Below are 110,251 nucleotides of genomic sequence, written 5' to 3'. Positions count from 1 at the left end.
TAAATGAACTACAATGAATTTACACAGCATAAATACCTCCACTCCTTAACTCTGAAGCAATAAAGTTAATCTGGAAGAAAGCCACGAATCGTTTTCTGTTTTCCAAATTTTTTTAGAGAGAGAGAGCGTACTTTTCCTTGCGTTTTCTTTTGAACAACAGTGTTCGTAACCTTTCTAAAAGGAAAAGGTTTTCCTTTTATATGGCAGCGGTTGGAGAGAAACTGCATTTGGCAGTTTCTCTCACACACGTCGCTTGGGGTAACCCATCATGGGTGTACCCCTTATCCAATAAAGTCTCTAATCAATAAAATGTTTATAAGCATTTTGTACAAAATAATTCTAAATAAATATATTGTGTATTTGTGTATTATATAATTATTTATTTAATTTACGTAATTACAGTAAGTAAACATTAATATCATATTACCGCCTCAATTTTTCATATCAAATCTTTGTTATCCAAATATGTGTTGTTATCCAATTGGGATAAATGAATATTGAATTCCTTTATTTATTTTAACATGTAACTTGAATTCTATCACTTGAACCAACTTATTTTTTATTTTATTTTTATCTTAGTCAAATAGACTAATTTTGTAGTAGAAGTCTGTATTTAAACATAAACACTATGAGTAATTATGGATAATACTTTAAAATACAGTAAAAGCTCTCTATAGTTATAATGGTGTGATTAAACTAATTTATTACTATAAGAAGATTAAAACTTAATAAAAGTGTAGTTACAAAAATTACTGTTTTGATTTATTATTTTATAATTCTCGTTTTAGTAATATGTAACTATTTATTAAGATTTTAATTTATTATTTTAGTAGTCATTGTTGTAATTAGATAAGAAGAGAAATGAAATAATCCTCAGGATAATAATACAGAAATACAAAAGGTTTTATACCAAAAAGCTCTAAACATGTTTGAGATTTAAGAAATTATAAATATTTTAGCTTCAATAGGAAGATGTCCAGGTTAGCGAGTTATTTCGTACTCACAAGTTAAAAAATGTGGTAATAACTTTAAAACATAATTCATTGTCCCAAACAATATTAATAAATATTTTATTTCATCTTAAATATTTAATGTAACGTAACATATATTTTTCTGCACTATTCAGATAATTATTTCTATGTGGAGACGACTTTCTTAATACGAGAATTAGAAAAATCATAACTTATTATAATATAATAGAGTTTATTCTTATTTATAACTATCTCAAGTTGATATTTGAATTTTTTATGACTATGTAAAAGTTATTCCTATATAGAGTATTAATATAGAAAAGTTTTATTATGAGTAAATCATATAATTTTTTTCCATTATAAACTATTTTAAATATATCATATACAATTTTTAAGTGCTAAACAAAAATACAATACATCATTAACTTGGTTTTTAATGGGTTTCTTAATTAATCACTAAGACCCAATAAGAATAAACCCAAGAACGTTCTTTTCTGTTTTTTTTTTTTTAATCAAATAGGTTTTTGTAAGGGAAATGATTTTTGAACCCCATTTAATTTATCAATACGCCCCACCTCTAACTTATATGAGAGTAAAAACGTAAATTCAGAAATTGTTCTTAACAAAGATTTAGGGAGAAATTCAAAATAAGGCCGCATATTTATGAAAAACAATTAAAATGAGATACGAGTTTCTAAAAAGACATATATAGGACGCTTAATGCTATAAAATTATTTAAGTTTACTTAAAAAATGAGTTAGAATATTTGAATGCCCATTATACCCTTATTAATTATTTTTTATGATGACGAGTAATAATATTATGACATCACACTTCTACACCATTCTCTAAAACCATGACGTGATGGATGACTTGACGATGCCATATCAACGAGTTGCCACGTCGCTTCCCCCAAAATGCAAATAAAAAAAAAAAAAAAATATGCTGCCCCAAAATTTCGAATGCAACTTTTCCTAAAACAAAAATTAGTTTCAATTTCCCTCAAAAACAAACCCAGCATAATTTCTCCCTAAATTTCCTTTCAATCTTGAAAACCATAGCCATCACATTCTCCAATCACACCCCGACCAGGTCGCCACCGTCCACCGACAAACGTAGCTATTCCACGTCGGCTGAGTTTGACATCATCTGCTGCTGTTCTTGTCATGTATTTGTTGAATTTGTAGGCTTTTGGGGGCTTGCGACAATATATGGTGGGCCTAACATGGTAAATGCATAAAGGAAAGATGAGTTGGCATCTTCTTCAGCTGTGGTAAGAGATTACTCAAATTTAGGAAGATTAAATTATATTCACATTTGGTTAGTAGTCATGCCGTTCTAAGACAAATTGAGCCACAAACTTGCAGCCATTATGTTGCATCAAAGGTGAGAATAGACTTGTCTATGGTAGTTGCATGAAAATTGATATGGTTCAAATCCATGTGACGTGTCTATGTCAGAGGGGCAACCGCTGTCAATGAAAAATTCCTAACTCAACTAAGCCATTTATGTTCTTCTCCGATTATTTCTTGAGCTCTTGTTGCATTGTGAAGAATCTACCCATAACTTTTCGAAATTGTTGTGTAGTTTCCCCATGAACAAATTAGTTTTACCTTGATTGCTTGCTTATACTTTTCTTTCCCATTGCAGTAAAATATGTTATGGATTTGTTTTATGAGGTGGGTTGCCTGCTTGTACTTTCCCAGTAAAATATGTTATAGATAAAGGACAAATTTGAGTTATTATGAACTTTTACTGAATGCATAATTACTTTGTGAAATCAGGAACAACAGGAGTTGAATGTTTGTTTTTCTTGTGAGGGAAGATAGGATCACAGGAAGAACTGTAGATTGTATTTGAACTGGATTGGTGATGGAATACATGATTATTGATTCGTTTGGAGTTTGTTTGGAATGGATGGCAACATGTTGCTTTGTCTTTGAAGACCTTCAGTGAGAGAAATTGATGGAATTGAGACAAGGTACACATAGCTGATTAGATTTGATGTTCAGCTTGGCAGCAGCCTTGACTATTATTTATTTTTTATGGCTGCAATATCTGGTTAATTGGAAGTATAACTAGTTGTGTTAACATTCCAGTTTATTTAATCTGGGTTAATTCTATTTGGCCTACCGAAGATTTACGTCACTCGGAATTATTCATTGACAAACAAAATTTCAAAAGTATAGAGGTCATACAATTGATTTTTCCAAGTAACAATAGAAAGTAATAAATAAATGAAGTACCCTTATTCTAGAAAACCAATCAACATGACATTTATCAAATCTGATGCCAATAATTCAAATCTAACCAATGACCATATCCGATAAGTAAATCAAAATCTTTGTTCCCAAATAGGCCGCCAATTAGTACCATTGAAAGAGTCTCTTCGACACCCAAGTTACCAACCACTGGCACTCCTACAAAAAAGCTAATTAGACCTTTTAAAATGAACGACATATTTCATTACTAGCGTTTCAATTCGAACACCCAATTCCTATCAAACCAGAAAAATGATACGCGTATAAACACATTAATTAACCAGAGCAAACACTGGACTAGAACTTGAGTTTTGTTTAAGGGGTGGTGGTGCGGTGGATAGCGGTTGAGATTGTCATCAAAGTTCCGATATCGCTTAAAAATCCATTCAATATCATTGATAGGCCATTGATTACAAAATAAGCATTCCATTTTAGAAAATCAGATGGTCGACGACCTGGTGAAGCTCGGCAGGCACTCGTCGAACTTAGTCGAAGTGGAACATCTACGTTTGTCGATGGACAGCGGCTAAGATTGGCAGTGGTGGTGAAAGAGGAATATTTGAAGTGAAACCAATTTGGGATGGTGGACGGCAGCGACCTGGTCAGGGTGTGATCGGAGAATGTGGTGACTATAGTTTTCAAGATTGAAAGGAAATTTGGGGAGAAATTGTGTTGGGTTTGTTTTTTAGGGAAATTGAAATTGATTTAGGGTTTTGTTTTAAGAAAAGTTGCATTCGAAATTTGGGGTAGCAATTTTTTTTTTTTTTTTTTTTTTTTTAACATTTGGGGGTAAGTGACATGGCAACTCGCTGACTTGTCATCTGAGGTGGCACCGCCATGTCATCTGCCATGCCATGGTGTAAGAGAATGGTGTACAAGTGTGATGTAACCGTAACATTACTCTTTTATGATAGAATAACGTTATGCCAACAACTCCCTCTCATAACCCTCTTTCACAACTTCGACGTGGCACCTGATCTGTCACTGCCACAGCAGCTCCACCACACCCAAGACCGGAAAACGATTTTGACTAGACCAAAAAAACAGTCGTTCCTTCATAGGGAACGACCGTTTCTTATAAAGGTATGACCGCTTCTTACGGAAGGAACGACCGTTTCTCCATTTCTCAAAATGAGGAGAAGAAGAGGAAGAGGAAGAAGAAGAAGAAGAAACAACTATTCCTTAAAGGAACAAACCATATCATAAGGAGTAATGTTATGCCAACAACCCCCTCTCACAAACCTCTCTTACAACCCTACGTGTCAATAGATTAGCACTGTCACGTCATCTCCCACGACACCGAGACATCAAAGCATTACGGGAAACAAACGGTCATTCTTGGAGGAGGAACGACCGTCCCTTACATAAGGAACGACTATTCCTTAAAGGAACAACCGTGTTCCTTCAAGGAACAGTCGTTCCTTATGTAAGGGACGGTCGTTCCTCCTCCAAGAATGACCGTTTGTTTCCCGTAATGCTTTGATGTCTCGGTGTCGTGGGAGATGACGTGACAGTGCTAATCTATTGACACGTAGGGTTGTAAGAGAGGTTTGTGAGAGGGGGTTGTTGGCATAACATTACTCCTTATGATATGGTTTCAAAATATACAAAAAGAATTATTACACCTTTATTAATTGATAAAATTCATTAAATAAAAATTAATAACTATTTCAGTGTCGTCCACCCCCCCCCCCCCCCCACATCAAACCAGCAAAGTCTTAAAAAAAAAAAAAAAAAAATTCTCATTCTTTCCACCAAAAGAAAATGAAGAAATTATCAAGAAATTATTTATCTTTTGGTTGATAAATGAGGTGGTGTCTCTTAACTTAATTTCCAATTAGCAGCTTGATTTGAAAGAGATGAGTAGATAGAAATCGGCTACTGGAAATAAGATAATTTGGGTAAAGTTGAACAAAAATATGAAGATAATAAGGGTTAGCATCTTAACCCAACGGACTTTGTTCCAAAACTTTATCTTGTTTCATAATTTTTATTAATCTTGAAATAAAAGACGTACTTTTATTATGAAGTTATATATATGTATGCTTTCTTCATAATAATTTTATTGGACATTTGTGATGATGGTTGTTGAATGTTAAGTTAAAAATAAACGAACCCAAATCTTTGGCTGTCGTTGACGACCAAATACGGCTAGATCTAGCTGTAGATCTGGCCTTTTCCGACCAAATCCTCTGTGGATTTGACTGGAAAAGGTCATATCAGCACAAAACCAGCCAGATCCAGTCGGTCGTGTACCTATACAGTGACTCCGGCCACCCTCCGATGGTGGTGGCCGGCTGTCAGTATTTAATAGATAGGTGAGGGTGTTTTTGTTAATTTTTAATATTTTATTAGTAAATAAACAAACCTAGGGGGTATTTTTGTTAATTTTCAAATCCTACATCGTAATAACCGTCCAATTTTACTTTTTTAAAAATATTATTCTAAAAAGTATCAGAATAATGAACCAAGTGCACTCTAACTTTTAGAATGTTGCCGTCAATTATAAGTTTTGTGCTAAATTCAAGAGCAAATTGTGGAAAATTGCATCGTGAAGGAATTAGAAAATCTAATTCACAATAAAATTTGACATGTTGTTGGTCCATTGCTAATAAATTTGTAAATTAGTCGTAGTAGTAGTAGACCTGGCAAAACGGGCGGGTGGGCCGGGTACGGGCCGGGTCTTCACGGGTATGGGCTATATACGGGTCAAGGTATATTTTGGACCCGTACCCTATCCTATACGGGTACGGGTGGACCCGTGGGTACCCGTTTTTCCAACATAGAGGAGAAAGAGATGAGGCAGCAAGTTGTCCACTAGCCAGGTGAGTTAAATTCAAAGAATACCTACATACCTTGGGCATAAAAATGAATGCTATTGATTAACTTTTTCAAATTTAAAGGAAAAATATTTATCCCCTCAATTGATGTGCCTCAATGCCCTTGAGTAAAAGATAACCACCCTCCGTTAAAAACATTCAATTGGCAGCACAGAGGTGTCAAAGACTCAAAACAAGAGAAAGAGAACCACCAAATGGATTTACAAGAGAATTCAGAATTAACATTTAGCACAAAAATTATCTTTGGACAGCACAAGGAGCAGATGAGGAGATGGAAGACTCAGAACAAGAGAAAGAGAACCACCAAATGGATTTACAAGAGAATTCAGAATTAACATTTAGCACAAAAATTATCTTTGGACAGCACAAGGAGCAGATGAGGAGATGGATGGTGGAGATTGCAGTATACGAGAATCACTTATACGAGAATCAAATCAAGAATTTACCGGGGTATGATTTTCTTCCATTGGAAGAAAAGGATGTTCAACTCCAACTCATTCTCTGATAAACTATAACAGAAAAATATTATATGATAGTTCAAGAAGAAAATTGAAGGGGGCTATTCAGAATTATTAGCTCCCTAAGTTTGCAGTAGAGACGACTGTGAGTCATCAAAAACTCGCATGGGCTTCCAGTCAGATTCTTCTTTGTTGTGTCTAAGAGCAGCGAAGTGAAGGGCGTCACTTCGAACTTGATAAATATGACAAGTCCACGGGTATGATTCTGGCTCAGACCATACCTTTGATCTTCAAAAACTGCTTCCTCGGCATGTGATTCTGCCACACAGTATACCAAACTATCTTCAAGGAAAGTTGGCGAGGTGACTGTGAGAGAGAGGAGATGGCGACAGTGAGAGAGAGGATTGAGGAGATGGTGAGTTGCGACTTGTGACGGTGAAACTTGAGAGAGAGGAGATCAGAGATGGCGACGATGGGATGAGAGTTAGAGACTTGAACTATCGAAGTGATTCTAAAATTTAGGGATTTTATTTTCAAATCCCCCTTTTTTTTTCTTTTTTTTTTTTTTTTACGGGTACCTGCGGGTTGACCCTTATAACCCATTAAATATACAGGTCGGACTGAGTACGAGTCTAGAAAAACGGGTCTAATACATTAGACCTATACCCTATATTTTTTACCCGGGTATGGGGTTGACCCGCGGGTCTAAACCCGTTTTGCCAGGTCTAAGTAGTAGCAGTAGTGACAAAAAATCAGTTTCATTCAAAACCCAAAATCAATTTTCAAAATAATACCCTGTGTTTGAGTTGAGATGCATAATATAAAGTGTATTAAGTTCTTGAGAGCTTAATTGGAGGGTTAATTACATATCTACCCATGAGGTTTGACATAAAAACGAAGATTTTGTCAATTAAATGAATGTTATAAGGAATAAAGGAAACATTTTGAACAACAAAGTGACCGTTTTGACCAAACAGTTAACCATTTGTATATATGAGAAATATAACAACATCAAAACTATCAATCGTTTTTTTCAAAGAATAATACTACACTAACAATCATTTCTCACAAACTTTCTCTCATAATCTTGACATATCAGTTTGTAATTAGTCAGTTTACAATGAGTCTCACATGAATCCTACTAATTAATTGTAAACTGATCGATTGCGAGCTATCACGTCAAAGTTGTGAGAAAAAGTTTGTGAAAGAAGATTGGTGGTGTAGTATTACTCTTTTTTGAAACAATTAATTGTTTATTTAGAACAATCAAACGACGGCCAACTATGTGATCAAAATTCTAACCGGTTGGCTAAAACTACCAACCATTTGTTTAAAATAACTTTTCTATTTTCTACATAGTTACATAACCAAAACACCATATAAGGATGACAGTGTCACTTTTTTTAAAGAGCAATGTTACAGTTACTGAAAAAAATATACTAAATTCACGCACCGACATACGTGATACCATCTTCTTTTCTTTAAAAAAAAAATTTATAATTAATAGACGATCAAGATGGTGTCACATCTGTGGGTGTGTGAATTCGGTGTATTTTTTTGATAACTATATCATTTTTCTTTTTGAAATTACTTAAGTGGAGAAAACAATTTTTTTTTTTTTTTTTTATCAAACCGCAAGGTGACAACGAATAAACCCGTTAATTGAACTTCTGAAAGTGAATTCAAAGGTTTGCCAAAGACTTTTTTTTTTTTTTTTTCCCGCTAATAGATAACACAGTTTGCGGCAATTCCATGAGGAAAAATAAAGTTTGACCATTAATTTTGACATGCGTGTGAACTAGAAAGATCATATCAAAAGGGGAATTCTGTGAAGACCAATTAAATTTATGAATCTACAATGACTTGAAGCGGATTCAATTAATATTGCGGAATGTGGGATATTGTAATAGTATGACGTTGAAATCTAAGAATAATGTGAAACGTAATAGGATAAACATATGTGTAATACTGTAAAAAGTGGAATATCAACTTATACAAAGTCGTTGCAATCTGACTTATACAAACTGATATATTTTAGTATAATTTAAACAATTAAAATTAAAGTTCTATTAAATAAATTAAAACAAATGATCTAACAACCCTGCATAATATATGAAACTTACAACATGGTTTAATTTGTAATACAAATTATTGAATATAAGAGTGGTGGTAATTGAAGTTATGAGTAATGTAAAGTGTTAAACTTATAATTTTTTTATAAGATTAATGAAGCACGAGTATTCTGATATATATTAAATAGATGGTTGACATAAGAGGTAATATTGTTAATTAATATACATCATAAGTTTGTCATATTCCAATAGATTAATTGTTTACATATACAACAAATAATCTACAGCTAGGATGGTAACAATAAATGAATATGTTGGAAATATTTGATAAAATTAGATTCTTGAATTTGATACTTTCAATTCCACATCTGAAAGCCAATGCACAGGAGTAGAGCCACATGGCAAGTTGAGATGGGCGTTCGGCCCGCCCGATTGAGGACCTGCCCCGAATAGGGTGGGGATTCAATTCTCGACCTCGAGGACAAAGGTAGGCTTGGCATCTCCATATATATATCAAAATAACATAATATTATTTCATTAAAAAAAATCAAGTATAAGATCTTTGGTATGCAATCAATCAATATTCAATAATCATTTACAAAATTAGAAAATAAGAAGCAATTTATAATTTTATATTCTCATTTTAGTTAGATGCCATTATGATAGGTTTAATGTAATAGTCCAACTTAAAAATTTTAGTAGGTGTAAATCTTATATTAATTTGAATAATTGAAAATTAATCAATGAAACAAACTAGACAAATTAATTAGAAGAAGTAAGCGGAACTTTATACAAGAATAAATTAATTACTTAAATCAATATTAAAAATCGTTGTAAATTAAAATTGCCAATTAATTAGAAGAAGGAAGAAGAACTTTATGTGATATTCAAAGAATTCTTGCATTGTATTATAAAGTTCCTCTTCCTTCTTCAAGTAGTTAATTTAATATAAGATTTAACAAAATGTATAGTTATATACATATATTTAATTTGTTATTAACTTATTATTAGTGGTATCTATTTACAATGAGAGTATAAATTGTCTCTTATTTTCTAATTTTGTGGATGATTATTGTTAAGATTGCGTAGAAAAGAACACATGTATATTTGATACATAACGAATTTCAATTTATTTCATAAATAAGAATTAAATTGTGAGAGTTTTTCTAAATCCATGGCAAAGTTGTTCTACTATAATTAATATTAATTTATCAAATTTTTTTCAATATTTACAATAATTAATTAAAACTTACATTAATTCATCAGTTTGTATTTACATTACACGCTTGATGCTTGCTCATAATTCAAAAATTACACCAATACGGGCAATATCACAAGGTTGAGGCCTGAGACGAGCGGCTGAAAATGTGAAGTTAAGAGTTGGGCTTTGACTTATTCCTATAATTCACTTCATTGGAAGTCAATATAAAGACTAAAGAATATTATTTATTCAAAAGGAGTCCAGCCATAAATTCTTGGATTACCAATAGGAGCCCAGTTGCGTATAAGGCCAGGCTGATGGAAAAGTTGAAACCCAAATGGGCAAATCGCCCAAATCTGTTATACCCGCAAAGACCGCGTTGACCGGAGAGGGATCAGGGGTTAACCCATCCCCACGGGCTGGGGAATTCCCTAGAGGTTGGGGATGGTTCCGGGGAATGGGATCCTAGGGCAATTTTTTTTTGAATTTTATGTAGAAAAGTATCATTTTCGTCCCTTTATATTAAGTTTTTTACACTTTGGCAACCCCAATTTTTTAAATTCACCTCTGACCCCCATAATGTATCTTCCTAATTCCTCACTGCTGCCTTCATTCATTCAACATTACATTTTGGCCGCCTAGAATAAATTTTCTGGCTTCGTCCCTACCAAAGCATTGTGTTTAAGGGTAGATTTCGCTTCTCTTGGACAATGTCCTAGTGGCCTAATCTCTAGGAAACAATGACTTGTTCTTCTTTAAGGTTGCACTCCCAAATTAGAACAAAAATCTCTCTAGTATGAATGAAATATAATTTTCTAAAATGTATAATTCTTTTGAGTAAAATCTAAGTCTTCACAATGTAAAATTCACCTTTAATTTATACTAAAACATATAGTTGTTGACCATAAAGAGGTGTAATAAAACCTGAAATTTCATTAAAACCGATAATAGCAAAACATGAAACATTTATACATTGCTACAGCGTACTATTTATAAATAACTAAATGATATAATATTTGCTGATTTTTTTGTTGAATCTATCTACCTTCAACTTAACTAGTCATATTTGCGTTCAAATTGGTAATTTATAATGAACATGAGAGTGAGATGCTGTTATTGGTCAAACACACGTCTTAAAAAATCAAACATGTTACATAATTCACGTACGTTTACTCCAATAATTTGAGCAGAACCAAAAGTTCCAGAGTCGTTTCAGCGTAATGTGGAGGTTCACACGGATTGTTCTTGTCCAACTTCGCGTAAAAACAGCCGTGAAGACTTCAAAATCTTAGTTTAGTCAAGTATTTGTTGACTTCTTTTTGACTTAGATTTTCTAACCTTTTCACATTATATAATTTGATCTCTACCTGCTCGTTTTGGTCCTACATGAGTCCATGCCTACCTTTCAACAAACAATATTTTTAATTAATCTCCTGTTCACGTTTATAAGGGAAATATATTTTCTATATTGATGATTATTGGTCACTTAACAGATAGAAATCGATCTGTTTCAAGACTCTATCCATGATAATTATCGGTTTGTATTGGTTATTTCATGAGACACTTTCAAAAACATGCTTTCTTTTTTTTTTTTTTTTTAATTGAAACCAAAAATGAGTTATTTAATATAATTTTCCCATTTATAGGTTATTTGAAACTTTAAATTGAAAAGATATATAAAACAAATTACCCAAAAAAAGATATATAGGACAAATGTTTATTGTAATGTGAACGTATCAAATCCCACGAGGAAAAAAAAGATGCACTCAATTATAATAAAATCAACTTTAATTATTTATTCTTCAATACTAGTTAGTTAGTCAACATGAACATCACTGGAAACTCCATATACATTGACGGGTTACTTACTGATTTTGATAGATTTTTTTTTTTTTTTTTTTTCTTTTTTTGGAATTATTAATTAATCGGAGGAAGCTTCCACTCAATTTGACAGAAGTAGCATGTAAAATTCTTTCCAAAGCTTGCAAGCATAATTAGCTACAATTTTTGTACTCTGATTGAAGAATTTTGGAGCAAAGAAAATTTAATACCTTTTCAGAATGAGACAACATTCGTAATACAACGTCATGTTACATAGTTTTGATTGGTTAAATGAAATTCATGGAAATTTCAAAGACCTTAAATTCCTTAGCTATTAATTATAGATATAGCTTTTCGGAAAGTTGCGGAAATTTAACTAAAGTCATGCTTTGGTAAACCTACCATACCGACACTTATATAGCATATCGTCCAACTATTCGTACAAAGCTGTTATTCATGTTCTGATCTCTCTGTGGTGCATGTGATAATTAAGTGGCTTAATATAACATCTAGTTTGAAAAATGGTTTGGAAGAAGAAGTAAGTTTATGCATGGATTTGGTTTAATTATATATCAATCCATAGTAAATATTTAGAGTAAATGACCTTTTTCCATTAAAGTTTGGCTTAATGATACTTTTCCACTCAAAATTTTTTAAAATACAACTTTAATTACTACTCATGTTAAGATCCATCCCTCAAGTTTAACTGAAGAATGACATAATATTAAATTCTAATCTCTCTGTGATGTATGTGATAATTAAGCGGCGTAATATAATATCTAGTTTGGAAAGTGGTTTGGAAGAAGAAGAAGAAGAAGTTAATGCATAGATTTGGTTTGATTATATATCAATCTATAATAAATATTTATCATAAATTAATGTATCATTGTGGAAAAAAAAAAATTAATTTTTGATGGTATGAGCGTATCATGCTTTTTATATCTTATTCTAATAAAATTTTTATATTTAAATTTATTTATTTTATTCATTTAATTATCAATATAAATTACTGTAGTTTGTTTAAATAATTATTTATATAATTAAGTTTTAATTATTAAATTATAAATACTAAAATTAAAGTAATAATGATGTCGTAAATCCAATTCTCCTAAAACTTTTTCTACATCTATTGTTATTTGATAGCCGTTGAATCGGCTTCTATATATCCTCAAATAAAATAATACTTAGTTATCTGCTTCTTTAAAAGTAAACTAGTGATTGAAATTAAATTACCACGAAACCCTAAATAAGAAAATGGCTAATAGCTTCTGGAAGAAATAGAAAAAAGAGAGGTCAACTTAAATAGGAGATTAATAGAAAAAGAGTTTTACCTTTTTTGGTTAATTGTTTATTTTTATTTCTTTCTAATTCATATCTATCTAATAAATAAGAGAAATTGTATTAAATCAGTGTTTTGATACCCAGCCCGACCCGACCGGTGGAATCGAAACTCGGGCCTTCGCCAAACAGGTTATCACTTTCAAGTATTCACCCTCAACCCTTAGAATTATGGACGACGATCGGTGAGCATACAATGACAATTATGTTGGGGCTTTTTGAGAGAGAGTGTTAGTGAATCCAAAGGTGGTGAAGGGAGTGATTTCTGGTGAGTGAATCGATTGGAAAAGGCAAAAATCAATCGGCCAAAATAGCAACCTATTGCCGACAATTGGTGGAGCGAACGGGGGAGGGGTGAGATGGGTTTTGGTTAGGAGGCTAAGGGGAGTGTTTTCGCAGTGATGGAGAGTGTTGTCGTCGTTAGAAACAGATCCTATTTGGCCTGGGTTGTCAATGCTGGTGGTGGTGTTTGGGGTGTTTTTGCAAGATTTCAATTTTGTAGTGGCTTATAGTAATTTTTAGTTGGACACCGGTTTGAACCGTCGGTCAAACTGGTTCAACCAGTTAACCTAGGACCTGACCACTTTACTGGGTTTTACCCTGGGTTGGTTATTAAAACATTGATTAAAAGTCCCTAATTGAGGGTTTGAATTGCAAAATAGCCCATAGGACCGCTCCTGGACAAATTTTTTTTGTTAAATTTCATTTTAACCCCTAAATTTATTGTAAATTCATTAAATAGGGGATTTTGGATATTTTATAGGGGTTAAAAGGAAATTGGGGAGGGGGTTTGGGCCCAGGCTTGGGATCGGGTCTTGGAGGAGGGATCGGCCCTAGGCTAGGGCCCTCCTCCCTTGGGCCTGGTTTGGTCCTAGGACCTATCCTTATAAGATCGGTTTTTTGGGTTGGGTTTTTTGGGTCCAAGCCTAATTCTCACATTTAGTTTCAGGGTCCCGAAGGATTAGTTGAGATGCACGCAAGCTGATTCAGACACCCCACTGATTTAAAAAAAAAATCTCTCAATAAATAAATATATTAACCAGCAAAATAGTAAATCAGCGTGCTGCATGCAATTTCAGTTTTGGCTCCAAGAAAAAGAAAAAGAAAATTGACAGTCAAGGTCAATTTCTACTTTTCAATGTGATAAACATTTAAAAAAAAACAAATGGCTTTGGATTCAGAAATGCTGTCCAATAGCCTCAAAAAAAAAAAAAAAAAAAAAAAGTGTGAATTTAAAATTCGGACTTTATATTGTGGTTAGTAAGAATTAACTCATCTGAATATAAGAAGCAGCAGACCTGCAAGACTTTATGAATAAAAAAAATCAAGAATAATCTGATATATACCAGTATTTTTTTTAATTCAAAATTCCGTTATTGGCGCAACTAATACTAATAAACAAAATTTAATTAACATTAGTCGACACAAACTAACGAGATCTTTTTTAATTATAAGAAACCGGATATATAATGCAATTTTTGAAATTCGTGTACATTTTAGAAACATTGATGAACGATACTGTGATTTGTGAGTGTATTAATCAAAGAATATGATATATGTTTGAGACTTTGAGTTAATTTAAACATGTAATTAATATATTCAACTTAAATTACGTAACTAGACATGGTTAATGAATTGTATGAAAAGTCAACAAAATAGGATAAAAAAAAAAAAATGAGGTTGATTGATGTGACATAACAATATAAGAATAAAGTCACATTACTTTCTCTTTGTATTAAAATAAAATAAATATATAATTAGAAATCTAGTTCTCACTTGTGTCATATGCAATTTCATTATTCTAATTAGTTTATCCATATACATCAAGTAAAACATAAAAATGTATAACAAATTAGAAACAAAACTAATCGTATATTTTCATATGCAATTTCATTATTCTAATTAGTTATCCAAATTTAAAGGGTTACAATGCAATTAAAGAATATAAAGGGTATTATGTGAATTTTCAAATTTTAGAGGACCTTTACTTCCACATTGAGAGTATGAATATTTTCTTTTTCATCAATCTTATAATTAATTTAAGAGTAAATGACATGTTCCCACTCGAGATTTGATGAAATCCTAAAGTAATACCTCTGGTTTCATTTATTTCAGATTCCCACCCTTAAACTAACATTGTTAGTCACTGTTGGATTATGAAGAGAGCAATTACCAAACTACCCACCCATCTTCTTCTTCATCTCCCCCTCCTCTTCTGCCGCTTCTCACTCCCTCCCATGGCCACAGCCATAGCCACAACCACGCTTCTCTCTCCCTCACGAAACCCCAAAGTCACCACACCACCATTCCACCCATCTACTGCCATTGCAATCCCTCACCACCACCCGATTTCGGTCTCACTTGGCTCGATCCCAGCTCTGTTGGCCTTCCCCATCATCACCACAAGCACCACCACCCTTACACCTCTAAAACCTCCATTTTCCCAACCTGATTCCACTCGATTTTATGTCGGCGTCGCTAGGGTTCGCACGACCTCTCTCGCCAAATTCTAGAGCTTTTCGGTGACCAAAACCAAAATCGACACCACCATTACACTCACAAACAACCCCTCATCAAAACCCTCAACCTTCTAGCCCCTAATTGCTCACCCTTTTGCCGCCCATCACTAGGGTTCGCACTTTTCTTACTCGCCTGATTTTGGCCATTTTCGACGGCCAAAATCAAAATTGACTCGTTAATTTGGTGTTGTTTTGTGTGAAGTGTTGTGGTCTTGATTGATTGAGATGTATTTTTTGGGGCTTTCTCCACTTCCCCAACCATCTACACAATTACTCCTATCAAACGCAAACCAGCTGCTTGACGATTTTCCCAAGTCAGTGTACCAATTAATTTTCACTAGCAGTGGTAGAGGGGAAGCAGTTGGTGGAAAGAAGAGAAGAAGAAAGAGAGAATAAAAAGAGGAGAAGAAGAAGAAGAAGAGGAAGAATCTGGTGGAGAGAAGAGAAAGAAAAAATGAGAAGAAGAAAAAGAGGAAGAATATGGAAGAGAGAAGAGAAGAAGAGGAAGAATGGGTTAAAAAAAGTGTAAAATGAAGTTCTTGTGTCAGAATATGGGAGAGACGAAGAAGGAGGAAATGGAAGGGCAGTCAATGGTGGTGAGTTGAGAGAAATGGGGTTTTGACGCTTTTACCCTTAAACTTTTAAAATAAAAGAAACGGTATTAAATTAAGGGTGGGTATCTGGAATAAATGAAATCAAGGGTATGAACCTTGGATTTTAGTAAACCTTGGGTGGGAACATGTCGTTTGCTCTTAATTTAATTGTTAATTCTAAAATTGAATATTTATACAATACATTTACACTAATTTGTGATACAGTTGATATGTTAATACTGTGTTAACACTATGATAGCATAAATTCTCTTGTTAACAATAAGACGGTACTATAATTTATCCGAAATAAAGATGGTTTGAGTGCGGAATTTGTGTTTGTTTTAGTATTTGAGATAGTATTTTTGATATTTTTAGAGTTGGATGGGAATAATGAGGCATGATAGGTTTGGTAATTTACTAAACACCTCTGTAATAAAAAACATTAAAAATTATAAAAACACCCCCACCCACCCATTAAATATTGGCAGCCGGCCACCACCGCTACATGACTGGTTAGATCTAATCGTTCGTGCGCTGAGATAGTGATTTCCAGCCAGATCCATCGTGGATCTGGCCGAAAAAAGCCAGATCTACGGCCAGATCTGGCCATGTTTGGTTGTCAACAACCACCAAAGATATGGTCGTCATTGATGGTCAACGACGACCATATCTTGGTCGTTGTTGAAGACTAGCTATAACCAAAGATCTAACCTTTTTTTGGCCGTAGATTTAGCCGGTAAATGATAGATCGGCGTACTACCGGCCAGATCCAGTCGGTAATGCGCCATTATATCAGATTTTGGCCACTTGCCAGCGGTGGTGGCCGAAATCTAGCAAATGTGGGTGGGTGGGGGTGTTTTTGTCAATTTTTAAATTTTTTTCAAGGGGTGTTTAGTTAAATTAATAAACTTAGGGGGTTTAAAAATAGTTGAATAAAATATAATAGTATTTTCAGAATAGGGAAACAAACGTGTATTTTGGATATTCTAATTTGTTATCCATTTCTACAGGGGCACAATGTAATTAATTAAGGATACTAAGGGATATTTTATGAATTTTTAAATTTCAGGGGGCCCACACTCCTTTACCTTGTATTTATGTTTACATTAGAGTCTCAACAATTTTCTTTTTCATTAATTCAATTTATAATTTTTAAATTAAATATTTTTACGATAAGTTTGTACTAATGTATAAGGGATAATTATTTTAAACCTCCCAGGGTTTATCCAGATCTAAAAAACCACCTTAAATACCAATAATGATACAAAACCCCCTAACATTTGTCAGACGTTAACAAAATCCCGTTAGTTGTCAGATGTAGGGTAAGATGGTCATAACACATGCCTAAGAGAGGTTTTTATGATAATTATCCTTTTTTTTTTTTTTTAATTGTAATAAGCAAATATTTAACATCTGACAAATGATAGGGGTTTCGCATTAGTATTGGTACTTTGAGAGGGTTTTCGGGTTTGAGCAAACCTGGAGGTTTAAAGAATTAGCTTTAATTTATAGAATAATATTACACTCACAATCTTTTCTTATAAAATTTTTTCCACAACCCTGACATAACAGTTAATAATTAGTTAACTATAATTTATTAGGTAAGATTCATTATGAGCTAATCAATTACAAATTGTTACGTTACAGTTGTAAAAGAAATTACCAAGAAAAAGTTATAATATTAATATTTTTAAATTTATAACGTTGTTGGTATAATGACACTGTAGTTAACAGTACGATGTCGGAGATATAATGAGAGGGTACTATAACCTTACGGAAATAAAAGAGGGTCTGCATAAGAGTGTGAACTTCTACCATTGACCGATACCATGTACTGAGAGAAAGGGAAGACAATTCTTCACAAAAACCTGGAAATTTCCAAGTAGTCTCATATCTCTCCCGTTCTTATTAGCGCTCACTTGCCTAACTTTTTCATCATATCCCACCCCTTAATTACATATATATAACGAGGTACTCTTCGTGAAAATCAAACCACCATTGAAAAACTGAACTTATATTAGAATCCCAGTTAAATTACTAAATAGTAGTTAATACATATATTTCTGATCATCATGATAGATGAGATGCCACCTGGGTTTCGTTTTTACCCAACAGAAGAAGAACTAGTTTCCTTCTATCTTCATCACAAGCTTCAAGGTACCAGAGACGACTTGAACCGTCTTATGGACCAGGTTATACCAGTCGTCAATATATACGATTTCAATCCATGGGAACTTCCACGTAAAATCTTTATTTCTTCATCTCTTATCTCATTTTAAATTATTGCTTTTGCTTTTTGTCTTCGATCATCGCTTTTAGTGCAGGTTTCTTAAAAACAGATGGTTTGAGCTCAGTATATACGATTACTTGCACCCCATTTCATCATTAGAATTCCTTTTTTTTTTCTTTTGACATGAAGCCCACCGATAACTTTTAAAGTTTTTTGTACCACCATTTATTATTGTTCAACAAAAGGATTTTCTTTGTTTAATTTTTATCTATCACCACATATCTTGACTTTTTTCTCATGATATATTGTGAAGATGAAGTTAGATCAATAAGGATTTTCAGATTAAAAAAAAAAGATTTGAAGTATCTGGGAACAATGTCATTAAGAAGGAAAAAATACATCTTAAAATATGTTTAATAAATCTTTAATATTATTATTATTTTGTTTTTTCTTTTTATGAAGCTGAAGAGAACAAACAAAATCAAGAAGAAAAAAATCGTTTAAAGAACGATCGCTCAAAACTCCAGAATAATTATACGTGTTTTCTTCTAGTATTTTTTGGGAGAGTACGAACATTTTATGAGTATTAAAATTCAACATAGCATCTGAGTAGATCTATGCTTTTTGTACCGAACTTGTAATCTTTAAACGGAAATTGAGTATAGAATTTAGAATTAAAAGGGCTAGCTAGAAAGCGGTTTTATTATCATGAAACTCACATTTATTTATTTATTTTGAATTTATTTTTGATCCAGAATTTTCCCAATACCTGTGCCATAGAGACCCTGAACAATGGTTCTTTTTCATTCCAAGACAAGAGAGCGAAGCACGCGGAGGGAGACCAAACAGACTGACAACTGAAGGATATTGGAAAGCAACTGGATCACCTGGTTTTGTTTACTCTTCAAATCGCGCTGTTGGAGAAAAGAGAACGATGGTTTTCTATAGAGGAAGAGCTCCGTCTGGAAGAAAAACTGAGTGGAAAATGAACGAGTACAAAGCCATTGAAGGAGAAGCATCCGCATCTACCTCTGCAACTCCACCGGTATGTAATAATTAAATTATGATAATTATTTGTTTCATTACATAAATAATTTATATGGTACTAGCAAATGGGTTGCATATATAATTTAATTGGTAAATATAATCATGTGTTAACCCAAAACATTAATAGTTACAAGCAGCCAATTATGATCCGATTAACCTAATCCGACACTCAATCTCTTTTTGTTAAGAAATTATAACCCCGTTACAATTGTTTTTTTAGATAGACCGATTAGTTAATTTCATAGTTGAAACTTTGAAATTGATATATAACTTAACAATATTTTTTTTATATATTTTTTTAACATAGTTAGATCGTGAAAATATTAAAACTTAATTGCCTAAGAAGGTCTACAAATCATTATACTGATATAGTAAGACTATCCAAAATTAATTACATATATAAGTGGTAATTTTTTTATTTTTTTTTCTGTTATCCATCATAAAGGTGTTATTGATAAATCATGATAGTGATTATTATTAGGATGATGATGTTGTGAGACTATCTCATATGTTATTTCTCCATTTTTCGGAGATCAATTTATGTGATTGTAAAAGTAGAGAACTCTTGAGTGAAGATTATGTCTCATCTATATTAAGAAAATAGTTTTCCTTATTTAAGGGTTTACAAAGACTTTGTTTGAATATTATGCGAAGGTAGAAAACGTGCGTTTTATTATGATTCATTCCCTCCTTTCTTGACTTTGTATTAATTGCTTGGCTAATAGATGCATGTTTTGGGGAGCACATCATTATCACTTCTATTTTCCCAAGTGTTCAAAGTGCTGATGGAGGCTTAATATCCCAACTTTTGTACACAATTTGATATGCAGTTATGTCCCATTCACTAGAATATACGCTTGACAAGTAATCTCCAAATCTTCAATCCATTAAAGCTTAAAAGATTTGAAGAGAAAGCTAAGTGAGTTAGGAAAATAAAAGTGCATTTTAGTTTGAAGTTTGGTGTATATCTATAGAATTCGGATTAACAATCTTTAACACAAGAAAGCCATGAAAAGAAAATTAGTTTATTAGGTGAGAAATTTGGTTGATATTCTTACGTTAAGAATGATTGTTCGGATATTTACAAGTGAGGTTTTTTGTTTGTGATCGGTTTGTTTTATTAGTAAAATTCTTATTGTGTCTTTGGCCTGTGATCATGCGTAAAAATTCGAACCAATTAAACTAAATTATAGTATTCTTTAATTTGTGTTATTGTCATTACTTTCCATATCTATCTCATTCATTTTGTCTTTACGACTAGCGTCCCTATACCAAAGGTTTTATATAATAGAAAGAGATGGATACCTTTTAACTTAAGCAGTTAGGTAGAGTATTAATTTAACATGTATCAAAACCAAATGTCAGAATTTCGTATCGCCATGTTTGCCTTGAATAAAATATTAAAAAAAAAATCCAAGTTTTATGATAGAGAGCCTGTTAGACTAAATATAATGTTGAGAAAATTTAACAGGATGGAATAAATAATGCACACTATAATAATCTAGATTTCTTAGATCTTAGTAGTTATAATTATCTTTGATTTCTTTAAAATCTTCGCATGCAGGTAAGGCAAGAATTAAGTTTGTGCCGAGTGTACAAGAAATCCAAATGCTTGCGGAACTTTGACCGACGTCCACCACCACCACCGGCAGCAGGAGCAGCCAGTTTACTAATTGGCGAGCCAAGGCTAGTTCAACAAGCTGATGATAATGAGTTAATAACAACATCTCATCATCAGAACGCTCAAATCGATCCTCAGAGAACAAGCTCAATGGAGAGTTCATCCTCAGGAGACCATGCTCAACAATCTGTAAACGGAGAAACTAGTAACATGGCAATTGGTTCTGATAATGAATTGTGGTGGGATTTGGAGCAAATTGATTGGTTCTCTGGGATGGGGTAAGAGAAGCTATTTATTTATAACAAAATTAAGGGGCCTGATGGATACTTTATTTGATAATTCAATCAATGTATTTTGCAAGGCTCTTATGAACTATTATAAAATTATCATCATCCGATATCTTAGGATGAACTTCAGTTGATCTTTGGTAATTCTCACTTATATAAGGTTTATTCAACAAATCCCTAAAACTTGAATAGATTGCTTTATCGGAGAGATTAACCTTGATATCTGAATAAGTTTACACTTTACATCCATTGTACCGTCGTAGGTCCAGTCCATCACTCATGGAATATGTGAAAATAACGTATCATAATGTGTTGTACCGTCGCAGGTCCAGTCCACCAATCAAGAAATATGTAAATATAATGTATCATCATGTGTCGTACCGTCGTAGGTCCAGTTCATCAATCAATAAATATGTAAATATAATGTAAGGTCTTACAAAGGATAGATAGATGTATCAAAATTTCTATCAAGTTGATTGTAACAATCAATCCCTATACTTGTTTAGATGAAAAAGATATTAAAATTTATCGTCCCTTAAAAGTTTAAAGAATATTATTTCCATTGATAATTTTTTTTTTATTGTTCATTGTGGTTACTCTGTAGAGTATTAGTTAAAAAAAAAAAAAAAAAAAAAATTTCCCTTTTTAATTTTGGAAAATCTTATACTGGCTTCGGTTTATATATAAGTTGTTATATATTGTATGATATAATGTGGAACACTGGAAAATCATAATGTACTTCATCAAAGACATTTGAGATTTCTGCATGTAGCAGAAATCCCAATCCAATATTCGTCTCTAATATCAAAATGATAATATTATTCTTTTCATGTGCAAAAAAAAAAGCCTACGTAATTTTTCAATATACAAGTTATGTTCCTCTTCTACATATTTAATTATTTTCTTCTTAAATAACCCTTAAAAATATTATTTTTTGTCATTTTAACTTTCCTATTCGGTATACAAATTAATATAAAAGGGCTCTTTGGTTGGGGGTTTATTAGAATCATGAATGTGACTCTATTTTGTTGATAAAAGGACCTTATGTGTAATTAAATTGAAATTATATTAAGACAACTGAAGAAATTATGGAATTATTAATGGAAAATCACATTTTAATTTTTCTTTACAATTTGTGCATGTTTGGAATTAATTTTGAGATTGTGTAAATTGATATTAGGGTGTGATTTGTTAATTAGAGTCCGTTTTCTCTCATTTACACTATTTAGGGGAAAAATTGTCATAAACACTTGGGTTGATCTTGTCACTTTTTATTCACATAGGGACTAAATGATATTTTCTATCCTCACCATAAAATGAAGCCAAAGGTCGTAGATTGGTGGCTGCCGCCACCAAAACCCTTCACCTTCACTGATCAAGCTACAGCGAGCTTCCACCTTCCAAAATCACCTCCTCCATGAGCCAAGGTCGAACGACGGTTCACCTCCCCAAGTCACGCGACTCTTCGTCTTCCCGGGCTGTTTTCACCCTTTTTTGGTGACGGTACGACTTCCTGAGTGTTGGGTCATCTTCCCCTATTCCATCTCACCTTCCCCGAGCTTTATTGCCACCGATTTGGCTATTTTTCGGTGTGAATCAACACTTCCCAAAACGTGACTCTTTGACTTCCTGACGTCTTTTCGCTCCTTTTTCGACATCGCCTCGACTTCCCAACCAATAGGCAGACTCCCCAGCTCGAGAGCTTTCTCCCCATACCCTCGGATCTCCATTTTGCCACCATTCGCTGGGAACCACCGCTGAACACTAACGTTTTCCGATGAGCTGTGTCCCTTCATCTTCCGGGTGTTTTCATAGTCTTCTCCACCCACGAAGTGTGCCATCTCGTTGTCGGTTACATCCTCTTCGTCATGACGAGCTTTGTTCCCAACATTCCAGCCTTCATCGACACCACCATGAGCGGCTGAGCTCCCGGTTGCCTATTACGATGTAGGCAAGATCAAGATAAGCCCGATGTTCTTGTATTTAGATTATATTTGTTTTCGTTTCAGTTTGTTTGTGATGCTTTAATATTATTTTAATACTTGACGTGCTGAATTGATAATGTCCATTGAGAACGTTTGTTGATATACAACGTTTTGCATAATTGAATGTCGGTTGGAGATTATTGAATGTTGATTATGGCTTTAAATTGCTTCGGTATTGATTGCAATCAAGTTGTATTAGCATTTAATATCATTTCTACTAGGAATGCATTTGTTGTGTAATTGATTGATTGGATGATACAAGTTGATAAGTTGTACTTTTTAGTGTTGTATCAACTAGTGGTGTTTAAAGGTTTAGCGTTTTCTGGTTAGTCGATGATAGTCTTTAACTAATCGATCTATAACTAAGACGACGAGGAGACAAGATAAATTATACCTAGATTGTCGGGAGATGTTTTTATTGATTTGCCTAGCCTTGTAGGTTTAGGAAATTGAAGAGCGATGGGAGGAATTGTGAGAATTGGTCTTGAGTCGAACCAAATCCGTAGAGGCAACACTTTTAATATTGCGTTTTAGTTAGCAGTTTATTTTATGCTTTTAATTTCCTGCTATTAATTAGTTTCTTTAGTTTTAATCAATCAATTTGCCAATTTCCCTTTCGTTGACTCAGATATACATTAGATCATTAGTCTTTGCTCCTTATGAATTCGACCCTTCTTACCGTTAACTACGGCACTTAGGTTTGATTTTGTGACCGTGACGATCAGTTCGACATGGTTATCTCTCATTAATGAGGTAATGCCATCTTATATTATTTACATTACCATGTTTAATTAGAAAGTAATATAAGATTCTAGTAATCTTCCAAAACCAATAGTAATTATTATTGGTTATAATTTGAATACCACTATTTTATTAGGTATTTTAAGATTATTTGATAATCTTAATTTTCTTACAGTTTTACCCCTAACTATTAATTTTTTTTTATATTAATGCCCTTGTTTTGAAAACAATTTACAAAAATATTAATTGACTATTTTATCTTATATATAAAAAATTTAAGACATAAATACCCTTGAACTAAAAAAACTACCCAAGACTGGTGGTCAGATCTGGCCACCTTCGCCAACGGTCGACTGTCGATGCCGGAACGACGCAAGACCAGTCGGATCTGGCCAGTTGTGTGCCGATCTGGCCAGAAACAACCAAATCTATTATGGTCGTTTCCTACCAAATTCTTTGATCTATTGCCATTAACAAATATCAATCTGATTGAAAACAACCAGATCGACGTACGACATGCCAAATCCAACCGATCATGCGCTATTCCAGCCACATCGACCGATGGTCTTATTGGGTGGCTTGTAAATTGTTTTAAAATCAAGGGAATTATTGTCCAAAAATTTAATTACTTAGGGGTAAATTTTTAATGGTAGGGTTTGGGTAAAATAATTTCAAAATAAGGGCATTATTGTCCAAATTTTTAATAATTAGGGTTAAAATTGTAACAAAAATATGATTACCAAGGGAGTATCCTTTTTCAAATATGTTTCACAAAAATATTTTTTGTAACTTTTTCAATAAATTTTAGGGTTAAACTTAATTAATTTTATAAATAGAAAATAGGAATGCAACTACATCAAACTCTTTATTTAAAGTCCGAAAATTCTTCATATATTTAGTCCGAAATGTATGAATTTTAAGAATTATTAGATTAATGGCATTCTCAAATGTACATGTCCTTATGTTTTTCTTTCGAGTAATGTTACATTTACACCACTTTTTTACACCATTTTCATTACATCATGATGTGGTATATGTCATAACCACATAAATTTTTAATTATTTTAAATTTTATATATTATAATAGAATTTATGTGGTTGTGATATATGCCACATCATGATGTAATAAAAATTGTGTAAAAAAGTGGTGTAAATGTAACATTACTCTTTTCTTAATTCTAGACTCTACTTAACTATTACCGATAAATATTAAAAGATAAACTTTTAAAAATTTTAATAGAAAAAAGTTTGATTAATTTTTGTTTTTTATTGTTAGATGGGCCAATAAACAATTTATTGACACTGTCAATAAAATTCATATTCCAAACCAAGTTTTATAATATAAGAAAAATGTTACAAGAAGTTTTTTTATAATACTTTGATGCAATTAATTTGATTTAAATTTTGTTTTTAAATAATTTCTTAACATGAAGAAACTTGATCATGATAAAATCAAGATATCCAAACTTAAGAACTTTAAAATTACAAAAAAAATAGAATTAATATTGCCGGATATATTTCATTCATAAAAAATAATTAGAAAGTGATTAAATTAGAATTATATGCTATGAAAATGATTGACTTGGATATGATGCCGCACTTGTTACGTTTCCTGCCAAATTCAAGAACACGTGGATCCCAGAAAACTGCATGCCCATGCCATCTCACCATGTGACAACGAAGGAAAATTCTCATAATGACGACATGGAAATTCCCTGGAATTTCAATTCTAATTCTGATTAAGCGTCTTGCTGACACCACAAGAAAATATCATTGGTCAATTTGATGAAATCAAACCCCACTTCCCAATTTTAATTTTCTAATTCAGTCAAAAGTTATTCTTGTCAACCGCACAATCCTCTTAAAATTACATTGAATTCATACCATGTGCTTGAGGTCAGTCCAAATGGGGGGTAAAGTTCTAATTAGATGACTGGTCTTGATATTGGAAGAATTTAAAGTCTAATAATAATCCACTATATTTTTGGATTTAGCTATAAAAATGATAGAAAATAATTGATATTACAAATCTAAGAGTTTTTATTATCATACCTATGAGAATTTTCAACAAATTAAATGTCCCAATCTATCACTTAATTTTTCGTTATTTTATTTAAAAGAAAAAAAAATAGATGAATAATATAGTTTATACAAAGTCTTACATGCAAAGTGACGTAACAATGTTATTACATTGTCATGTCATTTATCATCATTTAATATATATTTATTAACTTGAATTTTTATATTGTTTTGATGCGTCATTTTATATAATAGATTTAATATGAATTCTTTGTAGTTGTAGTATTATTTAAAATTGTTAATTACAAACATATGTTATATTATTTTCGGAAATTTCCACTAACTTTTCTATCTTTAAAGTTAGGACTAAATGACGCGAGAATTTGATCAAGCTATATAGTTTTTGATATTAATTAATAACCAAAATTAATCATAGTGACTAGTGTTAACAGTAAATTTGCAATAGCAAAGCAAATATATAAGCTGTAATGCTCAAATTTGTATAATGTTTAACGATGCTCTAAAGCAATAAAAGTTGATATACAATCAATCAATCAATATCAAATAATTATTTGAATAATGATTGATTTGAGAGTTTCTTTTAAGTGTTAAAGGGGTCAGAATAATTTTAGGACAAATTCAATGTACTTAATTAAATGACATGCTGATAATATCGCACATTAATTGATAGAGGAAAGGGAAATTTTTACTGTGGTTGAATTCAATGTATCTACTTTTGTTGTTGAGTATTATTTTTTGGAATAATCTTGAAGGAATTACAAGGGAAATTCATTGACACTCGATGGAGAAAAGGAAGCAAGTACACTTAATCGGGTACATAAGGAGTCTAATTCCACCTTTGCGGTTTCCTAATACAAAGAAAATAAAACAAACGAGTGTTGGGTTTAATGTTAAATTAATGTGATCTTGGAAACTAGATTACACCAAAAGGGAAATTTGAAAGTTGGATGATTATATTATAAGGTAAATTAATTAATTATATATTAAGAAAAATTTAGTCTTTAGAGAGCTGGCATATATCTCATTATTAGCAATACAATTCTTTTCAACAGATGAATTGGGTTAACAAGTTTTTGGATGAATTTGTTATTGTATTGTAATGTTTAGACTATATTTTTACTTATTAAAATCTCTAAGTATAACTGTTACTTGCAATAATGAATAAACTTCATGTTTTAAGGCCTTCTTATAAATGCGGGGGTTTTCTTTGAGAATAACAATAGCATCGTAAAACTATCTTTGGGTGATCGAATGGTTGAATAAAGACTCTTGGGGTATTATCCAAGAGGTTTTGAGTTCAATTCATCTCAGTTGCTAATAGAGTTGATTATTATAAGTTTACTCGGTCATTAATTTCAAGGCTCCAAAGAGACAAAGATTATTTGATGTATACACAAATTGGTTCAGACACTCCGATAAAAAAAAAAAAAAAATAGCGTCAGAATACTTTCTCTGATATTATAAATGTATTAAGATTAGGATGTGACACTATAATATTATAATAAGAAAAATATTAAATATAAAATTGAAGAATACATAACTGTTATTAATAAGGACTTTATGATTTGTAAACTCAATATTATCAAACTTAAAATATTTATATATAAGAGTTTAATGTTATTATGAAATCATAAATATATTCCTAAAATATTTGTCTTATACGGATAATTTGAGAAGAACATTGACTATAGTAACGTGCATTCTAATTTAAGACTGATAATATTTATTAAACGTAAATTCACAAAAATTAAAAAATTGAGACGATATAATGTAAAGTTTTCTAAAAGTAGAACAAGCATTAGAAGTGAGTTTGATTAATTCAATAACGAAACTAGTCATATATTTTCACTGTTCAACTCTTAGACATGAAAAATCATTGTTACACGGAAGGGTTTTCATAGACCTTTTAGACGTACAGTGTGCAAGACTTAGTTTTTTTTGTTGTTAAAGAGTTGAAGTGTATCAATTGAATATTAATATTGAATTGATAATACATGTTAAATTAACAAACTAACAAAATATTTATCATATTGATGTGCTGAAAAATATATATTTTTTTTTATCTTCTTGTAAACATAATACATAAAGTAATCAATTTTTTTTTTTTTTTAATCTGTCTGTTTATAGTATAACATATCCCTTAATTAATCACTTACCTTGTGATCAGACAATAAGACTTTAGTCATTTGATTGAGTTACCTAAAGTTCTTGTGCTCGAGTCTCACAAAATAGTCACTTATCAAATTTTACTTAATCTATTAGACTTTTAAGGTGTTTAATAAACCCTTAGTTGATGCATGCATAAATTAACTTTAACACCCTAATTATATATATAATATAAGGAAAATAACACAGCCACTGACGGTAGTGCATTGAATTTATGCACCGAATGACGTGATAAAATCGTGACCGTTTATTAATTTTAACTTAATATTAATTAACGGTTAGGATTTTATCACATTATTTGATACATAAATTCGGTATACTATTATCTGATGACTTAGCATTACTCATAAGATAAATTATAAATTTATATTTTTCTCACAAATTCGACTTCTAATTATGTACAAATTTACTTGAGTTTTAGGGTAGTGAATGCTGAGTGAGTCAGAATTTTTGTATTAAAGGCGTCATGTCATTTCGGCGTAACCTGTAGGCAGACGCGGTCTTCTTTTTCTAGCACCGTGTGAGACGGTCCAGCAGGATTTCCAACAAAATCTTGTCTGAAAGTGAGTCATGTTTTGTCGACTTCCTTTGAATTCATTCTTTTATCCCTTTTCTTTTCACATAATATGTATCAAAATAAGTTAATTTTTTTTTTCTTGAAGTTCGGAGCATATAATATTTTATTATAAGAATATATTACATTAACCAAAAAAAAAAATTACCTTAAAGAATACTGAAAATATTTAAAAAATGTATTTGGTTGGTTCAAATAAATTAGTGAATAATGTGTTTGGTTAGGAGGATAAATGAGTGGATATATTATATAGATCACTAAATTGTCCTCTTTTTTAAATATTAATATAATATTATTTATTATTATTATTTTTTGAAACCCAAGCCACTGTTGATAGCCAACCACCACCACCGGCAGTCGACAGAATAGCGTACGACTGGTCGTATATAGCCAGTCGTGCGCTGGCAAAGCCAGAAATGGCCATGGATCACAAATCCATGACTGGAAAACGACTAGATCTATGGCCATTTCACAACCAAAGATGTGGCCGTTTCACGACCACAGATCTGACCTTTTTGTGGCCACAACTTTAGCCATGAAACAGCCATAGAAATGTCAAATCTAGCCATTTTCGGCCATGGATTTGTGATTCATGGCCAAAAAAGGCCTTACCGGTTTACGACTGGCTAGATCCTGTCAGTTGTGTACCATTACGGCGATTGACATTGGTGGCCGGCGATGGTGAGTCACAGCCGGTGGTGGTCTTGGGTAGCTGGGGGTATTTTGTTAACTTTTAATTTTTTTTATGGCTGGGGTGTTTTAGCTAATTTTTTAAACGTAAGAGGGCTAGGTAATTGTTATTTGGTAGACATTTGAAGGCAATTGTGTCTGAAATAGTTTTTAATTAAGGGTAAAATAGGTAGAAAAATCAGATTACCCCGATAATATTTTAATAATACCCCATAATAAGGTAATAAGATTACCCTTACATTATCAACAATAAACATTATTTGTAATAAAAGATTATTGTAATATTTTATTACTTACAAACCAAACATAGGAATTTTATAAAATAAATAAAGATTACCCCAACTATCTTATATACCTCCAATCCAAACGCCCTTAGTGTTGTTAACGGTGTTTTTTTTGGAACGTATATTAAGACAACCCAAAAATATTATAATATATACCCATCTAAATCAAACAAGTTTAAAGAAAAAAAATTATAAACGAAATCTACTAAATTGTTATGAGCTGTCAATTTGGTCATATAGCGTCGATATCATATCACCGACTAAGATAATGGGCCACGTTTCAAAAAACAAGTAATTTCTAACTAGCTTCGTTAAATGAGATACTGATGCTTATAATTAAATAAGGCTTTATTAACCTTTAATTATGCTCCCTTTGCTTTATTTTAATTAATAGGCGTGTGGCGGTGGGATTGACCAAAGGTGGGAAACAAGATCCTTTATATATATATATATATATATAGAGAGAGAGAGAGAGAGAGAGAGAGAGAGAGAGAGAGAGGTTTATGGCGGTATCCCCCAGTCATGTAGAAAGGATAAGAAGCTCAGGAAAAGAAAAAAAATTACCCTATTAATTAATAAAACAATAAAAGAAGGGTTATGATTAATGGTTAATGGCAAAGAAATATAATTAGTCTAATTAATTACTAAATTTTAATATTTTAATTAACTTTTTAGGTTAGATCGTTATACAAAAATCAATCAAGATCCTCTCCTGATTTGAGCTCAAATTTGAACTTTTAAAGACTTGGTGATTGGTTGTTACATAATAAGAATATATTAGACTATAAATATGAACCATAAATAAATACAAAATGTGTAAGTGTTATGAAATTTTTAAAAGCTTGAGTGAACTCAGATTAGGAGAGGATCTTTGTCGGTTGTGATTTGTTGTAATTTAATATGTTTTAAAAGATGGTGATTAAATCCTACGTATTTAACGCAGGATAGTTTAAAGGCATTTGAAATTTATGACCATAATAAGCTATTGCACTAGGAGTGATCGGTTTTGGGTATCCTGTATTTTTTTAAGGAATTAAAACCAGAACCTATCGGTTCCTAAAATTTGGAACCGGAACCGGAACCGGCCAGTTCTGGTTCCTAAAAACCTGGAACCGAAACCTGGAACATAGTTTTCGATTTTGGTTCTGGGTACCTGGGCAAATTCTAATTACCCCATACTTTTTAAAAAATAATAAATACACCCCCAATAGTTTACAAAATTATAATTTAATCTTGATTTGTACCCGGATACCCAGACCTCGGTTCTAGTACCGATTCCCAGTTCCAATTTTTCAGACCCGAAACCGAACCCTAATGGGGTCGATTCCCATTCCTACCCGGAACCGACAGGTGGGTAGCCCTTGGTTTCGGTTCTATCCTATACCCATGCTCACCCCTATAATAATTCCACCATTAGGTTAATCTAATATTAATAACTTTTAACCTCAATGTGCCAAGAAGGTTTGGTCCCTTCATTAACTTCTTGAGTTTAAACCACCTTGAGGTCACCTACCACATTGTGGCTTATCTAAAATATTGGGTTTGTAGGGTGTTCAATGGATCTCGATGATTAGTTGAGATGCGCGTAAGCTAACTTGGACACCTCGGGTATCAAAGAAAAAAAATTCATAGCTTTTACATCATCAAGAAATAATTTGACTTTGATCTTGAACTCTTTTAGGCAAAGTGTGTACATTCCGAATTTTAATTTTTCAATTTGCATATTTCAACAAGATAGAATTCATCTATATACTAATTAAACCATGAATTCTTCTCCTTGACATTCTTTTTCTTCAACATGAGATTTGAAGATTTTTTAAATATAAACTCAAGGGGTTGGTCCGGCGGTCAAGGAGATTTGTTCTCTTTATTGACTTCTTAGGTTCGAACTTCAAGGCAATCTATCACATTGTGACTTATTTGGTTCTTTAGGCTTGTAGGGTGTTCAATAGACCTTGGGGATTAATCGAGGTATGCACAAACTGGTCCGGACATCTCGATTATATATATATATATATATTAAATACATTAATTAAGAGCATTGTGTATTACAAAAAAACTCAATTAAAATTCATGATGATGGAGGAGAACATATAACATGACAGTTAATTATCCATGAGAAGTTCATGATGATGCAGGAGGAACATATAACATGACAGTTAATTATTCATGAGAAGTTCTTGCCTGGTGGAGATTTTACTAATATTACAAGCAAAACTCAAATCAACATTCATCACCGAAAGCTCCAAATACCATAGAAAATTTAGCCAAGTGGGAGACAGAATTCTTTCATTTGATGTTAAAGTTAGTAATTCTTCCAAAACAGATTTTTATTTCTTTTTGTTTTTTCTTAAAGCAAATATTGCATGAAATTTCCATTTGTCTATTTCATACTAGTGTGTTTTCGTCGAAAAAACAAATTTTATGGACAAAATTATGAGGCGAAATTTGTTGTCAAAAGTCATTTTTCCTGTGGTGTAGCATGATTGAATAATTAGAGAAAAAGGTTCTTCACTTTTCAGAAATATGAGAAAATTAATAGTCTCCTTCACGGCATAGCTAGATCCTTTCTGAGGTATATTCGAGACAGGGCTTATATACTTTCTTTCCAGGAAATTTAAACACCTTGGATTATTCCTTCCGAGCTTTCTGTAAAGTTGCCTCGAAATTTGAATAAGTCACAATATAATTTGGTAAACCTAGTTACTCCTTATAACTCAAATATAAAATCTAATTAAGTTTTGTTGAATTCAACTATCAACGATTAACCTAGTTAATACATGTATCATCGCTATCGGAAATGCTTTCTTTTCTGACACAGGATATGTGTCAAAAAACACAATTTCTACGTTTTGAATAATGTTTCTTGATGCAAAAGCTTATGTAGGAAATTGTCGGACCAAACTTATCAGGAAATAACATTTTTTTTTTTATATATTAAAATCACTTGTTAATTAATTTGTATAAATGAAGCGATGTTCGTAAGCCAATCTATTTGTGATTGCAGAATTTGTCTCATGCATGAGACATGAGACAATTGGGTAGAAAATTGCATTTTAGTCAAGTTTTGAAATATGGTCTCAGTCCAGAAGAAGAAGGAAGCATGAATACGATATAGTTCAATAATGAATTTCAATATACTTTTTTTCATTTGATCAGAACCGTTGAATTGACTTCAAGACTAGTTAAATCAATTCAAATGAGTCTTCTAATAATAAAAAACTATATTATACTTTCTCTGAAAGGAAATTCTCATCAATTCCGTTATTTAACCGAGAAACTTTCCTGACTTGGGAGAAGCCCGACTAGTTTATTGGAAATTTTTTTAGAGTAAACAGTTAAAAACAAACTCATCCTTCAAGATTAAATAATGCTAGGTACTACAATTACCTCTTACAACTCTCGGTGTGATAGCTCGTCATTGATCAATTTTTTAAAATCTATATATAGTTTATCATAGCAAAAATATTATTTACATTAGGAAATGGTAAATTAATATTTTTTTTTTTTGGTAAGTAAGTAGTATCATTAGAAGAGAGAAAAAAATGTATAGAGAGACCCTAAAAAAAGGGGCTATCTTACCTTAGGATAAACCCTGGGTTAGGAACAAAAACACAAGCCTAATTTTCATTAATTTGAAGTTGTAATAAGTTACGGTAAGAGTCACTATGTAGTATGTTCAAATGTATTCTTATCAGATATAAATTCTTGTATTTAATTCTCTGTTTAAAAATAAATATACATGTAATAGGAGCTGATTAGATAAACATAGGAATGATGGGATGTACTAATTAGCATATCATTAAATGTTATAAAATACTATTAACAATATGTTTGATAACATATTTTTAATGGGAAAATTTTGGGAACCTTACTTTTTTTTACACAAAATATCATACAATTTACGAGTCATTGGATCAAAACATTTAAGATGTGTTTGGTTTAGGGAAAGTTGTATTATTAGGAATGTTATATTAATAGAAATATATATTACCTTGAAGATTACTAGGAATGTTTAGGAAAATGTATTTGGTTAGATTGGAATAAATTGGTGGGTATGTTATATAGATTACTAAATTGGTCTCCTTTTTAAATATTAATATAATATCATTTTTATTATTATTTTTTTAATCATTTTTTAACACCCTACATTTGAGATTTTGCTTAAACACCTCAGTCACATAAAAGTCTAATTTCTAACAAAATTACTCCCACTCATCCCAATCCACTGCTGGCCGCTGGCCACTAGGCCCACCACCGTCAACCGCCGCCCAAATCTAGCCGACCGTGTGTCGATCTGGTCATGGATTTGACTGGGAACGGCTATCAATACTCGTTAACAACCAAATCCATGGCTGTTAACGGCTATATCTATTCTGGCATCATGTGCCATGGAATTGGCCGCTAACTCTGGCTTCCCCATATTTCTAAAACTTTAATTTTTTATCCTGTCAAGTGGAATTTCCTAAATGATTTTATTTTTTTACTTTGGTCTGTCGCTGCCTTAAACATTACATTTTGGCCCCAAACATAATTTCTTGAGTCCATATCAGGTATCCATTTCTTACAAACTCAAAGTTGTCTCCAATATCATCAACTTGATTGAGTTTGAAGGGAATTTCCTGGTAAGAGCCGAAAGGTTGCTTTGTATTAAAATTAAAAAAGATGAATAAGATAGTTAATTAATTGCCAAATAATCCTAGTAAAATGGAAAGGAAGTTGACGAATTAATGGAGATTGTATAAATTTTATCAATGTGTTTCACTCCAAAATTTAAAAACACGAGGGTTGAAAGTTGAAATAAGAAGCTCCCTTCCATTTGCCCAGACAACGAAAAAAACACAGAGCGGCGTTTTTAGTAAATTATACCGGCTAAAAGCAAGCAACCTTTTGAAATGTTTGACTAACTCTGTTAAACGTAATATTTAATCATCACATATGCAACGTGATTCTCGTAACATACTAAATATAGCCTGATAACAATATTTTATTAATCGCATTTGTCAATAATATTTCTTGAAAATTTTAAATACTAATTTAGTTGAATACAAGGATTTAAAATGCAAAAACACTTACATTAATTACTAGAAAGTATTATATCATATTAATTTGTTGAATAATATTAGATGTACAAAGTTACAAACTGATGTAACATCAAGTGAATAGATGAATTTTTATATAACTCAACTCTATAAATGCTAAACTAATATTCATCAATGATGTGTCAATAAAAAAATTTGTATCGATGATTTGTACATGTTACACCACTCAAATGTGTATAGTGTCAAACATTTTATCATCCACATCCGAAACATTAACTGATTAAATACGTATACATATTATACAACTGTATATACTTTTTTATAATTAAAAAAAAAAAAAAAAGGTTCTATTTCCAAATACTTAGCTACAGGATAAGTGTGTATGTATAAGTTCTAATTAATAATAAATATGTATGCATGTCAGAATTTGTAATATTATCATATGTATGTTGATATATATCATTTAATTTGTAAATAGATACTCGTACAAATAATCATTGTTGGGAACCCGATTTGAACTAATGGCAGGATGATTTCCAGTCCTTAGCTCTATCAATTGAGCTATCTTGACCATACTAACACTCATTTTTCATTTAAAAACAGCCATTGCACTTACTGAATCTTAAGAAAAAATAATTATTCTTTATTTTAAATAACATTATTAATCTTAATACAAAATTTGAAGAATGGAACTAAAACGAACATTGACCTTGACGGGTCATTTATGTTTTAGTACCGGGGTTAGATTAAATATATTATTGACGGGTCCCAACAATTTTCCTATAATCAAATATTGATTTTTAAAATATTATAATTAATACCTATTAAAATAACCCAAAACTATTCATTATATTATATGTTCCTGTGATAATGCTGCCAACTAATTGCACGTGTACAATTTTAGCAACCCTGGTTGAAACTTTATTTTAAAAATTATCCTTTTTTCTTCAGGGGATCGCACTAAATTTTGCTCCTTTGTCCCTTAAATTGCTTTTACAGTTGTCTAATATACTCTTGATCTTGACGGGTCATTTATGTTTTCATCCTAATATTATGGGAGGTAATAGTTTATTCTAATCAGGTTAGATTTTGCAGTACAAGTTTATAATATCCCTGTTATCTTATTCTGAATAAAATATTTAAAAAAGGTAAAAAGTTGGATGTTTTAAATTTTTTATGTTGTTCACTTGAGTTTTACTTTGTATTTTTTGTATTTATAGTTGTGAATAATTTAGGGGTGAAATCAGTTGATCGAGTCGAGTCAAGTGTGTGATACTCGGACTAGACTCGTTGCTACAATATCGAGTTTAAGTTTAGCTTGGTGGAACCTAATGAATCTAGTTCGAACTCGAACTCGATACTTAAAAGTGACTTCAACCGGTTTGCGAGCTTTTCGTTAATCAGTTTTAGTAACTAATCGAGTTTTTGTATAGTGATCGAACATACTCTGGATTATTCGAGCTATCGAACTTGACTTAACTCAAATAACGTCGAGTCAATTTGCCAAAGTCGGTGACTCGACTCTAGTTGTGATGAGTGATACTTAATGATGTTTTGATTGTTCAGTGTTATTAAATAAGTAGTTTTACATGCTAAAAACGTGTACATTATATTTGGATATCACATTACTATGAAAAATGACACTTTTTGAGGCGCATTGTGTCTTTTTACTTTTTTTTTACTTTTTCATTTCTATAACATGTAAATAACAATGGGGTATTATGTTTATTTTATTGAAAAGTTTTATGACTGGACTAACTGTTTGTATCTCATAATATGGAGGTAAGAAGAATATTCCAAATCTTACGGACTAAAGGAATAATCCATTCTTGACCTTGAGTCTTGACTAATTGCAAGTGTACGGTTGGCGAGGAGAATTCGGCACAAAGCATGGAAATTTCCAAGTAATCTCATGTGCCTCCCTTTCTCATTTCCTGGTTTTTGCCTATTCTATCAATATCTCTTCCTTCTTAATTTCTCTCTATATATAATCACCCTCCATACGTCCTCCATTAACGAGAAAAAAAAAAAAATTACTCATCATCATCATCATCATCTCATCTCACTTGATCATCATGATAGAGGATATGCCACCTGGTTTCGGTTTTACCCAACTGAAGTAGAGTTGATTTCCTTCTATCTTCATCACAAGCTGCGCGTAACGCAGAGGACTTGAACCAGATTATGGCGGTTATACCTGTCGTCAATATTTACGATTTCAATCCTTGGGATCTTCCACGTAAAAACTTTTCATCTCTGATATATCTCATACTTTTTTTATAGCTTAATTAACTAACTGGATTTTGAAAGAAATAAAATGGTTTCAACTTCAATTATTTTACAATAAGTAGATCCATTCATCTACCTCAAATTTACCATAACTTGTTAGTTTCTTATATCTTTCACATTCTTCAATTTCTCCTTTGAATTTTAGAAAAATCCTTTCGAATGATCTTAACCGACCATTCCATGTACCAGAAAATTTTCATTTCCGCGATATGCATTCTTATACATTTTGTAATTATTTGCAGTTAGTATCAATCCGTTTGTATTAATGTTAAATTTCGCATTTGAGAAAAAAATAATGTTCTTTTATAGTTTATGCCAATTTTGTAATAATTGAAACTAAGAAAAAATAAATAAAAAGATACAATTTTTATAGGGGTAGATTAATGCATTTATTATCAAAATTTCACGTGTTTATTTTTATTTTTGTTCCAGAATTTTATGTACTCTTTATACCATATTTGTAATGAAGGGAAATTCAGAAAAAAAAAAAATAAGAAGAAGAGATATTATTAGTTAAAAGCTTACGTTTTTTATATTTATTTTTGATCCAAATTTCAAAAACCTGTGCCACAAAGATCCTGAACAATGGTTCTTCTTCATTCCAAAACGAGAGTGAAATGCGAGGAGGAAGACCAAATGACTGACAACTGAAATACTGGAAAGCAACTGGGTCACCTGTTTTGTTTACTCTTCAAATCGCGTAGTTGGGGAAAAAAGAACAAGGGTTTTCTATAGAGAAGACTCCAACTGGAAGAAAAACTGAGTGGAAAATGAATGAATCAAAGCCATTGAGAAGCATCCCATCGGTATAATTACATATTGATTATAATAATTTATAAGCTTTTGCTCTTGCCTTTCTCTCTTTCTTCTCTAATTAATTTGTTCATGAGATCTAAGCTTATAATCTTTGATTAAGCATATTTAAGTTTCTTTGATTAACATTTTGATTAATTCTAATTAGGCATTATATTAGGGATGTGATTGATCTAATCAAAGCTCCTCTCTTTTTAAGTTTTTTGAGAAAACCCTAGTAAAATTGAGGTTAGATATTCTGGACTTCCAAGAGGAAGAAAAATCGTTTCTTGTAATTTATGAGACTATAATTAATACAAAGGAGTTTGAACGGATCTTCAAATGAAGTTTACCTCATATTAAAAAAAAAAAAAAAATCTTCGTCTTTATTTAATGGTTTTATAAGACCTAAAATATGATATCTCTCTCCATATATACTAATATATTTTGTTTCGTCTTTTTAATATAACCTTATCCAGCTTCATGTTTCCTGCTTTAACAGCACAAAAATGTTTCTGTAGAAATAAAAACAAATAAAAATAATAAAGTAGTTTTCTTTGATTGGGTTTTTATATTATTCTATTATCCTCACCATCTTTGGAATATTGCAGGTAAGGCAAGATTTCAGCTTGTGCCGGGTGTACAAGAATCAAAATGCTTGCGGGCCTTTGACCGGCGTCCACCACCACCGCCACCAGGAGCAGTAATGATTGCGAGTCAAGGGCTCAACAAGCTGAAGACTCGTGGTGATATGCAACGGATCTATCATCTAGATCACTAGTTCTCAAATATTAATGCCTAGATAACAAGCTCACTGGAGAGTTCATCCTCAGGAGACCATGGCCATACCTCAAAATGATGAATAACATCATGGCTGTGGGTTCTGATGTGATCAGCTGTTGTGGGATTTGGATCAATTGGATTGGTTCTGTGGCACAAGATAGATAAATTAATTTAATGAGGTGGAGCTGCTACTACATGAAAAACAAAATCTAATAAAACAAACTTGTTAGAGAATGTGCATGTATCTTTGGGAAAAGTCAAATGTGCTTGTCTAACCCAGTATTTTATTGTTGTAAAATAATTTAATTATTAGGGTACCATGCTTATCTAATGTTTCTATGTTTATTTGTACATCTTTAACATTTCCAGATATTATCTCACCTTCATGATTTAAGGGTATAAGAAAAAAATATCATAATAAGAATACAATTATTTTGGGATACGGATGTGATCTTTACATAATTTCTTATTAGGATCTGAACATCTTTGTAAGCATATAATATAGCAAGTTTAGAACCAGATTAGCAGGCTCATGGGAGAATCTGTGAGGGTGTCACAAATTTTGTTGAGATGTAGCAAGTTTTGGTTAAACACTATGAAATACATTACATACTATATTTGTATGTAATCAATTTATCTTTCACATATAGATACAAGGGTTTAATGAATCAATTACATATTTATAAATTTATATGTTTAATCTCGATTTTTGTTGGTTGCTTTGTTTGGTGATGGTCTGCCTGGGTATATGTTTTGGAGATACTTGTATAGACTTTTGTTTTCTTTCTAACCCAAGGATTATCTGTGATAGAAGATGTGTACTTGAAGATAGTGTTTTGTATAGTTCTTTATCTTGATTAGACTATTGTTTTTTTATCATACTCCAGAGTTTGTCCTACCATATTTTATAAGCCTCTTTATATATTCTTTTCCTTCTATAAAAAAAAAAAAAAAAATGAAAGAGAAAAAGAATTTCCGTGATATTCTGTATGTTATTCACAAAGATTCCAAAACACTATTAGTTTCCCACCTCTCTCCAAACTTTCTACATCCTTGTTGTATAATCATCCTATATTTGTTTTTGATAAAATTTATATAATATGTATTTGTTTTATCAAGGCTGGTATGTCCAAAGCCTTTGAATGTTTTTTTTTTTTTTTCTATTACTCAACAGGGAAATTAATGGTTTCAAGAGATAAATAAAAGGCCACAATTATAGGTTGAAGAAAAGGTTTTTGATGATTTTATTCCATTATTAGAGATTGAAGACTTAGTCTCAAACAGCCCAATCTTTGAAGAATCTTACAAAGATGAAACTACATAATTAGTCTCGTACAAATTGAGAAGAGCTTTCTTAAATGAAAACTATATAAGATTTTATTAAGTAATTCGGTATGATTGGCTGGACTTTTGAAAATCTAAGTACACATAAATCAAATAGATCATTAGGTCGGATTAAAAAAATATGGTTCTACTATACAAACTAATATACAAATTATGTATACAAACTAATACTACAACTTTTTTATTCTTATGGGTAAATTTTTTTTAGATACTAGTAATTATATTAAAAATAAGAAGGGACATAACGGGGAGAACCCGAAGCAGGACGCCCCTAAAGCACAAGCAAGAGACGTGCACAAAAAGAACAAACAGCCAAGGGAAACAGTCTTTCCACTCACCCACACCCAAGAGCAACCAAAATCAGCAAGGGGTTTTCTAACAAAATTGTATTGGGTAAATTGTGAAGAAAAAACTTGGAATATAAAGTGAAAGACATTTTGGTATTTAATTGAAATAATGATTATATAAGGGTACAATAAAGTTGGTTTTTTTTTAACACGCAAAAATTGGTCATTTTTGTCTAATTCCTAAGTTTTCTAACTAATTAGATATACAAATTTAAATATACTTTTGACATATTTAATAAAATTCTATGGATATATCACCACCACATGATATTTAGATACTATTAAATATATCCTTTATAGTCATAAACTTATCTATACCTCCCAAAAATTACTTCAAACTCAAAGAATTTCTCTAATCTTCACTAACTCCCCTGAACTACAACTCCTAGATTTATAATAATAAGAGCCAAGGACTCCCCCCTTCTTAGATGATGAAAGTTTTTAATGAAATTTTGAAATACATAAATTCTCTTACCATTGACATTAGTAACCTATTAAATTTCAATATTACGAGATAATAGATATTTGCCAAATTTCTTTAGTTATCGTTATATTAATCCTAAAACTAAATGATGATAATTAGTTTCAGAAATTTTGGAAATTTTGTAATTTAATCAAACTTCATAGCGCTTAACGGATTAATCTTCCTCAAAAAACATAATTAAAAGTTAAAAACAACTCTTCTGGATTAACTGCCGGTAAATCTCACTTAAAGAAGAAATAAAAAACCCCCTCGCAGTCTCTTCTGTTTCCGTTCTGGAAGTTACCGATCTCTCCCTCTCCCTTCCAAAAATGGCGATGACGATGAAGGTACCTCCTTTCTCTTTTTCGTTGTGCTTTGAATTGTTTTTTTCTAAATTTGATTAAAAAATGCATCGAATTATCAAGTTAAGGCTATCATCTGTAGCTTGATCTCCTTGTAGTTGTGATGAAATATTTTATGGGTTTTCATTGAATAAGGTCAATTTAGGTTAATTACCACTGTATCTAGGGTTTGTGGTTGTATTTATTGGCTAATTTGACTTGATAGTTTGGTACTGATTAATTTCTTTTTCTGTTGCTTGTTGTCTGGGTCTGGGACTTCAATTCTCAACTGGTTATTGTCCTTTGCAGGGTAGTTGAGACTTAATGCCATTTATTTTTTTCTTCTGTTGTACTGATTAGGTCAAATGAAATGACCATTTTTTTTTCCAGCTTGCTGGGCTTGCATTTATGTTTTCAGCTAGTATCTTGCTACAGATTCTGTATGTTTAGGTATTTAGATTGGTTTTGAGCTTGTGGTAGTCTTGTGTTACTGTAAATTATTCTAGCATTGGTTTAAATTGAGCTTTTTGTTTTTATGGAATGCATTTTTATCTATGTGTGTAGAATTCTGTTTTCACCTACCATTAAGTGTTATAGAATTGCTCACTTTTTTCTATTTCTTGAGAGAAGTGAGATTTAGATTTACTTGTGCCTTTTGGGACTCAGAATTTCAATAGACTATGCATACTTGGTTTTTTCTAATGTTCTAAGCTGTTTGAGCTTTCAGCTGAAGTTACAAGTAGCTCAAGCCTGGATATGGTCAGCTGAATTTATGATTGTGATTTGGGTATTATGCCATCAAGTGATGATAAATAATGTCTATATGCTAGGAACAAAGTACTTTCATCCTGTAAAAAGATTTCAAACTTGTTCAACCTGTCCTTCGTTGAATTGGTATAAAGTTAGTATGATTTTTCACAGTCTAAATTTGGGGAATTTTTTTAAAATGAAACACTATTAGATGGAGAGACAGGAGGTAGTTGTGTTAAACTGAAGAGAAATAGAAGAAAAAAAAAATCTTGTTTATGTATAAGATATATTCATATATTTCTTTGCTTGCTTAACTATAAGCTTGATTATGTAGCCATTGCTGCGGTATGCTTTAGTCTAGGACTGTCAACATGTGAGCAGAGATTTGAGTCTTGGTTAATGATATTATGCAGAAAGATAAGAGTTACGATTAGTTTCCAAAATGCTGGTTCCATGACCTTGTTAAAGAGACCAGCATTTGACAACAACTTTGGTTGTCAATCTCAATTTTCATTAGTTCTTGAATTTGATTTTGACAACTTTGTTTATATGACCCTTTATGCTGAAAAAAGGTCAACACAGAGAAAAACTAACAAGAAAAATAATTACTGCTGACTAAAAGCTATACAGTAATGACTAAATCTTGTGTAACATTTAGGAGTAAGTTGGAATTGCTAACTTTCATGAACAGCAATGATTGATTGATATGAAAGTACATTAGGACTTAAGATGAGTTAATTGGGCTTGTGAGTGACCGGTTCAATGCTAATTTAGGACTAACAATCACAGGAGCCCGATGTGAGTCCTGATACTTCAAAAGTGCCTGCATTTGACTGAGTTCTTTTCTCAATCCTATGTTCTCATTAGGCTCTTGAGTTTTGACCTTGAAAATTTGTTTATAGACCTTAGGAGACACACAAAAAAAGGTTAACATGAAAAGAAGTGTTAGCTGTGAACTTAATCCTAGCGAATCAAGGCTAAATTTTTGTACTGTTTTGAAGTTGAAATTGTCAACTTTATGAATAGGATGATTGTTTGATTTGACATGCAAATGAGATTAATTAAGACTTAAGATGAAGTTGATTAGGCTTTGGGTGAGCTTTGTTTCCACAAAACTGAATGATGCATATAGACAATGAATGGTTTATAAGTTCCTATCTTATGTCTTCATATTTTAGAGGTTTGTAAGTCAGTGGGGTAGGTGCTGTGTTTTTATCTTCAGTGATGATGTGGGCTTTGGGCTCAAAAAAGTGTGGAAGTGAATTGTGAAGATAGATGTAAATGTGTTATCTTACTTCTGGATGAGGTTCCATTTTGTGAATCATAGGGTTGCTGGTTGTTAGGGTTTAATGTGTGCCGTCAATTTGGACTTCCGATCAAGCAGGATTGCAAAAGTGGGATTTTTTTTTTTTTTTGGGTAATTCCTGTTGAATGGACCTCAGTTTGACAAGAGAAGAAAGTGAAAACTTGATGTATGTTCTCTGGTAACATGGGTCAACTTGGATTGGGTGCAATTGTATCATAATAGTGTTGTTCTTGTCTTCTAAGATGTTGGTCAAATTTATGCTATAAGCAAAGATTGTTCTCCTTGAATACAAAAATTGCCCAGTTTGGAACTGGTAATCATAAGGATTGAAAGGTGTTTTTGGTGATCATCACTTTGAATTGACTGCTTGCTTGGTTTCTTTCTCAGAATAGAACCATCTGAATTGATCTGTTCTCATACCATGGGAATTTTTATTTTGAAGGATAATTCAGGTTGGATACTTTGCTATTGACATAGTAAATTCTTAGGGCACTGTGGTTGACCATACTGGGAAATTTCTGGCTGATAGGGTGGTTTTGCTACTCCATGATAGGCACCTTTGTTCTCACTGATTGTTGGGCAAGCTGGGAGCAGAGAGATTGTATACTTATGTGTATGTTCTGTTCTCTTAGCAAATCCAGGATGTGGCCTGGTTTGTAAACTTTGGCTATGTTGGGGTTTTTTTTAACTTAGAAGTACTCTTCCTTTAGTTGCACCAGTCTTACAGTTTTTTTTCTTCTGATGATGAAGTAATAATCTAGAATTAGAGATTATTTTCCTCCTGTACAATGAGGAGAGTAGCAGGTTTCAAGAAATTAATAGAGTCAGTATCTCATGTTTAGCTACTTGCTATGTGTAAACTCGTTCAACTCAAGCTGCACGAAAATAAAATTCTGACTTTCCAGAAATTATGTATAGGTGATCATATAAACATTCTGATGCATCTCGCACTATTTGCTCACTTTGATGGTTTTTATTGTTTCTCCTTGACATCTTTCAAATGATTATTATTATCAAAAAATAATATTGATTGTAAAGTAGCTCCATGGAAAAAGTTAGCGGAATAAGAAATTAAGACTCCCCACTTTGGAGTACATAGTGGAAGTTGCTTGTTGCATTAGAAGGATGCTTTTTTTATTGTTCTGACCCTCACAGTTGTGTGAATGATGCAACTCAATTGGGAAGATATAGGATGGAACAAAAAATAAAGTTGCAATCTATTAAATATTCCTATAATCTTTTTATTGTTAATTTCATGTTATTTCCAACTCTTTTTTGTTTTGGGTGATGTTAGGCTTGTGCAATATACAGCAACTGGTGGCCATTTGTCAGGTGAGTAGAGTATTACGGCTTGGTCTTTTTTCTATTAAACACCGATGGTATTTGACAGATTATAAGGTAATTCTGCTGTTATTGCGCTCTCATGTATGTGTTAGTGCCTATGCCTTGCTTATTTTTGGAGGTGATCTACTCAGTTTCTAACTAGCAGGGATGGTGGAGGGTGAGTCCAAATCTAAGCTATTTTTATATCTAAATGTTTTAGTTGAGTGTCAAATCTTTACAGTAAAGTTTTTATGGGGACAGATATTCTTGATTAGTAAACTGGAATATTTTCTCAATGAACAGAATTTAGATTGATGAAATTTCTTGGGGCAGAGGGAAGAGAGGGCATGGGACTTTATATTACATAGATGTTTGCTTCATTAGAATATCGATTTTCATTTGTCTTGACACCAAGGTTACAGGGTCCAGCAGAAGCCACCGTTAAGAACTTGTTTAACATTATAGAAATTTGATGGTGTTTAGGTATCAAAAATAAATGAATAAATACTGAATCTATATTTTTCTACTAAGAAAAGGGGACATCCACTTTTATGTATGAAAAACTTGCTCTTTGCTCTTTTTCCTTAACTGGCCTTATGAGCTTAAGATTAACTCATCTATTATAAAGAACTGAGAGCATTCTAGTTAATAAGCTTCAAATTTTTGCAACTGCATTTGCTTCTTTTTTTTCTATAGAGTCTCATTGTGGAAGGTTCTCTTATTGTTCTGTTGTCTCTTCCATTTACTGAGTTTTAATTTTTTTTTTTAAATATTTCCCTTGTATACTTGGCGTTGCAGTTGGATAGATGCTGTAAGTTTTGACAGGAGCATCAGCTGTGGAAGCTTAGCAATTCCTATTACCTTAGGCATGCACATAGATTGAGACGGGTGCTATGTTCATCGAATTCCATCATTCTCATATTTGTAGCACCGTCTTGTGTTTCATCGAGCTAGTCTCGAAGATAATGGTGACCAATAACGCGCATACATCATGGATCAGAGGACCTATTTATTATGATAGGCAGGAATATAGAAAAGAAAATGAGAAACTTTCACGCTGTATATATGTTATTGGTATATATATCTTGAGAGGCAGTTGATAATTTGATTTGTGGTCCGTGACTTAATGCTTGACAACTTCTTTTCGCCTGTTTTTTAGACAAACTATGTTTGATATTATTCAACTGTAGAAAAAAATTGAAAGTAATTTGTGTGGTTGATGTAGTGATTATTTACTTCTTATATTTTAGAGTTAAAACACATTTTTTTTCTTCACTTCCCAATTCTCCTCTATAAACGTGTTTGGAAAAGGGTGAGTTGTGAACATTTGCATTGTTCTTAAGGAGAGTATTATTGATACATTCGTGAGGGCGTTTGGATCATATAATATTTTATTATAGGGGAATATTTTATTAACGGAAATAAAGATTACTTTGAAAATTATTGGAAGTGTTTAGAAAATGTGTTTGGTTGATTTGAATAAATTGATGAATAATATGTTTGGTTGGGAGAATAAATGGAGGGGTATGTTATATAGATTATTAAATTGTCTTTTTTTTTTAAATATTAATATAATATGATTTATTATTATTATTTTTTGAATAATTTATTTTAACCGCTTACATTTAAAATTTTGTTAAAACACTCCAGTCATATAAAACCTTAATTTGTAACAAAATCACCCCCATTTACCCCAAGTCACTATTGACAGTTAGCCACCGTTGTGGTCGGCAGCATTTACCCCAAGCCATTATTGGCAGTTAGCCACTGCCGTCGTCGATAGTCGACGGAATGGTGCATGACTAGCCATATATGATTGGTCGTGCATTGACAAAGCCAAAAATGGCCATGGATCACAAATCCATGGTCGGAAAAACGGCCAGATTTATGACCATTTCACGGCCAAAGATGTGGCTGTGAAATGGCCATAGATTTGGCCGTGAAAAGGTCAGATCTTTGGTCGTGCCATTTTACGACCAAAGATCTAGCCTTTTCATAGCTAAAGATGTGGTTATTTGTGGCCATTTCACGACCACATCCTTGGCCGTGAAACGGCCATAGAAATGCTAGATCTGGTCGTTTCCGATCATGGATTTGGATCACAGAACCATGGTTGGAAAATGCCTTACCGGCGCACGACCGACCAGATCTCACCATTCATGCACTATGACGACGACTAATGCCGACAATTGGCGGTGGTCTTGGGTGGGTGGGGGTATTTTGTTAACTTTTAAATTTTTTCTGGTTGGGGTGTTTTAGCTAATTTCTCAAATGTGGGGGAGCTTAGTAATTGTTATTTGGTAGACATTTGAGGGCAATTGTGTTCAAAATGGTTTTTAATTAAGGGCAAAATGAGAAGAAAAATCATATTACCTAGATAATGTTTTAATAACACCTCCTAACAAGGTAATAAGATTACCCTCATATTACCAACGGTAAACACTATTTGCAATAAAAGATTATCGTAATATTTTATTACTTGCAAACCAAATACATGAATTTTGTAAAATAAATGAATATTACCTTCGTTATCTTATTTACCCGCTATCCAAACAGCCCTGATGAGCATTAAACTTGTATATTTAATTGTAGGATGTATCTTTTTAATTCTTTGACATATTGAGATGATCATGCATAAGGATTTAGATCCTTATCTCTAAACTAGAGGTGGGCAAAAGTTGGGTCCGATGGTCCCAAGCCCAGGCCTAACTAGGATTGGTCCCAATTTGGGCCCGGTCATTAAGGGACCTAGCCCAAATTACTTTAGTACCGAGCCCTTCCATTACCAGAAAATTTTCATTTCCGCGATAGCATTCTTATATCATTTTGTAATTATTTGCAGTAGTATCAATCCGTTGTATTTAATGTTTAAATTTCGCATTTGAGAAAAAAATAATGTTCATTTATAGTTATGCCAATTTTGTAATAAATTGAAACTAAGAAAAAATAAAATAAAAAGATACAATTTTATAGGGGTAGATTAATGCATTTATTATCAAAATTTCACGTGTTTATTTTTATTTTTGTTCCAGAATTTTATGTACTCTTTATACCATATTGTAATGAAGGGAAATTCAGAAAAAAAAAAAATAAGAAGAAGAGATATTATTAGTTAAAAGCTTACGTTTTTATATTTATTTTTGATCCAGAATTTCAAAAAACCTGTGCCACAAAGATCCTGAACAATGGTTCTTCTTCATTCCAAGAACGAGAGTGAAATGCGAGGAGGAAGACCAAATGACTGACAACTGAAGATACTGGAAAGCAACTGGGTCACCTGGTTTTGTTTACTCTTCAAATCGCGTAGTTGGGGAAAAAAGAACAATGGTTTTCTATAGAGGAAGACTCCAACTGGAAGAAAAACTGAGTGGAAAATGAATGAATCAAAGCCATTGAAGAAGCATCCCATCGGTATAATTACATATTGATTATAATAATTTATAAGCTTTTGCTCTTGCCTTTTCTCTTCTTCTTCTAATTATTTGTTCATGAGATCTAAGCTTATAATCTTTGATTAAGCATATTTAAGTTTCTTTGATTAAACATTATTGATTAATTCTAATTAGGCATTATATTAGGGATGTGATTGATCTAATCAGAAGCTCCTCTCTTTTTTAAGTTTTTTGAGAAAACCCTAGTAAAATTGAGGTTAGATATTCTGGACTTCCAAAGAGGAAGAAAAATCGTTTCTTGTAATTTATGAGACTATAATTAATACAAGGAGTTTGAACGGATCTTCAAATGAAGTTTTACCTCATATTAAAAAAAAAAAAAAATCTTCGTCTTTATTTAATGGTTTTATAAGACCTAAAATTATGATATCTCTCTCCATATATACTAATATATTTTGTTTCTCTTTTTAATATAACCTTATCCAGCTTCATGTTTCCTGCTTTAACAGCACAAAAATGTTTCTGTAGAAATAAAAACTAAAATAAAAATAATAAAGTAGTTTTCTTTGATCTGGGTTTTTATATTATTCTATTATCCTCACCATCTTGGAATATTGCAGGTAAGGCAAGATTTCAGCTTGTGCCGGGTGTACAAGAAATCAAAATGCTTGCGGGCCTTTGACCGGCGTCCACCACCACCGCCACCAGGAGCAGTAATGATTGGCGAGTCAAGGGCTCAACAAGCTGAAGACCATCGTGGTGATAAGCAACGGCATCTTATCATCTCAGATCACTAGTTCTCAATATTAATGCCTGAGATAACAAGCTCACTGGAGAGTTCATCCTCAGGAGACCATGGCCATACCTCTCAAAATGATGAATAACATCATGGCGTGGGTTCTGATGTGATCAGCTGTTGGGGATTTGGATCAATTGGATTGGTTCTGTGGCACAAGATAGATAAATTAATTTAATGGAGGTGGAGCTGCTACTACATGAAAGAACAAATCTAATAAGAACAAACTTGTTAGAGAATGTGCATGTATCTTTGGGAAAAGTCAAAATGTGCTTGTCTAGACCCAGGTAGTATTTTTATTTGTTGTAAAATAATTTAATTATTAGGGTACCATGCTTATCTAATGTTTCTATGTTTATTTGTACTCTTTAACATTTCCAGATATTATGCTCACCGTTCATGATTTAAGGGTATAAGAAAAAAATATCATAATAAGAATACAATTAATTTTAGGGATACGGATGTGATCTTTACATAATTTCTTATTAGGATCTGAACATCTTTGTAAGCATATAATATAGCAAGTTTAGAACCAGATTAGCAGGCTCATGGAGAATCTGTGAGGGTGTCACAAATTTTGTTGAGATGTAGCAAGTTTTGGTTAAACATCTATGAGAATACATTACATACTATATTTGATAGTAATCAATTTATCTTTCACATATAGATACAAGGGTTTAATGAATCAATTATATTTATCTTTGTTTAATCTCGATTTTTGTTGGTTGCTTTGTTTGTGTGATGGCTGCCTGGTATATGTTTTGGAGATAATCTGTATAGACTTTTGTTTTCGTTCTAACCCAAGGATTATTCTGTGATAGAAGTGTGTACTTGAAGATAGTGTTTTGTATAGTTCTTTTATCTTGATTAGACTATTGTTTTTTTACATACTCCAGAGTTTGTCCTACCATATTTTATAAGCCTCTTTATATATTCTTTTCTCTTCTATTAAAAAAAAAAAAATTGAAAGAGAAAAAGAATTTCCGTGATATTCGTATGTTATTCACAAAGATTCCAAACACTATTAGTTCCCACCTCTCTCTCCAAACTTTCTACATCCTTGTTGTATAATCATCCTATATTTGTTTTTGATAAAATTTATATAATATGTATTTGTTTTATCAAGGCTGGTATGTACAAGCCTTTAGAATGTTTTTTTTTTTTTTTCTATACTCAACAGGGAAAAATTAATGAGTTTCAAGAGATAAATAAAAGGCCACAATTATGTTGAAGAAAAGGTTTTTGATGATTTTATTCCATTATAGAGATTGAAGACTTCAGTCTCAAACAGCCCAATCTTTGAAGAATCTTACAAAGAGAAACTACATAATTATCTCGTCACAAATTGATGAGAGAGCTTTCTTAATGAAAACTATAAGATTTTATTAAGTAATTCGGTATGATGGCTGGACTTTTGAAAATCTAAGTACACATTAAATCAAATAGATCATTAGGTCGGATTAAAAAAATATGGTTCTCGTATACAAACTAATATACAAATTTAGTATACAAACTAATACTACAACTTTTTTATTTTATGGGTAAATTTTTTTAGATACTAGTAATTATATTAAAAATAAGAATGAGGACATAAAAAACGGGGAGAACCCGAAGCAGGACGCCCCTAAAGCACAAGCAAGAGACGTTGCACAAAAAGAACAAACAGTCCAAGGGAACAGTACTTTACACACTCACCCACACCCCAAGAGCAACCAAAATCAGCAAAGGGGTTTTCTAAACAAAATTGTATTGGGTAAATTGTGAAGAAAAGAAACTTGGAATATAAAGTGAAAGACATTTTGGTATTTAATTGAAATAATGATTATTATAAGGGTACAATAAAAGTTGGTTATTTTTTTAACACGCAAAATATGGTCATTTTTGTCTAATTCCTAAGTTTTCTAACTAATTAGATATACAAATTTAAATATACTTTTGACATATTTAATAAAATTCTCATGGATATATCACCACCTCACATGATATTTAGATTAACTATTAAATATACCTTTATAGTCATAAACTTATCTATGACCTCCCAAATAATTACTTCAAACTCAAAGAATTTCTCTAATCTTCACTAACTCCCCTGAACTATCTATAGACTCCTAGATTTATAATAATAAGAGCCAAGGACTCCCCCCTTCTTAGATTAGATGAAAGTTTTAATGAAATTTTGAAATAACATAAATTCTCTACCATTAGGAAACAATTAGTAACCTATTAAATTTACAATATTACGAGATAATAGATATTGCCAAATTTCTTTAGTTATCGTTATATTAATCCTAAAACTAAATGATGATAATATTAGTTGTCAGAAATTTTAGGGGAAATTTTGTAATTAATCAAACTTCTAGCGCTTAACGGATTAACTCATCAAAAAACATAATTAAAAGTTAAAAACAACTCTTCTGGATTAACTGCGGTAAATTCACTTAAAGAAGAAATAAAAAACCCCCTCGCAGTCTCTTCTGTTTCCGATTCTGGAAGTTACCGATCTCTCCCTCCCCTTCCAAAAATGGCGATGACGATTGAAGGTACCTCCTTTCTCCTTTTTCGTGTGCTTTGAATTGTTTTTTTCTAAATTGATTAAAAATATGCATCGAATTATCAAGTTAAGGCTATCATCTGTAGCTTGATCTCCTTGTAGTTTGTAGATGAAAATATTTTATGGGTTTTCATGAATAGGTTCAATTTAGGTTAATTACACTGTATCTAGGTTTGTGGTTGTATTTATTGCTAATTTTGACTTGATGATGGTTTGGTACTGATAATTTCTTTTTCTGTTGCATTGTTGATCGGGTTGGGCTTCAATTCTCAACTGGTTATTGTCCTTTGCAGTGTAAGTTGAGACTTAATGCATTTATTTTTTTCTTCTGTTGTATGATTAGGTCAATGAAATGACCATTTTTTTTTCCAGGCTTGCTGGGCTTGCATTTATGTTTTCAGCTAGTATCTTGCTACAGATTCTGTATGTTTAGGTATTTAGATTGGTTTTGAGCTTGTGGTAGTCTGTGTTACTGTAAATTATTCAGCATTGGTTTAAATATGAGCTTTTTGTTTTATGAATGCATTTTTATCTATGGTGGTGTAGAATTCTGGTTTCATACCTACCATTAAGTGTTATAGAATTGCTCACTTTTTTCTATTTCTTGAGAGAAGTGAGATTTAGATTTACTTGTGCCTTTTGGGACTCAGAATTTAATAGACTATGCATACTTGGTTTTTTCTAATCGTTCTAAGCTGTTTGAGCTTTCAGCTGAAGTTACAAGTAGCTCAAGCCTGCATATGGTCAGCTGAATTTATGATTGTGATTTGGGTATTATGCCATACAAAGTGATGATAAATAATGTCTATATGCTAGGAACAAAGTACTTTTCATCCATGTAAAAAGATTTCAAACTTGTTCAACCTGTCCTTCGTTGAATTGGTATAAAGTTAGTATGATTTTTCACAGTCTAAATTTGGGGAATTTTTTTAAAATGAAACACTATTAGATGGAGAGACAGGAGGTAGTTGTGTTAAACTGAAACGAGAAAAAACAAAAATCTTGTTTATGTATAAGATATATTCATATATTTCTTTGCTGCTTAACTATAAGCTGATTATGTAGCCATTGCTGCGGTATGCTTTAGTCTAGGACTGTCAACATGTGAGCAGAGATTGAGTCTTGGTTAATGATATTATGCAGAAATGATAAGAGTTACGATTAGTTCCAAAATGCTGGTTCCATGACCTTGTTAAAGAGACCAGCATTTGACAACAACTTTGGTTGTCAATCTCAATTTCATTGTTTCTTGAATTTGATTTTGACACTTTGTTTATATGACCCTTTATGCTGAAAAAAAGGTCAACCACAGAGAAAAACTAACAAGAAAAAATAAGTTTACTGCTGACATAAAAGCTATACAGTAATGACTAAATCTTGTGTGACATTTAGGAGTAAGTTGGAATTGCTAACTTTCATGAACAGCAATGATTGATTGATATGAAAGTACATTAGGACTTAAGATGAGTTAATTGGGCTTGTGAGTGACCGGTTCAATGCTACACTTTAGGACTAACAATCACAGGAGCCGATGTGAGTCCTGATACTTCAAAGTGCCTGCATTTGACTGAGTTCTTTTCTCAATCCTATGTTCTCATAGGCTCTTGAGTTTTGACCTTGAGAAATTTGTTTATAGACCTTAGGGAGACACCACAAAAACAAGGTTAACATGAAAAGAAGTGTTAGCTGGAACTTAATGCCAGCGAATCAAGGCTAAATTTTTGTACTGTTTTGAAGTTGAAATTGTCAACTTTATGAATAGGATGATGTTTGATTTGAACTGCAAATGAGATTAATTAAGACTTAAGATGAAGTTGATTAGGCTTTGGGTGAGCTTTGTTTTCACAAAACTGAATGATGCATATAGAACTGAAGTGGTTATAAGTTCCTATCTTATGTCTTCATATTTTAGAGGTTTGTAAGTCAGTGGGGAGTAGGTGCTGGTGTTTTTATCTTCAGTGATGATGTGGGCTTTGGGCTCAAAATAAGTGTGGAAGTGAATTGTGAAGATAGATGTAATGTGTTATCTTACTTCTGGATAAGGTTCCATTTTGTGAATCATAGGGTTGTGGTTGTTAGGGTTTAATGTGTGCCGTCAATTTGGACTTCCGATCAAGCAGGATTGCAAAAGTGGGATTTTTTTTTTTTTGGGTAATTCCTGTTGAATGGACCTCAAGTTTGACAAGAGAAGGAAAGTGAAAACTTGATGTATGTTCCTGGTAACATGGGTCAACTTGGGATTGGGTGCAATTGTTATCTAATAGGTGTTTTCTTGTCTTCTAAGATGTTGGTCAAATTTATGCTAAAGCAAAGATTGTTCTCCTTGAATACAAAAATTGCCACAGTTTTGGAACTGGTAACATAAGGATTGAAAGGTGTTTTTGGTGATCATCACTTTGAATTGAACTGCTTGCTTGGTTTCTTTCTCAGAAATAGAAACCTCTGAATTGATCTGTTCTCATAGCCATGGATTATTTTTGAAGGATAATTCAGGTTGGATACTTTGCTATTGACATAGTAAATCTTAGGGCACTGTGGTTGACCATACTGGGAAATTTCTGGCTGATAGAGGTTGGTTTTGCTACTCATGATAGGCACCTTTGTTCTCACTGATTGTTGGCAAGCTGGAGAGCAGAGAGTTGTATACTTATGTGTATGTTCTGTTCTCTTAGCAAATCCAGGATGTGGCCTGGTTTGTAAACTTTGCTATGGTTGGGGGTTTTTTTTAACTTAGAAGTACTTCTTCCTTTAGTTGCACAGTCTTACAGTTTTTTTTCTTCTGATGATGAAGTAATACATCTAGAATTAAGAAGATTTATTTCCTCCTGTACAATGAGGAGAGTAGCAGGTTTCAAGAAAATTAATAGAGTCTAGTATCTCATTAGCTACTTGCTATGTGGTAAACTCGTTCAACTCAAGCTGCACGAAATAAAATTCTGACTTTCCAGAAATTATGTATAGTGTGATTATTAAACATTCTGATGCATCTCGCACTTATTTTGCTCACTTGTGATTGGTTTTTATTGTTTCTCCTTGACATCTTTCAATGAATTAGTTACTTATCCAAAAAATAAATATTGATTGTAAAGTAGCTCCATGGAAAAAGTTAGCGGAATAAGAAATTAAGACTCCCCACTTATGGAGTACATAGTGGAAGTTGCTTGTTGCATTAGAAGGATGCTTTTTTTAATTGTTCTGACCCTCACAGTTGTGTGAATGATGCAACTCAATTGGGAAGAGTATAGGATGGAACAAAAATAAAGTTGCAATCTATGTAAATATTCCTATTATCTTTTTTTTTATTGTTAATTTCATGTTATTTTCCAACTCTTTTTTGTTTTTGGGTGATGTTAGGCTTTGCAATATACAGCAACTGGTGGCCAATTGTTGTCAGGTGAGTAGAGTATTACGGCTTGTCTTTTTTCTGATTAAAACACCGATGGTATTGACAGATTATAAGGTAATTCTGTGTTATTGCAGCTCTCATGTATGTGTTAGTGCCTATGCCTTGCTTATTCTTTGGAGGTGGATCTACTCAGTTTCTAACTAGCAGGGATGGTGGAGGGTGAGTCCAAATCTAAGCTATTTTTATATCTAAATGTTTTAGTTGAGTGCAAATCTTTACAGTAAAGTTTTTATGGGGACGATATTCTTGATTAGTAAACTGGAATATTTTCTCAATGAACAGAATTTTAGATTGATGAAATTTTCTTGGGGCAGAGGGGAAGAGAGGGCATGGGACTTTATATTACAATAGATGTTTGCTTCATTAGAATATCGATTTTCATTTGTCTGACCACCAAGGTTACAGGGTCCAGCAGAAGCCACGTTAAGAAACTGTTTAACATTATAGAAGATTTGATGGTGTTTAGGTATCAAAATAATAATGAATAAATACTGAATCTATATTTGTTCTACTAAGAAAAAGGGGACATCCACTTTTATGTAATGAAACAACTTGCTCTTTGCTCTCATTTTCCTTTAACTGGCCTTATGAGCTTAAGATTAATCATCTATTATAAAGAACTGAGCAGCATTCTAGTAATTAAGCTTCAAATTTTTGCAACGCATTTGCTTCTTTTTTTTCTATAGAGTCTCATGTGGAAGGTTCTCTTATTGTTCTGTTTGTCTCTTCCATTTTACTGAGTTTTAATTTTTTTTTTTTGTAATATTTCCCCTTGTATACTTGGCGTTGGCAGTTGGATAGATGTGCTGTAAGTTCTGACAGGAGCATCAGCTGTAGGAAGCTTAGCAATTCCTATTCCTTAGGCATGCACATAGATTGAGACGGGTGCTATGTCATCGAATTCCATCATTCGTCATATTTTGTAGCACCGTCTTGTTTTCATCGAGCTAGTCTCGAAGAATGGTGACAATAACGCGCATACATCATGGATCAGAGGACCTATTTATTATGATAGGCAGGAATATAGAAAAGAAAATGAGAAACTTCACGCTGTATATATGTTATTGGTATATATATCTCTGAGAGGCAGTTGATAATTGACTTTGTGTCCGTGACTTATGCTTGACAACTTCTTTTCGCCTGTTTATTTAGACAAACTACTGTTTGATATTATTCAACTGTAGAAAAAAATTGAAAGTAATTTGTGTGGTTGATGTAGATTTTTTGTATTTATAGTTGTGAATAATTTAGGGGTGAAATCAAGTTGAGTCGAGTCGAGTCAAGTGTGTGATACTCGGACTAGACTCGGTTGCTACAATATCGAGTTTAAGTTTAAGCTTGGTGGAACCTAATGAATCTAGTTCGAACTCGAACTCGATACTTAAAAGTTGACTTCAACCGAGTTTTAGTCGAGCTTTTCGAGTTTAATCAAGTTTTAGTTGAACTTAATCGAGCTTTTTGTATAGTGATCGAACACTACTCATGGGATTATTCGAGCTACTCGAACTTGAACTTAACTCAAATAACGTCGAGTCGAATTTGAGCCAAAGTCGAGCTGAACTCGACTCCTAGTTGTGATGAGTGATACTTAGATGATGTTTTGATTGTTCAGTGATTATTAAAATAAAGTAGGTTTTACAATGTTCTAAAAACAGTGTACATTATATTTGGATATCAACCATTACTCTTATGAAAAATTGATACTTTTTTGACGCGCATTGTGTACTTTTTACTTTTTTTTTTTTACTTTTATTCATTTCTAGTAACATGTGCATAAGACAATTGGGGTATTATTGTTTATTTTATTGAAAAGTTTTATATGACTGGACTAAACTGTTTGTATCTCATAATAGTGGAGGTAAGAAATATATTCCAAATCTTACGGACTAAAGGAAAATAATCCATTCTTGACTCTTGAGTCTTGACTAATTGCAAGTGTACGGATTGGCGAGGAGAATTCTGCACAAAAGCATGGAAATTTCCAAGTAATCTCATGTGCCTCCCTTTCTCATTTCCTGGTTTTGCCTAACTTCTATCAATATCTCTTCCTTCTTAATTTCTCTCTATATATAATCACCCTTCATGAACGTCCTCCATTAACGAGAAAAAAAATAAAAATTACATCTCATCATCATCATCTTCATCTTGATCATCATGATAGAGGATATGCCACCTGGGTTTCGGTTTTACCCAACTGAAGTAGAGTTGATTTCCTTCTATCTTCATCACAAGCTTCGCGGTAACGCAGAGGACTTGAACCAGATTATGGACTGGGTTATACCTGTCGTCAATATTTACGATTTCAATCCTTGGGATCTTCCACGTAAAAACTTTTCATCTCTGATATATCTCATCACTTTTTTTATAGCTTAATTAACTAACTTGATTTTGAAAGAAATTAAATGGTTTCAACTTCAATTATTTTACAATGAAAGTAGATCCATTCAATCTACCTCAAATTTACCGATAACTTGTTAGTTTCTTATATCTTTCACATTCTTCAATTTCTCCCTTTGAATTTTTAGAAAAATCCTTTCAAGATTATCTATAACGATCCAATTCCATGTACCAAAAATTTTCATTTCCGCGATATGCATTCTATAATCATTTGTAATTATTTGCAGTTGTATCAATCCGTTGGTATTTAATGTTAAAATTTCGCATTTGAAAAAAAATAATGTTCTATTTATAGTTTATGCCAAATTTTGTATAAATTGAAACTAAGAAAAATAAAATAAAGATACAATTTTATAGGGGTAGATTAATGCTTTTATTATCAAATTTCACGTGTTTATTTTTATTTTTGTTCCAGAATTTTATGTACTCTTTATACCCATATGTGTAAGGAAGGGAAATTCAGAAAAAAAAAAAATAAGAAGAAGAAGATATTATTAGTTAAAAGCTTACGTTTTTTATTTATTTTTGATCCAAATTTCAAAAACCTGTGCACAAAAGCCTGAACAATGGTTCTTCTTCATTCCAAAAACGAGAGTGAAATGCGAGGAGGAAGACCAAATAGACTGCACAACTGGGATACTGGAAAGCAACTGGGTCACCTGGTTTTGTTTACTCTTCAAATCGCGTAGTTGGGGAAAAAAGAACAATGGTTTTCTATAGAGGAGAGCTCCAACTGGAAGAAAACTGAGTGGAAAATGAATGATACAAAGCCATTGAAGGAGAAGCATCCACATCGGTATGAATTACATATATGATTATAATAATTTATAAGCTTTTGCTCTTGCCTTTTCTCTTCTTCTTCTAATTATTTGTTCATGAGATCTAAGCTATAAATCTTTGATTAGCATTTTAAGTTTCTTTGATTAAACATTATTGATTAATCTAATTAGGCATTAATATTAGGGATGTGATTGACTAATCAGAAGCTCACTTTTTTAGTTTTTTGAGAAAACCCTAGTAAATTGAGGTTAGATATTCTGGACTTCCAAAGAGGAAGAAAATCGTTTCTTGAAATTTAATGAGACTATAATTAATACAAGAGTTTGAACGGATCTTCAAATGAAGTTTTTACCTCATATTAAAAAAAAAAAAAAATCTTCGTCTTTATTTTAATGGTTTTATAAAGACCTAAAATATATGATATCTCTCTCCATATATACTAAATATATTTTGTTTCGTCTTTTTTAATATAACCTTATCCAGCTTCATGTTTCCTGCTTTAACAGCACAAAAATGTTTCTGTAGAAATAAACACTAAAATTAAAAATAATAAAGTAGTTTTCTTTGATCTGGGTTTTTATATTATTCTATTATCCTCACCATCTTTGGAATATTGCAGGTAAGGCAAGATTTCAGCTTGTGCCGGGTGTACAAGAAATCAAAATGCTTGCGGGCCTTTGACCGGCGTCCACCACCACCGCCACCAGGAGCAGTAATGATTGGCGAGTCAAGGGCTCAACAAGCTGAAGACCATCGTGGTGATAAGGCAACGGCATCTTATCATCATCAGATCACTAGTTCTCAAATATTAATGCCTGAGATAACAAGCTCACTGGAGAGTTCATCCTCAGGAGACCATGGCCATACCTCTCAAAATGATGAAAGTAACATCATGGCTGTGGGTTCTGATTGTGATCAGCTGTTGTGGGATTTGGATCAATTGGATTGGTTCTGTGGCACAAGATAGAATAAATTAATTTAATGGAGGTGGAGCTGCTACTACATGAAAGAACAAAATCTAATAAGAACAAACTTGTTAGAGAATGTGCATGTATCTTTGGGAAAAGTCAAAATGTGCTTGTCTAGACCCCAGGTAGTATTTTTATTTGTTGTAAAATAATTTAATTATTAGGGTACCATGCTTATCTAATGTTTCTATGTTTATTTGTACATCTTTAACATTTCCAGATATTATGCTCACGCTTTCATGATTTAAGGGTATAAGAAAAAATATCATAATAAGAATACAATTAATTTTAGGGATACGGATGTGATCTTTACATATATTTCTTATTAGGATCTGAACATCTTTGTAAGCATATAAATATAGCAAGTTTAGAACCAGATTAGCAGGCTCATGGGAGAATCTTGTGAGGGTGTCACAAATTTTGTTGAGATGTAGCAAGTTTTGGTTAAACATCTATGATAATACATTACATGCTATATTTGTGATAGTAATCAATTTATCTTTCACATATAGATACAAGGGTTTGAATGAATCACATCAAAAAATTATCGTGTCTTTTATATAATTGATTATTTACTTTTACATGTTGTTAATCTCGTAAATTTTTGTTGGTTGCTTTTGTTTTGGTGATGGCTGCCTTGTATATGTTTTGGAGATAATCTTGTATAGACTTTTGTTTTCGTTCTAACCCAAGGATTATTCTGTGATAGAATGTGTACTTGAAGATAGTGTTTTGTATAGTTCTTTTATCTTGATTAGACTATTGTTTTTTTTATCATACTCCAGAGTTTGTCCTACCATATTTTATAAGCCTCTTTATATATTCTTTTTCTCTTTCTATTTAAAAAAAAAAAAAATTGAAAGAGAAAAAGAATTTCCGTGATATTCTGTATGTTATTCACATAAGATTCCAAAACACTATATATGTTCCCACCTCTCTTCCCAAACTTTCTACATCCTTGTTGTATATAATCATCCTATATTTGTTTTTGATATAAAATTTATATAATTATATGTATTTGTTTTAATCAAGGCTGGTATGTACAAATGCCTTTAGAATGTTTTTTTTTTCTTATTACTCAACAGGGAAAAATTAATGAGTTTCAAGAGATAAATAAAAAGGATTCATCATCATCATCTTCATCTTGATCATCATGATAGAGGATATGCCACCTGGGTTTCGGTTTTACCCAACTGAAGTAGAGTTGATTTCCTTCTATCTTCATCACAAGCTTCGCGGTAACGCAGAGGACTTGAACCAGATTATGGACCGGGTTATACCTGTCGTCAATATTTACGATTTCAATCCTTGGGATCTTCCACGTAAAAACTTTTCATCTCTGATATATCTCATCACTTTTTTTATAGCTTAATTAACTAACTTGATTTTGAAAGAAATTAAATGGTTTCAACTTCAATTATTTTACAATGAAAGTAGATCCATTCAATCTACCTCAAATTTACCGATAACTTGTTAGTTTCTTATATCTTTCACATTCTTCAATTTCTCCCTTTGAATTTTTAGAAAAATCCTTTCGAATGATCTTAGAACGATCCAATTCCATATACCAGAAAATTTTCATTTCCGCGATATGCATTCTTATAAGCATTTTGTAATTATTTGCAGTTAGTATCAATCCGTTTGTATTTAATGTTTAAAATTTCGCATTTGAGAAAAAATAATGTTCTATTTATAGTTTATGCCAAATTTTGTAATAAATTGAAACTAAGAAAAAATAAAATAAAAAGAAACAATTTTTATAGGGGTAGATTAATGCACTTTATTATCAAAATTTCATGTGTTTATTTTTGTTTTTGTTCCAGAATTTTATGTACTCTTTATACCATATTTGTAATGAAGGGAAATTCAGAAAAAAAAAAAATAAGAAGAAGAAGATATTATTAGTTAAAAGCTTACGTTTTTATATTTATTTTTGATCCAGAATTTTCAAAAAACCTGTGCCACAAAGATCCTGAACAATGGTTCTTCTTCATTCCAAGAAACGAGAGTGAAATGCGAGGAGGAAGACCAAATAGACTGACAACTGAAGGATACTGGAAAGCAACTGGGTCACCTGGTTTTGTTTACTCTTCAAATCGCGTAGTTGGGGAAAAAAGAACAATGGTTTTCTATAGAGGAAGAGCTCCAACTGGAAGAAAAACTGAGTGGAAAATGAATGAATACAAAGCCATTGAAGGAGAAGCATCCACATCGGTATGAATTACATATATGATTATAATAATTTATAAGCTTTTGCTCTTGCCTCTTCTCTTCTTCTCCTAATTAATTTGTTCATGAGATCTAAGCTTATAAATCTTTTATTTTTTAAGCATATTTAAGTTTCTTTGATTAAACATTATTGATTAATTCTAATTAGGCATTAATATTAGGGATGTGATTGATCTAATCAGAAGCTCCTCTCTTTTTTAAGTTTTTTGAGAAAACCCTAGTAAAATTGAGGTTAGATATTCTGGACTTCCAAAGAGGAAGAAAAATTCGTTTCTTGTAAATTTAATGAGACTATAATTAATACAAAGGAGTTTGAACGGATCTTCAAATGAAGATTTACCTCATATTCAAAAAAAAAAAAAATCTTCGTCTTTATTTAATGGTTTTATAAAGACCTAAAATATATGATATCTCTCTCCATATATACTAAATATATTTTGTTTCATCTTTTTTTAATATAACCTTATCCAGCTTCATGTTTCCTGCTTTAACAGCACAAAAATGTTTCTGTAGAAATAAAAACTAAAATTAAAAATAATAAAGTAGTTTTCTTTGATCTGGGTTTTTATATTATTCTATTATCCTCACCATCTTTGGAATATTGCAGGTAAGGCAAGATTTCAGCTTGTGCCGGGTGTACAAGAAATCAAAATGCTTGCGGGCCTTTGACCGGCGTCCACCACCACCGCCACCAGGAGCAGTAATGATTGGCGAGTCAAGGGCTCAACAAGCTGAAGACCATCGTGGTGATAAGGCAACGGCATCTTATCATCATCAGATCACTAGTTCTCAAATATTAATGCCTGAGATAACAAGCTCACTGGAGAGTTCATCCTCAGGAGACCATGGCCATACCTCTCAAAATGATGAAAGTAACATCATGGCTGTGGGTTCTGATTGTGATCAGCTGTTGTGGGATTTGGATCAATTGGATTGGTTCTGTGGCACAAGATAGAATAAATTAATTTAATGGAGGTGGAGCTGCTACTACATGAAAGAACAAAATCTAATAAGAACAAACTTGTTAGAGAATGTGCATGTATCTTTGGGAAAAGTCAAAATGTGCTTGTCTAGACCCCAGGTAGTATTTTTATTTGTTGTAAAATAATTTAATTATTAGGGTACCATGCTTATCTAATGTTTCTATGTTTATTTGTACATCTTTAACATTTCCAGATATTATGCTCACGCTTTCATGATTTAAGGGTATAAGAAAAAATATCATAATAAGAATACAATTAATTTTAGGGATACGGATGTGATCTTTACATATATTTCTTATTAGGATCTGAACATCTTTGTAAGCATATAAATATAGCAAGTTTAGAACCAGATTAGCAGGCTCATGGGAGAATCTTGTGAGGGTGTCACAAATTTTGTTGAGATGTAGCAAGTTTTGGTTAAACATCTATGAGAATACATTACATACTATATTTGTGATAGTAATCAATTTATCTTTCACATATAGATACAAGGGTTTGAATGAATCAATTTATTTTTACATGTTGTTAATCTCGTAAATTTTTGTTGGTTGCTTTTGTTTTGGTGATGGCTGCCTTGTATATGTTTTGGAGATAATCTTGTATAGACTTTTGTTTTCGTTCTAACCCAAGGATTATTCTGTGATAGAATGTGTACTTGAAGATAGTGTTTTGTATAGTTCTTTTATCTTGATTAGACTATTGTTTTTTTTATCATACTCCAGAGTTTGTCCTACCATATTTTATAAGCCTCTTTATATATTCTTTTTCTCTTTCTATTTAAAAAAAAAAAAAATTGAAAGAGAAAAAGAATTTCCGTGATATTCTGTATGTTATTCACATAAGATTCCAAAACACTATATATGTTCCCACCTCTCTTCCCAAACTTTCTACATCCTTGTTGTATATAATCATCCTATATTTGTTTTTGATATAAAATTTATATAATTATATGTATTTGTTTTAATCAAGGCTGGTATGTACAAATGCCTTTAGAATGTTTTTTTTTTTTTATTACTCAACAGGGAAAAATTAATGAGTTTCAAGAGATAAATAAAAAGCCACAAAGTATATGTTGAAGAAAAGGTTTTTGATGATTTTATTCCATTATTAGAGATTGAAGATTTTAGTCTCAAACAGCTCAATCTTTGAAGAATCTTACAAAGATGAAAACTACATAAATTAGTCTAGTAACAAATTGACAAGAGAGCTTTCTTAAATGAAAAACTATATAAGATTTTATTAAGTAATTCGGTATGATGTGGCTGGACTTTTGAAAATCTAAGTACACATTAAATCAAATAGATACATTATGTCGGATTAAAAAAATATGGTTCTACATATACAAACTAAATATACAAATTTATGTATACAAACTAATACGATACAACTTTTTTATTACCACATCATTCATCATATAAAAAATAAAAAAAAATTATGGGTAAATTTTTTTCAGATAACTAGTAATTATATTAAAAATAAAGAATGGACATAAAAAACGGGGAGAACCCGAAGCAGGACGCCCCTAAAGCACAAGCAAGAGACGTTGCACAAAAAGAACAAAACAGTCCAAGGGAAACAGTACTTTACACACTCACCCACACCCCAAGAGCAACCAAAATCAGCAAAGGGGTTTTCTAAACAAAATTGTATTGGGTAAATTGTGAAGAAAAGGAAAACTTGGAATATAAAGTGAAAGACATTTTGGTATTTAATTGAAATTAATGATTATTATAAGGGTACAATAAAAGTTGGTTATTTTTTTAACACGCAAAATATGGTCATTTTTGTCTAATTCCTAAGTTTTCTAACTAATTAGATATACAAATTTAAATATACTTTTGACATATTTAATAAAATTCTCATGGATAGTATCACCAACCTCACATGATATTTAGATTAACTATTAAATATATCCTTTATAGTCATAAACTTATCTATAACCTCCCAAATAATTACTTCAAACTCAAAGAATTTCTCTAATCTTCACTAACTCCCCCTGTAACTATCTATAGACTCCTAGATTTATAATAATAAGAGCCAAGGACTCCCCCCTTCTTAGATTAGATGAAAGTTTTAATGAAATTTTGAAATAACATAAATTCTCTTACCATTAGGAAACAATTAGTAACCTATTAAATTTACAATATTACGAGATAATAGATATTTGCCAAATTTCTTTAGTTATCGTTTATATTAATCCTAAAAACTAAATGATGATAAGATTATGTTATTTCAGAAATTTTAGGGGAAATTTTGTAATTTAATCAAACTTCATAGCGCTTAACGGATTAACTCATCAAAAAACAATAATTAAAAGTTAAAAACAACTCTTCTGGATTAACTGGCGGTAAATCTCACTTAAAAGAAGAAATAAAAAAACCCCCTCGCAGTCTCTTCTGTTTCCGATTCTGGAAGTTACCGATCTCTCCCTCTCCCCTTCCAAAAATGGCGATGACGATTGAAGGTACCTCCTTTCTCCTTTTTCGTTGTGCTTTGAATTTGTTTTTTTCTAAATTTGATTAAAAATATGCATCGAATTATCAAGTTAAGGCTATCATCTGTAGCTTGATCTCCTTGTAGTTTGTAGATGAAAATATTTTTATGGGTTTTCATTGAATAAGGTTCAATTTAGGTTAATTAACACTGTATCTAGGGTTTGTGGTTGTATTTATTGGCTAATTTTGACTTGATGATGTTTGGTACTGATTAATTTCTTTTTCTGTTGCATTGTTGATCTGGGTCTGGGACTTCAATTCTCAACTGGTTATTGTCCTTTGCAGTGTAAGTTGAGACTTAATGCCATTTATTTTTTCTCTCTGTTGTACTGATTATGTCAAATGAAATGACCATTTTTTTTTTCCAGGCTTGCTGGGCTTGCATTTATGTTTTCAGCTAGTATCTTGCTACAGATTCTGGTATGTTTAGGTATTTAGATTGGTTTTGAGCTTGTGGTAGTCTTGTGTTACTGTAAATTATTCTAGCATTAGTTTAAATATGAGCTTTTTGTTTTTATGGAATGCATTTTTATCTATGGTGTGATAGAATTCTGGTTTCATACCCATTAAGTGTTATAGAATTGCTCACTTTTTTCTATTTTCTTGAGAGAAGTGAGATTTAGATTTACTTGTGCCTTTTGGGACTCAGAATTTCTAATAGACATATGCATACTTGGTTTTTTCTAATCGTTCTAAGCTGTTTGAGCTTTCAGCTGAAGTTACAAGTAGCTCAAGCCTGCTGAATATGGTCAGCTGAATTTATGATTGTGATTTGGGTATTATGCCATACAAAGTGATGATAAATAATGTCTATATGCTAGGAACAAAGTACTTTTCATCCATGTAAAAAGATTTCAAACTTGTTCAACCTGTCCTTCGTTGAATTGGTATAAAGTTAGTATGATTTTTCACAGTCTAAATTTGGGGAATTTTTTTAAAATTGAAACACTATTAGATGGAGAGACAGGAGGTAGTGTTGTTAAAACTGAGAACGAGAAAAAAAAAATCTTGTTTATGTATAAGATATATTCATATATTTCTTTGCTTGCTTAACTATAAGCTTGATTATGTAGCCATTGCCTGCGGTAATGCTTTAAGTCTAGGACTGTCAAGCATGTGAGCAGAGATTTGAGTCTTTGTTAATGATATTATGCAGAAACGATAAGAGTTACGATTAGTTTCAAAATGCTGGTTCCATGACCTTGTTAAAGAGACCAGCATTTGACAACAACTTTGGTTGTCAATCTCAATCTTCATTAGTTCTTGAATTTGATTTTGACAACTTTGTTTATATGACCCTTTATGCTGAAAAAAGGTCAACACAGAGAGAAAAACTAACAAGAAAAAATAAGTTAACTGCTGACATAAAAGCTATACAGTAATGACTAAATCTTGTGGTAACATTTAGGAGTAAGTTGGAATTGCTAACTTTCATGAACAGCAATGATTGATTGATATGAAAGTACATTAGGACTTAAGATGAGTTAATTGGGCTTGTGAGTGACCGGTTCAATGCTACAAATTTAGGACTAACAATCACAGGAGCCCAGATGTGAGTCCTGATACTTCAAAAGTGGCCTGCATTTGACTGAGTTCTTTTCTCAATCCTATGTTCTCATTAGGCTCTTGAGTTTTGACCTTGAAAAATTTGTTTATATGACCTTAGGGAGACAACACAAAAACAAGGTTAACATGAAAAGAAGTGTTAGCTGTGAACATTAATGCCAGCGAATCAAGGCTAAATTTTTGTACCGTTTTGAAGTTGAAATTGTCAACTTTATGAATAGGAATGATTGTTTGATTTGACATGCAAATGAGATTAATTAAGACTTAAGATGAAGTTGATTAGGCTTGTGGGTGAGCTTTGTTTTCCACAAAACTGAATGATGCATATAGACAATGAATGGGTTTATAAGTTCCTATCTTATGTCTTCATATTTTAGAGGTTTGTAAGTCAGTGGGGAGTAAGGTGCTTGTGTTTTTATCTTCAGTGATGATGTGGGCTTTTGGGCTCAAAATAAGTGTGGAATGTGAATTGTGAAGATAGATGTAAATGTGTTATCTTACTTCTGGATAAGGTTCCATTTTGTGAATCATAGGGTTGCTGGTTGTTAGGGAGTTTAATGTGTGCCGTCAATTTGGACTTCCGATCAAGCAGGATTGCAAAAGTGGGATTTTTTTTTTTTTTTTTGGGTAATTCCTGTTGAATGGACCTCAAGTTTGACAAGAGAAGGAAAGTGAAACTTGATGTATGTTCTCTTGGTAACATGGGTCAACTTGGGATTGGGTGCAATTGTTATCATAATAGGTGTTGTCTTGTCTTCTAAGATGTTGGTCAAATTTATGCTATAAAGCAAAGATTGTTCTCCTTGAATACAAAAAATTGCCACAGTTTTGGAACTGGTAATCATAAGGATTGAAAGGTGGTTTTTGGGTGATCATCACTTTGAATTGAACTGCTTGCTTGGTTTCTTTCTCAGAAATAGAACCATCTGAATTGATCTGTTCTCAATAGCCATGGGATTATTATTTTTGGAAGGATAATCCCAAGACCGGTTAGCCAAAGACCCCGCCCCTGCCCTATCACGTAAAGCCGGAACGGAATTAGAAAGGTGGTGGATTCACAATCCACTGCCTTGATCCACTTGGCTACATCCGCTATTGATATAGGTAAATTCTTAGGGCACTGTGGTTGACCCATGAACTGGGAAATTTCTGGCTGATAGAGGTTGGTTTTGCTACTACATGATAGGCACCTTTGTTCTCACTGATTGTTGGGCAAGCTTGGAGCAGAGAGATTGTATACTTATGTGTATGTTCTGTTCTCTTAGCAAATCCAGGATGTGGCCTGGTTTTGTAAACTTTTGCTATGGTTGGGGGTTTTTTTTAACTTAGAAGTACTTCTTCCTTTAGTTGCACCAGTCTTACAGTTTTTTTTCTTCTGATGATGAAGTAATAAATCTAGAATTAAGAAGATTATTTTCCATCCTGTACAATGAGGAGAGTAGCAGGTTTCAAGAAATTAATAGAGTCTAGTATCTCATGTTAGCTACTTGCTATGTGTAAACTCGTTCAACTCAAGCTGCACGAAAATAAAATTCTGACTTTCCAGAAATTATGTAATATGTGATCATATTAAACATTCTGATGCATCTCGCACTTATTTTGCTCACTTTGATTGGTTTTTATTGTTTCTCCTTGACATCTTTCAAATGAATTAGTTATCCAAAAAATAAATATTGATTGTAAAGTAGCTACATATGGAAAAAGTTAGCGGAATAAGAAATTAAGACTCCCCACTTATGGAGTACATAGTGGAAGTTGCTTGTTGCATTAGAAGGATGCTTTTTTTAATTTGTTCTGACCCTCACAGTTGTGTGAATGATGCAACTTCAAATTGGGAAGAGTATAGGATGGAACAAAAATAAAGTTGCAATCTATTTAAATATTCCTATTATCTTTTTTATTGTTAATTTCATGTTATTTTCCAACTCTTTTTTGTTTTTGGGTGTGATGTTAGGCTTGTGCAATATACAGCAACTGGTGGCCAATGTTGTCAGGTGAGTAAGAGTATTACGGCTTGGTCTTTTTTCTGATTAAACACCGATGGTATTTGACAGATTATAAGGTAATTCTGCTGTTATTGCAGCTCTCATGTATGTGTTAGTGCCTATGCCTTGCTTATTCTTTGGAGGTGGATCTACTCAGTTTCTAACTAGCAGGGATGGTGGAGGGTGAGTCCAAATCTAAGCTATTTTTATATCTAAATGTTTTAGTTGAGGTGCAAATCTTTGACAGTAAAGTTTTTATGGGGACAGATATTGTCTGATTAGTAAACTGGAATATTTTCTCAATGAACAGAATTTAGACTGATGAAATTTTCTTTGGGGCAGAGGGGAAGAGAGGGCATGGGACTTTTATATTACAATAGATGGATTTGCTTCATTAGAATATCGAATTTTCATTTGTCTTGACTACCAAGGTTACAGGGTCCAGCAGAAGCCACCGGTTAAGAACTTGTTTAACATTATAGAAGATTTGATGGTGTTTAGGTATCAAAAATATAAATGAATAAATACTGAATCTATATTTGTCTACTAAGAAAAAGGGGACATCCACTTTTATTGTAATGAACAACTTGCTCTTTGCTCTCATTTTCCTTTAACTGGCCTTATGAGCTTAAGATTAAACTCATCTATTATAAAGAACTGAGCAGCATTCTAGTTAATTAAGCTTCAAATTTTTGCAACTGCATTTGCTTCTTTTTTTTCTATAGAGTCTCATTGGTGGAAGGTTCTCTTTACTGTTCTGTTCGTCTCTTCCATTTACTGAGTTTTAATTTTTTTTTTAAATATTTCCCCTTGTATACTTGGCGTTGCAGTTGGATAGATGCTGCTAAGTTCTTGACAGGAGCATCAGCTGTAGGAAGCTTAGCAATTCCTATTATCCTTAGGCATGCACATATGATTGAGACGGGTGCTATGTTCATCGAATTCACATCATTCGTCATATTTGTATGCACCGTCTTGTGTTTTCATCGAGCTAGTCTCGAAGATGAATGGTGACCAATAACGCGCATACATCGTTGATCAGAGGACCTATTTATTATGATAGGCAGGAATATAGAAAAGAAAATGAGAAACTTTCACGCTGTATATATGTTATTGGTATATATATCTTTGAGAGGCAGTTGATAATTTGATTTGTGTTGTCCGTGACTTAATGCTTGACAACTTTTATTTCGCTTGTTTCATTTAGACAAACTAATGTTTGATATTATTCAACTGTAGAAAAAAATTGAAAGTAATTTTGTGTGGTTGATGTATTTGATTATGAGTAATACTACACATATATTATTTTCATACAACATTTTTCATACAACATTATATGGCAAGATATGATTAGCTAATTTAAAGTTAAAATTAAACTTTCACCCAATCATATCTTGTCACATAATGTTGTATGAGAATGATGTATGTGTAGTATTATTCTTTGATTATTTACTTCTTATATTTTAGAGTTAAAACACATTTTTTTTCTTCACCTCCCAATTCTCCTCTATAAACGTGTTTGGAAAAGGGTGAGTTGTGAACATTTGCATTGTTCTTAAGGGGAGTATTATTGATACATCTATGAGGGCGTTTGGATCATATAATGTTTTATTATAGGGGTATATTATATTAACGGAAAGAAAGATCACCTTGAAAATTATTGGAAATGTTTAGAAAATGTGCTTGGTTGATTTGAATAAATTGATGAATAATATGTTTGGTTGGGAGAATAAATGGATGGGTATGTTGTATAGATTATTAAATTGTCCTTCTTTTTAAATATTAATATAATATGATTTATTATTATTATTTTTTGAATCATTTATTTTAACCCCTTACATTTAAAATTTTACTAAAACACTCCAGTAATATAAAACCTTAATTTGTAGCAAAATCACCCCTATTTAGTATTTACCCTAAGCCACTATTGGCATTTAGCCACCGCCGCCGTCGATAGCATTTACCCCAAGCCACTACTGGCAGTTAGCCACCGCCGTCGTCGGCAGTCGACGGAATGGTGCATGACTAGCCGTATATGATCGGTCGTGCACTGACAAAGCCGAAAATGGCCATGGATCACAAATCCATGGTCGAAAAACGGCCAGATTTATGGCCATTTCATGGCCAAAGATGTGGCCGTGAAATGGCCATAGATTTGGCCGTGAAAAGGTCAGATCTTTGGTCGTGCCATTTCATGACCAAAGATCTAGCCTTTTCATGGCTAAAGATGTGGCCATTTGTGGCCATTTCACGACCACATCTTTAGCCATGAAACGGCCATAGAAATGCTAGATCTGGCCGTTTCCGGTCATGGATCTGGATCACAGATCAATGATTGGAAAATGCCTTACCGGCGCACGACCGGTCAGATCTCGTCAGTCGTGCACTATGACGACGACTAATGCCGATAATTGGCGATGGTCTTGGGTGGGTGGGGGTATTTTGTTAACTTTTAAACTTTTTTGTGGTTTGGGTGTTTTAACTAATTTCTCAAATGTAGGGGAGCTTAGTAATTGTTATTTGGTAGACATTTGATGGCAATTGTGTTCAAAATGGTTTTTAATTAAGGACAAAATGAGAAGAAAAATCATATTACCTCGGTAATGTTTTAATAACACCTCCTAACAAGATAATAAGATTACCCTCCACATTACCAACGGTAAATACTATTTACAATAAAAGATTACCGTAATATTTTATTACTTGTAAACCAAACACATGAATTTTGCAAAATAAACGAATATTACCCTCGTTATCTTATTTACCCCCGATTCAAACGGCCCTGATGAGTATTAAACTTGTATATTTAATTGTAGGATATATCTTTTTAATTCTTTGACATATTGAGATGATCATGGACAAGGATTTAGATCCTTATCTCTAAACTAGAGGTGGGCAAAATTGGGCCTGATGGTCCCAAGCCCAGGCCTAACTAGGATTGGTCCCAATTTGGGCCCGGTCATTAAGGGACCTAGCCCAAATTACTTTAGGACCAGTCCTATAAGCCTAAAAATTTCAATTTAACCTCTTAATTGTAAAATTACATTTTAACAGCTAAATTTATTATGCATTCGTATATTATCGGGGGTTTTTGGTTATTTGTTAATTGGGTCAGGGTTTTTTTTTTTTTTTTTTTTTTTTTTTTTTTTTTTTTTTTTTTACATTAATCAGGCCGGGCCTGGGACCGGTTACCCTCTCAGGGCTCAATCTGGTCCCCAGATTGATCCTACAAGGACCGGTCCAAGACCGGTTTTTAGGCCCGGTTTTGCCTAGCTCTACTCTAAACTAATTAATTAATTATTGTTTCATGTGTTTACCTATCAAATTTATTGCCTTTTTCTTTAAATAGTGTATTGATTAATATATTTAGTTGATTTCATTGTATTTTGATTAAAAAATACTTATTAAACCTAAAAAAAAATAAAATAACTTTAAGATGATCGAATCTAAACAAATTAATTAAAAGGTGATGAAACTAAAAAAGTAAAGAAAATAAATATCCTCATGACATGCCTGCTTCAACTAATAAATGAAATATCAGTATGGGAATCCAATCAATCTATCCAACTTCAACTGAGAAATGAATATCAGTAAACCAATGTTCCCATTGAATTTCAATTATAACCCGCGAACTTCAACTGAGAAATGAATATCAGTAAACCAATGTTCCCTTGAATTTCATTATAACCCATCGAACTTCAACTGAAAATGAAACAACAGTACTAACAATCCAATGAAGATTAATTTTCTCAACTATAAAAGTTTCTTTTATTTGTGTTATTCAATTAGAGGTTGTTTCTTTTTTGGTTACATAACATGTGTATGTTGATGACTTGGTTGAAGGCAAATACTTGTGTGTTGTTCAAATACAAGTTGTTTCTTTTTTATTTTAACCTAATCTCAACTAGTGTTTTATGCCACTTTACAATGAGTCAATTATCAGGTTAGAAATTGTACTTATAGGTCCGGTTTTTTTTTTTTTTTTTTAATGATCGGGGTCTTCAAACCAGTTTGCACAAACTTCAACTAATCTTCGGAGCTCATTGAACACTCTACAAAAACAATGTTCTAAAGTAAGTCACAAATGACCTTAATGTGATTCGAAATGAAGGGAGCAAACCTTTTTTATTGTCAAGCCAACCCTTTGGGGTTATTTTATAGATAAGTTATTGATTGTTAATTGACAATGAAAATATATATATCATATCACTTGATGAATTTCAATACAAATTTGCAGTTAAATGTAGTGTGGTATGGTTCATTAAATGATATTCATTTCGACATTTGTACTAGTTCATTGAAGCGGAGCTTGAGAAGATCGAAGTATATGATTGTTTTTATCTGAATTGATTATGCTGGAAAAGATTTCCTTTAGATAGCTATTAGATTCTTTAGACTTGCATGCTTATGGGTCAGGACTATCAACAAGTGTTGATTTTGGGGGTATCGAGCCAATAAATTTAGTTTTTATGTTGATGATTTATAAGGTAGGATGGTTGTGGGGCTAGTAAACTGATTTGGGTAGTTCTTATTGTAATAAATACTTCGTTTTCTTCGAGGACTTTTTATGTATATGATTTGGTTGTTGGACTGTTTATTTAACTTCTTATTATGAAATAATATGATTTAGTTTCAAAGAAATTGATTTCAGTTGGTTCACAGAAATATAGATGTTGGGTCGTAATCAAGATTATAAATGTATTAATTTGATTGGATGAATCCAAGGATATAATAAAATTTATGTTAAATTTTTTTAATATGCTCTTGATACTCATTCAACTTCATTCTTTCAAAGTTCTTCTTAATAACTTATTATTATTATTATTATTATTTATCAAGTCTAACACTTGAAAATCAGCAAATGTATGATTTTAAGATTCAAATCTATACTCATTTTAAGCTCAATTTTAATTTAGCAATAAAAGTACATGATGCAATTAGTACACAATTTTTTACAATTTCAGAATGATCATGCTGGAAGGAAATTATTCAAATTATATATAAAAAAATATTTGAAAATTTGATTTTCAATTTGGGTTGGATTAGGGGTGTTAGCCGAGCTGAGTTGCTCGCGAACAACTTGGGCTCGGCTCGACTCGACTTCTATCTAGTGACTCGACTACAATGTTGAGCCGAGCTCGAACACGCCACCACTCGACTCGTCAAGCTCACAAGCTGAGCCGAGCTCGATATATTATAATTTTTTTCTAATCTCTTCTTTCTCTCTTCTGTCTAGTGACTCGACTACAATGTTGAGCCAAGCTCGAACACGCCACCACTCGACTCGTCAAGCTCGCAAGCTGAGCCGAGCTCGATATATTATAATTTTTTTCTTATCTCTTCTTTCTCTCTTTTAAACTAATAGGGGGTAATTAATTTTTTACAGGGTACCCTGGAAAGGAACCGGAACCTGAATTTTAGGTTCCAGTTCCTTGAATTGAAGAACCTGCACTCTGCGGTTCCGGTTCCAGTTCCTTTTTTTGGGAACCTGCACTGTGAGGTTCCGGTTCCCCCGAAAAATGCAGGGTACCCGGAACCGCTCACCCCTACTTGATAGTCTTTGCACGTCAAGAAAGAGTAAACAATATTTCCCACCCAAAGGTTTGTCTTAATGACACTTTCCCACCCATAAAGTTTCCAAATATCACTTTCTCACCCAAAGTTTATATTCTGTTAAAACACAAAATACATTTCACTTTCTTAGTCGACATTCGGTGAGTTACTAAGAGCCAAAGTAAGAGAGGTTTTATAGAGTGAAGACTGATAGATTGAATAGTGGTGATCGATTGAATATTCGCCGTCGAAATTAGTCAAAAATCGGTTAAGAACAGGAAATCTTAGCTTTGTAGTAGTCGGTAATCAGCGATAAATCAAATATCGGAGTGAGAGTGTTTTGTATAGAAGGGACCGTAGTTTCAAATGGTGGTGATGAAGAGAATTCTCGCCATTGAAATCGACTCTGGGTATTGACGAAATATAAACTTTAAGTGGAAAAGTGGTATTGTGAAACTTTTTAGGTAGAAAACTGTTATTAAGGCCAACCTTGGGTGGGGAAAATTGGTTTACTTGTCAAGAAATCATAAAATGTTTTAAGAGAATTTTAATAATTTGCCTTGAGGTTTTCTAGTTAATATAGGTATTCCCTCTCTTGTTATTGTTCCATTAATACATTTTACACTTAATTAATTAAATTAAATATTTAAACTAAATTGCATGCTTAAATCTTAAATTTTATCTCAATCCTAGTAATTTTACAATACTGAAAAACAAAAACCTATCTTCAAATTTTCAAGAGCTGTAACTTATCCGAGAAAGAGATGGCAATCCAATCCAGCTCAATTGGACACCAACGCACGTAATTAATCTCACTCATTGTTCCATACCACAATTCCGGCTCAACTTCCCCTCCGTTCTCCAATCCAAACTCCGACCCCACCACCTCCCAAATCAGAGCCCTTGAATCATCCCCCACCGAACACAACTGCCTTCCGATGAATGGCACCCATGATATCGCATTCACGCTCCCACTATGCTTGACTAACTCCATGACAGGATTTGTCGGATAACGAATGTCCAAAACTACAACTCTATTACTATCCATTCCAACTGTAGCCATGAATCTTGGATCCGCTTTGTTCCATTCCAGCCTCAACAATGGACAATTCTGTACAGGATTTTCATAAATGATCGTGGATCTTTCTTTATCCCTCAAGTCAAAAACTCTTACTGAGCCATCTCCCGAAACCGTTGCAAAAACATTGAATCCTCCCCATGAAATATCATAAACCTCTTTATCGTGTGCAACCAAGTGAGTCTCAAGAATTTCTTTCTCTATATCCCAAATTATGCAAGTCGTGTCCACGCTGCATGTGGCCACACGGCGCATGTCGAATTCAGCCCAATCGAATGATGTGATGGCGGAGTTGAACTCGCTGCCCTTGTTGCTATTCAACAACGCTTTGAGTTCAATATGGTCGTGGTGAATTTCCCAGAGGCGGAGGTAGTCGCCGGAGGTGGCGATTATGTCCGGATTTCCAGTGTCTTCGGAGGGGAAGAACATGAGGTTCGTGGGGGCATATGGGTGGTCGAAAATGAGACGATTATCGGTGGAGAAATCGGAGGTTTCGAGGTTGAACTGAACGAGCTCAACTTTGTTGCTGTAGTCTTCAAGAAAACTTGCAATGGCGAGGCGTGATTTTTTATCCTGGCGAACTGACCACGCTAAGGAAGAAATTGGCCATTGAGCAGTGTGAGTGAAGACTCCTGGTTTCTGTTCTGAGGGGCTCTGCATGGTTACCCCAGAACGGAATTATCTATAACAAATGATGAACTCTGGAATCTCTGCATCACAGTTAAAAGAAGATAAGTCAATAGATTCAACAAAGATTTTAAATGGGAAAAAAATCATTAACCGTTCCTAAAGTTTTGAAAATTTATAAGCACAAGGTAAACTTTGGGTTTTTAATCCATTTCCCTCGGAACTTTCAAGAAATCAGCAGAAACTTCAAGTTAGAAACACCGACAAAAACGAAGCAGGACTGGGCCCAACGTGGCAATATATTCCGATTCAATAATCAGCACCAGAAAATCGTCGAGGCATCATGATTGGGAACATGAGCACGTCAAGTAAATTTAAATTATTTAATATGTTCAATATTATGACCAAACAAAAGTAGGGGCCGTATTATCTCGTTGCAGGAGTAGATATACCTGACCAAAAATCTTATTGGGTGAAAAATATAGATGATTAAATGGGTAACTAAAAAGTAAGATTGAAAAAGATTCCTGAATATTTTGAAATATAATAATTGGTTCATTGAAAGAAAAAGGAGCGGGTTAGGTCAAAAGTGTTGTGAAATTTCGCACCAACGCCACCATTACCAAAATAAGCAACCATCAAAGAAGGAAAACGAAAAGAGAGAGAAACCCTTTCCTTCTCTTCCCTGTAGAAAAAAATCATGCATGAAAAAGACAAGCTACTTCACTGTCCTTGCATGTTCCTGTAAATTAAAACTAAAAATGACATCTCTAAACAACAAAGTGTACTCACTAAAAAAACAATAGAAAGAACTCAATCCTCTATCCGACGATTTCCAAAAAAAGTTTCAGAGCAAATTAGATAGAGAAACTTACAGTAGTGCAAAAGAATGTAAAATCAAGGATATGGGATTGGCTTGGTCGATATACAATTTTACATAGAGATATACAAATAAATGGGTAAAAGAAGGAAGAGAGAGAGAAGGAAGTTCTGTGCAAGTGTGGAGAACTCAAGTCAAGTGAAGAAAGCAATCAAATAAATGGGAACGAAAATCAAAGGATGGAAGGGAAGGTAAAACTAACGGTCAACTGTCACATGCTGGTTTATGTGGTTTGGTTTGCTTCTCTTTGTCCCACTTATAGGCACAGGCGTTTTTTTTTTTCTCTGTTTGTTCTTTCAGGCCGCGTCTAGTCTAGGAAATGTTACATTATTATGTTTACTTTAGTTTAGGAAATGTTATATTAGTGAGAAGATAAATTACCTTAAAGATTATTAAAAATGTTATATTAAATATGTTTGGTTATATTGGAATAATTAAGGGTGTATTTGTTTTATTATTTTGAGTAGTATTTTTGAAAAAATTGAGTTGAGTTATTAGTTCGAGGATAGGTTTGAATTTGAAAATGTGTTTGATAAGATTATTTTTAATCCTCTGTATTTCTTAATTTAGTTAAATACCCCTTACAATAAAAGTTTTAAAATTAGCAAAAATACCCCCACTCATCCATTAAATGCCGACAGCTGGCCATCGGCTGTTGGGAATATGTGGGTTGGTGGGGGTGTTTTTGTCAAATTATAATTTATTTATTTTTGTTGGGGGTATTTAGTTAAATTAACAAATCTATGGGGTTTAAAAATTGTTGAATATAATTGAATTGAATTGAATTTTCAGAATAGGGAAACAAATATATATGTTGGGTAGGATAGGAATACGATAGGGTAGAAATATTAAAACAAACACAACCTAAATTGGCAGATATGTTATATTGATATGTTTGATTGGGAGGAGTAAAAAAATTCTAAGAGAAACCTTTTACTGAATTGCTCTTCTTTTTTTAATATTATTATTATTATTTAGATTATTTCTTTCAACCCTCTACATTTTAAAATTAAGTTAAAACACCCCAACCACAACAAAAGTATAAAAACTAGCCAAAACGGCCCAGCCACCCAAGACGATTACCGGTCGCTAACCACCACTGCCAGCTATGGCCGATACTCATCGAAACAGCGCACGACTAGCCAGATATGGTCTGTTGGCTGTGCGTCGATCTAGTCATTTCTAGCTAGATCCATGAATTTGGTCGTTTCTTTCCAACTAGATAAATGGCCAATCCATGGATTTGACCATGGATCTGATCGAAAACGACCATGGATTTGGTCGAAAATTGCCAAATCTATGGATCTAGCTAAATTCAGCTAAATTTGGCTAGTCATGCATCGTTTTGGCAACAACAATTGGTGGTCGGCAGTGGTGGCTAGATCCGACGGTGGTCTTGGGTAATTTGGTGGAAGTAAAAGAGCAATAATGTCTTAAAAATCTTGTGTATAAGGATAAAATAATCCATGAATATTTTTGTAAATTATTTTTAGAATAAGGGCATTACTGTCCAAAAATTTTATTAATTAGGGTAAAATTGTAACAAAATTAAGATTACTAAGTAATCTTGTAATACTTGAGAAAATTATGGTATTTAGATTACCACCTATATAACCTACAATAATTACTATTGGTATTAGAGAATTATCGAAATTTTTTATTATTTGATAACCAAATATGGTCATGTCAATAATATAAGATGACATTATCGGAACAATAGGGGATTCCCCCAACCAAACACACCCTTTGTTCAAAGCTCGTGAACTACATATAGCCAACTTTACGTCCTTGGTACTAATTAATTTGTAAGAATTCCTTAAGTTTCTTAATAAGACCGCTAAGGTATAATATAATAATAAAAAATGTCATGTTTTTAAAATAATAAAAATTTTCCTAGCGTTAATGAATAATTAGTGAGTGGTTAAAATCTAAACTGTTATTAGTTAGTAAATATTATCAAACCGTCTTCCTATAATTTAATATGGGTGTTTCATATTATATTCAATATTAGGTGGGTTAAATTTATCTCTCCATTGCTTTGTTTAATTTTGCTTACGATGATAGATTCTAATGTTTAATTATTAAAATTTAAAGTTAACAAATAAAATATAAGGTTATGTTAGGGCTGTGCAAAATCGGGTAGCCGAACTGGTTTTACTCGAAAAACTGGGTACTCGAATACTAAAAGAGTACCCGCAAACCGAACCGCTTTTAAATCAGGTACCCAAATTTGAATATTTTTGCATGAATTTTAATTTTTTGCATTTCAAATTTCAATTTGTGAATAAAATTTATTCCATATACTAAATCAACTTTTAATTTAATAACTTAAATACTTAAGATTTGAGGCTTTTGCCTCTTACTCTTTGAAAGTTAAAGGAAAATAGGTTTAAAAACTAGGTTTTTTATTTTTTTATTTCTTAATAAACCGAGAACCAGGTAGGTTCTCTTAAAATAAATACCTGATACCTGAACCGAAAATTCGGGTATCACATAATAAATACCCAAAACCGACCCGAATTGTTGGGTACCCGAAAATTCCAGATTGGCTCGGTTCGATTAACAGTTTTTTTTGCAGACCCCTAGGTTACGTTGAATATAACATTTAAAAACGACAACGCTTACAAAAGCATTATCTTTTTATATTTAATAATTACATCTAATGTCTTATTATGCGTTATCTTTTATATTTAAAAGATAACGTTTACAAAAGCATTATCTTTTATCTAATTATGTAGAAACAAAAAATATATAATGAATTTAAATTGAAAACTTAATTGCATCTATTATTATTATGAGTTTAATTATAAATTTAAAAGCACAAAAAAATAAATTTATGATACAGTAAAACCTCTCTATAGTCATAATGGTGAAATTAACTAATTTTATTATTATAAAGAGGTTATAAGTTAATGGAGGTGTAGTTACAAAAGTTATAGTTTTTATTTCTTATTTTTTTAATTCATGTTTTAGTAGTACAGTATTAGGATTTCAATTCATATTTTAGTAGTATTAGGATTTCAATTTAGCGCTTCAATTGCCTACTTTTGAAATTGATAAAAGACAGTGTCTTGGAACTAGCAAAAATAAGTGTCATTAATAGAACTATAAATGCAGTTGATGCATGGTCAATTGATGTGAAGCCACAGACAATTGCCAATGGTTTTAAGCATTGCAAAATTAGGACTCATGATTTCGATGAGGTTTTACTGTATTAAAGTACAAATGCACCCATAAAGATACATTAAAAATCTAGCTAATAAAACATCAAATTTTTACAAATAAATGATAATCGCAAACAAAATCCTCCAAGTTTACGAAAAAATTCCTTTAAAAAAAAAAAAAAAAACATATACATATATATAATAAAACATCTCTATAGTGATACTCTATATGGGAATAAACTCTACATAGTCATAAAAAATTCTAGTCTCAATTTGGGATAGTTATAAATAAGAATAAACTTCACATTGTAATAAGTTATAATTTTTCTAATTCCCATCTTAAGGAAAATTGCCTCCACATAGTAATAATTATCTGTATATTACCAAAAAAATATATCTTATGTTACATTAAAGGTTTAAAATGAAATAAAATATTTGTTTAAAGTTTTTTGGGGACAATGATTTATATTTTAGAGTTGTTACTACATCTTTTACCTTGCTAATATGTAATAACTTGCTAGCATTGACATCTTCTTATTGAAGCCAAAATATTTTTAGCTTCTTAAGCATGTTTAGAGCTTCATGGCACGAAACTTTTTGTATTTCCGTATTATCATCTTTAGGATTATTTCCTTTATCTTTTTGTCTAATCGTAATAATGATTTCTTCTTCGGTTAAAGCATACAAGATTTGTTGCTCATTTGGATGATCGAGGAAAACATTAATATCCACTCGATTAGTGTAGTGAAATTGTCGAATCTGATCACTCAATTTTGCAATGACTCTTCTATTTCATTGCCGAATCTAATCACTTAATTTTGCAATGACTCTTTTACTTTTCTCGTCCACTTCATTTGTAACTTGCAATTCATCGAAATCATGAGTCCTAATTTTGCGATGCTTAAAACTATTGACAATTGTCTGTGGTTTCACATCAATTGATTATGCATCAACTGCATTTATAGTTCTATTAATGACACTTATCTTTGCTAGTTCCAAGACACGGTCTTCTATCCATTTCAAAAGTAGACAATTGAAGCACTGAATTGAAATCCTAATATTACTAAAATATAAATTGAAATCCTAATACTGTACTACTAAAACATGAATTAAAAAAAATAAGAAATCAAAACTATAATTTTTGTAACAACACCTCCATTAAGTTATAACCTTCTTATAGTAATAAAGTTAGTTAGTCCTACCATTATGACTATAGAGAGATTTTATTGGATATATATGCGTGTGTGTTGTATTTAATTAATATAAAAGAATCAACCTAAAAGACAAGAGAAGTTAACATAATTAAATATTAACATAGCACAATAACAATAATTTAAATGGAAAAACAAGTCAAATGTTTATAGAAAACGAAAACATCAGACAACAAGCATTAAATCTCTTCAAAGAATCAATTTTTAAGTAGTATATCATGTGTTGAACGTAGCAGATCTTAGACATCACGTGAATCATACAACATGTGAAAATTTTGTTTTGAAAGGGAGATGAGAAGAAAATTAGAGGTGGGAAAAATGCCCGGGCCCCAAAACCAGGCCGGTCCCTCCTCTCAATACCCTCGCCCAATTACATAATCACCCCTGACAAATATACAAAACCCCCTATCATATATGAAATACATAATAAATTTAGGGGTTAAAATTTTTTTACAAAAAAATTAAAAATAAAATAAAATAAAATTTTACAGGCCCATAGGATCAGTCCTATGGGCCCATGACTGATCCTAAAACCGATCTGGGCCCTAAGAAAACTCATGGGCCCAGAACCGATCCCTGAGAATTTGGGCCCGGTCTCTCAAGGACCGATCCCAATTTGGGACTGGACCTTGAGGGCTCATGCCCAAAACCACCTGGGCTCGAGCCTTGCCCACCTCTAAAGAAAATATAGGAAAGGAAAGAGAATAAATAATATTTTATTTTTATTTATAAATTTTAAATTCTTTCTCATAACTAGGGATGGGTGCGGGTCGAGTCGAGGACCCCATTTCCTGGGCCCGACCCCGAGGGCATTCCCTAAGGTCAACCTGTCCCTGGGATGAGAATGCCAAGGAATCCCTGTCTACGACCCGCCGGGATGGGATGACCCTCGTCCTGCACTGCCCATATGTAGGGATTTTGTGGGGAAAATTCCCTGTGGGGATTCCCCTCCCAACAGCAAAATCCCCATAATTTTCTTCACTTATTTTTTTTACTTACCATCTAATTAATTAATTTACAAATTACCTTAATTTTTATTTGTTTATTAATTTATTAGTTTATATTTTTATTAAGGTGATTTTTTAACTTAGAAATGGTTTATTTGAAATTAACCTTCACAATCAAATCAAACCCTCCTTAATTTTTTATTTGTTTATTAATTTATTAGTTTATATTTTTATTAAGGTGATTTTTTAACTTAGAAATGGTTTTTTTAACTTAGAAATGGTTTATTAATAGAAATGGTTTATTTTGCAATTCCCAATGCGGAGAAATGAAAACAAAACGCACACATTGTAATCGAACAGTCCCAATTAACCCCCTAGCTTAGGGATGATAACAATTTCGTCCTTGGAGTTTGGTTAACACTATAGTAATTTAGAATATTTTAGTGACGTTTGATCCTTTTTAGTAACAATTTAGTCCTGAGGTTTGCTAATGATCGAGACTAAAACGTTACTAACACGAACACTCTAATAGGAACTGAATTGTTATTAAAGAATTTTACAGGACTAAAATTTTAAGCTAAACTCTAGGGGACGAACTTGTTATTTTGCCTTGGATGATATGGTGGTTACTTTGCACTTGGACATAACCTAACCTCTTATTCTATAATTATTTGCACTAATGTTATTGTATTAATTTGTCACAAATGCGAAATTGTTATTGGTCAATGGTTATTATAAGATATATTTTTTTGACTTTTGAATGGATTTGATTAATGAATCTCAGTCGTGGACTAGAAGACAGAGATTATTATAATAATCAAGCTAAATTACTCCACCTAAAATTCTTGTTGTATCGCCCATTCCTTGATAGAAACTTAACTTTGAAAGAAAAGAAAAAAATAGTTTCCCTGTTCTTCATTAATGTCATGGAAAAAGAAACTTATAATCTTCTAATTTAATGCATCACGTGAATTAGTACTACTCTTATCAAGATTGTTTATTAAATTGTATATACTAATATTAATAATTTATTTTAGGTTTTTTAATTTTATTTGAAATTACGGTCACCCTCGCTGCCCAAGAGATTTCTTACAAATTAACTTCGTTAATGTTTATAGGAGGTGCTTGATATAATTATAAAATATTTATGACAATTTTCAGAATTTCAGAAAAAAACCCTCTAATTAATTATTTCAAAAGTAATTAAAATAAAGAAAACAATATATTACATAAGATCAATTAATTTTCTGTACATGGTCCACATTTGAAAAATAGGTTAATACTATTAAATTAAACTATTGGGTTCAAGAATTAAGGGTTCAACGCCCAAAATTTGCCAATAAAGAGCCCTGAGAGAAAGCCCAAAATAGGCTAAGGAATTAAGGCCCAAGGCCCCATGATCATAGACATGCAACTCACTTCCCTATTCCCAGGGAAGTTTGGGGGAAAAAGAGGTCACATATTAACATTCCTCATGACTATGACTTCATAGGTAAGGATCAAGGTAACCACCTATGATCAAGCACCTCTATATAAGGAAGTGGAATTCAAGGGAGAAAGACAAGTTCAATTACCTATATTACTAGGCAATTAAGTCTCTTATAGAGTTTTCTTGTTTTTTTACTTTGTACATTTCATTTGCAATGAATCCTTTGTACCATTTGCAATTAGAGGGTCAACAAAGAATCATTGGGCAATTACATTTTTGGCTCAAACATTTGGCCCTAAATTCGCAATAGGTGTTGTTAGAAGTTGAATTTGTCTCACATCGCCCCAATAGTGGGCTGTTATGGTGTGTATAAGTGGTTGGACTCCCTCTTTCCTTGAGCTAGCTTTTAAGAGTAAATTATACCTAAGCCCACTTTATCAGGTGCATTACACAACCCTATTAGTTTCCCTAGTAGATGGAAACGAATCTTAGTAGGAAATCCACCAACCAATGGTTAACCATAGTGGATGAAGGAATAGTTTCATGACCAACTCTTAAGCACGAGAAACTAGGAATCGGCATGGCAACACTTCACGTGTGAGGTCCCAAAAGGAAAAGGAAAAAATGAAAGCAACGGTAACCTCTAGGTACACTAAACATGATGGCAAGACTTCTTCAATTGCCAAGAAGTCTCATTCTTATAGGTTTGCCAACTAGCACAATAAAGGACAATTAAGACTAAGGCTGAAAGCACCGGTGAACTTTCCACTTGGAGGAAAAACTTTGCGTTTGGATCATATAATGTTTTATTATAGGGGAATGTTATATTAACGGAAATATAGATCATCTTAAAGATTACTAGGAATGTTTAGGAAATGTGTTTGGTAAATTAGTTGGTATATTATATTGATATGTTTGGTTGGGGGGATAAATTGGTGGGTATGTTATATAGATTACTAAATTGCCCTCCATTTTAAATATTAATATAATATTATTTTTATTATCATTTTCTCAACCCCCTATATTTGAAATTTTACTAAAACACCCTAGCCATATAAAACTTTATTTTGTAACAATATCACCCCTATCCCAAGCCACTGTTGGCCACCAGCCACCACTGCCGGCTGCAGCTGGAAGTGACCATAATGGCGCACAACCAGCTGGATACAGCTGGTTGTGCGCCAGTGAGGTCGTTTTCGAAAACGGCCAGATTTGGTCGTGCGCCATTCCAATGCCATCTGGTGACCGCGAGCGATGGTGGCAGGCAGCCTGCAGCTTGCGGTGGTGGCCAGATCTGGCCATCGCCCTTGGATAATTATTTTAAAATCCAGGGGTGTTCTGTAATTATTAATAAAGCAAAGGATAATTTCGTCCAAATGCTATACTGTTTAGGGGCATAATTGGAAACAAAAGGTTTCAATGGGGGGAAAGTTTTAATAACACCCTCCCCCTAGGTATTCTGATTCCCCCTCATTTACCCTCCAAAAGTATTGTTTGTAAAATTTGTTTACGGTAATCTTATTTTACTTAACAATCAAACATCGTCATTTGCTCAATTTAAAAAATATTACCCTAGTTATCTAATATTACCCACAACCAAATAGGCCGTAAGAGGTAGAGATGGATGACTTAAGGCAAAAGGTTGACAAGTTATAAAGGTCAACCATAAAAAAAGATTCTGAAAAGGAGCCAACTAAAGAAGCTCAACCACCTTTTGTCAAGGAGATAATGCAAACGCCTATCCCACCAAAATTTGGAATGTTGCCCATCAATTTTTACGATGGAAAAAAGGATCCCATGGAGCACCTAGAATCATTTAGGTCCTAGATGGAGCTTCACGGTGTGGGAGAAGAGCTGATTTGCAAGACCTTCTCGCTAATACTAAGCAATGAAACATGACAATGGTACCGCCAATGCAAGCCAAACTCCATCGCATCCTTTGGGGAGTTACCATCCCTTTTTATCACACAATTTTTGGTGGCAAGGAAGTATAGAAAACCACCTACACACCTACTATCAATTTAGTAGGAAAAGATAAAGTTTCAAAAGTTATCTTAGTCGATTTAAAAAAGAGGTTGTACAAGTAAAAAGCTACCGTGATGGTGGTGTAAATGGCCCATCAACTGCCACTTAATTATTGGCATTAACATCCATTTTCTTTAAATGAGGCAAGTGGATGTAACTTGAGGTAACCACCTCAATAATCACCTTAGTAACCACTTGGGGTTTTGCGTGCGATTATAAATAGGGGTTGGTTTCCCCAGTTTGATAAAGAAAAGTTATAGTTTGAGAAAAACACCCAGAAATCCTAGAAGTGAATTTAGTCTTTTAAGTGAATGAGTCGATATCAAACCATAGAAGTCGAACACCAATAGAAGGTATTATACCAGGTTCGAACAGAGGTATGTAAATGATTATTCTACATTTTACAGAATAATAGATGATAATATGTAATTTAAGTTTCAAGTTTATTATATTTGGTATCAGAGCAGGTTTTGTAACAACTACATCAAGGTACGTACTTTTATTTATGCCATAATACCCTTAGTTGGATTTCTTTGAAGTTATCTTCGACAAATGTAAAGAAAATTCCTTAAAACTTCATTAGGGGTGAAATGGTCTTTTCACTCCTAATTAGATGAAAAAGTGGAAAGTGAAAGGAAGCAAAATAATGCGAAGAAGATAATAAAAATGAGGGTATTTTGGTAATTGACTAAGGGATATAGATGGAATTTCATAGAAAGTTCTAGGGCAAAATGGGAATACATGTATATAATATTAGATATAAGGTTTCATTAGAAGAAACCCTAACATATATTCAGCCCTTGTACATGCCACCCTCACCCCATTTTCTCTCAAATTTCTTCACTAAATTTCAAAGGGAAATCATAGGATTTGGCTTGGATTTTTATAGATTTTCAATCCTAAAGCATCCAAAGGTAAGATTCTGGCACAAAGAGTGTGAATAAACTTTAAGTTTTAAATTCTTGAGTTGGCACCAGGGATAGCATCGATTTCTAAAGCCCTTTATTGTATGGCCCCAACTGAGCTCCAGGAATTGAAGAAACAGCTCCAAGAACCCCTAGACAAGGGTTTTATTCGACCCAGCCATTCTCCCTGGGTGTTCCGATTCTATTTGCGAAGAAGAAAGATGGGTTGCTACGGATGTCCATAGATTACAGAGAGTTGAATAAAATGACAGTTAAGAATAAATACCCGTTATCTCGCATAGATGATTTATTTGATCAGCTTAAAGGAGCAGTAGTGTTTTCAAAGATTGATATGAGGTTGGGTTATCATCAATTAAGAGTTGTAGAGCAAGTGACCTGGCATGAGATGCTACCATTGATAGAGTTTGCTTATAATAACAGTTATCAGTCTATGATTAAGATGGCTTCTTATGAAGCTCTATATGATAGGCGATATAGATCCCCACTGCACTGGGATGAAGTATGAGAGAAAGATGCTTTGAATGCAGCTCTTGGACCAGAGATAACTCAAAAAATGATAGAAGACATTAAGTTGGTCAGAAAAAGAATAAGCAAGCTTAAGACAAACAAAAGATCTATGCGGATTTAAAGAAAAAGGATGTAGAATTTGAAGTGGGTGATAAAGTATTTATTAAGATTTCCCTTTACAAGCGGGTAATGCGGTTTGGTGGTGAATGAAAACTTGCCCCTAGATACATTGACCCCTTTGAAGTATTGCAATGAGTAGGAAAAGTAGCATACCAATTAGCACTACCACCAAATATAGATAGAGTGCACAATGTTTTCCATGTATCAATGCTTCAAAGGTATGTCAGCGATCCCTCCCATATATTGAAAGCAGAAGCAGTGAAATTAGAAGAGAATCATGTTTATAAGGAGCGCCCAATTCAAATATTGAATAGAAAAGTTAAAGAGCTCCGAAATAAGAGTATCCCATTAGTAAAAGTTCTATGGAGGAATCATATAGTAGAAGAAGCTACATGGGAAGTACAACAAGATGTATGCAACCGCTATCTTGAGTTGTTCACTTGAATTTCGCGGACAAAATTCTTTTTTTTGGGCGGGGGGGGAATTGTAACACCCACATCAAGGTACGTACTTTTATTTTTGCCCTAATACCTTTAGTTTGATTTCTTTGAAGTTACCTTAGACAAATGTGAAGAAAATTCCTTAAAACTTCATTAGGGGTAAAATGGTTTTTTCACTCCTAATTAGATGAAAATGTGGGAAGTGAAAGGAAGCAAAATAATGTGAAGAAGATAATAAAAATGAGGGTATTTTGGTAATTGACTAAGGGATATAGATGGAATTTCATAGAAAGTGCAAGGGCAAAATGGGAATACATGGGTATAATATTAGATGTAAGGTTTCATTGAAGAAACCCTAGCCATATATTCAGCCCTTGTTCACGCCACCCTCACCCCATTTTCTCTCAAATTTCTTCACTAAATTTCAAAGGGAAATCATAGGATTTGGCTTAGATTTTTATAGATTTTCAATCCTAAAGCATCCAAAGGTAAGATTCTAGCACAAGGAGTGTGATTAAACTTTAAAGTTTTAAATTCTTATGATTTCTTATATGATCTAGGTCCAAGAGGAAGAGACTTTTAGCAAAAGGAGGTGATATCACACATTTAAGGTAAGAAAACCTAATTTTAGCCTTGATTTGAGCAAGACTTGTGTATAATGATTCTTGCATGTTTTTAAGTGATTGTATGTGAGAATTGTTGGCTGTTTTTGATGTTGAATGATGTGTAATTTCCAGCCATGAGAAGTAGTGTATGAGTATGTGATGATTTGGTGAAGTTATGGAAGAATTAGTGTTGAAATTTTGAAATGTTGAGATTTGTTAGAATCGGCCAGGTTTATGGCTATAATTAGTGAGTTTTTGCTCAAAATTTTGGTGGATTTAGAGAGATATGGAAGTGTAGCCAACATGGTAGTTGCATGTGCATATTAAGTGTTTGATGAAAATCCAAAGAGAAAATGCATGCATGAGTTGGCTAAACCCTATTGAAGAAAGGGTTAGAGAAAGGCAATAATTGAAGTAGAAAGATTATGTTGGGCTTAACCAAGTGTGAATGTTAGTATTCGAGAGTGCATATTGTTATGCCAAAATTTAGAATATCACTTGGTCATGTTAGTTCCATGAAAGAAATGACCTTTAGTGCTTGGTTTTAGTTACTTGAACCTTTACTACTTCTTGAATAGCACATGAAAGTGTTAGAAAAGAATAGTATGTTAAAGTGTTCCTTTGATATGGCATTGTTGATGAAGATGGTAGAATATGTTATGACATACCATTATGCCATAATGAATTTTCAAGTTTGAGTATGTGAACTTGGAAAGAACATCAAAGAATGGGCTTGATCATGCATATATTGTGCATATGATCTATGTATTAGCCTTGATTTGGTAAATGAGAATATTAAAGAATATGTTAGCAAAGAATGAGAAAAAGAAAGAAAAGAAAATGGTTTGTAGTTTTCTTTTAAGCTAACATGCAAATATGTATTTTTCTCATTTACTAAAGAATGCAAGTGTAGAATTTCTCCATAACTTGGAAATTCATGTTGAAATGTGTATAGTATCTCTTTCTATTCTCTTTCTACAGCATGTTATGTTATAAGGTTGTTGCGATGGGAAACCCGTGAGTGACAAAGATGCCCACATGCATGCCACCATCAGTGAGCGGCATCAGTAGTGAGATACAGTATTTATACTGTCCGTCAGCAATGTATGTGGATGAGGACTGTACCCAGCAGAGAATACCTACATGCACGCCGCCATTAGTGAGCAGCCTCAGCAGAGGGAAACAAGATTAGTATAGTCTGTCAGCAGTGCATGTAGATGAGGACTATACCTAGTATACAGTCACACGGCCAGGTTTCTAAATCCATGCCTCAACCTAGTCCGATCGGCAAACCAGAATAGAAAAGAAAAGAAAGAGAAACAGAAAAGAGAAGAAACAGAAACAGAAAAGAAAAGAAAGAGATACAGAAAAGAAAAGAAACAGAAACAGAAAAGAAAAGAAAGAGATACAACATAAGAGACAGAAAACAGAAAAGAAAAGAAAGTTCTTTTCTCAGGAAAGTTTATTATTCTGCATATGTGTTATGCTACTTGCATGATTTAGCATTTCTTATGTGCTCGACAATGTACAACTTTATTCACTGTCTTTGCATGTTGATAAGTAGCAAATTAGAATATCAGAAGAGAATGCAAAATATTAGAAAAGAATGAAGAATATTAGCAAAGATTAAAGTGAGAAAAGGAAAAATCAGAACATGAGTAACGGAGGAAAACAGTAGTGCAGTTTGGTTTACTTACTGACCAATTAGTGCTCACTCCGTTATTTTACTGTTTTGCAAGTACTAGATGATTTATGATCGGGTAGGACGTCAAGAAGTGGAGGACTTTGGCAGCACTGTTCAAGACAACCTTGTACCTATTAAAGTATATTAGTTATTTTGTGTATATATTTATATGAATTAAAATTAGAATTTTCGGATTTTACATTATATACCCCTATGTATATATGTTTCTAAAAGTTATTTAGCGAATTTTGTCATGTATTTCTTAAAGAATTACTACTTAGACAGTATATTACAGGTTTTGAGTATTTACATGCCGATTTATGACATGTTTCACATTTGTTAATATGATAATGACGAAATATGAATGCCATAATTGTGGCTAATCACTAAGATTACACCTAATAACTAAGATTGTGCCAATCACCCAAAATCACTAAATCAATAAACTCCCTGATTGGCTATAATTACATTATTGTGATTCCTTTTTTTGTCTACAATTTTTTGTATAATATGAGTCTATAAATGTATACAACACACAACAAAATATACATAAACAATTATGTTCTCATTCTCTTCTTTGGCATACTTGTGTAGCAGTTTGCGCATCTCTTGCCTTTCCATTCAAACTCTAACATGGTATTAGAGGACTCGTATGACCAAACTTTCTCTAGTCTCCAAGCTCTACCAACCTACTCTAGCCTAAGATTAGGACAGTCAGCAGCTAGTTATATGATTATATGCATGTCTAGGAAAATTCTGTCAAAAATGCGATAAAAGTCTAAGGAGATTGGGTTTTAAGTGGGATCGTTTGTGACCCCTCTAGTTTTTCCTGGGAATTTTCTTGGTGCATATTAAATCATTTTCAACACTTACTACTATCATGGGTTATTGAGTTGTTCCACCCAATCTAGCCTTAAGTTTTGCTGAGTTCCTACAAAACCACATTGGCACTCGGGTGTAAGAGTTAGGTTTTTAAATTGAACTCATCTTTTAGAATGGATCAATTTGACAAGAATATCAACACACAAAAGGAGTTTCTTTTATATAGGGCCATGAACAGCACAATGTGTCTAAGTAATCTGGCGGCCAAAAGGCCATCTCTCTCTTGCAATAATCCACCAGCTCCTATGACGCCATGTCACGCCTCTAGTCAAATAGGTCTAGGGTCGAAAAATGGTAAAGGGAAATTATTTTGTGACTACTTCAAATGGAGAAATCATATCCGGGACACCTGTTGGAAATTATATGGGTGTCCCAATATGATAAACAAAGATAAAAATCCTTCGGTTTATCAATTTGCCACCACCGAGAATGAAATTTTAGCACCCCTGATCAACATAGAACAATACAATCTATTAGTTCAGATGTTGACTCGGTTTCCTCAGACAAATACGACATCCTATGCAGGTATATCTTTCTCTCTGAATTTTTTTAAAAATGATATCTGGATTATTAATTCAAGGGCTAGTGACAACAATATTTGCAATCCAAAATATTTTTCCCATAGTTACCCATCCACTAAATCATTTACCTCCGTCCATATGCCAAATGGAAACATTGCACCAGCTAGGGGTGAGCATGGGTAGCGCGTAGAACCGGAACCTGGGGGTAGAATCGGAACCTACCCGGAACCAACATTGTGCGGGTAGGTTCTGGTTTCATTTTATTGGAACCGACACTGTGTGGTTCCGATTCTTATGTGTGGAGGAACCGAAACCGGAACCTGAAAAAAGAACTGATTTTTGGAACCTGTTTGGAACCTGTTTTGGAACCTGGACTGCAATGAAAATATGAAATATTTGTGAAATATAAATAAAGAATAATGGGGGGTTTCTATTATTTTACATATAAAAAAATTTAAAATAGAAAAAGTTAAATTTTTAGAATAACCTAATTAAATAAATATACAATTATACTTATTACATATAAATTACACCATATTAAAAACTTTAATATATTATAATATATTAATATTAAAGTTTTGATTAATTAAGTGAATAATTGGAATTATGATCCAATTAAAAGTGTTTTAAATTTTTAATGTTATTAAAAGAATTATTTTTGAATAAAATAGTATATTTGATTGAGTAATAATATATTTAGTTATTTACTTCAATTATCAAGTTCTAAGTATATCTATAATAAATTAGTAATTAATTAATTATATATGATAAATTGATAAACATTAATAAATTTAATTACTAGTTAAATATCATACTTAATCAATTATAACATTACATTATAGTTAAATGATTACTTAATTAATTATAATTTTATAACATTACTTAATTGATTTATAGTATAATTAATTATAGCATTACATTAATTGATTACTACTTAATTAAATAACTTATAACATTTAGTATATTACTTAATTAAATAATTAGAAATTTAATTAATTATAGCATTACATTATAGATTTATAGTATAATTAGTTAATTACTTAATTAATTATAACATTTCATTACAAACATTAGTACAATACTTAATTAAATAATTAAAAATTTAATTAATTATAATATTACATTAAAGATTTATAGTATAATTACTTAATTCACTATAACATTACATTATAGTATGATCACATAATTAATTATAACATTACATAATTAAATAATTACTTAATTGATTATGACATTATATTATAAACATTAGTAATTACTAATTTACTACATAAACATTAGCACAATACTTAATTAAATGATTAGAAATTTAATTAATTATAACATTACATTATAAATTTATAGTACGATTACTTAATTAATTGTAACATTATATTATAATTAAATGATTACTTAATTAATTATAACATTCAATTATAAACAAATTAATTATAATATTAAATTAAAGATTTATAGTATGATTACATAATTAATTATAATATTACATAATTACATGATTATTTAATTGATTATGACATTATATTATAAACATTAATTATAACATTACATTATAAACAAATGATTACTTAATTAAATGACTAGAAATTTAATTAATTAAGTATTATATTATAGTTAAACAATTACTTAATTAAATTATAACATTATTATATTACATTATATTATGATAACTTAATTAATTATAACATTACATAGTTAAATGAGTACTTAATTAGTTATAAATTTATAACATTATATTATAAACATTAGTAATTTACTACATTATTACCTTACTTAATTAAATGATTAAAAATTTAATTAATTATAACATTAGAATATAGAGTTATAGTATGATTACTTAATCACTTATAACATTCCATTATAGATTTATAGTATGATTACTTAATCAATTATAACATTCAATTATAAACATTAGTATATTAATTAAATGATTAGAAATTTAATTAATTACGATATTAAATTATAGATTTATAGTATGATTATTTAATTCATCATAACGTTACATTATAGTATGATCACATAATTAATTATATCATTATATAATTAAATAATTACTTAATTGATTATGACATTATATTATAAACATTAGATATTAGCACAATACTTAATTAAATGATTAGAAATTTAATTAATTATAACATTACATTATAAATTTATAGCACGATTACTTAATTAATTGTAACATTACATTATAAACAAATGATTATTTAATTAAATTATTACGTAATTAATTATTACATTACATTATATTATGATCACTTAATTAATTATAGCATTGCATAGTTAAATGATTACTTAATTAATTATAAATTTATAACATTACATTATTAACATTATTAATTTAAAACATTAGTCATTAGTACATTACTTAATTAAATGGTTAAAAAATCTAATTAATTGTAACATTACATTATAAATTTATAGTATGATTACTTAATTAATTATAACATTACATTATAAACATTAGTACAATATTTAATTAAATAATTAGAAATTTAATTAATTATAACATTATATTATACATGTATAATATGATTACTTAATTAATTATAACATTACATTATAATTAAATAATTACTTAATTAATTACAATATTATTATATTACATTATAAACATTAACAATTTATAACATTAAATTAACAATTTACAGATGAATAATTGTTTGTGTCTTGGTTTTGATTGAGAAATTTTATGCGAATTGATTGAATTCAAGTGTTGCCTAGAGATTAGAGGATTTATGAGTTACATTGGACATAAATGAATGAGTCATCAAAATTTGTTAGCGGTGTATTTGTAAACTTTTAAGGTATTTTTGTCATTTTTTAAACTAAAAGGGGGGTAATTGATTTTTTACAGGGTACCCGGGAAAGGAACCGGAACCTGCATTTTAGGTTCTGGTTCCTTGAATTTAAGAACCTGCACTGTGCGGTTCCAGTTCCGATTCCTTTTTTTGGGAACCTGTATTGTGCGGTTCTGGTTCTGGTTCCCCCGAAAAATGCAGGGTACCCGGAACCGCTCACCCCTAGCACCAGCCACTCACATAGGAACCGTCCAACTCACAAAATACTTAGTACTTAGGAATGTCCTTTTTGTCCTCGATTTCCCGTTTAATCTTATTTTTGTGTCAAAAATTTGCACAGACAACAATTGTCTTTTAAAATTCCTTCCTACTATGTGTGAATCTGAAGACCCTTCAACTGAGAAACTGATGGGCTTGGGTAAGGTCCATCATGGTCTGTACTATTAGACCAACACTGATGAAGATTTTCAAAGATCACCCTCTTGTATTACAGATATTAATAAAAACTCCCATCGTAATACAAACATTAGTAAAAATTCCTTTCTTTTTCATTAGAGATTGGGCCTTAGCGCTTCTACTCCTCAACCTCAACATTGTCCCCTTGCAAAACAATCCCATACCACTTTTTCAACTAGCACATCTATTAGTACACATCCATTTGCCTTAATTCATCTTGACATGTCTAGATTTTTCCTTACCACTGTTGATGATTACTCTCGTGGGACATGGGTCTTTCTCATGTAATCCAAAGCCCAAACACTTACCCATATAAGGTATTTCATTTCCATGGTCATGACTCAATTTCACACATCAATTCAACCTGTCCAAACTGATAATGCTCGAGATTTTTTTAATTCCCATTGTTCCTCCTTATTAATTTCGCTTGGAATTCTCCATGAAAGTTCCTGTACATATACTCAATCTCCTCTCTATAGTCAAGACTCAATTTCACACATCAGTTCAACATGTTTGAATTGATAATGCTCAAGATTTCTTTAATTCACACTGTTCCTCCTTATTTGTCACTTGGAATTCTGCAAGAGAGTTCTTGTACATATACTCCTCAATAGAATAGGTAGTCGAAAGAAAACACCGTCACCTATTAGAAGTAGCCCACACCTTTGAACACAAGCCAATATCATTATAGGTTTTTGGGGTGAATGTGTGGTCATAGCTACTTACTTGATCAATCGCATGCCAACCCAAGTGCTTAGTGGCAAGACTCCTTATGACATGCTATTTGGGAAACAACCTGATATCAGCCATCTTCGTGTCTTTGGCTGCCTTTGTTACTCTACTGTTGTTGGGTCACATGATAAATTTGGTCCCCAAGCCACTCAATGCATCTTTATGGGTTACCCTATGTGCTAGAAAGGTTATCGTTTGTATGATTCGACTGCAAAGAAGTTTTTTTTTTTCTCGAGATGTTGTATTTCATGAGAACATCTGTCCATTTGAAGAAATTGGTGAACACTCAATTTCCTTTTCTCAGCCTTTGCCAACATTGCTGGATGATGATTGCTCAACATCTCCACCAACACCTTATTTCATTATACTCCCTGCTATTGACACTAGTACACCACCAACAGTTTATGATCCTCTGATCACTGCTGATCCTCATCCTGAATCACCTTTAGCAAAATCTTCTGCTTCTGGTGACACATCACCTGTATCTCCTCCAAACTCTCTTGTTTTATCTCCAAAGCCGGTTCCCCAACAATGGTCTTCTTGGGTCACTTGACCACCTAATTGGACAACTAATTATGTTTGCCCAACCATCTTAGCCTCCTCGAGTACTCCTTATCCAACCTCAAATTACATGAGTTTTGACCGCCTCTCCTGCCCATAAGATTTTTATTAGTCAGATATCTATTGACAAAGAACCTTCATGTTACTCTGATGTTGTGCAACACTTCACTTGGTGCCAAGTCATGGTCGATGAACTTAATGCTCTCACTCATAATCATACCTACGATTTAGTGCCTTACCCTCCTCACTGAAAACCTATTGGCTGTAAATAGGTGTACAAAATCAAACACTGTGTTGATGGTTTTATTGAATGCTACAAAGCTCGACTAGTTGCTAAGGGTTTTACTCAGCATGAAGGTTTTGATTACCAAGAAACCTTTTCTCCCATGGCCAAGCATGTCACTGTTCAAGCTTTCCTTTCTGCTGCATCCGTTAGAGACTAGTGCTTGCATCAAATGGACATTCACATTGTCTTTCTTCATGGTGACCGTCATGAAGAGATTTATATGGACCTTTATCTATGACTTTGCCACAATGGGTAGAACACAATATGTCGTCTGCGAAAATCCCTTTAAGGTTTAAAACTAGTGTCTCAAGAGTAGAATGCTAAATTCATGAAAGCACTTATAGGCATATATTTTGTTTAATCCAAGCATGATTATGCGCTCTTTTCTTGGCATAAAGGTAAATATTTCATTGCTCTCATTATTTATGTCGATGACATACTTATCACTGGAAATGATGAGACAGTAATCAGAACTTTAAAAGAGCACATCAACAGGTATTTCCATATAAAAGATTTAGGAGAGCCAAAAATTTATTGGGAATTGAAATTGCCAGATCTCTAATAGGGATATCTCTTAGTCAACAGAAATATGTTTTAAAGCTCGTATAAGATTCTGGGTTATCAACACGTAAACCAAGTGTCATTCTTGTTGAACAAAACTCTAAGCTCACCACTTAAGAATATGATAATGGGATGTCACATTCAGAGATAGATCTACCCTTAAAGGATCCCTTACATTATCAAAGACTTATGGATCGACTTATCTATCTCATCACGACACAACCAGATATCAGCCATGCTGTACACATTCTCAGTCAATTTATGCACAAGCCAAAGCAATCCCATATAGATGCGGTAATGAAGGTACTCAAATAGTTGAAGGGTTGTCCTGGTCTAGGACTACTTTTACCTCGGGGTGCAAACTTGGACATATTATGATATTTTTGAAATAGTTTTCTAACGCTATATGATTTGCTAAAATCAGAGTTCGGATTGCAAAGTTATGATGATTTATTGTTTTGAGACATTATGATATTTTTGAAAATGGTTATGTTCAAAGGTTAGGGATGAACATTATTACTGTTCATTCCCACTTTCACTCCAACAGAGTAAATTTCCTCCCTGCCACAGAAATGTGGAATTTGACATCGTTTTCACTATAATACTCAATGTTTTAAAACCTGGCCCGACCTAGCTGATTTAACTGGTTCAATCGGGAATCGGCCACTAAGCCGGGCCGAGTAAGGATAAAACCCGGTATATGCATTTGACCCGGTATGGCCTGTGGTTGGACCAGGGTTACTGTAGCTAACCACCGGTCCACCCGGTTTTGGCACAAAACTGGGTCAATGCATTACAATAATTCCCAAACCCATTTCACTTTCATTTCTCATAGATTTAGTCGATCTTCAACTCTTCAGCATCCTTAGCTCTTTAATCTTTACTGCAACTTTCGATCGGCTCTTTAATCGTCACTACAACTTTCAATCGGCTCTTTAATCTTCAATCTTCCCTCTTCGCGAATCGCGTTTCATTTCATCATCAGTTCTTCATTTCATCTTTATCAGTTCATCTTAATCTCACTTGTAAGTTCATCTTAATAATAATATTTTCAATCCAGTAGCTAATTCAACTTCAATCTTCATTCTTTATTCTTCCATTAATGATTCAGAAGCAGAAACGAGTTGCAAAAAATAATGGGTATTGAAGCAAATGAGAAAAACACCAGAAGGGTCAAAGCTACAGACTTTAAACAATCAAAATTACCAAAAGTGTTGACTTTCAGAGTTTTCTTTGAAGGTCTCTTGTTTCTTTATTGGGGGTTTTCTCTTGGTGTTATTGAAACTGTTGAGTTGACAAGTTGATGAGTCGGCTCACTGAGTTCAAAACCTTTGAACAGATTGATGATTCAGACATAGGGAATGGTAAGGGGAGTTTGGATGAGATTGATGTAAATAAACAGCCAAGATTGTTTCTTGCCATAGTTTATGAGCTCTAGATCTTGTTGAAGAAGAATAACACCAACAACAATAAACCTTAATTTGATTTGCTTGAAACTGAAATAATATTAAAATGGAACTTTGCTAGTTTATAATCTAGAGAGAAAAAGCGGTAGAGTGAGAAAGAGAAAAAGAGGGAGAGAAAGGAGGAATGGATCGTGTAATGTGTTGCGGACGTCAAAATTATATTCAATCTAATTTGAATTAGTGTGATGACGTCACCGATCCGACCCGACAGTCGGACCGGTTTAACCGATTTAACTGGGACTCGGTCTTTTGACTAGGTCAAGTATTAAAACATTGATAATACTTAAAATTGCAATGTTATATGTATGTGTTTGTCAGCATTAAAATTTGCAACTAGTGCATTTAAATAAACATTATCCTTATAGGGATTATGTATTTATGAACAATGTTGGAATAAGATAAAATGTGAAACAATAAAATAGTGGGAGTTTTTTCTTTATTTAATAAATTTTCATTGTTTTGTTGTGTAATAATTTAGTCTTAGTGTTAAGTATAATGATTATTATGCACTACAGATTTTGCCCACAGGTAATCTATAAAGTATAATTGATCAAGATTCATTAAACTTGAACTATAAAGTATGTCTAGTCAATTTTTCAATGTTATCTTTAGTAGACCTGGCAAAACGGGTGGGTCAGGTAGGTACGGGCCTGGTAAAATGGGTACGGGCCAAAACAGACTGGTTCTATATGAGTCCAAAATATTGGACCAGTACCCTACCCTATACAGGTACAAGTCGACCTGTAAGTACCCATATTTTCTCTCTCCAATTTTCAATTTTTGCAGTTACACCCCCACAATTTATACAATTTTAATTTTTTGTAGTTACACCCCCAAGATCAAATACTTCATATTCAATTCAATTCACCAAAAAAGTTCACAACCAAATCAATTTCTCATCAATTTAAAACCAACAAGCATATAGAAAACAAATACATAAAGTCATAAACACTAAAACACAAACACAAATACAAACACAATTTTCCAAATACAAAAACATAATATAAATATAAGTATATAACTTGGCATTGTTTCAACTAAAAATATTCTTGGCTAGCTCATGTTGAATGTTGATTTCACGAACATGATGGACTGATGGCGGTGTGAGTGGAGTCTCTTGATTCCACAATCCTCACATTAGTTAATGGCACATGAAACTCCTGATCCATCTCATCATCATCTATAATTAAAAATTATAAATATTAGTTAATGAAAATATTAAAACATATGAAATATTTGGTTAACATGTTACCTTTAAATTCATATCCATATAGCCAAGTCCGAGTGCATAACAAAGATTGTGCATTATCTGGTTTAAGTGAGCTTGAGTATTTATTGAGCACTTTGTTGCCAATACTAAAAGCGGACTCTAAAGTAACAGATGTTATTGGTATACTCATGATGTCACATGCCATCACGCAAGTGTTGGATAACGATCACAATTGCTTTTCCAATGTTTGAGGATATCCATATTATGATGTTTGATGCAATCAAACCTTGGCTCTTCTAAATAAAGATCCAATTCAGACTTCCTAGTAGCACTAAAGTCACTCTCATAGTTGTCAAAATCCTGCACCATTTAAATAGTTAAGTATTAAAAGTTAAAATTACACAATAAACAATACTTTATTATCACAAAAATATAAAAAAATATAGTGACTTACACAAATATAATCTTAACATATAATAAGAGGAGAGCCACTCGCAGGAAAAGCATCTGAAGAGGTGGCGCTGAGAACTTCTTTGGGACTTTGTGCCTTGTAAGCTTTAAAAAGTTTATACAAGTTCTTCTTAACAACCTCCATTTTTCTTTAGGTAGTAGGTAAGTCATAAACTTTCTTGTAAGCATACTCCACAAACTGAATCTTTAAACGTGGGTCAAGAAGTTGCAATAGTTAACTCATCACTATAAGAATCCCAATATTTTGCAAATTTTGGGATCATTTGATTTGCCATGCTACTAAGAACTTCATCCTCACTCACCAGTCACCATCCCTTCATTCACTAGAAATTGGATTTCCCACACATTTTTAAAGTACAAGTTTGTTGTGGGGTATTTGGAACCCGAAAAAAGAGTTGTAATCCCATAAAATGGTTGCAAGAATTTGCATATCCTCTCCCCCTTATCCCATTCTTCATTTGATGGATAATCTTTATAATTGGGATCTACCAAAGACAAATGTACAAACACATATCAATATATTAACGCAGTTTCAAGCATTAAAAAAGTAGAATTCCATCTAGTGGGAACATCCATTCGCAATCCCATTGAGCTTTTCACACCAATTTGAATAGCAAGTTCTCCAAACTTGATTCTTTTACTCTCACTTGCTTTAATATATTTCACACTTTCTCGAATCTTATGAAAAGCCACACTAGCAATTTTTAACCCTTCTTGAACAATAAGATTTAAGATATGTGCAAAACATCGCACATGGAAGAAATCACCATTACATAACAATGCATTTTGCACACAAAGTTGCCTCTCTAAAATATCTTCTATCTTGTCATTATTACTCACATTGTCCAAAGTAAGAGAGAAAATCTTCCTTTCAATTTCCCATTCTTTTAAGAAACCAAAGAATGTTTCTGCCAAAAGCACCCTTGAGTTTGGAGGAGGCATATGGCAAAAGTTTAGAATTCTACTTTGTAACACCCAATTCACACCTATGTAATGAGCTGTTAAAGAAACATACCATCAATCGTACAATAACTTCATAAATCAGAAGTTAAGCATATTCTACTAGAAACCCTCTCTAATTCAAGCTTAATTTTTTCCATCTCCCTTTTGTATATTTTTAAGCAATCTGCCTTAGCGGTGTTCCTAGTATAAGGTTTAACTTCCTTATTCAAATATAAACGGATGTCCCTAATTCTATCATGCTCCACAAATGAATATGGAAAATTATGTTTAACAATTGATAATGCAATCTTCTCACAATAAGTCTCTTGAAAAATCTTGGTACTTTGCAATCTATGCTCAATATCAATCATTAATTGCCCGACATCCTTGTTGACACGTTTAACATAATCTCCCATATGACGCTTCAAATTTTTAGTCCCATGAGAGGCACTACCATATGCATAGGATTTGTTACAACTCAAACAGCTTGCCCTCTCATTCCCACTCTCATCAAAGTATGTATCAAAGTAATTCAACACATCTGAAGTTTTACATTTACTTTTAGGAATAGGAGCAGTACAACTAGTATGGGTAGGAGGTTTCATTACCTCAGAAGTATCATCGCTTTCTCTCACATTAACCAAATCTATAGACTAAGACTCCTCCATGTCAATGCTCTAGAGTTGAGACCACCTGAACAAAGATGAGTTAGAAATTAATGAATATCATCAAATTGAAATTAATGAATATCATCAAAACATGAGAGCATAAATTTATAGTCACAATTACAAATATTTTTCGAAGGGTAATTAATATTTGTTATCAAAAATAAAAAGGCGACAAGCATTCTCGTGACTTTGATAATTTTCCCCTGTTAATTAATTATCATAGGCAGTATTCATACATTTAATTTTATGTTCTTTTAAATGGATATTAATCAGTTAATTTTTTTGCCACACAGCAAACCAGCTACTTCAGTGGATTCTTGAACGCTTTGGTATAAAAACTTTAAAATGTTCTTTTTACTTAACAATATTTTCCTCAGCTGTTAATAACCCCACATCTCAAATATACATTTAAGGCTTAAGATTCCAACACAAGTCAAATAAGAAAGGAAACAGTGAGATATAAACCTGCGTACCATTGAGTTGACGTTTTGAGTTCAAAACAACATAAAATTGAAAGAGAAACAGGAAGAAGATATGTATGACTTGCATGCACTCTTTCATTGTAACTTGACAGAAACTAAAATAAAACTAAAACAAAATAAAAATAAAAGAGTGCGTGTCATACATATCTTCCCGAGTGGGTTGTTGAGTTTGTTGTAAATTCATTTGTAGTTCCAGGTCTAGGAAATTAACAATTTATCAAGTAGGTGGTGCGTAGTGGGTAGGGCAGGGCAGTGAAAATAGTGAACAAAACATTTCAACACTTCTCAATCTCAACATTTCATAACTTTTCAATATTCATTCCTTTAAACCAAAAACTGAAAAACACACCTGTTGGTTGTTGATGCGTTGCAGATAGTGGAAGTATCCGGTGGAGTCGTGCGCTTGGAGTTGGGAGTGAGTCGAGTAACAGAGATGAGAGATCAGAGCAACGACGGTTGGAGTAGGGACTAGGGAGTGACATAGATGACTGATGAGAGAGCGACAACTATCTCCTGTGTGCATCAAGTGTGTGGTCCAACGACGATATCGGGGTGAGTTTAGGGGTGGAAAAAAAAAACCCGAAAACCAAACTGGACTGAAAAACCGGACCGAAAATCTGGTTTTTTTCCGGTTTTGGTTCGATTTCGGTTTGATTATTAACAAAACTAAAAATCCGGTTCAGTTTTTGATTTTTGGTAAAATAAAATCCGATTACCCGAAACTAGTTTGCTGAACCGAAAATTATTTGTTTTTATTTTTTGCGTTTTTTACTCTACAGTCTACTCTTGTGAAAAATAACATACACCCTTGTGTCTGTTAGTCTTGTCACTCTTGTGTCTAACACTAACACAAGTACACAACACTACAACAGATCTACACTCAATCTCAGTCTCTGATTCTCAGATTTCTCACCGCCGCACGCCGCAGTCACATTCTCTGTCGGACTCACCTCACGCCGCACGCCGCCACGCCGCAGCCACATTCTCTATTTCTCATTCTCTATCGGACTCACCTCACGGCTCACTCACCTCATACCTCAGTAAGTCTCGCATTCTCTCTCAGATTTGTGTTTCCGGTGGGTTTTGGATCTGGGTTTTCAGATCTGTGTTGTCACTTGTTTATTCATGTTTATTTGCAGCCAAACTAAAGAAATTTATGGATTACTTTTAATATATGATCCCAACTCATCCGACAGATTAAAGATATACAGGTTCTCTCTTTTTCCTTATGAAATCATATTACGTAAAATAAATCAACTGAAAATGATTTTGTTTAATCTTTTTGTCTAATAAAGGAATGTTGCACACCCATTATCTTCCTTCTTTCTCTTCCCAAAAGTTGCTCAATTTGTTTTGTCTGCTTTGGACGGTTGGAACTCTTATCGGCAAGAATGATTCTCGATAATTAATTGGATCAGTAGGAACCCTTTTACTTCATATTCATGTTATAATAATATATGTATTTCATATGATCCTCACACATTGTATTACGAACCGAAATAGCAATAAGAAAAATCTCTTTTCTGATGTGTTCTAGATTTCATCCACGGGCTCTTTTGTAATTGATGATTGCTAATCTCTTTAAAAAAATAAGCTTTCTTGTCCATATCAAATTTGGAAGTGGTTAAGATACTGTCGATGACAGCAGAAACAATCCTCAAAAAATAAAAGTTGAATTTGGACAAATTGGAGTGAAGATGAAAGCAACTTTATGGAAATTTCCTTGTTTGTTTTGATAGTAAAAAAAAAAATTGGAAAAAAAAATGGGCCAAAGTGGAGTATGACCAAATTGGGCCGAAAAATGCAGCCCATAATTCATAATTGGGCCAAAAAATGAAACCCAATATATAACCAGTTTAAAACCGGTTAACCGAACCGAATTTTTGAATTCGATTCATAACCAATTTTTTAACCGAAACCGGACTGGTTTCAGTTCAATAATTTTTTTGAACCGAAAACCGGTTCGATTTAAGAATCCAGTTAACTGGATTTTTCCACCCCTAAGTGTGATGGTGTGAGTTGTGTTGTGCGATGGCTCATTGAGTGAGATGAGAGAGTTGGGTTCTTGATTATTTTTTCTTTTTGAAACCCTATAACTATTTTTAATTTTACTTTTTTTTTTCAAAATAAATTAATTTTCTTTTTAATTTTTTTTTTTTTTTACAAAATACAGGTACCTGCGTGTGTACCCGGCCCAACCGTTTTGAAAATAGGTAGGGCCGAGTATGGGTTTAATGTAAATGGGTTGTAAAACCTCTACCCGTACCCGTTTTCAAAACGGGTATTTACAGGTATCGACTTGTTTTGCCAGGTCTAATCTTTAGCATACTAGAATTTTATGATTTTTGCTCACAAGTAAATTTTAATTTATCTTAGTCTCTAATTGATTATAAACATAGGTTGATATTAGTATAAAGTAATTTTACGTTAATGTATCTTGACATTTATTATTCAATTTTGTAGTTATGTTGGATAATGAATTCCATCTTCCATTAATGACTACGAAGAATTGTACTGAATGGAAAGAAAAAATATTTCTGATTTGGGGTGTATGGATTTGGATTTGGCACTTTGTGTTAACGAACCAAATGAAATTAAGGAATTAAGTATGCTAGCTAATAAAGTTTATTTAGAGAATTGGGAACGCTCGAACCATCTGAGTTTAATGCTCATTAAGACAAACATTTCTAAGAGCATTAGAGGTTCTATTTCTGAATGAACTACGGCCACTTATTATCTTATAGCAATGGATGCCCAATTCATAAATTTGGAAAGCAAACGAAAAACACCCTTATGGAAAAAGTTGAGTTCCATGAAACGTCATAGATTAAAAGGAGTGCATGATCATAACATGCGTATGAGGGATTTAGCAATACAATTAAAGAAATTAGAAATTGACATATCTGAATCCTTTCTTGTGACTTTCTTTATTAACTCTCTTTCTGAGTATAGTACCTTCAAGGTAACTTGCAACACACAAGGCTAAATGGTCAGCAAATGAATTATTGGTCATGTGTGTTCAAGAGAAGGAAACACTAAAAAGTGAGGGCCTAGAAAGTTTGCACCTCACAACCAGCAACTCTAAGGGCAAGTCTTTTAAAAATTATAAAGGGAAGATGCCAATGAAGTCATCTGACACTAAAGTTCCTCCCAAATGTTTTTTTTTTTTTTTTTTTTTTTGTAAGAAGAAAAGACTATGAAGAAGGATTGCCTAAAATATAAACAACGGCTGGTGAAGAAAGGAATTGACAAGAAAGATCAAGTAATCTTTTGTCTATGGTATGTTATGAATCTAATTTATTTGATATTCATTTTGGTAACTGGTGGATTGATTATGGTTTTATGATTATGTTGCCACCATTTTGCAGGGTTTCCTACAGACAATAACTCCAGGCCAAATGAGAAATACATTATGCTGGAAATAAGACAATTCTCAAGTTGAAGCCATAGGAGTTTATAAATTATTGTTGGATTCTGGACATGTGTTGGATTTAAAGAACACTTTTTATGTTCACTTTTGTAAAGAACTTAATTTATGTATCTAAATTACTATGGGGTTATGAAGTTATTTTTAGTTACTATAATTTTCGTATTTGCAAAAAATGACCCTAATGTAGGTTGTGGTTCTTTATTAAGTGATTTGTTTGTTTTAAATTTATATATGTATCTAAATTAACTTATGAGGGTTATGAAGTTATTTTTAGTTACTCTAATTTTCGTATTTGCAAAAAATGATCTAATTGTAGACCGTGGTTCTTTGTTAAGTGATTTGTTTGTTTTAAATTTAGATCCAACATTTGAAAGTAATTTACTTTCTGTTAATCATACTGGCACTAAAATATTATATTTGAATGAGAAATTTGGAAATTTATGGCACTAACGTTTGGGCCATATATCAATTGAAATAATTAAATGGTTGGAAAATGATGGGGCACTTGAGACTCTATATTACACGGAGTTTAATTCTTGTATCAACTATATAAAGGCAAAAATGACCAAACAGAATAAAAGAGGTTCTAGAAGATCGAATGAGAACTTAGAAATCATACATACTGATATTTATGGACCGTTCACACCTTGTCTAAATGGTCAAAGATATTTTATCTCTTTCATTAATAACCATTCAAGATTTCTGTATCTCTACCTTCTACATCATAAAGACGAAGAATTAAATGCTTTTATAAAAAAAAACAAGATAGAAGCAAAGAAACAAAGGGAAAAACGATCAAAATTGTAAGATCAAATAGAGGTGGAGAATATTATGGTAGAACGGTAAAACTTACGTTGACCAACATTACTTATGTAACGTTAATGGTCTACATTTGTTGCTTCAGTTTTTCAAATGTTCCACATTATGCTTCAGTGTCATCCGTTTTGCAACCATTATAATCAGAGTTATGGCAACCATTAAGATTGGCCATTAAAGCTTGATGGGAGCTTGGCTATAAATTGAGATTTTGGTCTCTAGGCTCACTCACTCAACTAAAAAACAAAATACACCATCATATTGAGTGTTCTAAGAGCCAAAACGCAAGAGAACAGTGAGTGAGTGATTGAGAGCATCAATGGCTGGAGGTTAGTTTCTTGTTTCTCCTTTATTTATTTTGATCCCTTTAGTTTGTCAATTCCGCATATAACATCAAAGATTATCTAACATTTGGTATTAGAGTGTCTAATACCTCTGCCTTGATGTTTTTCTAAGCTCCCAGAACACTCAATATGATGGTGTATTTTGGCTTTTAGTTGAGTGACTGAGCCTAGGGACCAAAATCTCAATTTATAGCCAAGCTCCCATTAAGCTTTAATGGCCAATCTTAATGGCTGCCATAACTCCGGTTATAATGGTTGCAAAACGGATGAAACTGAAGCATAACATGGAACGTTTGAAAAACTGAAGCAACAAATGTGGACCATTAACATTACATAAGTAACGATGGTGAACATAAGCTTTACATTCTCCCACTTGGTCCACATGTTTAAACCATTATTTCATTAAGAAACAAATACACAAATCATGGCGACGGGTTCTCAAAAAATGAGTATTATCTTCAATGTACTACAATGTATTTGATTTCTCAAGTTTACTTTATATATGGCAACCTTACTTAATGAATAAACCCTATATTTATTCTTGGTCCTACTGATGAATTTTCTCAATTGAAATTAAGGTGCACATGAATATGAGAAAATATTACAATAAATGAGAGTTTCATTCAAACATTGTATATACAACTACATAGTAGAACCAAGTCCCATTTTTTCTACATGATCCTTAAATTTCAATGGTGGCATGCCTTTAGTCAAAGGATCAGCGATCATCAACTTATGTGCTCAATGACCACTTTCTTTTCCTTAATATGTTCTCTTATGGCTAAGTACTTAATGTGTTTACTTCGACTTCGACTTTTGTTGTTCTTAGCCATAAAGACAGCAGTTATTGCAGTATATTCTCAATGGTTTAGAAATGGAATCCATAACTTTAAGCCCAGATATGAAACTCTTTAACCATACATTATGTGAAGTAGCCTCAAAACAGGAAACGAACTCAACTTCCATAGTGTAAGTAGCAGCCAAGGATTGCTTGAAACTTCTCCAAGATACAGCTCGACCAGCCATTATGAAAACATATCTTGATGTTGATTTGCATGAATCAACACAACCAGCAAAGTCTAAATCTGAATAACCGATTACTTCTAGACTGTCTATCTATCTATACGTAAACGTGTAGTTTTTGGTTCCTTGAAGGTACCTCATCACTTTTGTTGCAACTCCCCAATAGTGTATACCTAGATTACTTTAATATCGTCCCAACATTCCAACAATAAATGCAATGCCAGGCCTTGTACAGACCCGAGCATACATCAGGCTTCTGATAGCATAAGCATATGGAATGTTCTTCATTTGTTCCCTTTCAAAATTGTTCTTCGGGCATTTGTTCAAATTGAACTTATCACCCTTCACAACGGGAGCCACACTTGGTGAATAATCTTTCATCTGAAATCTCTCTAAAACCTTATTAATATAGGTTTCTTGAGACAGACCCAAGATTTCTCGTAATCTGTCTCTATGGATCTTGATGCCAATGACATAAGATGCCTCACCCATATCCTTCATATCAAAATTTTTAGAAATGAATTGTTTCACCTCATGTAGCAAACCCTTATCATTAGTTGAAGCAAAATATCATCCACATATAAAACAAGAAAACATAGCTTACTCACACTAACCTTTTGGTATATACATTGATCCATGGGGTTTTCAATGAAACCGAATGAAGTAATTACCTCATGGAATTTAAAATACCATTGGCGGGATGCTTGTTTTAGACCATACATGGATTTCTTGAGCTCACTGACCAAGTGCTCACCATCAACCTCTTCCTCTAGGTCTCCATTAAGAAACACCATTTTCACATCCATTTGTTGCAACTCAAGGTCAAAATGGGTCTTTGTTAGATACAGGAGAAAAAGTCTCCGTATAGTCGTATCCTTCCTTTTGAGTGAATCTCTTAGCAACAAGTCTCGCCTTGTATCTCTTGATGTTGCCTAATGAGTATTTCTTTGTCTTAAAGACCCATTTACATCCAATGGCTATTACACCATCAGACAACTCAACAAGATCCCAAACTTGTTACTTTTCATGGAACTCATCTCTTCCTTTATGGCATTGTACCATAATCTAACTCTTTGCAACTCATGGCCTATGAAAAAGACTCAGGATCACTCTTAGCTCCAATATTATAGTTAGATTCTTGTAGGTACACTACATAATCACTAGGAATGGCTGACCTCTTAGTTCTAGTGGATCTCTTTAATATTATACCATTATCTTCATAAGAAGCTTGTGGTTCACTGGATGTTCAGAAGGTTATGGTAATTCCTGAACGACTTGATCCACTGGAACATTGTTAGCAGCTTGTGGAATTTCAATGATTGGCTGGTCAACACTGGTTTATACTTGAGGGGTGCTGTGAACTATGACCAATCTGTCACTTAAGGTGGAAGGTCGAGAATCTGAATGATCATGTTCAGGAACATTATTTCTGATTTGATCGCTCCCACTAATCAAGTCATACTCAAGAAACTTGGTGTTTCTTGATTCCACAATCCTAGTGTTGTGAGATGGACAATTAAATATGTACCTCTTAGACCTTTCAGCATATCCAACGAAATACCCACTAATGGTCCTTGGGTCTAACTTCTTCTCTTGTGGATTATAGATTCTCACCTTAGATGGGCATCCCCAAATGCGCATATGTCACAAACTCGGTTTCCAACCTTTCAATAATTCAAATGGCGTCTTTGGGATAGCCTTGGTTGGAACTCGGTTTAATATATACATAGCCGTCTTCAATGCTTCAATCCACAAGGACTTAGGAAGACTGGAGTTGCTAAGCATACTCCTCACCATGTCCAATAATGTTCGGTTTCTTCTTTCCGCCATACCATTTTGGTTCGGTGAACCAAGCATGGTATATTGGGAAACTATCCCATGTTCTTGAAGAAACTTAGCGAATGGACTAGGTGCTTATCCACTCTTAGTGTATCTACCATAATACTCACCACCTCTATCTGATCTCACTAGCTTAATTTGCTTTCCACATTGTTTCTCTACTTTAGCTTAAAGGTTTTAAATGCATCTAATGATTTGTTCTTGTTATGAAGTAAGTAAAGATACATATATCGTGAGTAATCATCAATAAAGGTGATGAAGTATCACTAACCATGTGAGTCTATGTCTAGACTACATATATCAGTATGTATGATTTCTAATATGTCGAAACTCCTATTGACACCTTTCTTAGATTTGTTGGTCTGCTTTCCCTTAATGCAGTCTACACATGTTTCAAAATCAGTGAAATCTAGAGTACTAAGTACATCATCATTCACTAATCTCTTAATTCTATTGGTGGAAATATGTCTAAATCTCTGATACCATAACATAGAAGAGTCCTCGTTAATAATACACTACTTAGACCTAGTGTGAACATGCATTGAATTATAAGTGATATAGTCTTGTAAATTAATACAATAAAGACCATCAGAGAAAATACCATTCCCAACATAATCAAAATTATAAAATAAACTAATGTGTTTGAAAAACTAAAGGAATATCCCAAAAGTACAAGTCTGGAAACTAAAACCAAGTTTCGTGAAAAACTTGGAACATAGAAGGTCTTATCTAATTCTAATACAAAACCATTACTTAAAGTTAAAACACATGTTCCTATGGCCTCCACATGTGAGCCCATCTAGTTTCCGGATAAGATGCTTTGCTCACTTCCCATTGGTTTCCTTAGATTTTGCATACCCTGCAAGGAGTTTGCAATATGGATTGTAGATCCAGAGTCAATCCACCATGTGTTAATATTAACATTAACCATATTAGATTCATAACAAACAAATGAGGTTGGATTACCTTTATCCTGAAGCCATTTCTAAAATATGGGGCAATCTTTCTTCATGTGTCCCTTTTTTTTTTTTTTTTATAGAAGAAATATTTGTCCTTTTTCTTGATATCAGCTTGGGGCAGTGTTTTACCTTTCCTCTTCTGATTGGCTTGAGGTTTTCCATTCCGGCGCATTGTTGCTAGCATTGCACTTTCACCAAGCTTCATCACAAGCCTCCCTTCTTCCTGAACACATATGGTCGTTAATTCATTAATTGACCATTTGTCCTTATGTGTGTTGTACGAGATTTTGAATGGCTAGTACTATTGTGGGAGGGTGTTCAAGATATAGTACACTAGGAAGGATTCAGACATCTCAACCTCGAGTTTCTTAAGTTGAGTCGCAATTTCCCTCATATTCATGATGTGCTCACACACACCTTCCATGCTGGTAAGTCTGATGGATGAAAACTTCATGATTAGGGTGCTTGCCAGTGCCTTATCTGAAGTGATGAATTGATCATCAATGGCTTTCAGCAAGTCCTGGACCTTTTCATGCTAATT

At 32.7% G+C, this 110,251-nt stretch overlaps 5 protein-coding genes and 4 pseudogenes across 6 annotated transcripts; 8 read left to right on the top strand and 1 right to left on the bottom strand.

Moving 5' to 3' along the window:
* Positions 1-18,074: 18,074 nt before the first annotated feature.
* Positions 18,075-21,286, top strand: LOC116141180 (NAC domain-containing protein 90-like). Its single transcript, XM_031426709.1, has 3 exons — positions 18,075-18,315; positions 19,060-19,349; positions 20,916-21,286. The coding sequence occupies exons 1-3, from the start codon at positions 18,147-18,149 to the stop codon at positions 21,252-21,254; spliced, it is 798 nt and encodes a 265-aa protein (XP_031282569.1). The 5' UTR covers positions 18,075-18,146; the 3' UTR covers positions 21,255-21,286.
* Positions 21,287-36,856: 15,570 nt separating this feature from the next.
* LOC116141178 lies at positions 36,857-38,643 on the top strand (annotated as a pseudogene).
* A 2,485-nt stretch (positions 38,644-41,128) lies between these two features.
* LOC116141177 lies at positions 41,129-48,708 on the top strand (annotated as a pseudogene).
* Positions 48,709-53,482: 4,774 nt separating this feature from the next.
* LOC116141176 lies at positions 53,483-55,631 on the top strand (annotated as a pseudogene).
* Positions 55,632-56,791: 1,160 nt separating this feature from the next.
* LOC116141184 lies at positions 56,792-59,049 on the top strand (annotated as a pseudogene).
* An 890-nt stretch (positions 59,050-59,939) lies between these two features.
* LOC116141182 (NAC domain-containing protein 90-like) lies at positions 59,940-62,234 on the top strand. The gene is made up of 3 exons (XM_031426711.1): positions 59,940-60,131; positions 60,752-61,023; positions 61,646-62,234. The coding sequence occupies exons 1-3, from the start codon at positions 59,963-59,965 to the stop codon at positions 61,991-61,993; spliced, it is 789 nt and encodes a 262-aa protein (XP_031282571.1). The 5' UTR covers positions 59,940-59,962; the 3' UTR covers positions 61,994-62,234.
* A 2,111-nt stretch (positions 62,235-64,345) lies between these two features.
* LOC116141183 (vacuolar protein sorting-associated protein 55 homolog) lies at positions 64,346-69,335 on the top strand. Of its 2 annotated transcripts, none has more exons than XM_031426712.1 (5): positions 64,346-64,485; positions 64,885-64,936; positions 68,037-68,076; positions 68,166-68,250; positions 68,898-69,335. In XM_031426712.1, the coding sequence occupies exons 2-5, from the start codon at positions 64,904-64,906 to the stop codon at positions 69,079-69,081; spliced, it is 342 nt and encodes a 113-aa protein (XP_031282572.1). In that variant the 5' UTR covers positions 64,346-64,485; positions 64,885-64,903; the 3' UTR covers positions 69,082-69,335. The 2 variants fall into 2 exon arrangements, with proteins under 2 accessions (XP_031282572.1, XP_031282573.1); XM_031426713.1 differs by lacking the exon at positions 64,346-64,485 and adding an exon at positions 64,553-64,802.
* A 4,946-nt stretch (positions 69,336-74,281) lies between these two features.
* LOC116141181 (WD repeat-containing protein LWD1-like) lies at positions 74,282-76,224 on the bottom strand. The gene is made up of 2 exons (XM_031426710.1): positions 76,201-76,224; positions 74,282-75,408 (listed from the first exon to the last, which is right to left on the bottom strand). Exon 2 carries the CDS (start codon positions 75,356-75,358, stop codon positions 74,348-74,350), a length of 1,011 nt encoding a protein of 336 aa, XP_031282570.1. The 5' UTR covers positions 75,359-75,408; positions 76,201-76,224; the 3' UTR covers positions 74,282-74,347.
* Positions 76,225-94,692: 18,468 nt separating this feature from the next.
* LOC116141175 lies at positions 94,693-95,205 on the top strand. The gene is made up of 2 exons (XM_031426706.1): positions 94,693-94,839; positions 94,957-95,205. Exons 1-2 carry the CDS (start codon positions 94,693-94,695, stop codon positions 95,203-95,205), a joined length of 396 nt encoding a protein of 131 aa, XP_031282566.1.
* Positions 95,206-110,251: the final 15,046 nt, after the last annotated feature.

The sequence above is a fragment of the Pistacia vera genome, unplaced genomic scaffold, assembly GCF_008641045.1.
Source record: "Pistacia vera cultivar Batoury unplaced genomic scaffold, PisVer_v2 Contig394, whole genome shotgun sequence".
Taxonomy (NCBI): domain Eukaryota; kingdom Viridiplantae; phylum Streptophyta; class Magnoliopsida; order Sapindales; family Anacardiaceae; genus Pistacia; species Pistacia vera.
The sequence above is the reverse complement of the archived record's forward strand: the minus strand, read 5'-3'. Positions and strand labels throughout refer to the sequence as shown.

Excerpts from the sequence above, each read along its gene's own strand:
- LOC116141175 (XM_031426706.1), top strand. The coding sequence starts at position 94,693 with ATGACATGCTATTTGGGAAACAACCTGATATCAGCCATCTTCGTGTCT. Across the intron at positions 94,840-94,956 it reads TTACCCTATGTGCTAGAAAG|CCTTTGCCAACATTGCTGGA; the intron begins GTTATCGTTTGT and ends TCCTTTTCTCAG.
- LOC116141181 (XM_031426710.1), bottom strand. The coding sequence starts at position 75,358 with ATGCAGAGCCCCTCAGAACAGAAACCAGGAGTCTTCACTCACACTGCT.
- LOC116141183 (XM_031426712.1), top strand. The coding sequence starts at position 64,904 with ATGTTTTCAGCTAGTATCTTGCTACAGATTCTG. Across the intron at positions 64,937-68,036 it reads GTATCTTGCTACAGATTCTG|GCTTGTGCAATATACAGCAA; the intron begins GTATGTTTAGGT and ends GTGTGATGTTAG. Across the intron at positions 68,077-68,165 it reads CTGGTGGCCAATGTTGTCAG|CTCTCATGTATGTGTTAGTG; the intron begins GTGAGTAAGAGT and ends CTGTTATTGCAG.
- LOC116141182 (XM_031426711.1), top strand. The coding sequence starts at position 59,963 with ATGATAGAGGATATGCCACCTGGGTTTCGGTTTTACCCAACTGAAGTA. Across the intron at positions 60,132-60,751 it reads CAATCCTTGGGATCTTCCAC|AATTTTCAAAAAACCTGTGC; the intron begins GTAAAAACTTTT and ends TTTTTGATCCAG. Across the intron at positions 61,024-61,645 it reads AAGGAGAAGCATCCACATCG|GTAAGGCAAGATTTCAGCTT; the intron begins GTATGAATTACA and ends GGAATATTGCAG.
- LOC116141180 (XM_031426709.1), top strand. The coding sequence starts at position 18,147 with ATGATAGATGAGATGCCACCTGGGTTTCGTTTTTACCCAACAGAAGAA. Across the intron at positions 18,316-19,059 it reads CAATCCATGGGAACTTCCAC|AATTTTCCCAATACCTGTGC; the intron begins GTAAAATCTTTA and ends TTTTTGATCCAG. Across the intron at positions 19,350-20,915 it reads CTACCTCTGCAACTCCACCG|GTAAGGCAAGAATTAAGTTT; the intron begins GTATGTAATAAT and ends CTTCGCATGCAG.